The sequence below is a fragment of the Indicator indicator genome, chromosome 9 (assembly GCF_027791375.1).
Source record: "Indicator indicator isolate 239-I01 chromosome 9, UM_Iind_1.1, whole genome shotgun sequence".
NCBI lineage: Eukaryota > Metazoa > Chordata > Aves > Piciformes > Indicatoridae > Indicator > Indicator indicator.
Window position 1 is genome coordinate 27,740,969 of NC_072018.1, and position 144,179 is coordinate 27,885,147.

General features: G+C 38.2%; 2 protein-coding genes across 3 annotated transcripts; one reads left to right on the plus strand and one right to left on the minus strand.

The window, feature by feature from the left end:
- Positions 1-5,266: 5,266 nt before the first annotated feature.
- On the minus strand, positions 5,267-54,471 carry GREB1 (growth regulating estrogen receptor binding 1). 2 transcript variants are annotated; one of them, XM_054383516.1, is made up of 33 exons: positions 54,315-54,471; positions 51,207-51,329; positions 50,319-50,495; positions 43,583-43,765; positions 43,123-43,266; positions 41,352-41,477; positions 39,156-39,278; positions 38,623-38,760; positions 38,264-38,449; positions 37,338-37,688; positions 36,503-36,631; positions 35,161-35,286; positions 34,518-34,715; positions 34,250-34,430; positions 33,794-33,796; positions 32,308-32,500; positions 31,626-31,762; positions 29,835-30,174; positions 28,299-28,414; positions 27,403-27,602; positions 25,585-25,674; positions 22,990-23,609; positions 19,977-20,079; positions 18,336-18,494; positions 17,942-18,084; positions 16,986-17,147; positions 15,208-15,412; positions 14,290-14,464; positions 13,141-13,359; positions 10,413-10,548; positions 9,682-9,882; positions 7,977-8,115; positions 5,267-5,430 (listed from the first exon to the last, which is right to left on the minus strand). In XM_054383516.1, exons 1-33 carry the CDS (start codon positions 54,469-54,471, stop codon positions 5,267-5,269), a joined length of 5,847 nt encoding a protein of 1,948 aa, XP_054239491.1. The 2 variants fall into 2 exon arrangements, with proteins under 2 accessions (XP_054239491.1, XP_054239492.1); XM_054383517.1 differs by lacking the exon at positions 33,794-33,796.
- Positions 54,472-90,991: 36,520 nt separating this feature from the next.
- E2F6 (E2F transcription factor 6) lies at positions 90,992-98,731 on the plus strand. The gene is made up of 7 exons (XM_054383580.1): positions 90,992-91,057; positions 93,780-93,828; positions 95,283-95,499; positions 95,805-95,963; positions 96,859-96,973; positions 97,586-97,733; positions 98,436-98,731. The coding sequence occupies exons 1-7, from the start codon at positions 90,992-90,994 to the stop codon at positions 98,471-98,473; spliced, it is 792 nt and encodes a 263-aa protein (XP_054239555.1). The 3' UTR covers positions 98,474-98,731.
- Positions 98,732-144,179: the final 45,448 nt, after the last annotated feature.

Genomic DNA, 144,179 nt, shown 5'->3' on the forward strand with positions numbered 1-144,179 from the left:
TAAACCGTATCCCCAAGCACCACATCCAAACAACCTTTAAACACATCCAGGGTTGGTGACTCAACCACCTCCCTGGACAGCCCATTCTAATGCCTGACCTTTCTTGCTGTGAAAAAATTTTTCCTAATGTCCAGTCTAAACCTACCCAGTTGTAGCTTGAGGCCATTCCCTTTTGTTCTATCACTAATTACCTGGGAGAAGAGATAATGTTGTCTTATTTATAATAGAATGATTATTCAACTGAAAGATTAAGGTATAGATATTTTTTAATACAATCACAACTCTGCTGTACTAGGATGATGTCACTCATCTAAAATAGTTTAACTTTCTCTGGTCTTTTCACATGCCTGCAGTTGCCACAGACAAAGTGTATGGAACTGCTCTTCTCTACGTACTTTCTGTAAAGGCTTTTGTCTTCTTAACACCCATGGCAATTTATAGAGGCACCTTGGTACCTGAAATAGGGCTATATGAAGAAAGCAAGAAGGAAAAAGCTGCCTTACATGGCTGCTAAGTTGTTAAGTCTCCTATTTTGCAACTCCTGCAGAGGTAAGACTTGAGATGCTGCATTATTGACCCTAACATGAGCCTAGTGGGGGATTTCAGACTGGTACATAGTGCTGCCAACCTGCCCCAGCACATGTACCATATCGTCTGGGACAGATCTATGAAATTTATGACTGATAAATCAGCAGTATTTACAAGAATAATTTAAGTTTAAATAGAAAAAATGACACCATCACCAAAAAAAAAAAAAAAAACCCAAACAAACAAACAGTTTTGTGCATTTGAAAAGCATGCTCTGCATCGGTATCTTATGATGCAGAATTAATCCAGTGTTTATCCTAATAACCTGTGAGCCAATAGCTGTTCTCCAAACTGCTACTGGTCCATATAGGTAGTTACAAACAAAAACTCACTTTTCTATCAATTTTACTGTCTCTAAGTATGAAGAAAATCGTTAAGCTGCTGTTAACCTTGCCACTCAACATTTTCTAGAGCACCTCAGCACACTGCCAGAATAGTATTCCTCAGTGTTAAGTACGTAATCAACACATCAGTCATGTAACAAGTATCAAGAAATTTCCTTCTAGTTATATTACTATGTAAATCTAAATCAAACATTTCCATTTTCTTGAGGAGTTTAATCAAAACCACATTTACATATGAAGCAGCTTTATGAAGCCCTTCTTAAAATCATGACAGTTGATTCCAAATGTCTTTTTCTCACCAAGCAGGAGTCTCATTGTTACATCCAACATGGCATCACTTCTTTACCAAATGATGTCAGCAATGGGCAACGCCAGCAACTGGACCTCAGATGGCCCTAAGTTGTGCTCCCTGCAATCATCTGGTTACTTGGGGGACTTCAAAACAGGACTAGAAAGGTTATGAAAGCATTTTCAAATTACCAGAACCACTAAGTATTTCTCTGAGTGAGAACTGGAGAATCAGAGGTAAAAGACAATCACAGGCAGAGAATGTACGAGACTAGTTGCACTAGAACTGCATCCTTAAGGAAGTAGGAAAAATGAAAGAATACAGATTTTATTATTTTTTTAATTCATTATTTTATTCATACCTGCACAGCCACTGTGTTTTAGTGATGGCTGATAAAATGTTAAGCCTGGCTGCTGAGGGGTGGGTGAGGATGTGTGAGCAGAGGGCTCCAGTGCGAGAATGGAAAGGCAGAGTGGCAGATTGTGTGTGATGTGGTGAAAGGCTGTGTAGTGGCTGGGGGGGTGCTTGGCAGTGTGCAGGACTGTGCCCACTGGATAAGTGGTACGTGGCAGTGGGATGCAAGCAGAAGTTGGTCTTTGAAATACTCATGCCGGAAAACAGCCCTGGCACAGTTATTTCTGCTACAGATGCCATGGCAGTCGCTGGGTACAGACCCCAGGAAGGTGTGGTATCTTGCAGTCCCCCACTAACCCAGCCCAGCAGCCCATGGCAGATGGCTGGGACCTGTTGAACTGGATGCTCATGGATGCTCTTTCACACTGCACACAGCCTTTGCCCAGGGTCCTCGTGCCTTGGCAAATGCTGCCTGCTACTGCCACGAGCCAAACTTTCCCACCAGGTTCTTCCATGTTGCTCTCTCTGTTCATAGTCTTCACTTACCTTGCTCTTCATTTTCCAACCTTTCCACCTCCCCCCTGACCCCTCCTTTGGGTTATTACTTGTACTGTCTTTTATGGGAGTGACACATTTCACCACAGAGTCTCTCAGATACAGCTTTTGAAAAGCAGCCCCCTCTCAAGCAATATTTAGCAGCTGCTTTTAGATGCAGAGTGGGAGCTGAGATCTGTACATGGCCTATCACTCCAATGGGAGGCACTTGCTAGGGAGGGATGAAATCCCTTACATCCTCTAAGTGTTCAAATACTCTGTAATGCACAGATGATTAGATACCAGACATTAGTGCTTATGTGCTTGTGAAGAGAGCTTTGATTGTGTAGAGAGGCTGGTAAGAATGAAAATGATGTCACCTTTCCAGTAACCTTCTCTATATTTGTACACTGTATTTTGCAGAAGATGAATCATAAAGTACTTCACTCTGACACACAATACAGAACATGCTAACAATACTGCCTGCAGGTGATAATAGTGGATGACTAAACCAGCAAGCATGAAAGGCACTAGAGAAGAAGGTGGAGGTTCTAAAATGTCTGTAAAAACATGCAGGCAGTGCCTTTTATTTTGCTTGCCACTACATTATCAAGCCAATGCTTTTATTTATCACTATTATTTATCTGTATAACTGTATCACCTCAGAGTCCCAGTTGTCATTCCCCCTGAAAGCTGATGCTCTGAGGGAGATTAGCTTGTAAACTGGCTCAGGAATGAAGAAACTTTTGGATGGGGCCACTCCCTGACTCATCCACCATTTTTTTTTTTTTTTTTGGCATCCTGTGAACAAAATGCCTTATTTTTCTACCATGCTGGGTTCTACCATGCATAGCTGGTTGTATGATGGGAAGCAACTGCATTTTATTCAAATTGCATAATGGGATGTGCTTCATTAGACAATGGGCTGTGCAAGCAAGTTTTACCATTTACAGTTGCTTATGTGTATACTCCACGATGGAGAATGATTTCACTTAGTCACATGATAGACATATGCCTGGCAAGGCCAGGTCCTGAGACTCCTGTCCTCTAGACAGCATGAAGTAGGCAGGTGACTCCTGGAGCAAAAGTTCAACAGTGAAACAATACTCAGGAGTATGATGTGAAATTTCAGCCCACTAGCACATGCATTATGTTCAAGTTTTGAACACATTGTGGCAAAGGAGAATGTTAAGAAAGGGTGTGATTTATTTTTATTTGTTCATCATTATATACTTCAAGACTTTTTTTTTTTTTTAGTTTCTTGGAGAATATGGTTGTCTAGAGACTTGCTAAGCAAACCTGAGACCCAAACCACAGGAAAAGTGAATGTAAATTGGTATTAATTGTTCACGTGTTTGGTTACAAGAAATGAGATTTCAATCCCCCATCTTTATTTCTGAGTTCTTGTAAAAAATCTTACACCTTTGAGGCTGTGTAATGCTTCAGGTTATTAAGCAATACTGGAGTTTCTCCCAATCTCTTCAGGGCATTCCTTAATTATAACTTCTTTCAGTCACCTCTTTTTATTTTCCCCATACTGGACAGGTATGTGCATCACCAAGACAGCCATTCATGCAGCATGAACTTTATTTATAAAGGATAGAACAGACATGAATGTCACACTTCTTTAAAAAAAAAAATGTTTAAATTAACTAATCAACTGGTGAAAACTGAACAGGTAATACTATTTACATAGCACAATGTTTGCCTTCCTTCCCAAAACTTAAAGTGACTTTTCACTCTGAAACAAGGACAATGGAAGAGAGAAACACGATTTCTAGCAGTTTCCTTGTAACTAGCAAACTAAGCCTCTCAAACTTACAGAACTTATTTTTGCCCTTTAAATGAAGATAAATTATCTCTTTGGCACCATTATACTGATGTTTGCATTTCAAGGCCAGTACTGTAATGGACTCGGCCACCTAATGGCATTTTAACATAATGAAATCACTGACACAATATCACATCATTGGTGTATCCAGCAAGAAAAGACTGACAAATGTTAGATGTTTTTTGACAATATCTGTACTCATTTTTTCTGCACCTTGAGTGAAGTTAACACTGATTCTATGAAGACAAAAAGGAAGTTTGCAGCTCATAGAGAATTTCCAAAAACCTAGACAAAGACTGAGATCACTGACTTCACATTTAGAGTGTACAAAATACAGTCATGCCTGGTGCTATTCCAAAACATGGTTTTAGATTTCTACCTGAATTCCTCAGAGATGTATCCCCAGTTTCTCGGTTTTTAGAAGCACCTTGGCAAGAAAATATCCCCATAAAGTGTATTGAGAGTGTTTCAGAACCATCTCATCTGCTGTTTTGAGTGCCCTGGGCACAGCTTGAAGTCTGCAGGCAGTGCAACAGTTTAATCAAAGGCCAGAAAACATCACTGAGCTAGACGAAATAAGTCATTTGCATGTCAGTTTCACCATTTCATCTATTCAATTACCCAAGGTAATTTCAATTTCAGGTTTAAATGTCCAGATCTCATTTTAAAAGCTAGTTCATTCAGTCTCTTCCTTGCACGAATAAAATCAGACAATAATTCTGCTTTTCTCCAAAGAGTTCTGTATGATAAAACTATGCAGTGTGGCACCTCTTCCAAAAATAAAAGGCTTCAATCTAGTTCCCATTATTAAAGAATACACTTTACAAATCCTCATATAAAAGGCCTACCCAGATCAATCAGTAGCAGTATACCACAAGACTATAACAATTCCTGTTGCCTTGTGCCATCTGTTAGACAAATAAGACTGGTAAAACAAAATCTGCTCCTAAATTCACATTTCCTATTTCTGGAATGTACATGAAACTTTCTAAAGCTCTTGCTTATGAACTTGCATGTGGACTTTTTTGGCGAGGAAGAAATGCACTCACTGCCCTCCCTTCTGATCCAAAATTATTTCCACCATGCAGAACAGAAAGTTTCTGCACCTTTCCCAGGAATTAGGAATGACTTCCATCAGACAATTTCATTAGAAAAGTCACTTCAATCTTTAGCAATATGAGCATAAATTGTCTGATTAGGAATTACTCCGATAACCAATGGAAATCATTCCTGTTTCTGTCCAGAAAGCAGAGCTTCTCAAAAGTCATTTTACGAGATGGTGGCAGTTAGTCTCTTGTACCACTTAGGAAATGTGTCTCTTGTTAATTAAATGTGTCTCCCAGTCAGGAAGAAGAGTGGTCTGTCCTCTTTTGCGTTGGCAGTCTGGAACTCATCCCGCAGTCGAAACTGCCATTCATCTTCCAGCTCTAGCCGGACAACGGTCTGGCGAAGAGAATTGCGATCTTGACAGATCACACACAGGGTGGCACCTAAGCAAACAGTTCAGAAGAAACCTGTGTCAGCATCCCCTTTGTTCTCAGGTCACCCAGCTCCCACCATCACCCCTGAGCATGTGGGACTCCAGCACTTTCATAACAGGACTTCAAAATGGGCTTGGGAGGAAACGAAGACACCCACGTAGGACTTGACAGCTATGTTCAGCTCCCTGTTTATCAGGATTTTATTGTGTAGCTTGAGGTATCAAGTAAACAGGACTAACAAGACATTCTCTGCTCTTTAGGGTAAGGAAAGGTAAAGCTATCAGGTCTAAGGAAGTGATGGGTCCTGGCAGAAAACCTCAAAGCCTGCATCCAGTACTGTTCTAGCCCTAATGATCACAGGATCGCAGCATCACAGAATGTTAAGGGTTGGAAGGGACCTCTGAAGAGCATCAAGTCCAACACCCCTGCCAGAGCAGGACCATAGAATCTAGCACAAGTCACACAGGAATGCATCCAGACGGGTCTTGAAAGTCTCCAGAGAAGGAGACTTCACAACATCTCTGGGGAGCCTGTTCCAGTGCTCTGTGACCCTCACAATGAGGAAGTTCCTCCTCGTGTTGAGGTAGAACCTCCTGTGTTGTACTTTATATCCTTTACCCCTTGTCCTATCACAGGGTACAACTGAGCAGAGCCTGTCCCCTCCCTCTTGACACGCAGCCCTCAGATATTTATAAACATTCATTAAAACCCCTTTTAGTCTTCTCTTCTCCAGACTAAGAAGTCCCAGGGCTCTCAGCTTCTCCTCAGAAGGCAGTGCTCCAGTCCCTCAATCATCCTAGTAGCTCTCCATTGGACTTTCTCCAGCAGATCCCTTTCCCTGTTGCACTGGACACAATATTCCAGATATTGTCTCACCAGGGCAGAGTAGAAGCGGATGAGAATCCAAATGAAACCCCCACTAAGCAAACCCTTACACTACAAGTCAGTTGCCATGATGACTGACTAACTTCATTGTGCTTTGCTGACCAGAAACAGTCTAATCATGTCCTTTAAACTTTCGTGAGTTGGTAAGCTAATGTGCTAGAAAAGAATAATATGGTCTGTATGGCTGTGGACACAGGCAAATCCAGAATGCCAAAGTTAGAGATATCATATTTTAGTAAACAATATAAGCTGTCCTGACTGGCATGCTGATACCATTTGAACTTGCATGCATCGTTTCCTTGCTTCTGAGAAAAGTGTTCGGTTGAGAGGAAGTAATTAGCTCAACAGCATTCAACAACCTGAATGAGAGATGGTGAAGTAAGTGGAAATGCCCAAGACAAAGGAAAAAAAAAAAAAAAAAGAGAGAGAGAATATAATGAGACGAAACAAGACAGACAGTCATGTGGTGTATAATGCTTATGTGGCAGACCGGAAAATGAAGCAGACTGCCAAGGGAGATGGAGAAATCCCAAATCAAATACACTTTGAGCTACACACTGTAAAAATTGCCTGCTTTATGCAAAATGAAACTGGTTGATTGATAGCCTTTAGTCACTGAAAAAAAAAAAATGCAGTACAAAAGCACTGCTTTCTGTGGCAGTTACTCTGATAGCCTTACTGGGGAAACTACAGGCTGGCTAAAATGCTCCACAATGAGCATTGACACCAGCACTCATGTGGCATCTGCAGTACTGTGTACCCAAATTTGCACTTTGCTACAGATACCTACATGCAACTCTATTAACTGCAACAAACACAGCAGTTCACTACTCTGTTTCAGGAAGGCATTTGCCAGAGTGTTCTTCCTTCAGTGACAGTTAGAGCTGTGAGTGAAACAGTCCCAGCAGCACTAAATACCTAAGATAGCTGCAGAACAATCCAAAAGTAGTTTGCAATGTGACTGCCTGCAATACAAATGGAAGTTATTTGTGTCCACTGCTATCCACCACTATAAGGATTACATGGAGAAACTAGTTATTAGGATTACATTTTAGAAGAGCCAGCTTTTATTTCCAAGGATGGTAAACAGATTTTGGTGGCAGTTTGTCCATCATCCATTTTCTACTGAAAATTAGAAAACTTGCAAGCCACAGTTAGAATGCTTCATACATAAACCTTAAACACCCAATTTTCAGGTATAAATTAAGGAGCTGATGAAATATACACTTGGCATAATGCTATGGGGTAATTGGGGCCCCATCCCTGGAGGTGTTTAAGGCCAGGCTGGATGAGGCTCTGGCCAGCCTGATGTAGTGTGAGGTGTCCCTGCCCATGGCAGGGGGGTTGGAACTAGATGATCCTTGTGGTCCCTTCCAACCCTGACTGATTCTATGATTCTATGATTCTATGATTCTATATAGATCCAATATCCCTCCCCACTTAGAAATCTGCAGAACTTAGAGAGCTGTTCTGTAGCAGTTTACTACAATACAGACTCATTGCATCCAAGCATCAAAGATGGGTGGAATGTATAAGGACAAACATGAATACATGGATATTAGTATGTGTATATATATATATACACATATATATATTTTAATACAAGATGCAATTTTTCCTCACATTCCCAGGTGATATAAATTCACAGTAAGAAAATTATTGCAGCTCACCTTTAAGAAAATGAAATTTCTTCAAGAAGCTAGCTACAACAAAGGAGTCACAGAGGTAGAGCAAGAGACCACTGAATGTCAAACCAGAGGAACTGATATTCAGAGAGTGAGGCCGAGAACTCACATAGCAAACTGCAATCTGATTGGGAAAGGGAGAAAAAAAATAGCATTTTTCAAGCTTCTATATAAAGCTGAGGCTTGATACAAGATTTCAGTATTTGCACCTGATTAAAATCAATACTTTCTTTCCAGCTCCAAATGCTGTGATCTACTTGACAAAAATCTACATAAAAGCACTATTTGTAACTATGTTTTAGTCATTACTATTAATTGCTATTATGAGATTTAGAGATTGCAGAGTTTGAAAGTTGCAGTAACAACAGCTCCCAACAACCATGTTGCTGTGATTTGCCCAGCACAGTTTATCCATACAGAAGTAAATATAGTAACTGTGCAGCCAAACATGAAAAGAACCCTTTGGAAATGCCTAATTTAATTTACATTAGAATAAGATTACTCAGGTCACAAGTAGGGTTGTGCAAATACATAAACACATAAGGTTTCCTCTCGTCTAGATTGTTTTTATGGCTACTCTCCAAATCCACTAGGAACTGGGAATATTTATAACATTCTTTCAGGATTTATATATTTAAATCAAGGAATCTTCCACACAAGGCTTTGTTTCCAAAGTGCCATTATGCTACTTCATTTGGGCATACTCCTCTGGCATAATCAGCATGATTCAGGGGAGGAAGGTTGGCCCACAGCAACTGAGATTGTGGCCCAGGATGCCTATATTTATCCATGTTCCTTTAATTCTCTTGCATCATATTCCAGATCAGGTAACAATTTCAGAAACAAATTGAACTAATTACATGTGCTGAAAGGGTTAGAGCTGAAACGGAGATAGTAATAGCACAATGCCCTTCCAAAGAGTTTGTTTTTTCAAATATGGTGGGAACATAGACCTGCAAGAGAAAGGATATTAAAAGACATAGTTTGAAATGGTCTGGGAGTAGCATATTTGGGGAGGTCATTACACAGTTGTTTTGGTAAGGAAGTTTAGTAAACCTAGCAGGACTGAATTTCATTTTGTATTTAAGTCAGATGAAAAGGTAAAACAGTTTCTCTCTCCTAAACACCACCACCTTAGTATCGTATTTCCATCCAACCTAGATTTGAGTTTGATTCAAATGACCTCGGCTTCAGATCCAAACTCATCAGAGAGTGCCAGCAACTCCTGAGATCTAATGTCAGCTTCTCCCATTCTGTTTTTAATTTGTGCCTCTCTTCCTCAGTTTATCAGTCAAAAGTGAAGTAAACCACTTCTATTTTGAAGCACTTTCTGAAGGGCAGCTAATGTTTGTGAAATACTTATGGAAGAAATTTGCTGTAGGAAGGGGCAAATCATAGCAGACTAAGAAAACACTTAAAGACAAATGTGTGCTGTGTTAATTTAGAATCTAATATAATTCACAGACTATATTACTATTTAGGACAACTCGGATGTTGTTCTCCATGTGCTTTATTTGAAGCCTTTAATAATATCTCTATAGGACTAAGAATTTGATTGTTTAATTATATGGATCAAATACCTAATTCTACAAAGGCTGTGTAACTATTATTAAGGAAATGCTTTGACAAACTCATCCAAAACATAGCCTATGCATTTCTAGAGCTGCTTGAAGATTATTTTGTTCAGTACCTGTGGTCCTAAGTTAAGGTAACAGTCCACAGATAGCACTGGATGGCTATAATTCTTCAGTGAGAGAGGAAAGAAGCGATGGCTGTGATACTGGAGGTATTTTTCAAGAAGCAACTGAGCAGGTGCTGCCAAGAAGGTATGCTTGCTGTCAGGAGCACAAATGTACTGAGCAGGAGAGATTGAAACTGGAGTGTCAGACACCTATAAAGAAAAAATAGTTCTGGTACAGATCAATTTTGATCAATTAAGTTGCACTTATCTGATTTTTGATTTGTGTAAAACATATCTCTACCCTACAAATCTAAGGTTTATTTAAGAAGCAAAGTCATTCCACCAAAAAAATATCTGCTACCAACAGTTTCAGAGTTTCACTGAATTATATTTGTATTTAGAGAGTGAGGTTTCTTCTTTGAACCTAAAATACTCCTACGTAGGAAGACATAAAGATGAGCAATTCGATAGCTATAGATAAAATATTCATAGTGGACTATTACTTGGATCGTAAAGAGACATGTGAGGTGATTTTAAGTTTTAAAGGATTAAAGAAAGGTGCATTTATGCCATGAATATTGTGGATTTTGGTTAATTTTTTTAAAAAAATCCTCACACAGCAGACATACCTCATTACTGGAAGCTAGCGAGATACCAAAGCACCTCATCTCTCCTGGTTACAGAGTACAAAACCAGGAAAACAATTTTAACAAGAGTGAAACAGAGGTCTCAGGTCCCACCTTAGATTTAATGTGGAATGATCGCTGTCCTCCTACTGCAATTTGCTTTTTCATGACACTGAAGTGGTTGAACCGACAGACAAGAAGGCCAGCACTGTGGACACGCAGGTTGAAGTCAACATCATCGCATGTGAACCTGGAAATAAAATCACAGTACTTCGGAGGAATGTTTCTCATCACACACTAATAAACACAAGCGTTCTGGGCCTTTGATCAGCACTGTAGAAAGGGCAGATGTTAAACATACTGACCCTCAACCAATATTTATCGATCAGGGAAAGAAGCTTCATCTTTGTAACAATAAACTAGGCTAGAATGCATTCATGAAGACTGCTTAGGGAGGTAAAGGACCACAGTGGAAAGTGGAAGGAGAAAGGTAGTGAATTGCCAGGGAAAAGATTGAGGAGTTAAAATATTTTCTTTGACTTTTATTATAATAATACACTCATAGAAAATAGCTACATATGTTACTACTCCAAATAAGGTTAAGGAAAGTATTTCCTTTGGCTTTCAAGGAAATTAATGAGGCCCTACACTTGATCTGCCAAATGCACAGAGGTCCCTATCTACTAATTTTTCTCTTAGAGTACCAGTACTGAGTAAATTTTTTTGAAGTTCCTCTACAGAATGCCATTTTTACATTAGAGATAAGAATTATTTCAAGATAAGGAGTATTCTATTAATACAACAAAACTGCTGAGACAGGAATAAATTAAGCAGAGTGAAGTCAAGCATCCCTGAGCTAAAGCTGACCATTTAAAAAACATGATGGAACAGAATAAAAGGTTAATTTATGAAGCTGATGACATTCAAATTCTCTGGCCTTTGGAAAAGTCAGACTCAGTTCTCTATTTTGAATGTATAAGTCACACAGCAAAGATGATTTCCAGATTGGATTTAAGAGAGTTGAGTAATTATGGTCATGGTCGACACCACTGGGAAACATGACATACAATTATAGGGTTTTTTTAATCTTGTCTTTGATCTTTGAAATATTTACATGGATATTTGGGATCCCTGACTGTCAATGTCTCTGTGTTTTAAATGTGCCTTTTTTCCTTGCCAGCCTAGGCTTGGAGTGTCATACAATACTTCAGGCTTAATGGCACCCACACAGAGGATTAAGGCAAAACATGCATACTTTGAGGACACAGGGAGGAAATGTCTGCTGTGAGCTGGCATTCTTGACCTTCTAATATTGTTGCCTGTACTCCTTCAGTTTCTTCATTAGCCCTTCATTATCAGTTTCTTCATTAGCCCTTCATAATGCTTCATAAAGTAATACAGTTAGGCAGTCTGGCAGCACAATTCTGTAGTAGGAGATTCCCAGGAGCAAGTTTAAAATGCACTTTTAAAGTTTAAGGCTGGTGGCAATAGAAATTTAGAGTCATCTGTTTATCCACAAGCTAATGAAAGGAGAAGTGTTTCCCTGCAGGTATAAGTAAACTTGGACTTCAAAATACATCTTCCTGAGATTGGAGAGTTTTGAGTACAACTCAGTTCTCTCTACATCTACCTGAAAGGAGGTTGTAGACAGGTGGAGGTTGGCCCCCTCTCCCAGGCAACCAGTGGCAGAACAAGAGGACACAGTCTCAAGCTGCGCCAGGGGAAGTTTAGGCTCGAGGTGAGGAGGAAGTTCTTCACAGGAAGAGTGATTTGCCATTGGAATGTGCTGCCCAGGGAGGTGATGGAGTCACCATCTCTGGAGGTGTTAAAAAAAAGATTGGATGTGGCACTTGGAGCCATGGTTTAGTTGTCACGAGTAGTTAGGTAATTAGGTAATAGGTTGGACTTGATGACCTCTGAGGTCTTTTCCAACCTGGCTGATTCTGTGATACAATGACTGATATTCCATTATTTAAGTCAAGGTGTGCAGAGCTGTTTTAAATTACCTGGGTATACACCTGGCTTACTGAAAAACACCTGCAGGTTTCATGTTATATCTGTCAGCTTCATAGGGACACCTTGCATCTCCTGAGGTGACTAAAGACTGGCGTCAGACAGGTGAATCCCACTTCTAGTGAGATCTACTTCATCCTATTGTAATAAATGCTTGTCCCTAAGAAATGGAGCAGATCCAGTATTTGCTTCACACAGATCAGTGAAATTCTGTGAGATGATGTACCTAGTGAATACAGTTCTAGTGTCTGTAGTGATAGTCTGTATGGCAATATTATAATCAGATAGAACAAAAAGTGGGATTTTAGAGACAGCTGAAAGCGAGAAACAGCCACCATCATGGTTTATTTATTCCTCTCTTCTGATTGTCGTGATGAGCACACATACAGCATGTTCCAGTGTTGTGCTTCTCGGAGTAAAAAGCACAGATGTATCTCAGTTCCATGCCAGAACAAGACTTGGTTAATCACCATCCACCCATACACTCTTGTTACCTTTGGAAGGGAACGCAGATAAGCTGGCAGGAGAGGAAGTTTGATGTTTACCAAGAGGAAGTTTGATGCTTACCAAGAGGCCACTTTGAGTAGACAACTGAGGGATCAATACTGCATGGTCCACCCTGTAATTCATATATGACTGATTTGGAACTAAGGAAATTAATATCTTTTTCTAGCTGCTGGTAATTTGGGAAGGCTTTGAACCATCAGTAAGAAAACAAAATCTGTATGCATCCCATTAACAAACTCCTCAATAAAACAATAAGAGCTTTTATAAAACTTCTTTTATTTGGTTTATTATCTCATTTGAAAGATGCTACTGACTCACTTACCTGTTCTGATTGTACTGAACATTCTGTGTTAGATCAACATTCAGCATGATAAAATCATGCACATGGCAGCAGGAGAATGGTTCCTTGATCTCAGCACTGTTTGTTTTACTGGACCACTTTCTCATCCCAATTAAGGCATAGTGAGTGACATTGGGAGTTGATTCAATATGCTGCAGTATTTGCTTCAAAGAAACATTCCTTTCAGTCCATGTATAGTCACTAGAATAATTAGGAAAATGTGTAAATTTTAAAGTACGTAGACAATATTCAGAATATTATTCAGCTGAAGAGCAATTCACAACAGTCAAAAGTAGTTATGAGTACCAGGTAAGTAACTTCAGTGTTGTCTCACTTTACTGCTTCTTTTTATCCTCTCACTCCAATCCAAATTTAAAATTAACTGGAGCTTATGTGGTGGGGACTGGTATGACAGATCTGAAACTTATTCTGTACCTTTCAAAATATTCACTCAGGTATGTAAACTTTTAAAGTTACCTGGATACAGTTCAAAATTACTCTAGGAGGGTTGCTGAGTTTATGTCATAACTTAAGTGCAAAGTGTAAGATCATTCTAGCCCACCCCTAGAGTCTATAAATCTCAGTTTTTACTGAGGTTAGTCCTCTTTGAAGGTTTGCTGTAAATCCTGCGTAGCACTCTTCTGGAAATAGATACAAATATCTAGTACAAAAAATGTTCTAAAGTAATAAAACAAAGACACTTCTTTGGGGATTGGGGGAGCTAATAAATGAGCCATACAGACTGGGGCTGAAAAAAGAGCCAGAGGAAATCAGTTGCATAATTTGCACAGAAATGTCCTTTTGCCTCCTTAGAAAGATCCTTTTTAAAATGTACATGTGAATGCCTGTGCTTGCCCAGTGCATCAAGGATCATTTACAGAGTTTGAAATCTGCAGTCAAGATATACAGCAAAGGCTGCAGGGCACTTATATCCAGGGGGGACAGGAATGAAAAACAGGCACTAAGCTATGTGCTATCCAAAGTCAGATATCTAGGGAAAATACCTCATTAGGCAAATATTCTCCCCTTGTACAGGGTAAAATTGTAGTATAGAAAGCATCATTTCAAAACAGGTACTCAATGAAAGGTTAAAACAGACCAGCTGCAAAAAGCATATACTACTGTATTCACCTTTTCCTGTCTCCTGAACAATCAACTTCTACTGCATTCCACATAACACAGGAGTCATCTGAAATGACAATGAAAGGCCAAATATCCTGAGGTTTTATCCCCAGCTCCTCCTGCCGATTTCGTTCAAGCTCCAAGTTATGGTAAGACAACTCTTTTATCAGGAAGTGTGCAGCACCTGAAAACAAAGGTATAACCCATTAAAGTAGATGCAGAGATCCTTTGCTTTTAACTTGGAAGCCTTTTGAAGTGAATATTTCTACAGACCAGGGTATGAATCACTGAAGATTTTAACACCCCCAAGCCAGGCAAGTTCCTTGCAGAACCACACTGGGACATGCACAAAATGGGGCCTGACTTCTGTGATAAAGATTTGCAAGTGCCTTAAGGGTTTAGCAACTAATTCTTTTATCCTGATAGATATTTGGCTCCACTAGTATCTCTTAGTGCAAACATCTAGAGATATTGATTGACCAGCTAAATAACAGGAGAACGGTTTCCCCTGATGATCTACTTTGAATGCTTGTCACTACTGCTGCCTTTAAAAGCAAGGTGCTGACTATTTCACAGATGTTATATTAGAAGAACCTGCCTCTAGAGATGTACCTAGGCAGTGTATCACTGCCTATGCAAATAAAAATTATTTCCACAAGGGAACAGAGTAGGTAACTCCATCTGAGTTGACACCCTTGGCTCCCTTTAAAATCAATAGTAGTTCTGGGGTGCAATTTAGGTGACCTGGATTAAGTGATTAAGTGAATTGCATCTGTGACTGTGACACACTGTCTTCAAAGAGACTCCAGATCACCAGATCAGATAGGCTAGCTACAAGGTGTGTGTCTACACTTCACTGTTGGGTAACAACACCTCAAGGGCCCAAGTCATACGTCTCCCTTTGTTAGAACTTTTTGTTGTTCTTACCTACTCCTGCACTGTTGAAAATGCTTGGAAGAACAAGCATGATATGGTTGGGCCAATACTTCTTATATATGGCCATTTCATATTCCTTGACAACTAAAACATGCAAATGACTGGCCCCATCCATTGCATGATATAAATTGAAAAGTCCATGTTCGTGACGACCGGTGGTGGGAGTAAAAGTGGGGCTCTTTATGTAATCCTCATTCTGCAAATAAAAAGAAGTGAGAGTTCCTGTATTAAACTGGATGATGTTTCAACAGGGAGAAACAGATCCTTCAGGAGAGTAAACCAGGTTCACTGACACTGGACAAACTGCTACAATTTAAATCAGCTTATTAGGAAAATAAGCAATTTTTTTAGAGCTGGGTAAAAAACCAACTCTACCATTTAGCTTATTTGCCTAATGAGAGTGTGGTGGGACTGCTAACCTCGACCTGCCAAGTGCACAGGGACCTTGAGAGTAGATCTGGAAAAGGGTTTATGTCCACATGAGATAAGATGGTAAGAAATACCTTTCTCCACCTAGCTTCTGACTAGCTATCACCTGATCCTGAATGTACTGAAACTCATCAGGTGCTTCCAAGTTTGATAGTACACCTTCTGAAAGCCCTCTACAGATGTCCAGGATGGTTCCAGTCTGGGCAGTTGATTTTAGCTTGGTTCCTACTAAGGCCATTAATGTCTCAAAATGAAAATATGTTTTTTCACAAAGATTCTCCAAAACCCTCCAGATTTAAAAAAGATGGGTTTGATGCCAGTGGAGTTCATAAAAGGGAATTTAAAGTGGACAAAGAAAAATATTTTATAACGGTTTAATAATCAAAATTTATATTCCGTGGTACTTTCCAAGCTTGCAGCAAGATTAGATTTTGGAGCAAGTGAACAGAAAAAGACGCAAAGGAAAAAAAAATGGTTTTGGCAAAGCCTCAAAGCATGTCAATGGCAGAAGCAGGAGAAGAATCTACAGTTCTGACTGCACAGCCAAGCACAAGTTTACTATTTGAGGAAGAGCAGGAGGTTTCATCCTCATACTGCACAGTTGCTTCTGTGTTTCTGCCTGGGTTCTCCCATTTCAAAGTTGAACTAGACATAAAAGCCCAAACTGGAAGCATTGGAAGCAGTTTATTTTTTCCAAAACTGAGTGCTACTGCTTACTACCATTGCACAAATTTCTTCAGTATTCCAAGCATGATCAAGGCACAACTTCATCTTAGACATGGATATTAGGAGTCACTGCCAAGACCAACATTAGAGTTTGCATAGCCTGTCAGATTGATAACCTTACAAAGTGTTTTCTACAAGCATGAAATGTGATTCTTTGCACACTCTTGATGCCATGACAAAGATTCTTTGAAGGCCTTATCTTCACATGAAAGTACTTGAGCATTTATGCAGAATAAGACAGGATAATCCACTGCCTTCCTCTACCATAAAAAATTGCTTCCTCTTAATAACCATAAACAAAACCATGTCTCTGAGGCACATTGCTGAAATCATTCTTAACATCTTAAAACCATAACCAAAAACCTTTTGCCCCAGATAAGAGTATTTATAATAAAAGATCAAACTTGATAATGAGCAAAGGAAACAGTTTATTGATGGGCTGACAGTTCTGTTTCAAGTCTCCCTTTCTGGAATAAAGTACAAACTTAGTATCAGGACATCTTCACTATCTCTTGACAGCAAGACCAGAAATGTAAAGAATCCTAACTAAATACATTTTCGAATTGGTGAAATCTGCTGTCCATAAACGGTCACTAATAGAATCATCCATTTACCTTATCTGTGACTAGTGGTAGCCTCATGCTTTCCAATTGTCTTCCTGGTTGGCTAAAGACAAAATGATGCTCCTTTGACTTTGGGATGATAAAATGCAGCTGAATCTCTTCTCCCAGCATAGAATAGGAAAAGGCAAACGCATGCAGAGTGGACTCATAAAGCTGAGGATGAGAAAAAAAAAGAGGATTGTTTCAGTGATTACAGTGAAACTACAAGGTCTCAGGGTAGTTAATATACATTTATAATATTACCAAGCAGACTAGGATCACTTACTTTGTTGCATTAGATTTTACCTCATGGTTCACTAAGTATTAAGCAATGCCCCCTTAAGCTAGAGCATATACTAAATATATATATATATATAAATTAAACTATTGCCTCTTTTGAAACCATTGTTTCAGCTTCCTCTTGCAAATGCTACCAATACTCACAGGCCACTCTTGGCTTTCAGAAATACTGACATATGTAAACCAGTATTTGCATTGCTGTTAGCTTCTTCCTCATAGGCTAATAGGCAGGAAACTGGAGGGTTATTCTGAGTGATAACAGTCTGTATGCCACATATAGACGAATCTGTGCTGGACTTTTCCTGTATCAGAAGTAACATCTTTCATGACTCAAGTGAAGTAACTCAAGTGAAAATATAAGCAAGGACCAACGGGAAAAGTTTATCAGGAAAGTAGTTTTAACAGGTAGCACACATGTAGAATACAGATTACAGCACTGAATAAACCAGTTTAAATGGAGCAAGGACCAGTCCTTGGACATCCCCAAACCTGCAGCCTGATCAAGGCAGCTAAATTCTCAAGAAATAACAAAAATCTGTCAATCAGATGTTTTTGACATGTACACACAACTTCTAGGGCAATTCATACACAATACATGAAAACAAACTGCATTTGAGTTGTGTCTGCTGCAGTTTCTGATCTGCAGAGTAGTATCTGGAAATATTTACCTGGTACCTGGGATTGAAACCCATGTATTGATGACACTGTTCACAGTGATGGTAGGTATTATATGCTGCATACTTGGACAGTCTCATCCTAGTTGTTTGACGGCGTGTATACATATCCTCCTGCCTCCTGCTTATTGATCTCTCTATTAAAACAATGGAACATATATTCAAGGCCAGCCTTGTAACAGTTTCTGTCACTTGAATTAGCTTCTAGGAACAATGGCAGGATTAAACACAGGCAAACTTCCAATCATTCTTCACTTCGCCAAATGCAATTCTGGTTAATTTCACTTTGATTAAAAGTTTAACAGGATTTTCACATTAAACACACACACATGCATATATATACATATATATATATAAAAAAAAAAATCTAGATTTTTCAAATTCTAACCTTCACTGTTCATAATCTGAAGCTTTGAACAAATTAGACTTGCATCTTCATATTTGGGGTCATGGATCGTGTAGTCAAAAGGCATCTTCTTAAATGTCTCCAAATTTGGCCACATGTCTCCAGGCTGATGGTAGCATTGATTGAATCCCTCTTTTATGTCTACAATGTTATTGAAATATAAGACTTCCTGTAATCACAATTTTTAAAATTCTTTGTATTGCTATGGATGGTTTTGCTATGCTTATTCCTGTATAATTTTTTTCTTTTGTCATTCTGAGGAAACAATCCTATTGTACATTAAGAGGTGCATCTTTGAACAAAGGTAACTCACACCTTTGTTCTGGGTTTTAGGCATTAATTATCAATTTAAGAGCTCTGTAATCTTATTGGTGCTGTTGGTGGGATGATGATAACAATGTCAAGGGTCTGGTGAGGGTGCTCTTCCTGCATGCAGGCATTTAGATTCTTTCCATCAACTGCCACATTTGTGATTTCGGTTTAGGAAAGATATGTCATTTTTAATTAGAAAAAAAAGCCCTTTTAAAGTTTCAAAAATGGCAGTATTAACTACAATCCAAAGTCAAATGCCCTTTCTGGTGATAAGACCAGTGTAATCAAAGATAATTCACCCTAGGATAGAAATAGTAAATGGTATCAGTACAATGTGGAGTGAAATTGTGGGGTTTTTTTCTGGATCAAGTTAACTGACATAAAAACCCAGAGGTACACAAGTTCTTAAAAAACACTTTTCTGCCTTGTCTGGAGGATGAAATATCTGGCAAGAATAAAATGGTCAGTTAGGGGTCAGCTGTAAGCTGCTGTCAAGAGCCATAACTCCATATGTATGAGTATAGACTAAAAAGTTATTTATAAGAGGTGTCTTTTGGCATCAAAAGTAAATATGAAACTCAGGTGGAATTAGTCAAATGGTGAAATCTTCTTCGTGCCTTGACTGTGAGTTACCTCCAAAATTCTGCCAAAAATACAAAGGAATGCTTACACAAACCTTTTCCCAAGCAGACTGGCCACCTTTTTCAGAGGTTTTGCCATAAACCTGGGGGTATTGCTGACTCTTTCTCAAGTACCACACAGTCTGGAGGAAGACTCCTGGGTAATGCCCCAAAAAAGCTCTCTGAGACAGGAGCTGAGACACAGTCCCACAGTGAAACTGAACAGCTACTAGCCAGGTCCGGCAGAGATAGCTAGCAGGCAGGTAGCATCCAGCTGGGACTCCTCACAGCTGACTAGGAGTGTCTTTGTTCCTCATGGTATAAACCTGCCCTCATTTCACTGATTCTTTTTATATCCCTTTTTTTTTACACTTCATAAAAGTTCATTCCAATTCTAAACTAAAATAATGGCTAAATATCATTTAATATACATCGATGCTGATGATTACTTCCCAAGAGAAACAGAGGTGCATGGTTTTCTTACTGACAGGAAGACTAAATGATGAGTAAAATCATAAAATATTCTTAAGTGCCAGCTGAAAATTGTGCAAAAAAAATTCTGAAAGTGTTTCAATAATATCGATTAATTACAAAGGTGAATGGCATAGAATATACAGATAATTGCTTTTCAGTTCAACATAGCAACTTTCTAGAGTCTCCAGAAGCAAATATTTTTATATCAAGAACTTACTAATATTGATCTCTTCCTCATCATAAACATCCACTTCTGTCAGTCTGATCAGCATTCGGGACAAAATACTGAGGAATTGTAGATAGGCACCTGTTTTCCCTATCTGTAAATACATAAATTAGGGGGGAAAGAAACAAACAAACAAACAGAAGTCAATTTTGATTTTTAAACATGTTGCTTTTCCACATATCTGGACATTACAGCTGCAGTGATACTCAGTATGAATACTCAGCACTCACCTATCCCTGTATTTGTATATTCCTTGGCATAAATGAAATTCTTAAATGCTCAACTGTTTTGTTCTCTTTATGGAGGAACCTAGTTTGGAAAATGCACTTTGTATCACAGGTCTAATTACAGGCTCAGTGATTAAAATTTTGTCTCCTAATGTTAGAGTTTCAACATAGGCAACAAACTTTTAAAGATCCATACAAGCTTATAAGAATGTTTTGATAAAACTCTTCAAACTGCAAGATGACTAAAGAATTACCTCAGCCCTTTCTTATTTGCATGATTTACCAACACACTGGTGACTCTCATGAACAAAGTGGGATGCATCTCATCTATAAGAGAACTTGTGCAGAGCACTGCCACTCCTGGAGGATACATGGAACTGTGTTATGCCACCCCTTGTGCCTTGGTCTCTTCTCCCAGGCAACCAGAGACAGAAGGAGAGGACACAATCTCAAGCTGTGCCAGGGGAGGTTTAGGCTGGATGTTAGGAAGAAATTCTTCACAGAAAGAGTGATTGCCCATTGGAATGGCCTGCCCAGGGAGGTGGTGGAGTCACTGTCCCTGGAAGTGTTTAAAATAAGACTGGCTGAAGAACTTAGTGCCATGGTTTAGTTGATTAGATGGTGTTAGGTGATAGGTTGGACTTGATAATCTCAAAGGTCTTTTCCAACCTGGTTCATCCTGTGTTTCTGTGAAAAGGGTTTCCCTTCCACTGTTTTAAAATTGCCTTTTAATAGTCCATTTAAAAATTTAAGATTTTAACTTTCTCCTTTCTTCTTTACCCCACCAAGACAATACATATATTTTCTCTTAATAGTGCCAGGTAGTATTGATGCCCTTCTCTAGTTCTTTCTGCTGGATGGTATAAGCCACAGGTATCTATTTACTCAGTGCTTTGTTCTGTGTCTTCCATGTAAAGCTTGCTGGTGATGACATCAAGTAAACAGTGCCTTACAAACCACTACACTTAAAAAACCACAAATCACTACCCACAGTTTCATATTTTTCATTTTAACCAACAAAATTATCCTGGTTTGTTGTACAGTAAAGAAATTTCTACCTGATAAAGAAAACAACTACTTCTTAATTTTTAAAAAGATAGCACTCTGACATTCCTGTACCTTGTCTGAAATATTATTAACACTCAGATAGGTGCTGGTCTTATTTCTGCCTGTCTTTACATGAATTAAGTGTTAGATCCATGTACAATGTAATACTATCAAACACATATGTAAGTAAAACTTATTTGAGAAAGCAAAATTATTTCTACCCCCAAAAAGAACTCTGATTCTACTTCTTTTTGTAATTTTTTTGGTAACTGTTCCCTAGAATAAATACTGCATTCTTATAACTGAAACCAATAAATAATAAACATAGTTTTATAGCTCTTTGTTTGGTTGACAAGAATTTTTAGAGCTTTGGGAGGTTAACATTATAAAGGAAGCACACTGGAATGACTATCCCTAAATTTTCATACATAGGAAGAAGGCACAATGCACCTAATGTGAATTTGTTCTGGGTGAAACAGGTATATTCCTCAGAAAGAGGAGTATCAGATGAATAAATACGTGAAGAGTGCCTGTTAGGAACTGATCCAACTGTATGACCCAATGCACTGATCCACTGTGGAGACAGCTGGAGAAGAGATGGAGTTTTGAGCAAAATAAGTGGTATCAAGGCTGAAATTCACTGCTGTACAGAAGGTCAGCAGGAGTCCTATTCAATATTTGCAAGGGGAAAAAAAATGTTTCATAGTGAACAGTAGTGAATATCATACCCTGGAATGGAGTCAATGAATTAATTATAATTAGTTAAATGGCAAATACCGAGCAGGTACTTGCATCAAAACCTTCTCACAGATGTGTAGCAAGCTCTCAGAAGTCTCTGAATGACTATTCTGAGAATCACAGATTTACATTTGTGACACATAACAGCAAAGAAATATTTGCTTAGGGGCTCATATGGGTATGTAAGGTGCCTTTGGGAATATTATATTTGTGAAGGTTGAAGTGTGTGAATATAAAATTCTAACAAAAATTGTCACCGCCTGTGTTTTCTTTAGAGATGGAAATTAACATCTGTCTTCTAAAATTTATTCATTTTTATGCTGCAGCTGGCTATAAAATTCACAAAGTACCTCAATCTTTGTCAAACAGGTACAACTTATATCAAAGGAGTGGAGAGGGGGAAACTGCTCATCAGAGTACTTTCTGGAATCCTTCATAGGTTACAGAGATATTTGCAGGAAATCCTAATATGAAAAGTCCATTTATGCTTTTTCTACTCTACTGCTCCATAGATTTGAATAAATTGAATAAATATCGAATAATTGTATTATTTACAATAGCTTCTATTTCTGTCTGCTGTGTGAATGAAACAGAGAAAATAACTTAATTACAGTCTCCCAGCTGTCTTCAGATTAGTCATAAGCAAGTGGTTGTGTGAAGATCTTTGATCTTTATTTAAAATGTAAATGCGTATTTACTCAACTTTAGCAAACTGAAATTACATATGAAATTTATCTCTTGACCAAACCACCTTTTAAAACATTTTAATGGAGAGAGACTTGACAAAAAAATGAACATTTCTGCATCTTCATTGTCTTCGAACTCAGGCTAAGAGTGCAGAAAGGAAGACTAGAAGGGATTAAGAAATAAAATATAAGCAATTTTCAACCCTTCAAGTATGAATAATAAAAAAGAAAAAATCTATCCTTTATGAGATTATTATAAAATTAAACAAAATAAATCAGTGATAATACCTTGCTCTTATTACACACCTGTGGTGGTCCACTCAGCAGTAGTCTCCTTGGATGAAAGGTATCCATTCTGCCCTCGTTTCTGTTGTTGTAGTCCATATGGATTGGTTTGGGAACTGTCCACTGGCGATAGTATAGAGACTGTTCTGTGCAAGTCATCATCTTACTCATAAGAGGACGAAAAGAGCTTGCCCACATAACAGAATGATAAGGCAAGAGGGACGATGATTTGGGAAGTCCACCGCTGTCCGTGGAAGTAATAATGTCATAAACCAGTTTGGGTAGGAAAACTATGGGAGGTTGTTTTGATGCTTTGGTCATGGAGCATTGAGAGGTCTGTAAGATGAAGGAGTTATGAGTAGGTGCAGAGGAGGAAGAAGAGGAAGAGAAAGGTGAGGAGGACGATGATGATGCGATGGAAATTTGGGTGGGTTTTGTGTTTTGTTTCATATCCAGCTGTTCTGTTACTGGTGGCAAGTGTTTGCTGATTGTTGTTTGTGCCCCCTTGTCTACTTTCTGCTTCTGCCTTTCATAGTTATTTGTAGTTTCTTCTGCACTGTTGCTTAGCATTTGGTGGGGGGATTTTGCTGCATCCCCTGCTGATGTTAAAGGAGGAGATGACTCACTGCAGAATGCTGTAACTAAAAGAAAATTTGTATTTCAACACAGTGCAACTATCTCTGCTAGTCAATGACATAGTTAAACAAAAGAAAATTGGAAAATCATTTAAATAGAATATCCATCAAATACTGCAATCCCACTCCTGTTCTTGAATTCACCTTTCTAGTACAGGAAGTTGTAATGGGACTATTTTGGAGTATTCATCTCAATGCAGAAAGCAGTTTTTAAAGTAGTGAAGTGCATAAGAAAGATGCCCATGTGGTCTGATGGAGTAATAGCCTGTGAATATCTATTTTCTTACACTCTTTTAAACAATGGCTTCAATAACTGTTGTTTAAAAGAGTGTAAGAAAATAGATATTCACAGGCTATCCATCAGACCACGTAATTGTCTACACAGACTGATATCTGGAAACAGTCCTCTTGACTCAGCTCTGATGTGCCACTCAAGTGTCTGCATCACTGCAGCACTTATACTGATCTAATAAAACCTGACTCTCAAGTCTCTGGTGGTACATAATGCATTAATGCACTCATACAGCTTTTGGTCAGCTCAGAGCACATGCTGAACCCATGAATATTGCACTTGATTATGTCATGTAGTTGTACCTCACAGCTAACTGGATTTTCTGGAAGTGGGATATTTTTACCATAGAAATTCTAACTACTAACACTTCTTGAAAGTTTAAGACCTCGTTTTAAATGGTTCTGAGCATCTTTAATGCTTAGTAAATTTCAAGGAGGAGCTACAAATACTTCACAGTCTTTAGACTGAGAACTGGGTGAGGAAATCAGTCTCCACATGATACTAGGAATATCTGCCTGAATAAAAGCATCTTTCCTCTCAGGATGGAAACAACAGTAATAATTCTCAAAAAAAAAACCTCCAACCTGAATTCATGAAAGTCCATAGTTTCTAAGTTTCAAGAAATAGCAAGATATGCTCTAGCTGCATATTAATCTAAAGTAGCCAGTAAGGGACATTAGTAATAAGGACAAAAAAATATTTCTGGCAGTATGAATCATTTCAAATAAAACCACTGTGACATTCCTCATGTACTCAGGAACACAGTGGGGGGAAAAAAGAACAATTATTACTTAACCTACAGATAAACTGAGGTCACAAAGCCACAGGCAGGTCACACAGACACTGTGGAAATGATGAGCAGCCCAATTTTAAGAAGAATAAGGGATTTTGAAAATTATAGTATTGTTGATGTTTATCCAAATATTGTCAAGCTTTTTTTCCTTTTGTAATGCCTTCTGTGCCCATAGAAAAGAAATCATGGGCCAAATGTATTGAAATCTTTAATTAAATCAAAAAGAATTTACTGTCCCTGAAAAAATCAAACATCTTTTTAAAGATGCATGAGACTGTGACTCTTAGGAAGTTATGGTAGATATATTCCTTACTTTTATTCAACTCTTAGTATTATCTGAATAAAAAAGAGGTGCAAAGAAATTCATCAAAAGAGCTGTAGTAGTTCTGAACACAGCTTCATGCTTTCTACATCAGTTTGTAGATTAAAAAAGAACTGAAGAAAAATCCACCTCCGAAAACAGTGCAAAATTCATGAGTAAACATTTGAGAGTGAAACCAAAAAGGTAAAAAATACCAACAAGACCAAACATCCTTTTTCCCCTACAGATATTCAGAAGTTATTTTTTTAAATGTGAAACATATTTTATTTTTTATAAATTGTCATAGCTTCAGTGAACACACTCAACCATCACAGCGCTAACTGAGGATTCATACCTCAGTGGAACATATTAAAGTAGTGCCTGGTTTAGACACCTCACCCTGTGATTATTCTTCAAGCAGAAAAATATTTTATATTCCAGAAGTCTGGTCCTTATCTTCTTTAAAGCTATCTTGAGTAATCCCATAAAAATAGGCCTTACCAAAACCTTAGCAATTTATAATTGTTCTTATAATTGAATAGAAGGTCTCTTTTATGTCCTAAAAATAACAATGTAGATGATCATAACATCTTACTGGAAGCTTTTGAAGAGAGAGATGAAGATGCAGAGTCGTGGGAATGAGATCTTTCTCTTTTCATAGGACTTCTTTTTTCTGAAGTAGAACCTGTTTCATGAAAACAAAACATCATTTAAGTAAGCCTGTAAGAAGGCACATCTACATTGTCAAAGTAGGAAAAAGCACCTGTGAGGTTGTGTCATTCTGACACTGGTTTCAATATGAAGAGTATCTGTTCCTACCACACAATGTTGGATCAGCCTGTGGTCTAATGAACTATGCTGAGCTGCCCTAGCTTCACAAAAACAGTGCTGCAGTCAGGAGCTCTCAAACATGCTTTCTCTTTCTACCCATCATGTCTTACTCTCCTCACTAACCCAGTGTCAGGGAAAACAACAGGCAAAAAGCTCTACTTTAAATACTGATGTTATGAAATTACCTTCTACCTCCTACATTACACCTCATGGCCAGGTTATATCTCACTTTTAGTGACAAATATCCATATTTGGATATCCACCAAGGATATTTGCTTGAGGTCCCTAGCTCAGGCTTATGTGTTAAAATGCTTGTTTCTGTACAGTTTTGTCATGATAAAAAGATACATAAGTACTCCTAGCAGAAAACTTAGACTGTGAGTCCATCTCAGGTGTTCTGAACTGGTCTCTGGAGGAGCATACCATACTTCATGGAATAGGAAAGCAGCCTAACTGCCAGGTGCCTTTTGACTCAGATCACATACAATCTTGGTGTACTTCAATTAAATGGACAGAAGTACTTATCTAGAGCAGGTCTCTGTTGTAGACAGTCTGAGTATGACCTCAGATATTTAATTTCTCTGTGAAATGTATATATTTGATTAAAGAAAACATTTTTATTCTTCATGTTCTGCTATCCTTATTATCAATGACTAAGAACTTAATGGACGAACAGTGAACAGCTCTCTTCTTCCGCATAGTACAGAAATGGAAATGGAGGTAAGCAGTTTGACTTGTAAAGATCCTACAGGGATAAAAGTCCCTTGCTTTCAACAGTAATAAGGCACCATAGACAGTGAAGAAAAATGTAAAGATGATAACTGACACCACCCAGCAGCTATCACTCAAAAAAAACCCCAACAAAGCAAAACGAAACAACCCTCAGCAGTTCCTGGGTAAATTATTGTTGTTTGCTCACACATTCATAAGTTATTAATTGCTCTCTTAAGAAATTATGAGCTCTCCAACTCCACACTGTCTATTTTGATTCATGGACATTTTCAAGGACTATGCAGAAGTTACAGTGTTCATGTATTTTTTCTAACCATGCTATTTAATACCTTTGAAACCAGAGACTACTCAGCTGTACTATATACAATTTCCTTGGGAGAAATCTTCATCATTGGCAGCATGCAAGCACAGGTTTGATAGCATCAGTCAGGGAGAGTTCAGGTGGAGTTGCCCCTGCCGTGAGGGAGGGGATCTGGTGCATGGAGGGCAACACAGCACAGCACCCAGCAGTGAGTGTCCCTGGATGGATCCACTCAAGGTCTGCTTTGTGGCTGCAAGAACATACAGGGCAAAGGACGTACAGAGGGAGAAGAGAGATGGGGGCCAGAAACCCAGAGAGGGTGAACAGGTGAAGCAGCAGGACTGCAAGGGATTAAAATGCTGCAGAAGTAGGAGTTCCCAGGGAGAAATGGTGAGAAAACACAGGTTCAATGAGGTGAAGCAAAACTAAAGAGCAGAGTTCACTCAGTAAGCTCCAGAAGTTCTCACCAAGTAGGTAATCATATCATCCTGTTTTTCTAGTACAACTCAATCACTTTACATCTTCTTTTATTATCACTATTAATAATACCTTCTGTCGCTATTTCTTCATCTTCATTATCAGTGCTGCTTAGTTTCTCAGGGTCACTTTCTAACACATCATTCACAACTGCTTTCTCTGTGTTAATTTCTGAGCCCACAAAGTATGCTGCCAAACCAAGCTCTTGCTCCAAGGTTGTCCTTACCAATGAAGATGAGTTTATTAAACGTAGGTCACAGTATCTCAGTGATCTGGAGAGGAAAAAAAGGGGGTTAGTGTGAAAACTTACTGTTATCTATGCCTTTATTTCTTTCACAAGCACAGCCAGAGGGGATTTTTGTCATGATTTGCAGATGAGATGGAACACAGTACATCTTTTGTTTACCACTGTGGTGCACACACTTCTCTTTTTCTTCATCCAGTGATGCATTTTAATCTAGTGCACTGAACACTAGTGTCACCAGAAGAAAAAGAATAATCATTTGGGTTCTAAGCCTGACACACAGAATGGATTTCAGTTGAACATACAAAAGCAGTTGGTGTCCCAGGGCATCCTGTCTTGCTTTCAGATGCCATCCCAGAAGGCACCAATCTCTCCACGCATCCTTGTGGTACATACAACAACCTCATGCAGGTATCTCAGCTACACTGACATATCTAAAATAGCTTTTTCTTCTTTTTTTTTTTAAACATACCTTTATCCTTTCCTTTAAAGTGGGACAACGCTTATAATAGTTTCTGAGCTAGTTTTATCTTGCTATAAACAGGAGGTTATTGTTAATAACATAGGGTTTGTATTTATGATATAAAAATGGGGGAAAATGGAAAAGAAATATCTTGATACTGAAATCTGCTTTCTTCTCCCACAAGTAATTACACAGTTGATCTTCAGCCATTTCGTAAGCAATTGAATAAAAAGCTGTCGCTGAGGAAACACTGGATCTTACCGTGGTAAAGACTCCCCTTGTGGATCCATACCACTAAATATCAATATACAAGGCAAACCTTCCAGTTCCAGATAGGTCTGTGGCCTCCAATCTACATCTTCAATCTTCTGCCAGACCTGCATAAGTTAAGAAACACTGTTAGGCATATCTACATGGCACAAATAAAAATCCAGAAATATATATTTCTATCATCCATTATGTGAATCAGTTTGTATGGTGGATGTATATTCCACCAAAAGAAGCCACAAAAGCAGACCCAGTTTTGACAAAGCTAGATTACATCATTCCTAGAGCATCACAGGTAGCAATCTGCCTGCCATAAAACTGAGATTAGGACAGTCAACTCTAGTCTGAAAAGCCTCCCATCTTCCCAGCTGCATACCAGTGAGGCCAGGGCATAGATGGGTAGCATGGACATAGTACATTGGACAGTAAAGCTGAGTAGGAGGTTTGGAGAAGAGTACTGTATCAATGCTACCCTCTGCTGTCTCTTGCTCTCCCCCAAAGATATGTTTCCTGATAATTTTGTGAGAAGTTTGATAACTAGATCTACTGTTTGACCATTTAGCATCAGGCTATAATGCTTTTCTCATAGCAGACAATTCTTTTAGCTGCAAGACTGTTCTGCAGATAGGGAGTACACAGTAGGACCAGCAGTACAACAGCTCAGCCTTTGACATGCATGCATGTACCATTATTATGCATATCAGAGAAGACAAACAGGATGTGATTCAGAACTAATACTGATTTTTCAGAATAAGTTATGCCTACTTTATGAAAGAATGAGATTGGCATTAGGCACTGGTTTTCAAATTACTTCATCTAGCACACTGAATCAGAGAAAGTACAGAGTGTACCTATATATATATATGTATATACACAGACACATATATAAACAATTACACCATCCTAGAATGTAAACACATTTTTGATTTTGTGATCAGATGATGGTAATTTTATGAAAAGCAAAGGAATATCAGAGGCTTTTGTTAAATAGATAGCCTACAAATCTGAACCTAAAGGCTATAAATTAATCCATAAACCAACACATGGTCCAGAAAGCATAAAGTCCTGAGCTGTGAATACTGGGGTGGGCTAGGACCCATCCCTGGTTTGGTACCTTCATGCCACCTGCTGGTGACAAGAATATTGTAACTCTTGATCATCGATTAAAATCTTACTGCATTGTAATGATTTTGTGAGAAAATTCTGCCAAAATTGTGACAACTTTATTTGTCTTTTTTCCTCTTTTTTAACAGTCCCTGTAGATAAAAGCAGCTCAACTCTATGGGAGGGCTGCTGCTGGAATTCGTTTTCTTCTAGCCAATGTTAGTTAATATTCCACTGAGTATTTATCAGAGGTAGGACAGTAGAGGTGTCACAGACAGTAAAAGATAAAAGTCATTTTCCTTATGGTAGTTTTTGATTTTACTAGTAAGACCCATACTTCAGCTCATGACCATAACTCTCACCAGTAAAGTTTTCCCACCTACCCATCTAATAAAGCTTTCCAGTATATATTATTCTGCAGGTTACCTTTAGTTGCTCCACAAAGTGCTTCCCTATTGTGATTCCAGAATTAGGATTTCCCAAGATTATTTCGAAGTTATCTTCAAGGGCTAGTCTTTCCCTCACATTATACAGACGCTCATATGCCACTGCAGCCAGGGGAGTACATGGAATCCTCAACACTACCATGAGGCCATGACCACTAGGACATTGTCTTGAAGAGTTTATAAGGTTTTGGGTGATTTCCAGAGTTTCAACTGAGGTGTAATTCTTCATCTGAGAAAGACCACACACTGCCATCATAGCTGCAGAGTAGTGTTGTATGAGGACAAATGTCCGTATCACCGCGCTGTGCAACCTGGGGAACCTGAAATAAACAGTGAATTAAAGAGCAAAATATTAAAGGCTCAAGTGAAAAAGCTAGTTTTCACAAAATATAGAAAACTCAGGATTTTCTCCTGAAAATGAATCCTTCATATCTACTAAACAACAGAATCTCACCAAATTTCACTTGGATAGCCTTTTGCAAGGCATCATTTCATGATCAGAACTGGTGGTGTCTGTCCATTTCTTAGTGAAGGTTTTCTAAGCAAGGCATTCAAATAAGGATACATCACTCCAAGTTGACAAGACTTTACTGCTCTTACAAAATTTTTGCACAGAATATTCACTAAGGCACTCAATAACATCATCAATCAAAACTATTCTCCTATCAATGGGAAGAGTATTCTTCATGGTATGTTACTCTTAAGGCATGGGAGGTGTGGGAGTTGTTCTCTTGTTTTCTTACTGAAGCCCTGAACTAACTTAGCCTTGTTTCCTGACTACATAGATAGCATCCAGTGAGATGTGGACATGCACTAACCTCCTGTGCTCTGGTTTTCACAGAAATGAATCTCAGGTGCACAGTAAAAAGGACTATGGATTGCTCAGAAAAGTGCCTGATATTTGTGATTAGAGCTCCAAAGCACCCTGGAGCAAGTCCCAGTGTGGATGTGTTCAGTCTCCTAGTTAGTGATACATATTCATTTCCTCAATACCCTTAGTTGCAGGAACTGAAAGGAATAGGAAGAAGTTCTTCACCATGACGATGGTGGAACATTGGAACAGGTTGCCCAAGGAGGTGATTGAGGCCCCTTCCCTGAAGATATTCAAGGTGAGGCTCAAGAGGCCCTGGGCAGCCTGATCTAGTTGGGGATGTCCCTGCTGACTGTGGGGAGGTCAGACTAGATGACCTTTGGAGGTCCCTTCCAGCCTGCACCGTTCTGTGATTCTATGAATCTAAAACTGTTGATGATTTTCAAGCTCTGTTGACATTCTGATTTTTCTGTTTCTGATTTAAGTGTCCAAACCACAGTGACATGTGACATGTGTGGTATTTTTTTTTTTTTTTTTTTTTTGTGGTCCAAGTGCAATATACACAAATTCTTTATATCAAAATCAGCCAGTGATAGCAGGGTCAGCAAGTGATGAAACTGGATAAAAAAGTAATAACACATTTGAAATTACATGATGATCAATGGTAGATTATTATAACATGGAAGTAGCTACTGATCACACTAAGAACAGACTCTTAATTGGGCTAAATAGTGTACATGTTCACAGTACATATTCACAGCCTAGACTGATTAGATCACAGGTCAAATATATTTTTTAAAATAGAAGGGGAAAATAAGAATGAATGAAATGCTCTTGTATACAACAGCTGGTTTGTGGGACACCAAAAAAAAAAAAAATAATCAGGCTTCTGGCTAGTAATACAAGTCACCAGAACCCCCCTCCTAAATTTCTTGCGTTAAAGAAAGGAGGGTACCATACCTCTTTCCCAAAGCCATGACCATTGCTTCAAAGGAGCTGTCATACCGAAGCAGTGGAATACTGTGTCCAGAGAGAGTGGACTCAATGAATTCTGACAGTCCAAAGTATTTCTTGTTTTCATGGTATAAATCTACACCCTAGAGCAAATGAAGCAATAAGAATATAGAGGTAAAATCTATCATTTATTAATTTACAATTGATTAACCATTGGAACCTGATATATTTGCAATCACATTCTCTAATAAGCATACGTCTACTCAGACATGCTAAAACAAGGAAAGAAATAGAACTCATTATTTTGAGAGAACAGAAGTTTGACCCAATTTTTGTCTTGTTTCTTTCTCCTCCCATATACAGAAATAAAACAGCTGTGTATGGAATAAATATGAAGAACATCCATGTATGTGCCTATATTTATGCAGTAATACACTAGACAGGTTTTCAGACAGTTTCTATTTATGTAGCTCAAAGATTTTTAGTAGAGATGCTACAGTTTATAGAAGATATAAAAGAAACAAAACTACAAGAAATGAGAGGATAAGCAAAAGTAAAAAGAACTTGCAACAGACTGAACAAGATATCATGCAAACATTGTTTACAAAAATCCACAGGTTCATCGAGCGTGTAAATGTAAAATAACTTATGAAAAGGTCACAAGAGCACCTCAAAGCATCCATCTTACATTGCTGTATGAAGAAGGCCAGTGGATCTCATTGTAAGGGCTGATGTGAGTATGCTGTGTCTGCAGCGCATAGGGGAAGGAAGTCACATGGAGGGTCACAATATTTGGTGCCTCTTTCACCTCCCTGCAGTTCAACAGTCTATCAACAAGTCCTGTAGACAGTTCTGTTTGAGGATAAAGGCTATGCATAGCACTGCAAAAAAGAAACCCAAAACTCTCCAATGTGATTAGCACAAGGGAACATTTGTGTCTGTGGAATAGCTTCCACCTGGATGGGAAACCAAAGTTAAGCACGTACGAGGAACTTAGGACTCTATTCTTCGCCCTGCTTTTATTGTATAGAAAGATGGGGAAAGAAATACAAATTACTACACTGCAGCTCAGAATTCCTGTAATTCTGATAAGTTCCCCTAACTAGCAAATTACCAGACCCCTATGACTTCCAGAATATGAGAGATAAAGTATGAAAGGAACCTGATGTTTTGGCAGTTAGCAATAGACTCATAATTCTGTAGCAACTTCGACCAGGTTGTTAGTGCTGCCTTAAAGTATAATTCCTACCTCCAACACTCAAGATAGAAAACAACAGACAGAAAGTCCGTATGACACAAAAATAGAGGGGAAACTACTTGTGATAGGACTGTTATGAAAGGAAAGAATAGTTACTGTTAGAGAAAATGCCAATGTCATGGAACACCTACAGTCAATTCCTTGCTCTGGTGTAAAACTTCAGTACAAATTCATGCTCTTTAATTTTTGGTATTTACCTGCAATGACTCAGTTATAAGCCCAGTCACTGCAAGCTCCTTTTGTTACCAGCAGAGAGAGATAAGCAACTCCAGAAACTGGCTATGCTCAGCCATGATCTAAGTCAGCCCTCAGAGATGCCTGTGTCCATGTTGTCACTGTGCAGGCAAACCCAGACAATTTCACTCCTGTTTTAGGCACCTCATTTAACTGACTTCAGTCAGGTGCTGTGAATCCTGCTGTGCACAGTTTGTCACATGCATATCTTTTTTAGATAGAGGGAAAAAATATCTGAGTTAAACAGAAATACAGGTTCTTCCCTGCCACTCATCTTATAAGTGTCTTAAAGACTGTGACAGCTATAATGGATCATGTAAGTTCCTAAGATCTAGAGGAGGTGAACAGGAAACCCTCATAAAAATAAAGTTTTTGTTAAAATTATCATTCTTAACCAGTGTGAAAGACAAGACTTTGGCATTTCATTGTCAAGGAAGAGTCCATATTTCCTGGTTTCAGAAACACTGCTCCCAATATTGGAATATGTTGACGTTTCTGGAACTCAGTATGTTCTGCAAGCTTCCCAGTGCCTCAGGAGCGAGAAAGCAAAAGCAATCCAACTTCTTAGCAGGCAGATTCTTGAGAAGCCAAGGACACAGGGCTCTGTGAGGGAACTCATGAGTTGTACAGGGAACCTGGTAAATATTGGACAGAAACCTTTCTGTTTCCCTGAGAAGTCTACCTGCTTATATATGAATAGCAGCTTTCAATTCTTATGAATCAGTGATGCTGGATAGTAAAAACATTATACTGGAAAATTTCCAATCGGTTAAAAAATAGGCTGCAGTATTGGCTCATAGCTGCCTACTCACTGTGGAGGGGTTCTGCATGTTTTACATCCCAGAGGACACTAACAGAGGATAATGAGCTCTATGTACTGTCACAAGAAGCTTTCCCTTGAACAAATGACAAGGATGGTGAGCAAGAAAATCTGAAATGTTCTCCTGAGGTACAATATAACAAACAGGATAAGAGCAAGTCAGGTAGAACCTTAAAAAGAAGCATATTTATTCAATGCATGGAAAGACAGAGTTAGCAGAAGGATGCAAAGATGAATGAAGAGATAAATCAGAAAACTGATCTTGAGAGCTAATAGGAACAACAATATTTTCTTTAAAACAAGAATCATTTTTCTTACCTCATTAGATCCCAGTGTGCATGATCATGGATTAGCACAAAGAGTGTATGTGGATTCTGCATAGAGTTTTGTAAAAAGACTTTGAATTTCATCTGGGCCTCTGCATCTAGTTTCATAACATACTGTTCCACCCTCTGCTTTGTAAGATGTTCCTTTTCTAATCCAAGTTCTAATAAGATACCTAAAGAAAGAGAACCAAAATTCAGTATTTCCAGACACAAATTTAACAATGTCCTGTAAATTTAAATTAAAGCTTACTAATGAGCACCTGAGTGCCAGAGGTGAAACAAAGTCTGCCGATAAGTCACTTCAGAGGGTGGAACACAAATCAAGAAATCAATTTTCTCGAAGGAACCCAAATCAAGATTTTGAGTGCTGGAGTCAGCAATTGAGCAAATATGAGACAGAAGCTTCTGGGCCACTGCTAGCTGGAATGGACGAATCTGATGTCTTTCAATCTCATAACCTGGAAAAAGACAAAATTCTGTTTAGATGTACGCCCACAGTCTAATCTAACACAAAATGTTAGAAGTCTAGACTGATCCGCTCTTTAAGGTACTTTGCTTATGAACAGGACCTCCAGTTTATGAAATTCCATATGGAATATGAGAAGCAATCTTTCTGCATTTGGGCATTTTCATCCTATATGCCTCTTAAGTGTCCAAGAGCCAAATATGAACTTGTGCAATAGTGTTCTGCTACCACTGGTGCAAGACTTAAAGCTTCAAAGAGTACAGTGCCCAGTGGAAGGAGCAGAGCATCTATCAATGTAAATCTGAACATTCCAAGACATGAGTTGCTGTTTGCCTCAAGACCTTTCGCTCCAATAGCCTAGGACTGGATCCAACTGCATGCCCAGAGACCTGCTCTCAGGTATGCTACTTTGTTACCTCTTTAGCAAATCCTCTTACTTGTGCACATGGCTGTTCCAGTTCCATTCAGCGCTGTTGGTTTGTTCACCGAAGCAGAAAGTGATGAAGAGATGTGCCCTTGGTTTTCCTGATAAAACTTCTCCAGCAAAAGGTCAATGTCACCCTCTATCAAATTGAAGGGGTAGTAGAAAAAATACTCATGTTAATAAGAGCTGCATTTGATACTGAATTTGTTTTGTAGATCTTAAAGAGCTTTATGTATACTAGCTGGATATCCTCCCCCTGACCTATTGGCTGTTTTATACAGCAGTTCCTCTCATTTTATCTAGCGTGTTTTTCCAGTGTATCACTAATATAATGCAAATCAGTCCAGGGAAGGACAAAACACTGACTAGAGCATTTGTGGAGGATGATATAGAACTAGCCTGAAGGCACAAATGAAAATCATCAACAATAAAGACTTGAAACTGGCTTAGTTTATGTTCAGACCATGGAGATATATTCTTCATTAATAAAGATTCCAAGAAGCTGTTGAAAATCTGATAACTATTATTAAATCCTTCCCATTTTTGAGAGACAGAAATAATTCCCTGTAAAGTTGAAAGATAAATCAGTTGTGTAGCTACACACAACAGTAAAGCAAGCGAGGTATGTTTTATTGAACTGTGCATATCTGCAGATTCATACTATTCTGTTCTGCAGAGGCCCTGCTTACAGATGAAAGCTGTACAAAGAACACAAAATGCCTGTCATCAAACTCTCAGCAGTTTGAAATATATTTGAATATGTCTGCACATTCCAAAAGGCAGGGTCTCTTCCATGAAGTGCAATCCAGTGCAACCTATTTCAGAGTCTCATCACCCTCATACTGAAGAACTTCTTCCTAAGATCTATTCTAAACCTACTCTCCCTCAGCTTAAAACCATTCCCCCTTGTCCTATTGCTAGACACCCTTATGGAAAGCCCCTCTCCAGCCTTCCTGTAGGCTCCTTTCTGGTAGGTATTGGAAGACAACTATTAGGTCACCCCAAAGAACTCTCCAGGCTGAACCTCAGCTTGCTTAGCCTACCTTCATAGCAGAGGTGCTTTGGGGAAAAATATTATACATTCATATGGAAATGGACTAGTAAATGGATGTATTTGCATAGCTCAGAAAAATTTGCTCAGTTATTTGCTATTATGATTTTATGAAACTGAGGGACTTTAGAAACTTACACTTTTAGAAGAGTTTTCAATTCTAAAGTACTTTCACAGCTTTGTCCTGCATTTTTTATATATTTTAATAATATCCTTTTCCTGGAAATGTAATGAGCATAGCTATTGTCTCTGACTTAAAAGTTTAAGGCCTTGGAAGCATGCCTCTTTATAACCTGTTAGGTACCTGGGCAGAGTGTGCTAAAGAAGGACCCCAGAGTTTCCACCTTCCCTGTGACCAGCTGATAGTTAACTTCTTTTTGGTAGTCTGAAGGAGTGAGCATGCTCTCAGAGAGAATTCTTGCTTGATACTTTCCTAAGAGAGAAAAAAGTGATTTTTGAAAGCATTTCAAACTAAAGTTAAAAATGCTCTAAGTCATAATAAAAATACTAGCCAGCTAAGTGAATACCATGAACAAAAATGTCAGAGATGAGTCGTTTCTATCCCCTATACAAGTATGCACCAGACACCTGTAAGATGGATCCAGGTTTTATAATTCTTTGTGTTTCTTTCCCAGTTTAAGAAATATTTGTTCCCACAGTATATAAAAAGATCATATAAATAGCCAAATGAATTGTCAATTATCCTACATTCATAATGAATCTTTCAATGGCTATTCAAATAATTTACTTAATTGTCAGCACAGCACTCAACAGATGTTGAAGAGAATGACATTGAAAGACCATTTTTTTAGGAGCTAGGAACATGTTAGGTCCTTTACTCGCAGTAATACCCCAGTCACACAGAGTAGGAGAGATTTAAGCAATGTGTTCTCTAACTTGCTGTTACTTGTTGGCAGTAGTTTTGGCTGGAATGCCTTGATGAAATAAAAATGGGTAAACAGGCAGAATGTGATTTGCTGGGGAGTGACCAATTGTACAGCATCAGCCTGGCTTCATCGAAACTCATTGCTTGTTTGTCACAGCTCTGCTTTTTGTGTCAGCTTATTGAAACTCCAGCCAAGCTCCCCATAGCGTTAAATGTCTCTGTTTTGCCTGGAGATACACCCCTGGGACCTTACCTGTTATCACAATGCAGGAGTCAATGGATCGATTTCTGCCAGCACATATGATCACCACATAGTTCGTCTTTATTAATTTCCCTTCAATGAGGAGCTTAAACATTTCTGAAAGCCCTTCAGCCAGAGAGTAGTTGCACTCAATGATATGCACACTGTCATTACAGGAGCTAGCTGCAAGGCCTGCCAGCCAGGGAAGCTGGGCTGAAGTCACTGGAGCAATCTGGCTGGGTACTTGAGGAAAGGTTTGTGGAACAGCCTGTTGGTACTGACGGATTTCAGACAGGTGAGATTCCCGCCACGAACGCATGAATATTTGTTCCAAATCCTCGATCAAAGGGACCTGGTCGGAGGCTAAAATAAATCCAGAGGACAGTATTAGAAACAATTAAACAAAACTGTGGAGATAAAAATAATTCCTTTTTTTTTTTTTTTTTCCAAAATCCCTACTGTTTGGAGGGACAATCATGTTTCAGATTTTTGCATGCACGGCTCATGTCTAGCAGATGCGAACCAATTTTTTTATTTGCAATTGACTTTGTGATACTCAAATAAAACTGCCCCAACTGGAATTGGAGTATCCATAATTGGCAATATTTTAGAGGCTGAGTGTTGCCTGGCTCACCACCATACCACTTCTAAACCACAGACTGTGTGGAAGAATAGTGAATTATAGCATTTTTTCGTTTTTTCTTGTTTTTAGTTGCTGAGGTCCCAGATTACAGGAGTAGATAAATTTGTGTGATCGTATTTCAATCTCTCTGGTCTTCTTGAACTAAATATTTAGTTTTGTTTTATTACCATAAATTAAATTGTTCAATATCATGTGTCCTAAGACTCATGTTTTATATTATCCTTCTTTAATATTCCCTTTCTAATTTGCTAGCATGTAATATCTGGATATCTGTCTGGATGTAAAATAATCTTACCTAGTTGAACAAGGTAGTAGACAGTCAGTAAGAGCTGCATTTCCTCTGAAATAGGCTGCATTGTGGAGGTGCCATATTGTTCATATGTTCTAGATAAAGACTGGGAATTTCTGTAACAGGTGTACAACAAAGGACTCACTATCACATCATTAATATTCCCACAAAGATATGGGAAGTTTCCATGACCTACAAAATAAACAATGGTTGTAAACATCACATATTTCCCACACATGCATTAAGCAGTTTTAACAGTAAAACTTTTAAAACTGACAGCTTTAGCAGCTTTTAGCAGTAGGATGTAGCTTTACATCTCTTACAAAAAAAGATTTAAGGCTTTTTTGGGAGGTTGAGGGGTTTACCTTTTAAAATAACTGGCTTTGCTTTACAGATTTTCAGCAAGTTGTCGGGAACTGAGACTGGTTCTCCTGAGCCCACCATTGGAGATGAGGCTGGCCCCACCAAAGCAGAGGGTGGTAAAGATGACAGGCTTCCTCCATCTAAGATTTTAGACATAATGTTACTGGAGTCAGATATAATACTGATTTCCTCAAAGAAAAGTTATTTGACATCATCTCATACCCACTTTTCCTATCGGTAATAAATGCTTTTATGGTTACATTGCACATTTTATGAGCTGTAATTACAACCCACACTGTTATGCTAAATTTCTTGGGGGACCAATTATATTGTTGCAATCTTGAATATCACACATGCATCTGAAGATTTATCATTGTTTCTAAACAAATAGCTCCAGGTGTGAATGCAAGATTTAGTGGTGGACTTGGCAGTGTCAGATTAAGCCCTTTAAGGTCTTCTCAACTTAAATAAGTATGTGATTCATTATGATATGATATATTGTGATTCATTATCATTACCTGAGGTATTAGCTTACCATTTTTATTTCTGTTTGGAGCCTGTGGGTTGAGCTGCAAGTTCCAAGTTTCAATAGATGATGGGGATTCTGGTGACCAACCTTTATGGCGCTTTTTTGGAGGCCCTGAATTCGTTAAAGTGCCTGAATAACAGCAATGTTGTTAGAATACAGCAGTATTAGAATACAATGTATTCCATTTTTGTGCACGACTATCCTGTATGTTTTGAAAGATTGAATGTGTGCTTTAGGTTCTGTAGCAGACAGTGTCAATTCCATAAATACAATACATTTTTATGGTTTTTATTTTACTTTGCTATGTCCTGCATAAATTTCTGGGAACTTCCTAGTGCAGAAGACTTCTCAAAATCTAGGTAGACTTCACTTACCATATACCAATGTTCACACCGTACTAACAACGGTGCAGTAGGAATGAGACATGTACTAAGAATGCTTATAGTTTGAAATCAACACCCTGGACATTTAGCTCCTTTTACTTCTGAACATATGACACTGTTTCATTGAACTTAGTGCAAAATAAAATTCTCAAGGCTTTCAGGGTGATATTAGAAAACATTTGTGTTCTTTTCGTAGTTTTCCCCTTTACAGGATTTTTTGCCGCTTCTTGCTGGTTTCCCACCTTTGGGTTTATGGCATTTCATATTAACAGCTAACAAATTACTTCTACACTTGCCTCTTATGCACATGTAGCTCCAACACCTTTTTTTTGGTAAAAACATAACTTTCTTACAGGTTTTTTAGTAGCTCCTGACGACTAATTTCTTGAATTTTCTCTCACTGATTTCTTGAATCTTCTTGTGCACTCCTGCTGACTCCTAGAATGATGACCTTCCACTAGCATCAAGTATTTCTAGTTGAGAATCGACAGCCTTCCAGGAATTGCTCAACAACTCGCAGGATTAAGCTATTTGTATTTCTAGGCCTAACTATGCAGAGGTCACCACACTACTTCACACTGTCAGGGCTGTATCTACTGGTAGAATGGCTAATCCAGCATAAAATTGAAGACAGAGCAAGAATATTTTTTAATATATTTTTATAAATTATATATCTATTAATTTTATGTATATTTAAAAGTATGTATATTAAAATATATATTTACATATTTCTTTAAATATATGTTTATTTATATATACATTCACTTTTATATATATATAAAAAAAGAGGGGACTCATTTTGCTAAATGTATTAAAATGAAATATAAGTCTGAAGTCTTTAGATCTGAAATAACTTCATTTGTACAACTGTATGTGCAGATTTTGCAAGATGCCTTTGTCCTTTAACCTTTCACCACGTGAGGGCAGTAGCTTGCCATTTGGGCTCCTCGTTCTTTCCCTTAGTTTCCTGGCGTAATGTTGTGACAAAAGTCACAAGACTGCTAGAGCAATACAAAGAACTTTTAATTTGAACAATGCTGTAATCTTTCGGTGCAGGTACGTTCATATGTGGAAGTAATCCATCTGAAATCAATTGACAAGAATATGTTGCTGCCTGGAAGAAAGAGATCAAGATCCTGAATGGGCAGTGAAAAAAGAATTTGACTGTGAAGCCAGCAGTGAAAAAGAATTTGGCTTTGAAGACAGCAGGGAAACTTTGGAAGATTTATTCCAAAATAGAGCTACAGCGTGTTTCTAGCCATAGTGAACACTAATTTTCTTGCTTAAAAAAGCCAGTGACACAGAATACACTCTGTAATGAAAAAACAGTTAATACACTTCACTATAATAATGGTGCACTGAAGACAGTCCATTTAATTTGGAGCCAGTTGTCAAAGTCTAGTGCTCCATCACAAGGTGAACTGCAACACAGGAATTATCCTATGACCAATTACATGTCAATCCTTCTTAATTCCCTCCACAAAATCTGTTGGTGAGATTGATGCAAACTAACTCCTTCTTTAAGAATTTGGATTCAGAATCTAGTCTGTGATTCTATTAAATGAACAAATTGTAACTATAATCAAAAGCTTGCAGTTACTAATCTGAATTGTAGAAAGGCTGTGGCTGAAAATTTATGATTCCTATTCTGAAAACTAACACAGGGAAAAAGATCATTACAGTCAGAAAGGAGTTGGAAGGGAATAATAGTTTCTATTCAAACAGGATATTACAGTCATTATATTGTTTGTTCATTCCTTCTGTTATATTCCTAGAATATAGAGTTCAGGGTTATTAAACAACAAATCCATACAAATACCTAACACTGAAGGTCTTGTCAGAGCAGACAGATTATTTTTCACCAACTGTTGTTTAGGTGATTCTGTGCCATCATAAGCTGCTGAGCTGAAAGCTGCTGTTGAAGGGATGTGATCTGCAGCTGCAACTGGCAAGAAATAGGCAAAATATATCAATTAAACATTTCTAGGTCAAGATCCCTAGCTGATATAATAGACTGATTATGTGATCATTTACTTTAAAAGGGCTATCAGGATCTGCTCTGAATGAATGCAGTTTTGAATAAAATAAGCCCACTTCTAATTTCCTGCCAGGTTACTGCTACATAACTGGCTAAGATCCAATTCTGCAATTAAATACATGTGTCAGATCCTTTAGCTTCTTTGCAGGTGGACCCTGCCTCTCACATGAATTTTATACAAGGACCAGCTATGAGAGTGATAGAAGTTGTTTAAAATTTACTTAGAATATTCTAAGTCTTCATTCCAATTTGAAATTATCTTTCCAAGCTTCTTTTTCACTGTGCTGCATTAAAAAGAGAGGTTTTCTCAGGCCTAATATGCTTCTAATTAATATAGCATTTTAATATATTCAAGTTCTGGCAAGAATAAATATATAAATAAATATGTGAGTCTGCTATTAGAGAGATTAATACCCTTAGAAGGGTACCAGTATTCCAGATCACAACTATTTAACAAGCTTCTATCTCACAAAAAGAATATCACCACCAAGTGATGTCCTGCAGTTCTCCTATGTGAATCTCTTCAAGAAGACATTAAAGAGATGTTTTCATTATGAAGCTCAAAAGATCATTCTACCCTCTATCACCTGTCACTTTTTGTTTGTGTCAATCTAATGGAAAAGAAAATGTTTCAGAAAGAATTTTTAATTTTAAGGGGGAAAAAAAAGTTACAGATATTTATCATTAGTTCACTTTCTAATACTAAAGTGACTTTTTTTTAAATCTCTGAAGCTTTCCTGCTGATGCCCGCATAATGCTTCACAGTATCACAGTATCACGGTGCCTTAGAGGTTGGAAGGGACCTCAAGAGATCATCAACTCTCCAAGCCCCCTGCCGATGGTAGTCCACCCAGGAATGCATCTAGTTGGGTTTTGAAAGTCCCCAGAGAAGGAGACTCCACAGCCTCTCTGGGCAGCCTGCTCCAGTGCTCCACCACCCTCACTGTAAAGAAGTTTCTTCTCATGTTGAGATGAAATCTATGTTCAAGCTTGAACCCATCGATTCTTGTCTTATTAGTGCACACCACTGAAAAGAGATTGTCCCCCTCCACTTGACACCCACCCCTCAGATGTCTATACACATTGATGAGATGCTTATAACATAAAATCATAACATAAAATGGACTAGATGAGAAGAAAACAGCTGAAATGCCACTTTGATGGCTGCAATATAAATGTCTGTAACATTTTTTGTGTGACCAGACAAGCAATAGCTCAAGGAATGTAATACCTGTTCTCAGCAAATTAAAAAAAAAAATGTTTTTAAAACTTTTTTGTTTGTTTTAGCCATGAGTAAGCTGCAGAACACCTATTTCATCATTTGCCAGCCTTTTATACATAAAACTGAGAGGGAAAAGTGGACAGTGAGAAGCCTTTGAAGTATGATTGCTTTATTCGTAATTTACCTCCAAATCTATTCATCTTGTTTTATTTTATTTTATGTTCTAGTGTGCCTTGTTTGTGTTTCCATTCCCACAAATACACACAAATACTCATGCACAAAAGAGTAAGAATAGGTGGAAACCCAGTGTGTTTCTCTTCAAAGTAGTACCTGTTGGCTGAGTCCCAGATGGAGCACTTGGGTTTGCTGCTGGGAGTAACTCGCTTGAGGTGCTTCCCGAGAGGCCTGAACTTTCTGGCAGCTGGAACAATGTGCTTGAGCAGGTGCTGGATGAAGACTGACGGCCTCTGAACTCTTAACAAAAAAGAAACTTCTTATCCCCTGACCACAGAGACATTTGTTTTTTCTTTGCATATTTAATACCATAATTTCACACATGAATTACTTAGAGGTTACAGTACTTGGAAGGGAGGAGCTAATGTCTTCAGACATGCCATCCTTGTATTAGGTCAGTCAATTACTTTTTACAGCTGCTCTAACAATCACCTAGCTGTAAAGAGTCTTTCTTTCGACTGATCTGTCTTAGGTTTTACACAGACGCCAGTCCCTGCGATAGCTGAGCTTGGATGATGAAAACCAGAGCTCGAGGAAGACAGCTTCATTATCTTACCTGTCCCTTTCCAGCAGATTACAGATCCTTTGGTCAGAGCTCCCTGTGCATTCCTGACCAGATAATACTTTAAGTGTTTCTGTTTCTTGGGCTGAGTGGTCAGTTTAAGATTAATGTGATTTGAGAATTCTGTAAAGTAGCAGAAACCCTTCTTGCCACAGCCAACACAATTGCCAGAGAAGCCTGATAAAATAAACAATACATATAAACCGATGAGATAGGTGGGTCACTATTAATAACATTCATATATGACTCTTTCCTGGAGAAAAGCTGTATTTGTGTTTTCTTTTTCACAGAGAGAACTTTTTATTAACAGGTCCCTCCTGAAAAATATCACATCAAGTCCATTGTATTACACTTTGGCCACCAGGTTGCAAACCCGGAGTCCCACATTTAAGAACAATTAAAACAGGCCGTAATTTTCATTTTCTTCCCACCAGGAAAAGTTCACAAATTCTACTTACTACCTAACTGTGAAGTATTAAACCAAGAATTTCTGACCAAGGAGTACTGAATCACATGTGCTTAACCTCAGCCCTACTCAACACCACAGAAATTACATTCTTCACTTCTCTTTCAGTTTTTATTAAAATTACACATGCAGTTAAGTCTCAAAAAAATGAAGTACATTAAACTGATTACATTTAATTAGATGTATGTATATTTAAGTACCAGGTTTCTACTACATGTGATTTTATACAGAAGGAAAAAGTACTAAAGCCTTCCTGGGCTATTAATTTAAAGTAGCTTCCTCAAATGATGGCTGGACTGTGTCAGCACTTCACAGCAGTTTAAACTACTTATGTTTACGGAAACAAAGTGTCTGCAACTTTATAGACATGACAGAGACATAGTCCTTGCACTATGTAAGTTGAGAAGGTTATTGTACTCTGCCTTGATGAGGTACTTTCAGGGATACTGCCACTTCCTCTCATTCTGAGGTACACGGTTTGAGCCTCAAAGAAAGGCTCATGATGGTGATGTTATTACCACTGTAAATAAAAGGCACTCTTTGCACAGCTGTCTGCCTTTTTATTCTCAAACAACAATTTTTGTCCATTTTCTGAAGTATTTTCTAAGACATTTTCATCTTACATTAGACCAATGGAACTACCTGAAAAATAATTATCTACTACACTCTGTAGTGTGCAATTAGAAGATAATCTTCCCTGGAAAAATTTTCTCTGTGTTCCCTACACATGAGCTGAAGCATGAAGTTTTCTTTTCTTTTAATCACATCTAATGAACATTTTTATGTGCTGTCAGAGGAATTGAAATGGAAAGGGTGTGTGGTCTGAGTTGGAAGATGGCAAAAACAATGGAAACATATTTCGCATAACATACAATTACACTGAAGATAAATAATCAGAGTAAAGGATCAATAATACAGTAGATAAAATTAAGAGGCATTTATGAAAATTATAATTTCAGTTCCATATTTCAAATTGCTTTTCCCAATTAATTATTAATATCTTTTTCCTCTTTAAAACAGAAGCACTGACATGTAATGCTTTGTGGACACCTGTTGCTTGGTTTACAACTCAAGCACTTTCATTAGTTTTCGTTTGGCTTGGGAGGATTTATTAAAAACCTAACTTCACGTGGAAATGGAACTAGTAGCCATGGGAACAAGTGGATAACAGCTATTGAAAGCTGCCTATTATCTCTCTGATCCTGTTCGGTAGGATGATAAAGGTCATTATGACTCATAAAATCAGGACAAGCCATGACTCTGCAGAATCCTCTGTGTTATATCAGTCAGCACAAAAGCATCTGTCTAACATCACAGAGCCTTCAGTAGCTGCAATAAAAGCAACAACAAAAGGAAACAAAATTAGAACGGATGTGGCAAAAGCTGTAGAATTTGCGTGCATTTTATGCAGGTTAAGAAATCATGAAAAATGCTTCTGCTAGTAAATGAAATCTTCCCATCCATTTGGCAGCACACCAAGCAAAACCAGCAGCATTGCACTTTTTGCCTCGCTGCCGCTTACAAGCTCTTCTGTGGTTTCCAGCTTACAAGCATGGAACAACCATTTCCAAAAGTAAAATAGAAGTGCCTGTATAATTTTTAGGTTTTATCATTCTTCTGGAAGCATCTAGCAACTTGCCAAAGCCACAGGTATAAATTTTGTTCAATACAATCATTTTTGGTAACTTTTGTAAACTGTCATCTGCCTAAACTGGACTTAGCAACAAGTTCTACCTGAAATAATCTTCTGCTCTAATCACCTATTTTTAACTCTGTGAGGTCAACTGGAAAATTAGTTTACACCACATGTAGCACATAACTGAGACCTTGTAGGGATTAAGCAGATCTAAATTGCCCATTTATTTTGAAAAGTCCTTGCAGAACATTTTAGAAGTGTTTTTTTTTTTAATTTTCCTTTAAAGTGAAAAACTATCATCTTTCACCTCAAGCTTCCCCAGATCCTCAGAGTCTAAGAGTCCTTTTTTGCAAGCTCCTGCCAACGTCATTTTTCATCCCATTCATTCTGACCACCACTTTATGTGATAGCAGCCATTGCTTCATTGATGCAGCTGACATCTGAGACAGAGCACTGCATGATTTTATAATTCCCATGCAACAAAATGCTCTGCAGCCATTACTCATTGCAGAGCTTTGCCAGCCTCGCTCATACCACTTTACGTAGCAGATTGAGTAACAGTGGAAAACCCAAACATTTCGTCATCCTTATTTCTCTGAATGCCCTGTTCATGTGCCACAGCAGCTAACAGAGGGGCCACCTTGTTTCATAAACAAGCGGCATTAAATATTCTTCCCTACGTTATAGAGAGGACAAAGGTCAGGGGAGTCGGGGCAGCCATAAGGTGACTCAATACATCTATGTCATGGGATTGATTTCACAAGAGAATTAGAAATCAATGCCTGGAGTTTAGGGGCTAAAAGCCTTTCACCTTTAGGTCACCAGTTCATATACAACTCAGTTCAGTAGTGACTTTAAGCTGTTGCCCTCTGAAGATTGTTTAATTAGAAGGTCTTTGATTGTATCTGGTATTTTATCATATACATTTGCTTGAATTTGCTCACATCACAATGATCAATTACCCATAATTTAAAAAGCTCTTCCACAGTAGGGACCTTGTGCTCAGAAGAAGAACCTTGGACTAAAAGGGTGTGAAACCTGACCTGTGTCCTCACTGGGGAGATGAAAATGTTCCTTTGGATCAACAGTGTGCTAGAGATAAAGAGAGGACTTAGGATGGAAGGATATCCATCTAATATTTCACAACCTAATATTTCACCATTTAATCTCTCATAAATCAGCAGACAAATTTCTTCCTGTTTCTTTTTAAAATTAATAGCAAGATTTTAATTAGTGTTAATAGTTTCATGGAAAATCTGCAGTTTGCTTAAACCAAGATTGATTATATTTTCAACTTTTCAGTGAAAATATTTCTTATTTTCAGTTCTGCTCAAATAAAAACCACATAAACACTTACAGTGTTCCACATTTTTCCCTCATACACAGTACCACTCCATTTGAAGACTGAAGTACTAAATGGAACTAAATGAAATCAATATGGTCAAGCTGGAGAGCTCCACTATACAGAAATCAGTACTGTTTAAAAAGCCCAATGGAACAATGCACATTTTAATAGAAGCAGCCACAGTATTTTATACTTCAGTATTTTCACCTTACACATAGCTTAGAATGCAAGCAAACTAATCTTTTCCTCTGTCATTCTGACCTCAGGGACCGACTGAAAAAAAAAAGGATTTCTTATTTCCTGCTAGGAAAGTGGGCAGCTGTTTGGTCTTCTGGGAAGGAAAATGATGGGTGAATAGCTGCTTTGTTTATCAAGAGAGGCTCTTCTTAAGAGTGAGAACTGGAGGGGGGGAAAAAACATAAATAAAGGAGGAAAAAACCTTTGGGAGTGGTACACGGTAGCTACTTTTATTAGGAAACAATAAATCTTACATTATCACAGAAGTGTTTCCTCCATCTAAGCATCCTTTAGGCTGCATAAAACCTAAGAAACATCTTCCTAAAGGCAAAAAATGCTGAATCTGTTTTGTGGGGCAGTTAAACCTGTGATCTGTCTTGATTAACAGAATCATACGTGGCACATGTTCAGACACAGAGAACTTTTTGCTTGCCAAAAATGTAGCCTTTTCTAGAAAATGGGATTTTTTTTGCCCTATGGAATAATGCATCAATTGTGAAAACAAAGAAACAAAACTACCTCCAATAGAAATTACTTTCAAATCACAATCACATATGCCTTGATGGTGAGACAACTTATTAGCATTATCAGTAAACTGGCATGTGCCCCAGAGGCATATCAACACCCTTAATGGCAACAAGACCATAAGTTAAAAGCTATCCTGGAAACCACCAAGACATTTGCTGTTTTCCTCAGGGATTTTTGTACCCTCCACAGGCATCTTCACAAACATAAGCAGGCAGACTATGAGAAAGCATGAAACTATTGGGTAATTCATTAGTATCCTTTCCCTCCAAATAAATTGTTCTAGGGGGAAAAATAATCTACAGTACTGGGTAAGAGCTGCCTTGCAAAAATGCAATATATTTAGAGAAAAAACATGAAATTAAACAAAAGCAGTGGGGCTGAAGGGTTACAAGTGGTATGCCTGTAGCAGCAATAAGCCTTACCAGAAGTGTGGGATATAGTTTGATTCATAATGGTAGCTCATTTTGAATCAAAATGAATCCAGTTTGGTTTCCCTCTAGACTTATAAACGCTTGAAAGGACCACTTTCCACACCACTGCAAAAGGCCAATCCGTCTGAAGGAGAACTGCCTAAACTTTGAATACCAAAAATAAGACTTTTATCCTGTTTTTAAATCAGGACAACTAAAAGAGCTTCACTTTTTCATGTGAAATCTTTTCAAATTAAATCTATTACAAGAAGAGGTCACTGTGTTATATTAATAGAGAATGTAAAGCAAGAATGGTTCTGTCTTTTATCTTCCTGTCTCTGAAACCATGAGACTCTTCATGTCTGCTTTCAATTTTACTTACCCTCATTTGACTTGCATCAGTGTAATAAAATCAGAATCAATCATTTCTATATACAGTCTGATCTATTGTATGAATAGTATGCTATCCTCACGTCAGTAAGATATCTCACAGTTTTTTGATAGGTTAGGGACCTGGAATATTATTTTATTCCCAGCTACCTGATGAAGGCTCTTTCATAGTTAAGTTTGTTATAGATTACATAGAAGTCATCCTATAGAATGACTAAAACATTTTTGCAAAAGAATGTGATTTGCTCTTTAAGTGTGTAACAGTCCAAAATAAGCATTTAAATGCTTTCAGGAAACCAAAATGTATTAAATAAGTAAGCTGAGGATGTGAGTAGCATAAAAACCTCACAGTTATGTTCCTGTTGCCTTTTTCTGTTCTTGTTTAACATGCAATTAACAAATATACTACTTCCTCTCTGCTAACAACAGCCTAAGGAGCTTAAGCTGTTAATAGCACTAGCACTGAATGACTTGAGTAGTACAAATTCCTGTCTTTATCTTTAAAATGACAACACATGGGTGATTTACAGCCCTCTTAATTCCTTTACAATCACTGGTCAAATACACTGTGACCAATCCAACTCTGCAAGATGACATGAGGAAAGAAATTACTGTACACAGAATTACATTATGCACCTTCACACTACTCTGTCATCCCAAATGCCTTGAAGAGTTGCTCAAGCTGAGGTAACAATTGATTTCAAATCATATCCCTCCATCTTTGTGAAAGAAAACTGTTAAAAGACATGACAAATCTTTCCCTTTTGCTATTTAAAGATCAAACTGGTACACACATAAATGAGGCAGAATTTTTTTGGTTAACTAAGAAAACAATATATATAATAGCTGGAGAGTGTCTGACTGAAAAGGGTTCTCCCTACAATTATGTACCACTTTTCCCAATATAAAACCTATTTCGTAATCTTCAGTTCGTTAATTCATATGGCTGCAGATTTTCCCTATTTATATTCATGTGGATGAGGCTAATGGCCATCAGAAAGACTATAATAAAAATAGAGAGAAGGACCTAGTTTTATGTCAGAACTCAGAATTTTAAATAGCTGAAAATCAAGATCTTGAAGTACCCTACAAACAGTATTATTCAAACACACAGATTTACGTGATTACATATGTAGGAAAAATTTCAACTTCTAATCATTCACATTTAATTCCATTGTCCTAATAGCAAAAAGTCTTAGTTTAGGATCCAGAGCACACACTATTGTTCAAACACAGTGAAGGCTATTATCCCTTTCTGAAAGAGACAAATCAAAGAGGTCATACATTTTTGTAGACCAAACAACCATCAAACTCTTCACATGTATATAGTAGCCTGAAAGTTTCACTTGACAGCCCTACAGTCTGTCCATGTCAGTATTTGGAAAGCTAAGACACAGACAGGCAGCAGTTCAACCAGCCCAGTTACCAGATGCATAGTTCCAGCAATTAGGACATAAACTGACTGGACAACAACATTAGCCTTGGACTAATGGATAGAAGGTGATGAAGCATTTCTAATTAACTGGCTCATTCTGTATCTTTCCAAAGCAAACATAGCCAGCTCCAAGTTGTTATCATGTGCATCACCAGCAAGCATTACTGTAGATGTGGAATGGAAATAATATCTGCTGAACTCATTCTGGAAAAAAAAAAAAAAAAGCATTAACTATTAACTTAGCCCACAGAAGAATCCACTTACTGCAATCACAGGCACTTACCCAACAGGGCATTGCGCCCATTGTCATCTGGCAGGAACCTTTTATCCACAGCACACACTAAAAGGTGATCAGGTAAACTTGGTGACTTTGCACCAACAAGTAAAAAACCTGATGGTATCTCGATATGTTCATTGGAAATTGAAATCAGTCTCAAATCTTTACCAGCCTGGCAAAAACCTAGGGGAAAAAAAAAATCAATTCAGAGTATTTTAGGTTGATGAGATTATTTTTAATATTCACAACTATCGTCATTAAAGGACTTCCTATACTTTTAGTGAAATGCAGAGTTGTATCTTCTGAGGTTGAGAGCAAAGCAAGAGATATTTTTCTTCCCTTCTTCTGAAAAAGTATAGTGAAGTTTCTTTTGATGATGTCTTGCAACCTACATATTTGTGGAATTATTTACTAATATCATCATGTCTTAGGTCAGACATTTGACGATGGAGAGATTACTTCTCAGTATCTGGTGAATTTCACCGGCTTTTCCTGGGTTTTCTAGTATTTTTTACAACAACAATGAATGAGGCATACTTTAAATAGAAAAGAGCAATGATAAAGCCATAAGAATTACCACATTCATCTTAGCAAATGCCATGCCTGCAAACTCAATCTTTTAAAGGTCATGTCATCTAAGAGAATAGAAGTGCTGCCCTCATGCCAGGCATTCCAACACAAATGCTTATCTAACACACTGAGAAAGACCCTGTCAAAAATAAGAGCAAACAAGAGCAATCCAGCTTTGTCTGTCAGGTAACAAACAGTGACATTTTTGGGATTTCTGTACCACATAGATTATCTCCTTCTGATGAATTGTAGGGGAAATGGCCCAATTCTATCCTTTCCAGTAGGGCAAATGTCTTCTGACATCTTGTTTAGTGTATTTCTTACCATCAGTAGTGCAACATCCTTCTGGGGGAGGCTTCATCTGGTAAGAAACAGGAGGACTACTTGATTCGGAGCCTTCTTCCTCCTCCTCTTCTTCTTCTTCTTCATTGTCTGCTCTGCTGCCTGCTGCAAATTTTCATAGCATAAATGACTTCGACAAAAGACAACGCTGGCAACAAACCAATGAATGAACAGGGTGACCCAGTTACAGAAAATATTACAGCAAACTGGATTCTCTCCTCTTGAAAATGATTTTACTGTTGCCAGCTCGAATGATATTTGTCATTCCCTTAAAGCTCCAAGTTCCAGAATGTCTTTCAGAAGAAAAAAAAAATATTTTAGCTCTTGTGCAAAACAAAGTTCAAAAGCTTGGCTCAACTGCACGTGAGAAAGTAAAAAGAACCTAAAGGACAAATAAAAAGAAACTTTTTTTTAAATTTGATTATTTTTAAACTGATCTCATTATTTTAAAGACCTAACTTCTGCTGACTGAACTCTTGCTGATAACAACTGTGTAACTACATCCTTTGCTTGTAGTATTACCAGCCAATACAAACCTGAAGTCATTACTTCTTGGCACTTTAGAATATCCTGGCTACCATCCAAGTACAGATTTTATTAATTAGACACTGACCATGTCCTTGATGTTGTACAGGAAACAGTTCCTGCTTGAAAAAAAGTCCATCACAGATGATACTACAATAAGAACATCTAATTCTCAGTCCATCTGTCTCCTACCAGAATCCAGAGTTCTGAGTCAAGCACTGCTGCTCCCTGCAACATGGCAAGGAAAGGCAGACATCTAGGACTTCAGGTGTTTCTTCAACAGTCCCAGCGGAACATACTGAGTAATGACTATTCCCTCTTATGTCTCAGGTGTTCTCATAGCAAATGAGCCAAAGCTAGCTCCCAGAGGAGTGCAGCTAAATGATAAATTGAGAGACCACTTTCAGGGACAGGACTAATGAAAATTTCAGACTAGATCCAACCTTACATACAACACACTTCAGGGACAAAAACTAAGTGAACTCAGTGGGGCTTATGCCTTAGGCTTCTGGTTTCTTGGCTTCTATAGGAATGTGCCTGCAGCAAACGCTGGCAAAATTCAATGGTGAAGGGCTGCAGGTACTTGAGGATCTGCAAGAAGCAAAATAGCTGTTTGGACTTGAGCAAGTAAAGTAGTTAGACTTCTACCTTATCCTGTTGATCCAGCTTTTAGTCTTGAAACAGAAAAACAATTAAGCCCACTGCAGTCATCCTCCAACTGACTTTGAGTCAGGAACATAGAATTCTTCATCAAGGATTGTTTTTTCTCCATGAATTTCCTCAGAATGCCTTTTTATTTTATTTACAAATGATTGTAGAATCAGCTAAACAACTGCTACACGGTAAATTAGTAAGAAAGCTGAAGAAAGTAAATCTGGTGTTTGAACATTTCTCTTTAAAGGTTATTAAGACTCACACCCCAATCTAGAAGAGGATTTGAAGGGTATGTTAGTATCTAAACATCAAGCTTCAGTCCTGGTGAACACAGATAAGGACAGAACATTAAACACAACTGTTTTAAGGATGTAGTCTATAGAAAAAATGCTGAAAGTGAACAAAGCAAAAAAGGTGTGTATCTTTGGTGTTTAAGTCAGGGGGAAGTTATATGTTATGACTAATGTCCCAGTGCAATGAAAAAGGACGGGCTCTAGCTCTCCTCTCTTTCTGCAGACTCCCAGACATGAAGTTCTTTCCTTCCTCTTTGTGTCTATTCTGACACTTAGAGGATTCTGTGCTGAGACATTTCAGCTTGCTACCCCTGCAGGAACCTAACTAGGCAGACAGAAGTGACCAGTTCTTTTTTTTTTTTTTCCACTGGACTTATTTATTAAATTGATGAAAAGGAAGAACATGGGAACATGTGGCTAGGAGGAGTTGGGGGGAGCAGGATGTAGGATTTTCAGATATATCAGTGGTATAGGACTTGTATGCTACTGGAAAAATAATGAACATGTTAAGGACTATCAGGCAGGTGTGATGAACAGTCCAAGTATATCACCATGGCAGATTGGCAGGGAAAACAAATGACAACAATGAGAGGGGAGGACAGAGTCCTATGCCAGATCCCAGGGATGGCTGCTTCGGATTCCTCTTGGCCCTCAGAATACAAACATTCATGTAAATAGAAGTGGAGATTTTTATGATGAGGCTGGAGTGCATGATGAAAAGGTGCAGATCTCTCCCATCTGAAGATCAACCTAGGAGAAGCTCTATTACATGTCCCTTCAAAGTTCCTCTTGTCTGAAACTTTCATAAAAGCAATGTTCTCTGCCTGGCTGTTGTGAGACTTTTAATTAACTATTCAGTTCTGCTAATTGTTCAGTTTTGTTAATTGTTCAATTCTGTTTCCATTAAACTGCAGAGAAAACAGAATCAGCCCCTCAAAGTTTGGAAAACCCTTTGAAAGCCTTGAAAGGAAGAAGTTACAGAAGTGTGAAATCTCACTTTTGTTCCCAAACAATGTATCTGCTCCTGTAAGACCTCTCCCAATTGATGTCATAATCAGTTTTGTGATATCACTCACAATAGGTCGTCACAGAAAATTTTATTAAATCCCTATTAAAGGGTTGGAAAGAAGGATCACGTTTTGTAAGGAACAAGTAGCAGAGATATTTAAACAACAAATATACATTCATTATTTATGTCTTATATTAAGAAAAAATCAAAAGAAGAAGAAATGACTAATGATATGTGAATTGCAAGCACATTTGCTTTTTCAAGAAGAAATATTTTCTCAGCTATTAATATGAGAAAATAGTAAAGAGTTTAATCTTTGCAAAATACTTTTACCTACTTTTTGGACTGGTTTGTTGGATTTTTGGTTTTCTGTTACTGTGGAAGGTTAACAATTATGCATTTTTCATTACGTATGTATCTAAGCCATCTTTAGCAAAGTATGCCAGAGGAAGCAGACTTGGTCAAAAGAAATGAAACACCAATTGTAGATCATAAAAAAATCGAAATACAGACTTCACATACTGTTGGTTTTCTTTATTCTGATGAGCCTTGGGAGAGCAAACAGCAGAATTGTCTTTGAGCAGAAATATGAATTCTACTAGTTCCTACCTTCCAATGATGACAGTTGCTGTTCAGCTTCCAAATACAACTGAGAAAAGATTGGTCTGGGCACTAAGTTGTTTGAGCGGAGAGAAGCCTCAATAGAATTATGCAACACTTCTTCAAATCGTGTTGTCTTGAGCTGACCAGCATAAGAATTTCCCATGTTCTAAAAAATAAAGGTCAAGAAAAGAAAAAAAAAAGATATTTCAATTTCAGCACTCAGAACTCAATCACCGCATGTTGATGTCAGACATTTCTCACAAAAGAGAGAAGTTTTATTGTCCACAAAGAAAGGCAAAGGAAAATAACATTGACTGCAGCAGTTGCTGAACGGATCCTGCTGGTAAATTACAGGAAGTTATCTAAAGTAACAGCTTTCTGTAATTCAGCAGAAAGGCAGCAAGCTTTGACACCTTGAAGATGTGGCTAGAAATCTGATTTGAGTAATTCCTTGGCTTATATAGCAAGTGGAGATATCCATTTTCAATAGTCAGCAATCAGTCTTTCTGTTTTATGTGATCCGAACAGAGTAAGCATGTATATTATAAGTATTAAGTTATAAGTGTTTATGGTTGCATGGCTCATCATGTCTGAAAACTCATAGCTAAAGCAGTTCAAGGTATCTTTCAGAGGTGCTGTCCAATAAATAATGACCTTTGGTGTAAATTAGATACTGTGAAATACAATGGCTTTTCCTTCTCACCTTAAGCAGTATTTTTCCCTGTAAATATGATTTTTTTTTTTTAGAAAAAGATTGTTTATTGATTATTTATTTGATTCTGCATTTAATTATTCAGACATTGTAGTTAATGAAACCATATAACTTACTCATTTTGTTATTGAGGAGTCAGTCTATTCCAGCTGAATATCCCACGTATTTAACTACTGCCTGCTTTCCACAGCAGATACAATGAACTGCTATAACCAAAAGCCATGTCAGCTTTCTTTTCCTATAACAAAGTAGCTCTTGCCCTGGGCCCCATGTCCTTTCCCTCCTCAAGTAATTGTGAATAGAAAGCATGAAACGCTTCCTGTTTGTGGCAGTAATTCCTAAACACTGAACAGCCCCTCCTCAGCACTGGGGACAGCTTGGGAAGTGAGGCTTTTGAGAAGCATCCTGTAGGAATCAGTCAAGCAAAAAAAAAAAAAAAAAAAAAAAAAACAAAAACAGCAAAAAAAAAAACCAGCAAAAAAAATAACAACAGCAAAAACTACCGTGAAAGCACATACTGCTCTTGAAGGAAAAAGAGGATTGAAAAGATCAGCATAGCAAAAAAAAAAAAAAATGACATTGACAATTTGAGTTTCACTTTATAAAGTACATTTTATGACTTTATAAAGCACATTTTATATATAGAATAGTACTTTTGTTTACTTGTTTGTATCATGCTAATATTATGTATAGCTAGTTAATGCTATATAACACAGCATATTGATATTATATGGTATTAATAGAAGCACAAGAAGTACAACACGATGCAGGCAGCATTTAAGAATATGATCTAGACTAAAAGCAGGCACTGCTGACAATATATTCATGTCTATACACTAAATCGAACAAAAACATTGCAGTGAGTAGTACTGATGTATCCATTTGGTGAAGGGTAAATAGGGAGCTGCAAAACCTGCTAGTGATGTTCAGTGCTAATTTAGAAGTGAGGATGCATCTTCTCTTCCAACACAAAAAGCAGATTACATTTCTCGTTCCACACCTCCTGTTTCAAGTGCTGCTTCACCTACACCACAGACAGCTGAGGACCATAGAGAAAGCCTGACATCACTATTGTCCTGTAAAAGCTTCATCAGAGGTAACTGCAGGAAATCCAAGGTCAAGCTCTGAAATGAATTACACTAAATGTTCTGTCTACACAGAAGCACTAGAGAATGTTTAGTTCTAACCTACCTTTTCATCATTATACAATGGTCAGGCATGTCGATAATTATTTGTCTTTGTTACATCGATTTTATGTGACATTTATAGTTAATGTAACAAGGACAAACAATTATCAAGATATCTGACAGGTATCAATTTAATTCTTTGTTTTTCTAAATTCCTTCCCATATTATGAACTCATAATTTCTCTCATTAAGTTGGAGGCATCTGTGTAATCAGGGACCCATCTCTACATTTTCTCTGGCAGGTACACTACAGTTCTACAGAACCGTTCATCACAAAGTTCAGACTACAGAGAAATGACAGATAAGAAATCAGTTAAGATTAAATTATTTGTGCAAGGGGCAGGTCCTGGAGTCTTTTACAACATAAGAGTGCTAAATGTATTGGGTTTTTAAAATGAACCCAAAAAAACTGCTTTCTGGATCTGTATGCCTGGTAAGCTATCATGTACCTGTGAGATCTTATCATCACAGTGCCAAACAATCATCAATGCAGGAACGTGCTTTGGAAGATGTGATAAGTATTTTATAGCCATTTGCCATCATCAAAGACACACCACTGGAAACAGAAGATTAAGCATTGCAGGAGGGTTTGGCTTTTTTTCCCCACATCAGCCTTTGGCATTCAGAGTCCCAGTGACTCTCTCAGTTGCAGAAGAAATTTCTTCTATGAAACAAGGAATGGAGAAGCTGTTTTCCATTAACTCTGTGATGGTTGTCTTTTGCTCTTCTCTTTAAAGCTGCTCAGACTGCAATACCTGAATTGGCAATTGCTGACTTCATGGTACCAGGAAGCAAAGGCTTTGAGTTCTATTTTCCTGCCTCAATGGACTCAGCATTCCCAGCCCAGGTTTATGTCTCTCTTGGATACAAGTGTTTGGCATGGGCTAAACTTTCAAATGCTTGTGAAATTCCAAGCCATGAACATAGATGGTGACCAGATCTGTTAAAAAAAAAAAAAATCCAACCCACACTGACAAAGAAGGATAGCCCTCAATCCCAACTACTGATAAATCAAAGGGCACCTCTCTATCACACTGTCAATTTCCATGGAGAGCATGCAGACAAAAATGCTTGCCAGCACAAAAGGAAGAAAAAAGGGAAAGACCTGAACCTGGTAGAGCTGCTTAAATCCATGATAAAAAGAAGAAAATATCTCCAAGGAACTTGGGAACCTAAGAGGCAATTGCAGATACAAATGAAGCAGGTCAGGCAAATGTCTTAGAAATCTGTGAATAACATTGCCAAAGAGAGATGCCAAGCCTAAGCATCTGAAAATGACAATGGAAGTGTGTTTGTCACTAAAGAGACCAGCCCTCAGATTCCAAACAAGGAACTTAACAGAGTTCCTGTGGTAAAAAGGGATTACATGACTTGGAAATCCAGGGATCTTCTTAAGGGTTAACGTCTGCTACATATAGAGTCAACTTCAAGTTCAACTGCTGTTGAGGAATTGAAGTGAGTGAGGAATTGAAGTGAGTGAGGAATTGAAGAAAACCAGCACTGTTCTGCTATGACCCTGCACTCCATCTTCTGTAATTTAGAAAAGGAGCTCCCTCTCTGCCATGAGGGTAGTACCTACCACGAGAGCCACAACAGTGACTGGTTGTAATAATACAGAGCCACTGGCAGCAGCTGGAGGACATGCAGTTCCCATTACCTAGAGCATAGAAGGAGATCTTTTGCACAGTGTAACAAAGATGGTAACGCAATAGCGACTTTTTAGTTGCAGTTGTCTGTGATAAGATCAGAAAAGAGTATTAAGGTTTTGTGAAGAATGAAGATCTAGCACAGCAATTCCAGACCAAATTTATCCTACACCTAAGGAACTTCATGGGCTGGAAATTAATTCAGGACTTTTGGTGTCTCCCATTGAAATAGACTAACAAAGAAAGTCTACCTTCAGCAGAAACTCTATAAAATAAAGAATGTATGTGGGCCGTGTTAAGAAGACTTGAAAAAATAATCAGGGGATCCAAGCGGGAAATTAGGAGGACACAATTAATTACTAATAAGTTCAGTCTTAGATACAACTTACAAATTATTACAGGAGGAAAAGTTTCTTAATGATTTGCAATGGTTTTGCACTATAAAATATAATTGACATATAATTACTACTTTAATATGTTTAATCCTCCAGCAAAACAGTATTGCAATGGATGTATTTTCCCAGTCTAAGAAGTCAGCTTTCATACTTCTGAAATGGTTACCAGAGTAAGATTTCTAAGAGCTGAATGGTAAGATATTTCCAAGCTCACTCTTATTCCAAAATAATTTGTTGGATATGGTAAGAGTCACTTCATTACTTGCATAAAATGAGGGGTTTTGTTTGGGTGAACTATGGATTCTGTATAGACCAAAAGTCTATCTCTGAAAATTTGTCTGGGAGAAGAAAGCATTCTTGGCTGCAGGTTAACATTTTGTTCACAGATCAGTACCCAAAAAGGTGTTAGTGTCATCCTTCTGCTCTTTGAACGTGAGCTAGGTCCACCCAGTAATACCCAAAATTCATCAATATTTCTAAAGTCCAGTAAAATCTCTATTAATTCTTGAAAACCTGGATTGAAAGCTACAGGGACTTGTGTGTCAATGTAACTATAACAAGAAAAGTAAATTTGGAGACAGTACAAAACTGATTCTTTTCAATGGTATTGACACATATTGTAAGATCGTCCTCACGGATTCTGTTGTCATGTTTTACTCTTTGATTTCCAAGAAGCTATTTGTAATTATAGACAGTATTTTCTAATTTTTAATATTCTATATTAAAAAAGGACACTCTTACTGATATTCACCCTCCATTAGAGTCAGTATAGTATTACAGTTTACTACTAGCCTCAAAACAAGTTGGTCCATTCAAAACACCTTTTTGGAATGGTCACTGGCCCATCATAACTTTGGAATTGTGCCTGGGAATTGCTTCAGAGGGCTGGGATCAGAGCCATGCCAAGACATTACAACAGAAAAAATTATTTCTGGCACAGAGGAATTCTTCCCGCAGCTGCTAATTTACTAATACAGCTGTAGCTCATATGGGTAAAGACAAAGAAAAACCTATTATTTCTGAAAGAGAGCTCATTGTCCTTATACCACAAAATTATCACTTGTTGAAGTAATTTACAATGTTTTTTATTTGTTGGTACAAAGCCACCTACAAGCATAGTAAATAGGTGGCCTATTGCCAATTTCTGCCAAAAAATGTTAGTTTCTGGAAGTCAGATCTGTTTCCTGACCATATTCTGCCAGAATGACTTGGCAGTGAGAGAGGCTCAGAAAACTGATGGTTGTGATATAATCCCGATTGTGGGAAACATTTAAATATATTTCTTCATTTGAGATCCCTTCTAGACCAATGTTTTACTATTCCAATGAGTTTCATCAACAACCTTTAAAAGGGTTCAATTTTCTGCCATTAGTCTTACCCTGGAATAGAAAATGTGAAGCTTCAAAAGTTACTGAGAAACAAAATTATCATCCACTGCTGAGCTCAATTCTATAGGTCTAATAAGATCAAAATCAGTGGTCACTTATGGATCTGCTGATTGAAATACACTTCTTCAGTAAGTAACTTACTCCACAGCAATAAAGCTGTCAGGCCATTAAGAAGACTCAAGTCATTCTGTGTTTCATACATGAATAAAGTTGTGGCAGTTCAGTAGACTACATTTGGCCATTACATTTAAAGGTAACATAAAACCTTTAACTTAAACCACATCTGCCTTTGCCAGAAATCCCAGCTCCTTTTCTGTTACCAGATCTTAGAACTTTAATATCTCCTGTGGAATTATATTAGACATGTTATCTACAGACCAGAAGAGATTCCTAATAATGTCACTTTGCAAAGTGACATGATGAAACAGGGAGACTCTTATTAAGGCTGATGACAGTCACAGCCAAGAAGAATTCTGCTACTGTTTCCACGGAGAGACTACACTGCAAGAAAACTACTCGGATCTCTCTGCCACTTCTTCTGTTGGCTTGTTTTTAATTTTCATCTGGTATCTACTTTTCATTTTGAAAATCAGGCTGTCTACAGACACAGGATTTCTCCTGCATTAACAGTGAGATGATTTCCTCCTTGAACTCATCCTTCCAAGCCAAACGATGTTGGAACAAGAGCACAGATTGAAAAGTGTCAAGTTTTTAGTTGCACTGGGAAGAGTGAGATGTGCGAAGACATCAGCAAGCTTTCGGGCAACTTCGTATTTCAAGCCAAATGGTGTCTATTAATTGCTGAAACCACTGAAGTAAAAAACAGAGATGTCTGTAATGCTAGGAAACTGCTGTAGAGATCAATAAGACACTTTTGCAATGAAATTAAATTTATGCAGTTTGTTTACTTACAAAAAAAAAAAAAAAACAAACCAAGTCCATTTGTTAACTGATCTCTGTGCCACTGAAAAAATCACACAGATCCATATCAAAAAGGATGAAAACAGAATTGGGCAAATCAATGTTAAACAACCTCAATAAAAACATTATTAAAAAGCTGTTGCATTCTTTTTTCTTCAGGCAGATAATAAAATAAACTATTTTAAGTGTCATTCTTAATATGAAACCAGTGGCAAGAGAACTTCAGCTAAAAACAAATATTGTCTTATTTTTGCTGAAATTTTTAAACTGCAAACCAGCAAGCATTTCTTCTGAGAACAGTGTTCATTTATCAAGGAAAATGCTACAATCCATGCAGAGAACAGTAGTAAAACCAGCAATTTATTTTTTACAGAAAAAGGAAAAAAGATTTTCCCAATATGTCTTTAAAACAAAAAAAAAATCATATTTTTAAACTTCTCATACAAATTCCTCTTTACTTTGAAGAAATAAAAATAAAGCTTGGCTAAATACAAAGCAACTTCACTTATTATAAATCCATTAAAATATACAGCTCTGCTTAGAGCTTTGGACTAAGGCATGCTGGTAATTTAGTGACAAGGAACCTAATCTGTGACAGCCTACTTTGTAGTTTTCTGAAACAGAAAACTCCAATTGCATACAGATTCCTTTAATTATTTAGAGATGAACAGTTATTTTGGTTTTAAGACACACCTTAGTCTTCCTTTATGACTACAGAAAACTTAAGCTTCCTTTACCCTACAAGCTTTTATGCCTACTCTCAAACCAGACTTGAACTTTGTTGAGACATTCAAAGCAATGGTTTGTTTCAAAATGACACACTATTTTTGCTTATCTTAATATAGAAGAAGAAATGCCAGATGAAGTTCAAATTGATCATAGTAGAAAGTCCTTCAAGAAAAGTCATTAGATTACTACTTAATTTAAAAAATCATAGTCACTACTGGAAGTGGTGTCTGATAAAAATCCATACCTGTACAAAGAATTAGAAAGAAATCTTCAATAGACTTTTTATAGACAACTAAGCATCTAACATTAACTTTCTTCTTAATTATAATTTTCACTGGAAATCTATTTTCAGACATAACACTGATTTTAATCTACTGGCTTTTTTTTTTAATTATTATTTTTTATTTAGCATGAACCTTCTCTACATAGACAATCATACATGTCATTCATTAATATCCTGACAACTGGGCTAAGGAACTACTCCATAAAAGCAAATGGAGAGCTGGGTGATAATCCAGTGTTGTAATTACAGTGCAGAATGAGCCTAATATACGATGTGGCAATAAATACATTTAGGCAATGGCACTTCATCCTGTAAATGCTTTCACATTCCTCTCTGCAGGAAACAATGTATTCTGATGCAGATTTCTTTGATTTTCCTGCAGTATCTCATAAACTTCGCAGGTGTTACTGGAGAGAAAATCCCTTATCAGCAGCTTCCAGCATAGTTCAGCTGATATGCTTTACTGTTTCTCCTGCACAGAACACTGACCCTAAGGCTGGCCAGGCAGCTCTGTCTTGGCTCCCATTCAGCTTTTGTGTGCTGCTTTGATCAGCTCCTGGCTTTGGATGAAAGCAATTCTTTTAGAGACCACCTTCAAACTCTCTTAAAAAAAAATTACATTCATAAAACCAATAGAGCTTGTTAAGCAGCAGGAAGAAGCCAAGTAGAGGGAGGAGAAAGGGAGAGAAGGAGGTGCCACAAATCAACTCCAGGAAGCAATGATCAAAGTGGAGACTGGAAAATTACTAAAAAATGATCCCTAAGCTGTACAGGTCTAGGTCACTCCCTTTGCCAGCTTTGTACATGCAAGAGCTTTCTCACTATTATCCAGGTAAGAGATTCAACTCTCTTTCCAAGAACTGTCTAACACATCTGCCCTATACCTTCAAGTACAGCAGCACTTGATACCTTAAAGTAGTAGGAAGCAAACTGGCAAGCCAGAAAGAGAGAGATTGTCTTAAAATTAACGTTATCCAAAGAAAATTCTAAGAAATCAGCACTTGAGGTATATTACTTCTAATTACTGGTGCTAGAGACTGTTTCAGAGATTCTTTTCAGAATCCAAAAAGAATATACAATGAGTAATCCTACACTGACTGTACAGGTTAGCTTTTAAGCCACCCTCAAAAACAGACCTTTCTTTTCACTTACCCCAAACCTACCCTTGTAGGCTCATTGCTAGAAGCAGTGAAGCAGCAGTCTATAGGACAGCCATAGGCACACGGCGAGACTGGGTTGTATAGATTAAAGATAGTTTGGAGCCATCTCTTACAGAGCAGAAGAGGCAGATCCATACAGTTGCTGTGGCAGTTCTCCAAGGATATACACAGAGTGCACAGGCTTAAAGGCTTTACCTAATTCACAGAGAATGGCCTCACAGCTTGAAAGAGATCTTCACTGACTTTTTTCTCACAGAGCACATTATGCTGTATCTGGATCATATTTTCCATCTAATGAACTATGCTTTACTATCTGTGGAGAGCAAATATATCTCCAAATAAATGTATTACACTGCAAAATAAAACTGAACAGCAAGGTATCCTCAGTCAGCAGATCAGCTGCATGTGTATTATATGATGAAAACATTAAATGAGAAACATTTTCAAACATTGCAATCCAAATGTATAAAATAAGCTTCTTTAGTCGAAGAGCCACAACAAAGGCCAAGTTTCATCAATATAAGCAATTGAACTTAGCAGTTTGAGATCTGAACTGTTTATTTAAAGGTTTAAAAATTCAATTGTCTGGTTTTTGGGATTGTTTTTAATGCTTCAAATTTTCTTGAGAGAAAATCATCCACCCCAAGGATAGCAAATGTCTGACAAGACAGGAGGTACACAAAATTCAGACAAATGCATATACAAAAAATATATTAGTTGTAAAATATCTCTCAACTACTATATTTCACAGAATCACAGAACAGTCTGGGTTGGAAGGAACCTCCAAAGGTCATCTAGTCCAACGCCCCCTGCAGTCAGCAGGGGCATCCTAAACTAGATCAGGTTGCCCAGAGCCCTGGCAAATCTCACTTTGAATATCTTCAGGGATGGGGCTTCAACCACCTCCCTGGGCAACCTGTTCCAGTGCTCCACTACCTTCATAGTAAAGAACTTATTCCTAACATCTGATCTAGACAGAATCACAGAATATGATATGTTAAAGTTTTCATTAAATAGTAGCAGTATTTTTCAGCATGGAAATACTAGTTATGTAATAAATACCATATTGTACCCTAATGAGAGCCCGTGCTCCTCAGTGACATTCAGTAAACTACTTCTAGAGTTTCATATTCTGCTTCCACTGCTGAGTATCTTACACCTGCGGTAATTGCCAGTGATTTTATCTTTATGGAGTTTTCCTTCTTTTGGTTTAGAAGAGTCTGCTGCTTGGCAAATTGGTTAGGACACTTAAGCCTCCTGAGTCAGCACTGTAAGCAACTGAACAACTCAGTCGGGTCGCCATGACATGAACACTCTACTGTCACAGTAGAGCACAGGAAGGTTTCAAAGCTATCTATTCTGCAGCTATGATGAAACAAAGTAATGAGACCACAATATACCCTGGAAAGATGGTCTCTAATTTGTGTGCTGGCTATACTAAATGATAAATGGTCTGACTTTATGTCTTATTAATACAGAAGTGCTGGGTCATGGTGCTCCTGGCCAGGCACATATCAATCTGTCATGTCTGAAGTATTATTAATGTCACCAATTTTGTTGCAGGTTTTGGAAGGACTGAAGGCGAGTTGTTTTAAAGAAACTGAGGTGCACTTTTGCACTATATAGATTTAAAAAAAAAAATCACTTAAGAAAGCATAAAGCATATGCCATGAGGACTTCATCTTGCTTATATAATCACAGAATGGTAGGGGTTGGAAAGAGAAGAAAATATTAACAGGAGAAGAGAAACTAGATATGTAGCAATATTATCTTCGTGTTGGTACTATGTCTGTATCTTCTGAATAAAAGGATACAAAATCCAAACAATATTGGAGAAAATACAATCAACAAAATGCTGGATGTGCAAAGAAACAGCTCTTCCATCATGTTCAAAGCAACACTGCATCCTTTGAAGATACATCTAGAGTAGACTTAGAGAGAACATTTATTTCTGGTAAAGGCATATTTATCAAACATCTTCTCAGGTCATAAGTTGCAGTACATCACTTCAGAAGATGAAAGCATTTATTCTGAAAATTGAACTTTCTTTTTCCTATGGCCCCAACATTCAGATATGTGCTTAATTTTAAACACAGTTAAGCATCATTGAAATTAGAAAAATCAAGCCCTTACACAGGCTTTCAGGTGAATTAAGAGTCTGTATAACCTTTGTACACAGGATGCATTGAATAATGAAAAGAGATTATTTTTCAGTGCAGCTTGCAAGACTGTTTTCAGTCTTCACTCTCAGTTTACAGGTTTCATGACGGGCTCAAGATGCTCTAAACTCAAGTTGCAGTTTAAAAGGAGTATCTCTCACTCTTGATCATATATTCCCTCTGTGTTGTTCCGTGGCAAGGATCTGAACCGATGTGGTTGAAAAGTAATTTTTCTCATGTTATGTTCATGATCAGATCCCTCAACTAACTATGCATAAAGTATACTGCCATTAACATGTTCAAAAGGAAAGGACTAGGAACATGTGGCTAGGTATGACAGTGAGAGCAGAATCTTTGTCTCTAGACTACAAAAGTGCTTTAAAGAACATTATCAAATCTTAATACTACACCTTTTGCTTTTTCTTCTATAACCCAAAAGGTTAAAAAGCCTGCTGAGGAATCCCTTGGACACTTAGGTTATTTAATGTTTTCACTCAAAACAATTTTCATATTAATGGAAAGATTTTATTGTTTATTTGGTATTTTTGAAAAATATATTCTCTACACATATACATTCTATATATACTCAGTGTTCAGAAGGCATTTGGACAATGCCCTTAACAACATGCTCTAAAGTGGTCAGGCAGTTGAATTAGATTATTGTTGTCCCTTTCAACTGGAAGACTATTCTGTTCTAGACTAAGTTTTAGATGCAAGCACTATATGAAAGAAGGTGAAAAAAGAAACTCTACAGAAAGTACCAGGTAATGCTCTAGGAAAATAACTGGTATGGTTTTTTTCTGTTACTATGAAGTGAGCTAGAAGTTTAATGAATGTTCTATACTTGACGTCAAATATGAGAGACCTCAGTCATGTCATCTTCAAGTACTATACAAAATCATTCAGCTAGGGAATGCAGAAATCACCGTCTGGTTTCCAATCAGTACTGTACAATTGCGTACCTTCAACATATTAACCTGACAAGATGACACTTCAAAGACTGTGTTGACAGTCAAAGTTTAGACAAATCCAAATGGAAAAGAAGCACTGCAAGAAATAGCTAGACATGTGAAAGCATATGATTTTTGGAAGAGCCACTTTTAATCATTTATCAGGTCAACAATAAGATAAGACAGGAAATTCACATTTTGAAGAGCTAAAAATTGATTGGCACCAACTAGACTGACACTAACTAAACACGGTTGCTCCACAACTGTAGTTCATGTGTGAACAAAATTTCTGTAGGTGCTGCCTAGAAAGAAGTCTAGGATGCTGCAGTGCCTATTCCAACTTTGCTTGGAAACACATCACCCTTAAATAATATTAGTACAGGGTAGGTGTTAAACATTACAATCACTTAAATTCAGTAATGGAATGCAGAAAGTAAAAGGAGCCTGCCTGCTTTGAATACAGGGCATGGAGCAGAAGTTCCAAAGAAGAAGGAGAAAGTGTAAGCAAGCTGAGAGGGGCCTATTGTGTTTGACCCAGTACCCAGAGTAGAAATGCCTGGAATGGGTGATGAGCATGGAGATTATATATAAGAAATCTTTACAGAACCAGTAGATCTAGTTGGCATGAAGCTGCTGATGCAAGAATCATCAGAAAAGAGTGGGTCTGCCTGCTGAAATGAGCTGCTGAATCTGTGTGAAATGAGTCAGTAATGTGATAATTGACAGAACAGCTGTTAGGGAAAACCTCACCACATAATTATTCCAACAAAATCTATGTAAAATATACACCTTGTATCCTAGGAACTTACAGAAAAGAATCTTTTTTACAGGCATCAACAAGGCATTTTTTCCAAAGTTTAAGGACACTGGAACAGAAATGAAACAAGGGACATAACCTGAGGCTATTACCTCAGGTTAACAAGATTTTCAGAAGTTCAAAGCACAGACTAAGATACAAGGACAAAAATCATAAGCAGCATCATGAAAAAAAAAAAAAAAAAAGCAGGACATTCATTTATAAGGAAGAACAAGGAAGGAGTTGTCCCACTGTGCGGCCAGAAGCAAAATTAATTGTTTGATTTTTTTTTTTTCCAAAGGCAAGCAGAAGCTATATGTGCTTAAATGACCACTTTATTCAGCAGCTGTATAGGGGAAAATGAAGACTGTCCCTCCAAAACACCCAGCAACTTAGTATCTGAACCATTTTGCATACAGTTTATGTATGAAAGTAAGACTGGGTCCTGCCCAGCAGAATGATTGCTTTAATTGACAGACAATTACTTTTCCTCTCAAAATGTTAGAAAAATTATTTTAGGCATACCAGCCTTTTGCATGTGTGCAGAAATATTGAAATATTTATAAAATCTTATACAAAATGTCATAGATATACAGGCTAAAAATACGTTTGTGGAGTCCTGACGGTCTCCACAAGAAATATGCTCAGTCTTGTACGTCAGACATGTACAAAAGGACCTTTAAGATTATCTAGAAATACAGTGTGATTCAGCTTCCTAACCACAGGTATCCTGTTTGGATCCTAGCTGCTGCTCCAATGAGGCCCTGGTCTGAGGCAATTCTTTTATCAACATTTCAGATAAACCAACAAAGTGCATGTGCAATGTGGGCATCTACATTTAGGCAACTGAATCAGACTGCATAACTGCAGCCAGGAGTTTCCATTATGATCAATAAAATCAATGGAGCTGAGAGAGTGATTAATCTGATCAGCCACTACTCTTTATTTTCTTCAACATGACCTGAATCTCTTACCTGACCACATTATCTGTATCTGTATTGACTACAAGGAGTTGAAGCTGTAGATGTCTACATGAAGATCTCTGTATTTAGGATTCTTGGAGCTCAATGCAGTTGCTTACACATAGACGTTCAGTGGTCTTTGATATGCTCCAGGGTATCTAAGATAGCTGCATAAATCCCACAAACACAGTGTGAAACCAAGCCAGGCAGAATACCCAAGGATATTTCAAATGTCAAAAGAAGCATGTTAAACAAGAAACAGAACCAAATCCTTAATCTCAAACTAAACCCCACTCCTCTTTTTCACAAAAAGTGAACAACTGGCAATTCTACAGGTATTGAAGAAGGAAGGAAGGAGGGAAGGAAGGAGGGAAAGGAAGGAAGGAACAAAGGGAGAAAGCAAGGGAAAAGATTAAAGGAAAAAAATGGAAGGAAAAAAAGAAAGAAAGCGGGAAAATGAAAGAAAAAAGTGAAAGAAAATAGTGGCCAAAAATTAAATAAAGCAATAATTTGCTACCTCTTGCTAATTCCTCTTTAAACATCAACTGTACAGACCCTCAAGGCTGAAAAATTAAAATAAAGAGGGTCATGTTGACCTTAAGACAAGTAACAGACTTGATTACTGCAACAGACAACGATGAATCATACCTAAGTAAATCTCCCATTCTTTTTCAACAGAATGCATTATTAACCACATTGTTTTACAACTGGTACAATGTATGCCAGAAAAAGCCTTTGTTTTCTAAGTTCACAACAGGAACGCTTTAGAGTGTCTCAATTGTTTCTTCATTGCTCTTAACAGCAACTGAAACTGTTGCTGCTTTCCTATCTCACCCACGTTACTTTTTTATTCACACACTGCACAAAAGCACCCACTACTTCTTCAGTCGTGCTGTACCTCTGTAAAAATCTTAAATGAATGTTCAAAGAACTATTTTTTTTAAAAAGTAAAAGCTACAGCCTGACTGATACTTCTGGAGCTATTAAGGCTCTGGCTGTCCAAAACACTTCCTTAAGTGTTCCTTCATTTCTAGTAATTGTACTGGCAAAAAACCTCTGAACCTCCAGACTGAGTAACATTCATTGGAGTGCTTAGAAAAACAGCTCTTAAGAACTCTCAACTTTCTTCACTTTCATTGTGAAAGACCTCATAAGCCAAGACGTGTGACACAGGACCTGCACAGTACATTGGGTCAGGAGACAAGATGTGGCACCGTCTTATACCTGGGGAGCAGACACACTACATTCTGCTGCGAACGTGAACTGAAGCTAATTGAACAAATCTTGTGCCCAGTGTACGTGACTCAGCATGCTTGCTCTAACCCACTACCTGTCTCCAAAGACACTGCAAAATCTTAAAGATACTTACACAATCTCCACTGTCGTTGTGCGGCAGTTTTAGGCTGTGCCTAGGAAAATTTTAAACAGATCGAGTAGAAAAGTAGTAAAATGCAAATAAATTACCGCTGGATGTAAAAGGGAAAATAACGACAAGGCCTAAATAATCCCATTCGCCTGGTAAATAACATAAAGTTGGTTGTGTAAACTAACTTTCTTTTCAGTTTCTTTGCTCTAGCAGATACTAGCTGGTGCTTTTGCATAGCTGTTGCTGACCCTGGCTGCGTTTCTTTGTTGTGGCTAAGTGCTAACAAGCGACTCTCTGCTTTTCTCCTTTTTCCTCTTGTACAGGGGGGAAGGGAGCAGGAAGGAGGAAGATGTTGGTAGCCCCCTGGTTTTGTCCAGGTGGGTTCTTGTGCTGTTTATAAATTGTAAATATTGTATATTTTGTACATACTTATTGCATTTCGTATTTCTGGATTGTAGTGTGCTTATAAATATGGCTTCATTTGCTTTCAAGTGAGCTGGTCTGGCAAATTTATTTTGGGGGGTAATTTCAACCCACCACACATTGCCATGCTTTCTACCTATTTCCCAATCTGCCAATGATCTGCATTCCCAACCTCTATATAGTCTTGGGAACAAGTCATGCCCATGTATACCAACTGATGGCTTTCTCTCGTGCTCATTGAGCACCATACAGATATGGCAAGAACAAATGACATGGATATGGTCAATTTTACATGTTTGCCAAAGATGGAAGGACTTGAAGGCAAGTAAAAGGATTCTATATTTATTGTACTTTTCACACAGCATGAACCAGTTCTACAGTACCTACCACATCACCTAGGAAAGCTCTATAGCTGACAGTAAAGTTGCTTGTACATAGTTTGCTAACATATTAAAAAAAAATCAAAATAGGTTTAATATTTGTAAATACCACAGAATAGTACTAGCAGACTGAGAATCCAGCTGCCTCTGTTTTTTTATTACATAAAAATGGAAACCAGGTATTTGGAAGAGCTATGCACACCTTTTTGCAAACTTTGAATCCTTGTCCTCACATTTTGTATATGAGAATCAGTTAATCATCACTGTAAATTTTATCATACCTAATTCAAAACAGTGCAGTCATTTAAACGGCTTTAGTCCAACAACTGACTCCAAGGAAAAAAACACAAAGGAATAATTTTTGCATCATCTTCTTATATATTAACATCATTGTGCTCTCCAGCTGAGTGCATAAAAGTTATCAGCTATAAATGTAGCAAGAACAATGTGAAAATACTTCCATTATGCTATCATCATATAAATGCTAGTGCAGTTTCCAAGGCCTCAAAACCTAGAAGCTATCAGAATACTGACTGCCAAATTGCAAAGGCAAAGGTCCTATAGAATCTATTTTAGGTTAGCGTTCTGCACATCTAAAATCTGGTGCTGAAATAGCGTAGCAACTAGAAATGATGCTGTTGAATTTTGGGAAAAGAGGTAAAAAAAAATTAAAAGCAAGGATTTATTCTAAAATAACATGATTAACCATAATATTTGCCCTTTCATCCTCAGAATTTATCAAAGAGTAATTCTGGGCTCAAATCTGCCACAATGATATTAAATTCTTCAACAAAATTAGAACTCATTTTGACAGATGCATGATTTATGAATTTATGTTGAAATCAGTGTTAAAATCTTTACCATTTACCAAAGAAGGTGGAGAGGAAGAACAATGTCGTGATGACTTTTTTTGCCCTGTGTCTTGCTCTGGTTTGAAATCATTACTGCATGTTATATGACATATATATCAAAAGTATTATTCGAAGAGGCAATCTAGAGCAATAGATCTATAAAAAAAATGAGTACAAATTACAGGTAATAACTTCTTTTACTATAAATATCTTCAGACAGCACAATGATGATTATATGCTATACAATGACAGTCACATTCCCTCTTTCTGTTGTACATGTGTTGTGCAATTCTAATGATTATAGTCTATAAATTTGTAATTGTAATGATCAAAGAGAATGGTTATTAAGAATGATTTCTTTACACCTGAAATCATTTTATGGTCCTATAGTAAAAAAAATGGCCTAGAACTTCAGTGTCTTTGTTGAGAAAAGCAACATCTGCAGTATTAAGTGAGTTTCTTAGCAGCTTCTACCACTTGAATTCTCTTGGTTTTAATCAGATTTTAAGAATTAAGGGCAAAGGAACCAAGAGCAAAACACTAAACGTGATTATGCCACTGGATGAATCCATTCAGTGAGACTTAGACCAGCTGGAGACTTGAGCAGGGAGAACTTTAATGAAATTCAACTAGGGCAAGTGTAGAGTTTTGCACAGGGAAACAACCCCTTGTATCAGTATAGGTTGGGGACTGACCTGTTGGAGAGCAGAGAAGAGGAAAAGGACCTGGGGGTCCTAGTGGATGGAAGGTTGACCATGAGCCAGCAATATGCTCTTGTGGCCAAGAAGGCCAATGCCATTCTGGGGTGGATTAGAGTGTGGTTAGTAGGTCGAGAGAGGTTCTCCTCCCTCTCTGCTCTGCCCTGGTGAGGTCTCATCTGGAATATTGTGTCCAGTTCTGGGCCCCTCAGTTCAAGAAGGACCTCAGGCAACTGCTTGAAAGAGTCCAGCACAGAGTCACAAAAATGATTAAGGGAGTGGAACATCTTTCCTATGAGGAGAGATAGAGGGAGCTGGGGCTCTTTAGCTTGGAGAAAAGGAGACTAAGGGTGACCTCATTCATGTTTATAAATATGTAAAGGGTGAGTGCCAAGAGGATGGAGTTAGGCTCTGCTTGGTCATGCCCCATGACAGGACAAGGGGCAATGGGTGGAAGCTGAGGCATAGGAAGTTCCATGGAAACATGAGGAAATTTTTTTTTTCCCTGTGAGGGTGACAGAACACTGGAACAGTCTGCCCAAGGTGTTTGTGGAGTCTCCCTCTCTGGAGATACTCAAAACCTGCCTGGATGCATTCCTGTGTGATCTGCTCTAGGTGATCCTGCTCTGGCAGCTGGGGGTGGACTAGATGATCTTTTGAGGTCCCTTCCAACCCCTAACATTCTGTGATTCTGTGATAATCTGCTTATACCAGAGGGCACTGTGTGCACTTTGGGTCCACTGTGTCAAAAAGGACGTAACAGAGCTCTAAAAAACCCAAAGACAGGAAAGAAGACCAAGAGGGTTAACATGCTTCAGGACTGTCCAGTTGGCTGGGATTCTTCAGAACAGAAATAAGGTGACTTAGAGGCTTATGCTAGAAGTCTACAAAATAATGACTGGCTTACCAAGGGTGCAGGAAGACACAGAGTTCACTGTATCTTTGAGTATAAAATTTAGGACACTCTCTCATTTATATTATTTTTAATGCTGTTATTTCAGTCAGTTGATAGTGCCTCATATTAAAAAAAAAATGGGCACTGCTCTCACATTTGAGAGTTATCAATTGTACACTGTCCCTGCAGCAGAGAACAGTTTCTCACAACCAAGAAATATTTAAATGAACAGAGTGCATGTGACTAGGTGGAATAGCACTCTAAACAGATAGCATGAACAAAATGGTATGTCTGAAATACCATAACTGGACATACTGTACGAACAGACATGTAAGGAACAAGTTTTTATGTAGCAGCAAAATTCTTGCCTTAAAAGGTTGACTCTTGACATCTCCCAGTATCCATTTAGCTGTAATTTCTATAAGTGCAAAACTTTCTTCTTAAAAGGATGGCTCTTTCACATCTGCCAGCATAAATTTTCCTGTAATTACGCATTTACTGTATTCTATACACACATGTAACTCATTCATTAGAAGAAAACATTCCTTATAATGGACAGGTTTTTTCCTAGAAAGGCTCTTTCAGAAAAATATATCTTGGCTTTGTGGTATAATTTGAAAGCATAATGAGAATGCATTCAAAAAAGCTAGCACAAGATCAGCAGGCAGAAAGTTTAAACTTCTAATTCAGACTCCAAGAATGACAGTTTTCTTTGATTCCAAGCAGGTCAGTCAACTTGCCCACCACAGGGCACCGTGGTCCCATACTTTGTTCTGTATCTCTTGGAAGACTTAAGATTAACCTAACTTATTATACCATGCTAAAACATTAATATTATGGTCTCTGCTTTTGTTTCTAAACCTGTATACAGCTTCTTGCTGAAAAATACTGGTCAAAAAGAAGTCAGACATTATTGTAGCTGTTTGTCCCCAATTCTAGAATAGAATTAATAACTCGGTAATTAAATGGTAGCTACTGTCTAGTGTTATTAAAAAAAAAGAAAAAAACAAACACTAATATATGTGGCAAGTAAATATCCATGCATAGTGATGTGATTGGAATTAACTCTTCTTCTTCAAGAGGTAGGCTCTGAAAGTTGTTAGGTCAAAGCTCAATGACAGTTAGGTAAGTAAGAAATGAATAACTATTGAAAGGAGGAAAAAAGAAAAAAAGGAAGAAGGTATTTTGCCACTGTATTAACCTGTTGCCTACCCATTGTCTTGATCAATGTGTACAGTTCTGGTCTTAGGGCAGAGTGGAGCTAGAGGATTCCTGGAATGCAGTCAAAGATGACTGGAGGAGTTTTCATAGGAAAGACTCAATGGGCAAGCACTCTTCAGCTTTGGAAAGCATGGGAAAAGGAACAGAGGTTTTAGGAGGTCTAGTAGGTGATGAAAAATAATTGTGCTGGAAAGACTTATTGAGGACTTTGACACAGCTGCCCACAACATCCTTCACTTTAAATTGGAGAGATACGGATTTGATGGATGAACTGTTCCGTGGACAAGGAACTGGTTGGATGGTTGCACCCAGAGGGTAGTGGTCAATGGTTCAATGTCCAAATGGAGATTGGTGACAAGACATGTCCCTCAGGGGTCCATATTGGACAAATGCTCTTTAATATCTTAATTCCACAGGTACTGAGATAGAGTGCAGGTTTGTAGATGACACCAGGCTGAGTGGTGCAGTTGGCATGCCTGAACAATGGGATGTCATCCAGAGGGACCTGGATGAGCTTGAGTAGTAAGCCCATGTGAACCTTATGAGATTCAACAAGGCGAAGTGCAAGGTCCTGCACCTGGATCAGAGCATCCCCCAGTGTTAGTACAGGCTGGGAGTGGTAGAGGTGCTTCCACCATAAGAAGGACATTGAGTTGCTGGAGCGGGTCCAGACGAGGGCCATGAATGTGATCAGAGGGCTGGAGCTCCTCCCCTATGGCTGCAAGATTTGGGGCTGTTCATCCTGGAAAAGAGAAATCTCTAGGAGACCTTACATTGGCCTTCCAGTACCTGAAAGGAGCCTAAAAGAAAGGCAGGAAGAGACTTTTTGCAAGGGCTTGTAGAGACAGTACCAGAGGGAATGGATTGAAGCTTGAGGAGGGCAGATTTAGACTGGATATGAGGAAGAAATTCTTTACAGAAAGGGTGGTCAGACACTAGAACAGATTGCCCAGAGAGGTTATGGGTACCCCCTCTCTAGAGGAGTTCAAAGACAATTTGGATGAGGCCTTGAGCAAGATGTCACTGCCCATGGCTGGGGGTTGGAACTAGATGATCCAATGACCGCCCAGATGATCTCCATCTGGAAATTTAAGGTCCCTTCCAACTCAGTCTGTTTTATGAATCTATGAGGTTGAATTTGCAATTGTGTGAAGCAGTTATTCCTTCCAGTGCTGTGCTTCACAGATTTTGGCACAGGAGACAGTGAAGAAAAGTAATATTTCTATCTGAAAGTGAACTGGGCCCCTTGTGGGCTTCACTCCTCCTTTTTTTTTTTTTTTTTTTTCCAGCCAGAGATCATGCTCTTGAGTCTTAGACAGCTTGTAGACAAGCAACAGTTATGAATATCCCTCAGTACTTATGGAGAAGTTTCTCTACAAAGGACAAGTTCCTTAAAATTGTTCATACATGGTTCACCCCATATTTTGTCATAGAGCTATTGGTTGGGTACCTTTAATATAACGTTCTTCTTCATTCTTCAAAAGTTCAGGCCTAATGCAGTATTGTTTCCTGAAAGTTGTGTAATAGTGTTTACAAAATAGGCAGTAGTTCAGGATACAAGGCACCTTAAAGAAACTACTCAATCAGTAAGTAGAATGACTTCTGCAGCAGTTTAAACTTTAGATCATTTCACCATATAGCCACACAAATATATATTATGTAGTTGTGCAGCTGTTGTGGGAATGAGTGGCCAGCAGCAGCAACTAAGTGACAACAGCCACTGTCACTGTGAGTATTATACAGCAAATTCGGGTTTTAAAGTACATCTTTAAATGGTGGTGGGGAAATACAGACTGTTCATAAAATCATATAGCAGGAAGTTCTGCAAAAGTGTTGAGTGGAGAGAAATAAAGAGGCAATTCTGCAAACCTCAGAGACGGTCTGGAAATCTTTAAGAAATTACATTTTTCTCTTGTTCCCCAGACTTCTGTCTTCTTATTCTTACCTATAAATTATGCATTCATGACACAACAGAATATGTTTTCAGTTGGCAAACAGCAGTGACCTATTCATTAGCTAAATCTAGTATCTAAGCCACTGATGAAATATGATACCTGTTTACACTTCGATTAAAATTTAGGTTCATCTATTTAGCCATAAGATCTCACTTCTGCAAACACTCCCCTTTTATGTGTTTTGTCCTTGTTCACTCATTGCAAATGTTCTTTTGTGTAAAGCTAGAGACAGAGATGTTTGTAAAATCAGGATGCAACTAGGACAGGGGAAATCGCAGGTATAGTAAGAAAAAGGAAAATACTATAGGAGGATGAGGAAAGCAATCCATCTTGAAAATGATGGCATAACTCTTCCAGACACTGAAGTGCCTATTTTCAGCATGAATTGTATCAAATGTCAGCTCTTTTTTTTTACTTTAAAAATACCTCAGTACATACAACCCATGAATAACACCACCACCACCCCCAAGTTTATCTGCAAGTGTTAAATAAAGGTGGGGGGGTTGTTTTGCTTCATTTTCTCAGAACAGTTGCTCATAATATGTCAAAGGAGGCAGAAAAGGAATTTGTTAAAGAGTAAGGTTTCATTACTTATACATTATGAAAAAGCATTGAAATTGATTCTTGGACATGCAATGTATAATTTGTAGGCTGAACTAACCTGCAATGTTAGAAACTTACAGCCTTTTTTACTGGTTACTGCAAATGTTATTGATCTGCTTTCTTGCTGAATTAATAGCACTGGCATAGGAGAACTCGCTTTCTCAGCTTTCCCAATGTTTTCCTGAAAAGAGGCCCATTACATGGCAGGGGGCAAAGGACAGGCCTAGATAACACTGTTTAGACATTTCTTTGATGTCCACAGGCATCATCCTCGACAACTGACCACTAGAGACAAAAGAACACTCTTAAGGCTGCTGGAAATCCCAGCCATTCTTCTCACCACCTTTTGATATCTGAAGGCTTCTATACCCTGACCTCTGCACTCTGACATCCTTATTTGAAGGATGGTTAGACATGTCAAAAATTCTTTCCAAATTTAGCCAATAAACTAAGGATTTAATTTGCTTTTCATAATTGTTTTGTGTCTTAAGGTACCAGTACGAATACTGAGAATACTTTACCAAAAAAGAGTGGAAGGAAAAGTGTCAAAAATTAAAACCTTCCAATTTTCTGGTCTTTAAACCACTCTTAAACTGCTCTCTCTAAAGCTTCTTGATGATGCTGCGTTGTGCACACACACTCAGAATACTCCTACCTAGCCAGTGCCATACAGAATTACACTTCTAAAATGCAGATGTTGGTTGCTAATGTGATTTCACTCTATAAATGTACACATTTTAAATAGTGTGTATGCTGTATTTTTAAGGAGCAATATCAATTTTTACACATTCATGTTTTTAAAAGAAATGTAATTTCAATTTTTTTCAAAAGGTTTTTCTTCCTACACAGTTGATAATTGGATCATTTCCCCATTGTCTGCCAGAATATTTAGAGAAACACAAAACTATTAGAGGTGATTATGGGTACAAGGTACTTTTAACCAAGTAGTTTTATTTTCCCTTTTCTGAACAAAATAGTCAAACAGAGATAATATGCATCTAGTGAAGTCACTGGGAGTCCCTTAACATCATTGACAGCACAAAACATTTTCTACAGGAGCTCAGCCAGGCAAACACCTAGAGAAACACCCTTCTCTCCTTAATTATTATGGGAAGTCCTGCTGAAAACCAATCTAGAAACATAAACAAAATTTGGAGTTCAGCCAAAGTACTGTCTATATTCCATCTCTTGTGCTTTGACAACCACTTTTGTAACACACCACTAAAACAGTTTCCTGCCATGAAGTACTGTTGCTGGGAGTGGATTTCACAACATGCACTCTCCTAAACTAACTTTAATTTTAAAACCTATGCATAGGTGGTAAAGTGTTTTGCATTGTTTATTTTTTTTAAACTGGCATTTATAGATTTTTTTTTCCACACTGACTATATTCCTCCTAATTTGTAAGTCAATGATGTGTCAGTGATAACAAAACAGATAAAGAAAGCATACATGCCAACATTTTCAAAACAAAACTATACATAATTTATCATAAAATGATGGCACTTATAATGTTTGTTTTAAAGCCAGTTCTAAATCACCTAATATTATCTACTCAGGTCAGCCAATGTTTATTTACTTTAACATAGATGTCTATCGGAAAAGAGTGAAAACAAACTGACAAAAAGAATGGCATGTGATGAGAATGACCGAGAATATTGCCATCTTTAGAAACTTTCTTCTCTACTAACATAAAAATTAAGGCATATATCAGCAAGAAATAGAAAAGAGGGAAAAGAAGAAGGTTTTTTTAGTCTTAAAATTCAAAAAATTCTGAGATGAAATGCTGATGATAGCCATACAAGGGCTGTTAGAATTGATCTTGTTGGTCTTGGTGGGTTTTGAGCTACACCAGACCCTGAGCATCTTTGCTCAGTGATTATTCTTCTTATTTTAAATATAAATTGCATGTCCTTAGGCAGAATTGGGAGCTTGACTCTGAATCAGTCAGAGTGCTCAGAGCAGCATGAATGTAAAACAGGTAAAATTAAACCAAGCTTAAAAAAGCTCTACTGAACTACAATGCTGTACATGTTTTCATTTGACTGAATCCTGACCATGGATAACATAAATTATACCCAAACAGGCAACATATATAAACCTAAGGTCATATCTATATAGCAACATCAAAAAGCTAATCAGTGGCATTAATTCAAGGCCATAGATAAATCTTCCAGTTCTGGCAGCATCCACTGAAAAGATTACCATCACTTTTATCGAGGCTCTTTATTGCTCTGATGCTGGAAATCATTGCCCTGCTATATTCACCCACAGGGTTGCTTCTGTGAGCTATCCCTGACCCTCTACAGGGGGGGAAGTGTTAATATATAATAGATCTTCAGCATCCCCATTCGTTTCAAGCAAAGCAGATTAAGAGCCACACACAGGAACTATTGAGTTGGCAAAGTTACCTGTGATAACCTTTGACAGCAGTGCAATAATGAGGCACTACAGGCAGCAACTTTCTTCACCAGCACAGCCACTGCTGGAAGTGGCTGTGTGAATAAGGTCTTAGTAAAACACATTAGGTTTTCATGTGCATGCTTTTATACATGGCCCTGAATCCAGGCAAATTCTATGGCGGCAGTTACGCTTAATTCTGATGAAAGCAGAAGATACAAGATTGAACAGATCATACCTTTGCAGTCCTGCAACTCATCCAACTATTCTTTCCTCATTCTCATTAGGAATTTCATCACCTATCTTGACAACTGTGTAAGTAATTTCTAATTGAATATATCAAAAGATGCACCTTAAAAAATATTTCATCCTGGATCCACAGAAAGACATGATGGAAAAAATGAACCTCAGGGAAGCTTTCCTTGTGGATTAAGACCACATCTGCAAAGTTTAAATACATCATTCTAACAGTTAATAAGATTTAGCTTGAATTCAAGACAACCCTCCTTCTTTAGAAAGTGAATACATTGCCAAAGAAACCAAATCACAGGCAAAAGCAATACCACCACGAAAATGCCATGGAACAATGCAGCTAATTTGAAATTAAGATAGTACCATCCATAAATTTTTGCTTTCTTGCTGCCATACTGCACACCATTACTTCACATTCAGACTGGCCTCCCAAAATGACCTTACATCTCTACTGCTAAAAGCATGTGGCCTAGAAAGAGAGACCTGTCCTGCCCTTTATGTTAAGGGATGGAGAATTCCTTGCAGGATCATATTCACATCTTTTGATGTTTGGCAAAGTGTCTTTGGTCCTCTGTTGGGCCTGCATAGCCCTGACGTAAATATTTGTGTGTGGTCTTTGCCCCAGTCAATTTAACTCCATTATTATGCAGGCAATGTTGCAGATTTTATCAGAGCAACATTTTTTGGCAAGTAACTAAAAGCATGTGATACAGGAACCAGGATGTTGCATCACATTACACACAGTGCAAGAGATTTAGTTAAACAGCATTGGAAAATTGTGTGGGATTAAGAAAGTCACAAGTAATCACGTCACTATTTTACCTAGTGGGAGCAGTCTTTGAAATAAATTAGCTCCAGAACAATGCTTAAGTTTTGCTTCAGAGAGAAATCATTGAATTACTGTAAAAGAGAGAACACCATTCACACAGTGAATGTTATCAGTGGGCTGAAACCTGGGAATAAACTAAGAAACCACCCTGCCCTTCTTGCTCCATTCTTTTTCATACCCACTGATACTCTCACTTGTATCCCTCAGCTGCTTTTGGCTTCCCCTTGTGCATTTCAAATGCTGGCTGCAAAAAAGAACTAAAATAAGCACCAGAATGGCTCAGGAAACTTCGCTGCATAAAAGAAAGCAAGGTAGACACAAGGAAAGATGTATACTAAGATCTATAAAAGAATACACACAGTCACTGCCTGTGATTTTACAGATGTCAATATTTTAATTCCTATGAAATTGAAAAAAGGTAAACTGGCCTTTTGAGACTGTAGGGATCCTTTAAGGCACAGTAATAATGGAATACTAAAAATGCATAGAGGTAAACAAAGCATTTTAATTTTCAGGGATTATAACATCATTCTCTAGCTTTTTGATAAGTACATTTTTTTACAAAAACATTTCAGTGTTACATTCAGTAGAAAGCTTGCATTATAAATGAAGAATACCATCATTTTCCATGGACTTTAACTAATCAGCCACACTGTAGATAAAAACATGTATCTGACATACACAGGACATGGAATCATTGCCTCCTCAACATGGGAAGGCAGACCCCTAGACAGATATTTCATCCATAAAAAAGGCATCCATATGAACAGTAATCTTATGGCTTGATTATTCAGATGGGAGCATAAAATTAATCCCATGAAGCAATATTCTAGACCATACATAACATACATGAATTAAGCTACAGAAATACCAGACAGGAACATCACAGAAAGCAAGAATGATCAGTGGTGGAGCCAAAGACAGGTGCATTAAAGACTAGCAAGTCCATTCATCAAAGAGCCTCATTAGCACATCTATCTCAACTGGTACAAATAAAACCAGGTTTTGCGTTAGCAAACTCTCTGCCTGTTCAATAATTCTAGGGAAAAAAGCTGACTGTACTTTCCTTCTATTCTGTCACCTGTGTCAAGTACATCTTCCCAGAAAACTGCAACTGCCCATTTTCCTAGTTGTTCCTTCGAGTGTTTCTCTGAGCAGGAGCCCTTTTGCTTTTTGTACAAAACCTCCATATATATGATTGTCAAATTGGAAGATGTAAGATTGTCAGTGTAAAGATTGCTTGTAGATGAGTACATGAAATTAATAGCTTGCCTTTCAGAAATCCCCACTTAACTCTTCCAATCCTACTACAAACTCTACTAAGAATCATATCAAGGTGTACTTAAATATTACAGTACATAGAACATTTTTTAAAAAGGAAGAAAAGGAGGAAAAGAGGGAGGCAGGTAGGCAGGCAGGCAGGCAGGCAGGCAGGCAGGCAGGCAGGAAGGAAGGAAGGAAGGAAGGAAGGAAGGAAGGAAGGAAGGAAGGAAGGAAGGAAGGAAGGAAGGAAGGAAGGAAGGAAGGAAGGAAGGAAGGAAGGAAGGAAGGAAGGAGCACATCTATTCATTTTTAAAATGCCTCCAGGGATGGTGTGTTTTCTCTCTCAAAAACAGATGACCTAGCTCCACACTTTCCTACTAAGGAACTCTAAAAGCTAATACATCTAGGTTTAAAATAAAGATAGGTTGTACAGGCAACCATTTAAAACAACACAAAAAGTGTTAAAAGAGTCAATAAGCTAAGTATCAATATGAGTTATACCTATAAATACATCTTTGATGGCAAGTCCTTATCAGTACTGCCTATTTTTTCCCTCTGATGTTAATACACTTTCTATGAAAATCTTTTCATTTCTTTATACTCCATAATTAGATAAATTATGCTTCTAATATGGTTACAGATTTCTTTTTGCAATTAAGTACTGCTGTGCTGTTTAGCTAGAAGAATATTTTCTTGATATAACACTCAATGGGTATTTCTATTTAACAGCATTTTTTTTCTAAGATATAAAATGTCTAAATGGAAAAATTCTTTACTGTTTATTCCGACATACACCACTGGCTATGTGACTTGTTAGCCTTCATTTAATCCTCACATAAACATTAAAGCATGAAAGGCAACACATGAATAATAGCAAATGAAGACAAACTGAAAATCAAACCAATATTCTTTGTAATCCTTAGATGTAATTATAAAGGAACAACTATAAATGTCTACAAAACAAGCATAACATTTACATTTCCTTAGTAAATTACAGCTTCTTCTCCTATCACAGTCTGTGTAAAAGAAGTTTTGAAGTCAGATTTGCAGACTGAATGAATTATTACCCATAAAGTGGAAAAAGAAGCAAAGACTTTTCATCTCTAAAGATGCAATGTTTTCCCTGTGCATGTGTGTCATACATGAATGCAGTCATGGGTTTGTCTAAGTAGGGATGTTTGTATGCAGATTTTGGTTGTTTCCCGTTACACTAGCCTTTTAAGCATCTTCATGTAGCTTTTTTCACATAAAATAACCCCCTGTCTGTGCCTGATCTCAGCTTAGAGTACATGCTTTTAGCTCTATGAAGCTGAAAAAAAATGAGTGACAAATCACTTATTTGCTGTGCACACTCTGTATTCATTACAAGAGCCACAATCAATAAGAACCAAAGGCAATTTTTCCTTAGAGATAATTATGCTCAGCATCACTAGAGGGTTTAGGAGTCTGATAGGCTTGCTTTTGTTAACAGGAATCACCTTTGAAGGTTTACAACTTCCTAATCCAAATTTGGCCTTACAATATGTATGCTGTAAAATGTTTCTGGTTTATTTTGTTATGCAAAACATTTTTTTCTCACGATTACTTTTACATTGTGTAAGTTGCATATTTTTCAAATGCAGAAAAACTGCAATGTCAGACTGCCACTTTCACATTTCATAGAGCATTCTCTTTTTGTAAAGAGAAACTATAGAATCCATTAGATTCTTATACAGAATGTTCTCTGAGTTTAACAAGAAAAACAATTCAAATCATTGTTTTTAACTTGCTATTTCACATTAGAAAGCTCTTCCCTTAAATTTGTGCATGGTGTGCATAGTATTATTGAAGTTACAATATCTCATCCAAGAGATTCTGAACTATCATATTGAAAGACAGACTCCCTTAACAAAGCCTTCAAATAGACACAAATAGACAATAGATGTGAGACCTAAGAAGAAAATTTCTGCAAAGCTACATATTCACAATACCAAAGAATGCAGACATTTTAAACAATAAATAAATGAAGCATTACTTCAAAAACATTGTGCCTAACAAATATTCACAAAGCAAAGATGATCACAGCATAAGTGAAATTCCATCCTTAAATCATTCTCTTCTGTGCTTTTGCTTATAAGATCTTCTGTCAGGAGCTAATCTCACATGACAAGCTTGATCCAAAGCCATTTGAAGTCAAAGGAATGCCTCTTCCTGATTTCAGGGAGCTTTGCATCCAGCCTTATAAACTTCAAGAACAATGCAGTTCATAGAAGGTTGTTTTAAAAGAACAATAGCTAACTATTGTTTAAGTAGAAAAAAAAAGTTAGCTTCAAATAAAATTTACCTGCAGTAGCAGAACTGTGTTAGGTTTGGTTTGCAATTGTTTTTTATGCACATAACACAGTTAAACTTTACCAGAGTTAGAACATTCCATTTCTTTAGCAGAAGCCACAGAAAATCCAGACTTTAGTCAAATACATAAATAAATAGGCAAATTTTTTATGTAGCAAGTTTAGTTTTTCTAAAAAAAAAAAAAAAAAACAAAAACAAAAACCAAAAACACCAAAATATGTCTTTTAAGACCTCGATTAATTTGAGGTTTTCTTAAACAGTTGGATATTAAGGACAAGACAGAACAAGAGGTTTCACAAATATATATTAGGCATCCCTGTAGTCAGCAAACCAAAGCTAGATTGAGAAAAATAAAACTAGTTGCATAACCAAGGGTTTAGGCTAATAGGAAAAGAAGTTATTTCATTTTTTCTTTTTAATAAAACCCCTGATGGACTGAAGTCCATCTCAGAGCTACAGCTGCCAACTACCACACCAGATAAAGTGACCAAATCCAAACTGGTATTTATGGTTTGAAAATCATAACAGAACTGTAACATCTGAAATTAACATTACTAGAAAAACTGGTGAAAAAAGGTCCCATTGCTGTGATGTGGTGGTTCTCTCCTTTGTAAGAAAAATGGGGCAACACTGAAGTATACCAGTACAGAACCTGTTGCTGATCCCATGCACACTAGTACTAGCAATTAAGAAGCTAATAAAAATCAGGTCCACCATCTCTAAGTTCCCCAAGGCAGCAGAGAATAGTGGTTCTCACTTTCCCACTCATACACCAAATGAATTCACTACAGATATTTTAGTTATTTATTGTGGAGAGGAAAACACAGAAACTTCCATTTAAACACAAATACTCCAGAATGCCCACCTTTGCAGTCAAATTCTGTGTTTCATAGTGGGAAAAAAAAACCACCAAAAAACAGACATTAAATCATAAAGACTCATAAGACATACAAGCCACTGTTAATTTTCTTTATAGCTGGGTCACCATGTTTAACAGCAAATATTACCATTACTGCCATCAAGAGCTCATAATTTTCAGAAGGGTCTATAAGGTGTTAGATCAAAACCAAGGTAGCTCATACTTCAAAAAACTAATTGAGACAAAGCACAATGGAAAAGTCTCCATTTCTCCAGCATATAGATGCTATACTTTCTGCCTCCTTTTTAGCTTCCACTATCCACAACTAGAAATAAAAAAATCACTTTATAACAACACCTAAGCAAATTGCTGATCTTCTAGGTTGGGTGGATGAATCAAACATATTTATAAATTTCATTTCAGGTCAGTACAAAATTAAGTTGTTTTTTCCTAAACGAAATGAAACAGTATTTCTCAGGTCAGACAGCATACCTTGGTTTGGTATCACAAATATCTTCTTACAACAATTTTCAAACAGCCCATTTTGTTTGACTCAAAAAAACCCAAAACATTTAATTTGTGTGGTTTGCTTTTTTTTCTCCTTGTAGCTACTAAATACATTTCTTAACTGAAACATTGTCCTAAGATGAAAAAATCAAACTTTCATATAAAAACCCCCACAAAAGTGAAAACAGTTATGCAGGCTTTAGTTTTGCTTTTCAGGGTTTGTTGTTGTTTTGTTTTGGTGGGGTGTTTTTGTTTTTGTTTTCTTCTAACATGCACAAATTAATGAATTGTCTTGTTCACTCCAGAAAAACATTTTGGATAAGTAAACTATTCATATATTTTCTTAAGCCTTATTTAACCATGTATTTCAGGTATCATTCATAGCTCTAACTTATCATCTCCTCTTCCTACACAGGCAGTTAGGACACAAACTGCTCACTGATGAATATTGCTGGCTGATATCCTGATCCCTTCAAACCTGATCTGCTCCCCTCTTACTCCGTTCTCGTTGCTTGCTGCTATTAGCACTCTCTTAGCCTTTGGGGGATCTGGGCTTCCAGTTACCCCCCTTTCGTCTCTGAGCATTCCCAGGTACTGATAATCTTTTCTCTGTATCGTTGCTGCTGCTTCTCCTTATTTTTGCAGATGCTACAGCTTTGCAAGTTGCAAGGATCTTACCTCGGAGACCCTCTTTGTTGCTGTGTCTTTGACCACGCTGGAAGCAGGGAGTGATGGATATTAGGGAAGCATGAGCCTCCCGTCGCTGTTTAGCAGCGTGGTGTGCAAAGAAAGATAGAGATGTTGCTCTCTCCTCCTCCCCTTTCGCTGTCCCAGCTTCCTCCTCCCTCCTCCTCGCTCCCTCTTTCCCATATATAAACTCTAGTTCTGCCTGTACTTCGACACAATACGCTACCTCTCAGCACCAGCTACCTAAGGTCAAGAATACAACCCCCTCACCCTTCCCCCCTGCCTTTTCTTCTCTAGTCTCATTCATCCTCACCCCTGCTTCCCACTGAATGTGGTATCTTCCCAAGTAGACATGCCTCATTCGGCTCTAGGGTCTAAAGCACAGGCAATTTCAACAGCCCTCGCAGAAAAGGAGTTTATAAAACAGAAGATACACAAGGAAGAACAGGGATATAAAGGGAAAGTGGAAGCATTCTGGAGAAACTGGAAAGTTCGATCGTTTATCTGTGTGTGAAAGAAATCTAGGCACAGTAGCCAGCGCCTGCCACTTGGAGATTAGTTTAAAAGATCCATACAGATTAATGAAAAGTGCTCTGGATAACGAGTTATCTCCCAAATCCAGTTTGCCTATTGTTTATGCTCTTTGTTTCTCAATCCTTATTTTGAACAGGTTTTTTCAAAGGAGCTTCCAAACATTTCACAGAAATGCCAGACTTAAATACCAGTGTAATCTAATGATGCAATAGTGAATGAAAGTGAGAAAGTAACCACTCATATTTTTTAAGGTAAAATAATCACCTTTAAGATCATGGAAAACACAGGCACAAGTCCTCTGACTTTTCAGCTTGAATGACAAACGTGCTCCAGTAGTCCTTTTTTCACTTTCAGTAGTTACGACAACAAGAGACCCCTTTAGGTAGTCAGTACCTGTCTTCCAAAAATCACATACAACTACAGCTAACCAGCACGTTCTTCTTAAGGGCCTAATTTTAAATAAGCAATAAACTATTCCTTCTAAAGTGTTTATGCATGTTACAGAGATTGTGGAGAGAGGTAGGTGATGATGAAGAATTCTAAAAGCTCTTGTCTGCTTAAACACTTCAGTTAGGTGGACAAGATCTCCCTCTGGAGGCCTTGAGAGGCACCTGACTCCCTCTGGTGATGTATGAAGATGTATTAGGCACTTAATTCATGAGGTCTGTTTTACTTACTGTATAAAATTAAGCAGTGAGTTAGCTACCGCAAGGCCAAGGTCAGACACAAGGAAGATGTAGTAACTACAAGTTACTTTAAAACTCTAGCCCGTGCTTCTTTGTTCTTGGTGGCTTCATCGGGCAACTAGGAGGCATGACACACCTAAGGTCAGCAGAAGATGGTCCATGAAACCCATCCAGAAGACAGGTTATGCAAATAACATCCTCCTGTGGTAGCTGTGATGTTGCACACCCTTATGCCTAATCGTTATGCAGCATTCAGGACTTGGTAAGGCTCGGAATTTTATACAGCCAGACCTAATTGCATACAAAAATATGGATGATTCTGTTGTTCTATGTAGTTTAAACAGATTCTTACAGCTATATTTTTTTCTTTCATGATTTTGTATTTTTTTTCACCTTTGCAGGAAGATGTTTCCTCTGGCTCATCTTTTCAACAATAAATATGCACCTAGTGCAAAATCCACTTACAAGAGTATCACTATGAAAGGGAAGGTTGCATTTGATAAGGAATTGTACTGTTTTTTACAGAAGTTGGCCTTATCTTTAACTGCAGTATGTTGGAACTACCACATACACAAATAAAATAAATGCATATCATATAGAGATATAGAGGTACCTGTCAAGTGGTATAATTCCCAAATTCAGGATTACATATATAGGCTAATAAATAGTATAACAATTCAAGACAAATTTTAAAATATTACAATGACAATCTACAAAAAGCCACAAAACATCCTATCTTGCAAGAAAACCAAACCTTGCACCATTACAGTGCTGTGTGAGATTCACCAGTAAAAACTTTTGTAAAACACTCTAATTTCAGCTGCTTAAAATTGAAGTAAAACCTGCATGCCTAAGTAGTGCAGTGTGAAATATTCAATTACGCAAGTTTTCTTGTTTTGGTTTGGTTTTGGTTGTTTGGTTGTTTGGGGGATTTTGTTTTGGTTTGGTTTTTTATTGTGTTTTGCTTTCATATGTTGGGACTCAGTGATGCTGAAGGTCTTTTCCAACCTTAATGATTCCGTGTAGTCCCACAAAAATTTTAATGAAACCACTGTTCCAGTATGCATTGATGGTTAAAGATCAGATTTAGGAAATAGAATTATTGCCCTCTGGTGGCAGATTAAGAATCAAGTCATTTGAAGAAAACTTTCAGATAAAGAAACAAAACTTCCATTTGAAGAATCATGTTTTGTATGAACACCTGAAGAACGCGTGGTCTTTCTCATATGCAGTAAAATAACAGTAAATGGAGTACAATTTACATTTTCATCTACAAGAGTAATAAAGAATGTGGGATACATTTCATCATCAGCTTTATAAAATGAAAATAATAGCACACTAGAATCAAACTCTTCAATCAACAGAATGTCACAGCCAAAACTCTGGATAGTCCAGTCAGTTACTCCAAAATCTAATTTTCATTTAAAAGAAAAATTAGGTTTTGTAATTTTCATGTAAATACAGAAAAGTCTTTCTGAATCTGAACCCACATGAGGCTTTTATTTGCTTGGTTACATTTTTCAGCAGCCAAGGACAGAGAAGCACAGGAACAATAGAATTTGATCTTATGACTGGCTAGAACAACAGCATAGTTAAATATTGATGCAATGTTTTCCACATGGGTTAATACAGAAATTCATGTATCCTAATTCTCAAACTATGACTTGTTAGCCTCCCTCAATAGCTGACTACCCAACAATCATAAAAATCCTATTTCATGATTTTTATGCTCTATGGCACATTCCTTATATCATCCCACATGAAAGCAGCCCAAGATACCTATTTCATACCAGTTTGTTCTTCCAGCTGGAAAACAAACAAACAAAAAACAAACAAACAAAAAAAAAACAAACAAACAAACAAACAAAAAAAACCCCTGCTTTATCACAGTGGGCTTATAGAATCTGTGATTACAATGGCGAGGGTGTCTTACAATTAAGAATAGGACACAGGGGAATAAATACTCATTCCTTATGGAACTACATTTATGACCACAGGATAGCTAGGAAGGTTCATGCTGCTCATAGAAAAGTCAGCATTTTTACATTTCAGGTTCCATGACAGAATGTTAGAGATTGGAAGAGACCTCCAGAGATCATTGAGTTCAACCCCGCTGCCAAAAGCAGCATTGCCTAGGGTAGTCCACACAGGAATGCATCCAGGTGGGGTTTGAAAGTCTCCAGAGAAGGAAAACCTTTTGTATCTGCAAGAGTCTAAGTTCTCCTTAGAATACTGACAACAACAATTGCATGTTGTGCTTAATTGCAAAACACCAAGCTTCATGTCTCCTGAAACACAAGCATCATATCTTTGAGGAGCTGTAACGTATTCCACCGCCTTTTTTTTCTTGTAAATTGACTAGAGCATGAAGAAATCTCCATCGTCTACGAAGGCATCTGATGTATCAGTGGTGACATAAGCTACTCCAAAGGAATGTCTAACCTGAAGTAATGTGAAACAACTAGTAAATTAAAAGTAATTCAGTACTTTTTCAAGATAATAGAGTGTTATTGAGCTGTCCAGACTGGCATGAATGAATTCTTCACGGCTTTGAGTGTCTCACAGCAGATAGGTCATTTTCCACAATATCTGATGAAATTCATATTTCTGCAGAGCATCTGCCCTAAGGATGGGGAATGGAAGTAACTGGACATTTCAGTGAGGGTGTAAGTGGGGAAAGCAGAATATTTGACAATTTTTTGAAGGAAGATAACTCCATGACAGACTAACCTGTTGTAATATATGGCAGAACACAATAAATTGACATAAAGAGCAATCAGTCAACAGATTCGATAAGAGGATAAAAGGGAATTGTATTTTAAATAAATGGTTTTTTTCTAACAAACAGAAGTTACCTACTAAACTGGAAAATTTGAGATGAGTGCTGATACTGACAAATGAGCAAGGCAACAGTCAGTGCTTGTAAAAGGTTGTCAAAAGTGTGGAAGACAGGGCAGAAGCAATGGAATTGAAATTTGGGAAAGGATCTAGGGCCTCCTGCTGGGAGGTAAATTGACAGGCTTAGACAAGCCACATGTATTGGATCTTCTCTGGTGCTAGAAGATACGTAGCTCTTCAGTTGCAAATCTCATAATTAATTTATTCTTCACATGGGTATGTAATCCTTCTGTCTCCAGCAAGTGACATGCAAAGCTTTGGCTTTATGCTAGCAGGTTGTGACAGAATCAGATGATTTGGCAAGAATGTAATACTAATTATTCTAACACAACAGGATTGTACTCGTGATGGGTGCTCTCTCAATGCTCATGATGCACAGGGAGGGAAGAAAAAAAACCTCCCTCCTTGCAGTAACTGAAATGGTGAGAACGTCCTCATTTTAATCCCCTTTGGCCCACTGCAGCACTTAACAGAGATCCCCTTGCCAGCTGCACCTCACTGGCAAGACCAGCAAAGCAGGACAGGAGCCAGCAATGTGCACTCATAGCACAGAAGCCAACTGTCTCCTGAGCTGCATCCCCAGCAGCATGGGCAGCAGGTCAAGGGAGGGGATTCTGCCCCTCTCCTTTGGTGAGACCCTCACCTGCAGTGCTATGTCCAGTTCTGGGGCCCTCAGCACAAAAAAGACATGGACCCCTTGCAACAGATCCAGAGGAGGACCTGAGCATAAATGCTTAGAGGGATGGCACACCTCTCCTGTGAAGAAAGGCTGAGAGAGTTGGGGGTGTTTAGTCTGGAGAAAAGGCTCCAGGGAGACCTTCTTGCTGCCTTTCAGTACTTAGAGAGCCCTGTAAGATGGGGTCAGACTTTAGGAGAGCCTGTTTCAACAGACAAGGGGTGATGGTTTTAAACTAAAAGAGGGAAGATTTAGACTAGATGGAAGACAACATTTTATAGAATGAGGGTGGTGAAGCCCTGGGAACAGGCTGCCCAGAAAGGCAATAGAAGCCCCATCCATAGAAACATTCGAGGTCAGGTTGGACAACCGGATCTTGTTTAAAGATGTCCCTGCTCACTGCAGGAGGGGTCGACTAGGTGATCTTTAGAGGTCCTTTCCAACCCAAGGCATTCTATGATTCCAAGACAAGGGGAAAGGCGTGAACAAATTTTCGCCGCCACTCAGCAGGTTGAGGAGAGTGGAGAAAACACCACTCCGAGCGAAACCCGAAGTCTCCTTCCTCCCAGCATTCAAAGGAGAGGATTCCGCTCAACAGCCACGGAACCATGGCGCCAAAGTTACACACTCTACTTCCCCACCGGCAGCAGACGGGTGGGACGGAAAGTCGGAGTGGGCGGGGCGGCGGTGCGAGCGCAGCGCAGGGGCCGCTGGGTGAGAGCAGCGGGGTCTTCGCCGCTCTGAGAGGGAAGGTTCGGTTGTCGCTACTTTCGCTAGCGCCGCGGCTGTGGCGGGAGAGCGCGTGCGCGCCTTCCGCTCTCCCGCCCAACCGTCCGCTCGCGGAGTGCTGCAGGGGAGAGACGGCCATAACGGACTGCGGTGGCGGGAGGGCCCCTGCCGCCCCCTCCTCCTGGAGGTGGGGTGAGGATGGCGGCGCCTTCTTCGGACATGGAGTCGCAGGTTCGTCGTGAAAGCGTCTGAGACGCCTGCCCTCCGCCGTCTTGTCCCAGGGCAGGGGAGGCCTCCTGCCGCGCTAGGCCGCGGCCAGCTGGCCAGGGGAAGGAGGAGGGGCCAGGCCAATATGGCCAGCCCTTGTAAGTGGGAGCGTCTGAGGCCGCTGCGGCCGGACACGCTGCGTGCGAGTGAGGTACACGGCAGGCGGGGAAGGGAGGTGCTGCCTGTGGATGGCGAAAAGGCGCTACGGCGCTGCAACGCTTTGCTTCCGCCGCGGGGGGGTTTTTAAGGAGATTCCCCAAAGTCCTTCCTCTCGGCTGTTGGGCAGGAGGTGGATCCCTGAGCTGGAAAGATGTAGCAGGCCTAGCCAGAGTGGTGCACGACAGGGCGTTGTGATACATTCCTCCTACACTGCATTTTAGGAGCCTGCCCGGGAAAGGAAAATGCAGTAATGATAGTACAAAGGGATACCTTTTTAAAATTTATGTGACCTCTAGCCTCTTAATCGAGTTAAATACATTGTAGCTATGTTTTAGAAACACAGACTACAACTGTGTATTTTGTACTTTTTGGAATATCTGTGCTGTTCAGATAGTCTATGCACCTTCCATCACTGCTTTTAGTAATGTTATGAGATAGCTAACAAAAAAAACCAAACAACTCAGGCCTACTTTCAATTCTATGAAACTTCTTTAAAATGCTTATTTTTATCAACCTTGACAGTGGGCTAAACGTTACTGGTTAGTATTGTCTTAAAGCCCTGAACATTTTACATGAGGTTTTATGCTGGTAATTAGAAATGTCTTATTATTGGAGATGATTGTCAGAAACAAAGGGAGTTAGGTACAGCTTCTTTATGTAGGTGTTTAGATGAGGCAGCCAGAGATGATGCTCTATTGAATCTGCTTCTCATAAACAGGCAAGTCAAGGATGTGGAATAATGGAGTTTAAGAGTGTACTGAGGAAGGCTAGTAACCACTATTCTCACTTATTCAGGCAACAGGTAGTTGAGATTTTAGGGGAAGCAGTTTGAAAAGCTGGAAGAGCCAAAAAGGTGGAAGTTTCTAAGGACAGGGACATTTTATCCTGATACTCATGACAAGAATTAGATGCATTGAGGGATAGGCACAGCTATATCTGCACTCTGGGTAGGGCAAAAAGAACATATGTAGGAGGCGAAAGGAAGAACAGGCCATAAAGGAGGTTAAAAAATATTGGATGTATATATATGATGCTAGAAGGTACAAAGTTCTAGTGTTGAAGCTAGCAAGGAATGTCAAAGGTGACAACTACATAGTAGGAAAGGAGGTAGAGGGGTATGTGAACCTGCTGTTGAATGGGACAGGTGCTTTAGGAAGAAATGACACAGATAAGGCTGAAGTACTCAGCCTTCTTGCATGGGTCTTTAGAACTGATGTCTTGTAGGCTTTGTGTTAGGGAAAGTATTCAAGGAGAGAACAACCAGCAGTGGAAAGGTGTTGAGGTAGGGCTCTTGTGAGAACTCTCAACCCAAACAAACCCATAGGACCTGCCTGGACTACATCCTGAGAGAGCTGGCTGATGTCATTGTGAGGTTGCTGTCAGGATCTTTGAGAGGTCAGCCTCACTTCAGTCCCTTCAAAAATCATGAAGCAAGTTCTCTTGGAAGTTATTTCTAGGCTCACAAAAGAAGGCAATTGAGAATAGCCAACATGACTATACTTGCAATTTGGTTACCTTTGGTGATGAAATGATTAGATGTCATCTCAGTTAGCTTTAGCAGGACTTTTGAAACAGTCTTCTGTAGTATTCTCCTCTTTGAGTTGGGGTGTAACAGATTTTAAGCTACTAGATGAGTTTTTTTCACTTGTCTGGATTGTTAGGCTTAAAGAGGTTCATACTTTACCCAGAAGTGGATTGTTAAATGGAGTGCCTCAGGGGTCTGTCCAGGCATCTATCCTGTCAGTAGGAGGACATAAGGTGCACATTTGTTTACAAGTGAGGAAGATGCTGTAGACAGCTAGGTATGGCTGGAGAATGGGTCATCAGACACCGTATAAACATCAACCAAGGAAGATGAGAATTCAATTGCGAAGTCCTGCATCTCAGCCTAAACCCTGCAATGGTACAGGGGTGTCACCCTGGGTTAGAGGACCATCTTGCTGCAAGGACCTGTGTGGACATAAACAAGAAGCTGTCACCTTGCAACTGTGTATGAGGGAAAGCTGAAAACAAGTAGCCATGAGCTTGCAACTTGATGTAAAGTGAAACTTTTTCCCTGCAAGTACAGACAAGCAGAGGTGTAGCCTTCATTCCCTGAAATTTTCAAGACCCAGCTGGATAAAGCTTTGAGTGAGCTGCTCTCATCTAATGGCTTTTCCTGTATGGAGTTGGAGGTTGGACCCAAGACCTTCCTCAGTTCTCTTCCAGCTGGAACGAATGAATTTGAATATACGCTTTTTGTTAAATTAGGATGAGGGGTGGAATGAAGTACCTGCTTAGGCTCATCATGTCAGTTTCTTGACCAGAGCAGACTCTGCTTCAGTCTTTTATTGTGCTGTATAATTGCAATGCCATATAATAGCAGTGTATTTTCTGTATGTAAGCTGTTACATGGAGTAGGTGAAGCTTGCATTCGTAGAGTTTATGCAGGTATCTGTGTTATGATCATTGCCTGAGCATTAGGGACTTCACTGGTATTTCCTGCTTTCCAAGAAAAGGAGATGTGCTGAGGTGCAGGGCTAAAAATCCTGGCAAGAGTTAATGAACATGTATCCCTTCTATCCAGTGACACGGCTTCACAGTAATATCTTGAAATGTCAGCAGTCAGATGGCTGTAGTATCTAGAGTTGATTTGAGGGTTTCTTCTGGAGAAGTTTCCTGTGTTGGTGGCATTTTATGTCTGTTGTTTTTTGTTGTTGTTTTTTTTTATCCAGCCACCAATGATCAAGCTGAGTGTGGATGATGACGTACGGTTTGTGAGAAGTAAGTTGCTGTATTCCACATGTGAAAATTATTCCTGGATTATTTCATGGTTTTTTACAATGCAGAGTACATGCTGTAACAAATGAGAACAGAACAGGAGGATTGCTGTAGACTAAATGAAATAAGAGATACGAAGCAACACAGTCTTCATAGTTTTTCCTCTTAAATTTGCTGCAAGCGTACCTTCCCACTGCTATAAAGAAAATAATCCACTGGAAATGTGAGTTAGGGAAAAGTGGAACGTTGTACTGGCAAATGTTGGTTTTCAGCTGGTACTTAACAAATGTAAATACAAGCTTGTGTGAATTTGTGTTGGTTTTCATTTTTTTCTCGCCAAATGAATAGTACTACTCATCTCTCAGTAACACAGTCCAAAACTGAGTTATTGAACCTGTCACTTCATGTTCAAGAGAGCACAATGTTGTAGCCACGGAATAGGTGTAATACACCAAGTAAAAGTAATTTCTCATTCCTCCTGGGAAAAATACTGAAGTTTGAAGTATAACGCTTCCTAGGGAAGCTTCCTGACACATGCATACACATTCTCTTGAAGTTTTAGACTGGAATATTCAGTGACACAGTTTGATCAGATATAAAATACCTGATTTGTTTTGCAGGACAAAGGACAAGTAACAGCAGGATTTTCCAATCATTCATTGACTCGATCACCAGATGAGTCCATATGTACCACATCTCTTTTGTGCCTCAAATACATTGTTTACACATACATAAATAACAATATAGTTAAACAAGCTGTTCACCAGTTACTTCTCTGCTCTTTCTGCAAGTATGCTGGTAATAGATACACATAGCACAGAGATCTCTCTTAAACCAATGGTGTCCTGGTATCTAGATCATTGTTGAATTACTAAATTGAACAATGGCATGAGCAGTTTTTTGCCCTGAGGTCAAATCGTACAACCAGAGTTTATCCATGTATTTAAGTTCTTCTACTCTAGAAGAAATTGGTCATGTCCAGGCTGGAACATTTCCTGAAACCAAGCTAAATCCTGAACCATACTTGTGAATGTTATTTTTAAGATCTGGTTAATCTGGACCGAAAGGTGTGAAAAAGATGTTTTTACAGTGTCATGGAGTAGATGATAGTGCTGCAGTTCTTTGGCAATGCCAGTGCTATCTATAGTTAACTGAAGGTTTCACTGGTTTTCATTCAGTAGTATGAGTTCATGTCCTACAGAACATACAGTTCCACAACTATTAATATCCACACTACCAGTACAGTCATTGCAAACAAATGAAGGTATATGTAGTTAATAGACTTGGTATGTCATTGCCATGTCAGTGTTAATAATCACAGTGCTTTCAGACTTTTATCTTCATTGCTACTTCATCACTATTGTATGTGGTTTGTTTTTTGTTTTTTTTTTTTTTTTTTAGGAATGCTTCATACTTGTGTAGTAGTTTACCCTAGATATTGTATCAAAACTTTACAGGAACTCTGAAAGCCAGAAAGCCTCGATTTGATGCATCTTTGGTTTATTTGACCCAAAAATTCATGGATCTTATCAGAACAGCTCCAGATGGTGTTCTTGATTTAAATGAAGTAGCAACAACACTTGGAGTACGAAAACGAAGAGTGTATGACATCACCAATGTATTGGATGGAATCCACTTAATTCAGAAAAGATCTAAGAATCTTATCCAGTGGATGTGAGTTGGCATTGAAGCTTCTAACTTCTGAAACAATAAAATGCAACAATGTTTAGTAATATAACTTTGAAATTAATTTTAAACATACTGAATTACTTTTAATAAAATTATTTTACTTCTGTGTCTTTAGGCTCTCTGAATTATTTTCCCTATTAACAATTATCGAGTGTAAATGCACAATGAACGGTATTTTGGAAGAGTAAAGAATGCCAGAGTTCCCAGTTGTTTTCTGTTTGTATACTTTGTGCTCAATAAACAGGCTCTTATATAAATAAACATACTAGACAACTTTCATGTCCTTCTAGAGGTTCTAATCTTGACCACATTGTTGGAAGAACACCAGAAAAGCAAAGTCTTAAAGATGAACTTTCTGACTTAGCAAGCATGGAAGAAGCTCTGGATGAATTAATCCATGATTGTGCTCATCAGTTATTTGAGCTAACAGATGACAAAGAAAATGCAAAATATCCTTTTAACTCTTACTTTAACATGTGGTTTTGGTTGTAAGTACTTGCGTATCTAGTAATAAGCATAGGCTGATACCACAGGTATGCAGTAGTAGTTGATAATAAGTTTTATAATAGGCAACTTTTTGGTTATTTTAGTCTATACAAGTCATGTGCCCTAGTTTTCAGTATCATGTGCAATCTGGCCTGTTCTCTGGGGAATGCTACTTGGTGTGATCTTTGCACAGCAGAAGAACGAAAATGAGAAAGAGGATCCAAGCAGCGTTCCTGGTGGCCTGTTGATAAAATCTTGTGTCCTAGTGATGATTTTCCTCTTGAGAGAAATTCCAGTATGGTCTTGTCTTTCAGATAGCTTTTGATAATAAAGGGATTTGTTTTACTACGACAAACATTGCATTTTGGCTTTGGGTTACAATAAGATGCAACTTAGCTTCCTTGTTTGAGCAGAGGCAACATTCTGCCAAACAAAATGTGCCATTTTCTGTATAATGTCAGGAAAATTTTTCATTGCACCTTATGTATTTTCCATTGCACCTATAGTTTTTTTAGAAAATTCCTTGCTTATATAGTTGCTACAAACCAAAGAGGTAGTTTCTCAAGGGCAGTATTACCTCCACTTTGTGGACTTATGACTGTGAAAATGGTTTGCCAAATGTGTTTGGGTGTTTATTATTGAATATCTATACTTTTTAAAAAAGCTTTTCTATGTATAAATAAAAAAGGTTTTCAGGTTGTTAGCTAATGCTTAATTTTACTAAGTATTAAAGTTACTTCAGCTAAACTATTTACCACTTTTCTTAAGCTGATATTCTGTTTCTATATAACTTAACATCATACTCTTTGATTCTGCCTATTAGCAAATGATTTTATAGAGTCCTTGACCAATGTATACACTAGCTTATGTGACCTGTCAGGATATCCGTAGCATTCAGGCATTTCAAGGACAGATTGTGATTGCAATCAAAGCTCCAGAGGAAACCAAATTGGAAATACCAATTCCTAAAGAAGTAAGTTCTATACATTTCTCTTATGGGAATAAAAGTTGTCAAATTTGATGTTGCAAGAGCAATGTAATTGCTTCCAGTTTCTTTGTCATGTTCAGCAAATACTAGTATTTTACAGTTCTTGTAGGCCACTAAAGAATGTTGTAGAGTTAATAGTATAAGAAACTTATTTTCAGTATTTTTCTGTTTGCCTAAATCATTAAAACAATAAACATGTCTGAGCTTTAGTTAATTGGTTTTGCCAGAATGGAGAATGGAACAGCTGTAATGAATGTTACTTATGTCCACTATCAGTTTGATTATTTACTAGGATGAAGGAACTTCTGAAGAGTTGTTAATGTTTCTATATCAAAATCTATAAAAATTGTATATCTAACCAAACAAGGTATGAGCATGATTTGATAATGATCTTATTAACATGTAAATGCTGTTTTACCGCTCAATGGCCTACAATTCTATGCCATAGTCATAAATTATCTAGAACTAGTAACACAATTTTGAACATTATTCCAGTATTTTTGTTCTTAAATCTGTTGGCTTGAAAATATGTGCAAAAGTAGCTAATTGATGTGTAAGATTTGTTCTTTGGTTTATATGCAAGTGGTTGTTTTATAGGATTGCATAGAAGTACATGTGAAGAGCACAAAAGGACCCATTGATGTGTACCTATGTGAGGGGGAACAAGAGAAGCCAGGTGCCAAAACTTTTGAAGACATGGATACTGTCACTTCTGAAACTGAGTTATCAGTTTCTCCTGATGAAGGTAGTGTCTTCCATTTACACTTTTATCCCATGTAACCTTGTTTTGTTGGGTGGGTTTTTTTTTCCTTAAGGACAGTCGTACCATTCTGATACAGTTGAAAACCAACGTAATTTTCTGGGCATAGTTTGTGGGCCAAGATCTGTGGGAGTATAGGAAATGCCTGAAGAGAAGTCTCTGCTGTTCTGTTACCTCACAGCAGCAGGAGGTCAGAGTCAAAGCACGTGCACACATAGGGAAGCACTCTTGTTCCCTGACCCTCTCCTTCCTTTGCTCCTTACTGGTTTCTTGTTGAAGCTGCACTGTGCAGATGGAGCTGTGTGTCAGTTCTCCGCTGCCTCACTGCAGGCTCCAGCAGCTCAGTGGAAATGGTTGTCATGAGAGTTAAGATGCTGTTTAAAACAAAAGAGTGTGCTGCTCTTGCTCATGACTGCTATCTATAGGAGGGCACAGAAGAAGGGATATATTTCAGTCTCCTAAAACAAGATTGGCTGAATATACTCTTCCAAGAGCCCCAGTGCTGCAGGATGTTGTGGCTTGAAAATAAACGTGTCAGGAATTGCAGTAGCTTGGAACACAAAAGATAAATTATTTTTGTCAGTGCGGCTTTATAGGTGAAGGGAAGAGTTGACTTTCCATTTTTGACTGTGAGTCTTTCCTAAAATGACAGTAATTGTATTCCTTTTTTTTACTTTTCTTTTAAAGTGGGCTCTCCAGTGGAAGAAAATCATCACACCATCTGAGATGACAAATTAATTACAACTCGAAAGTCTAATACAGAATGTAAATATCTGTTTTATAGAAATTTTCCAAAGCCACTCAGATCTGCAAACTTAGTAACTGAAATGTTCCAAAGTGTTTTAAATTTAAAATAGCGATGAGTTGGTGGAGTGCTTTCAGAGGATTGCTTATCTTCTCAAGTCAAAAGACAAAGAGTTCCTAGAGTTGCTTTTAGGAGCTTTGTTTTAGTAATTGGATGTGATCCGCAGAGCTTTGGGTCAATGGTATTTTTAGTTTACGAAATAATTTTAATTGACAGAAGACAGAGGCAGGTAATTCTAAAAATGAAGATTTAAAAACTATTTCTGGAACATTCCACAATTCTTATGATAATGTATATAATAAAGAAATGCACTTTTCTGTTCTGAGGCTGCACTACTAAGCACAGTTGTCAGATATGAGTGTAACGAAGCAGTGTGTCAGAAACCTTTATAAGGAACAAGATGTAAATATAATGAATTATGCCTTACATTGTATAGATGCTGTTTGCATTGTTTGCATCCAGCTCTACATGAACTATGGTATCAACAGTGAAGTTAAATAATTGGGCTTTTTGTATATATCTGTATGATGTCTAGGTAGTTACTGATACAGATTTATTGAGATGGTCTGCATTTCTGCCTTTGTACAGCAAAGAAATAAAATGAGCTTATAAAAATAATAGTCTAATTGGTCAGTGTAATGAAACATCTTGGGTTGTGTTTGTCGGAATTCACTGGAAAACATGACAAACATGAAAACTGATGTGAAAATTTTAAAACTGTTACACATGGTGATGGCAACTAGCAGGCAGATCTGACTTGTGATGCCACGATACCGTAACATTTTCCAAAGAAGCATTATGATCGAGAACTACTTGAATTGGTCCCTTCCAGTTTCTAGAATTTACATACAGCATAGCTTTAACCCAGTACGATGATCTCTTTGTGGCTTTGGCATGCAAAAATACATAAAGTATTTTAGAACTACATCAGTAGTTGTCAGTCTTTAGCATCTGTAAAATGAAGCCTCAGAATTTTGATACAGAGTTTTCTAAGTGTATTAACCATCACTGCGCAAACACCATACTTAGACTTATCTCACTCCAGTACTGAAAAGTGTACCTCATAGTTTTCTGTGTTAGCAGGGAAGAGTTTCTTTTTAGATCCAAACTCCTAGTCCTTGTTTTCCCGATCACATAGTACCAACAAGTATCCCTCTACACACAAGCATGAGCAGCAAACCTAACAAACCCCTGAAAGTTTTAACCAGCAACTCTACAGCTATTTTAGACAGATGCTGTGAAATTAAATGCCCTGTATTCCACTGATAAATACAATTAAGGTAGGGCAGTTGACAAGATCTTAAATATACCTGAATACAGACTGAGAGTTAGTCCAGGTTTCTGCAAGGTTCACTATTTCTGAAAGTGTGTAGTATTATACTATGCAAATTGGGAAGTGTGATACAAAGTTTGTGTCAAAAATTTGTGTGCTACCAAATTCCAGCTCCAGGAATTAACAGGACTTAAGTGTTAGATACCATTTTGTTGCATCTCTATAAAATGTAGACTGCAGGCTGAGCTGTCAGAATAACAACAACAAAGTGTAGATAATACTAAAAATGGTGATGGCACTCATCCAATGAAGCTGGGTGTGGGGGTTAAAATTAAGAAGTCATCTCTTCACACAGAAAGGCTGTTTTCATTCAGTGGCTGCCTTTTCTTCCCCCATGGCAAACTTGCTATTTGATTTTTTTACAAACCTGTATGCTTTTTGGTGGGACAGGAGGTCTATGCCTAAGCCATATTGATCCCTTAAACTGGTTCAACAATTTGAATTAACGTTTGTTGTGAAATGCGTACAAGTTTCCAGCAGTAACAATTAATCCTGAATGCTGTGCTTTAGAGTGAAAATTCATTTTTATTAACTGTGGAGTATGGAAGTACGCTTTTACAAAATAGTAATTTATATTCAGGAAGTCTGTCTTCAAAAGCAGCACATTATTTAACTGAAACATTAGGATTTTTCATTTTGAACGAATCTCCAGTGTTTCTGGATTTTAACTTCAAGCTATACAATTATTACAGTGAAGTGGACAAAGCTGTGATATGATAATTACAATTTTCTTAAATACATTTATTGTTTTAATAGTACACCTTCAGTGGAACAAATGGACTTTTGAAGATTAAACCACTTTATTGTTACTACTTATTATTACTTGGATACTTAACAGTATTACCCACTTGCAATACTGGAAAACAATGCACTGTATAAACTCAGTACACTGAAAAGATTAAACACTTAGACTTGAGGAAAAGTTCCTGCTGAACTTAAATACAAGTTCACTTAAAAAGTAAATGTGACAGGACCTTACTCTCAATTTGTATAAAAATGCTTGATGTTTTTCTGAGAGGTTATTAAGATAAAAGTATTTTTGTTGAGTTCATATCTGTCCATTTTCAGCATATTTATATGCACTGCCCTCAGCTATTTGAGGATTGTTTGTAATAAATAGAAAAAGCTATAATAATGTTCCTGTCTTTCCTTCAACAAGAATGGTTGAGCATCTAAATGTATTAATTAGCAAGAGCAGCAGCCAGGATCTGCAGTTACAAAATTGCCTTGTTTTTGCTGACTTTCTAACTTGAACAAACACCACATGTTGGCAGTTCAGCCCTTACTGAGCATGGGAAATTACTCATCAGAGTTTTCAGATGTGAATTGCAGTTTTTAAATAATGTGATTTGTGACGGAGAGAGAAGACTGCCTTATTTCATTATCTTTTGGCAGGCACTTAAAAAGGAGCAAATTCCTTCATTTTGAATAAACTTTTTGTTGTGTGTGAAGAGCCTCATTTATAAGCATAATTAAATTACACTGATTTCAAAAGCTTCTTTAGTGCTTATAATACTCAGTGGTGAAGTTAGCCTGCTTGCTAGGCAATCTGCTGGTCCCAAGCTGACTGCAAGCTCTAAACCCATGTGCAGTCTACCTTCTTCGTGTATAGGCTGGCTCTGGCACTGTGCTGGGTCTTAAGTAACTGCTGAAGTGTTTATCCAGAGTAGGAATCTGCTATTTTTGGTTCCACTTTTGATCTGCCAGTAGTAAGCTGTGAGAAGTGTTTTGAGGTTAAAATCACATAAATTATATTTGGTATGTACGGTTTATATAAACCTTAAGGAGGCTTCTCACATAGGTTTGCTGAAGCACTGTGACAATAATTTGCAAAAAACCATGCTATACAGAAGAAAATTATATTTGAAGAGAAAGAGAAGCCTGGTACTCTCCATACATTATATGTGGTTCCTTCCCTTCCTTTCATCCCACTGCAGTCTTATGGCAAGCAGTCCAAGTGCCTGTAGCTGTGCTGCCCGGACACTTGATGTGTATACACAGGTTTAAGGTATGAGGTAATGTTTGTAATGATTCCTGGATTAAGTGATGGGGCTACAGGAGATGATCCTAGAAGTTGTAACAGCAGATTCAAAAGATACAAACTCAGAACATAGTTAGTCTTTTCCTGACTTTCATTAGGCCTCTAACATTTCAGAGCATCTTTCTTCAACAAGCAAATTTGGCATTGGCACTTCAAATGGAAACATGAGGAATCCAAAAATCTGCAAGAAGCTATTCATGCTCCTGGAAGAGTTTTGCCTTCATCTTCTGTACATTATAATGCAAATCCTGCACAAATCTGCTTTTAGATAATACAATATTATTTTCCAGACAATTTTGGTAGTATGGCTGTAATTTTCTAAGGAACCCCTTGGATTTTTTTCCATCTATAACCATAACAATGTCACCAGCAGGTTATGGCAGTAGTTACTTCTCTAATACACAGCCAAAGCTAATGTCATGAACAATTAAACAAAAATTTATTAAGTTTTCCTTGCAAATTAGGCAAGTGTCAAATATGATATAAAGTTTCAACAAGCTCAGAAAAGGGAAACCAGTTTTTATATTTTAATTACAAAGGCACATAAATTCTTAGGAGCTTCCTCCCTAAAACCTAGGATAACATATATGTGCACAAACTGTGACCTCAATGTTAAAAGTTCATTTCCAAATGTGAAAATAAAAGTTAAGTCATTTAAAGTTCAGTAAAAATATTTCAGAATTTATTTGGGTAATAAAGTTTTAAATAGGATTGTAACTTAGAGATGGGCCCAGACCTTTAAGCAGAACTTAAATACCTGCAAACTTGAGAAGTACAGCATGGTCAATAACTCCCATGTTTATTATATCAGTCATTAATGATAAAGGCTGAAACTAGATAATAGTAAAGGCTGAAACTAGATACAGACTTCTCTGAATACTGAGATTTTTGGATGAGATTTAGCATGAAATAGTAGTTGAGACAACTGTGATTCCAACAGGATAATTCTGGATCTAGAAACATCAGCAAAGAGAGAATTTCCTTTATTATTTGAAGTGGTAGCTGTTTGTAGGCAGTTACCTATGTCTTTATTTTCTTCACAAGTGCACAAAAAGAAATTCCTGAAGACAACTACCTGTAGGAAACATATCCTACTAAATATTGCAAGAGATAAAATTTTGGCATGGTGTCTGGAACAAGGGAAGGCATCAATGTGATTTTGGTGAGGACAACACACAGTATCTTCATGTTATTGGCAAGATCCAACTTTCTGCAAACTCATGAGACTGTCTTCTGACATTCTCACAGAATCAGAGAATTGTTTCTAAGATCATCTGTCTAACTGTTGACCTAACACCACCATGCCATTAAACCATGTCCTCAAGTGCCATGCCTACAGTTTTTGAACATCTCTAGGGATGTCAACTTTATTCTGGCCATGTAGATGTGGTGCTTAGGAACACGGTTTATCAGCAGACTTGGTACTGTTAGGTTAATCACAGAATCAAATCATAGTTGGACTCAATGACTGTAAAGCTCTTTTCCAGCCTAAGAGATTCTATGATTTTCCCCTGGTGAGACTCATAAACATTCTGGCCATTTCTTCCTGATTATACAGCAACCGTGAAAGTACTCTTGTGTAACACGAGACACTCTGCTGTTAGCTAGACACAAAAGGATCAAACCAGACCTCCCAGAAGTTAGTTGTCATCGCTTCATGATCTCCAGAACACCTATGAAAACAGGACAATATCCAAGAAACAATATCCATCTATGAAAACAGTACAGAATTTGTAATCAGGAGCAGAGAACTGTGATTTACTTGATAATACTACTCCTCACAAATCATCAAAGAATCTTTTAACCACCATGCAATGTTCCTGTCATCAGTACCAGTATGTTGTGGTCTGAACCCAGACAGCTCTATCTCTACTGAAACCAGAACACTGTAATACTTGAGTTTTGTGTAAAAACAAAACAATTTCATACAGCAAAAATCTCCCTCATGTTAGAGACGGATTCAACCTTAACTGGCCAGCAGTATGTGCCAGGCCTTCAAACTGGTGAGAAGCTATTGGAGATTATTATTTCTGCCCTTATTCAGCTGAAGAGAAAACAAACACCTTAGAAATTATGCAAAATGATTGCATCCTGGGAGAATATTCATGAGGGAAATAGAGGTTTGCATTAAGAATGGCAGGATTAATTATTTGTGTGATTTGAGATTTGAAAATAAAAGCAAAATACTGTGAAAACGTTAGTGGTGCCTTTCTTTAGAGATTGAATGAGTCTTAATTGCAGATTTTTCTTGGAGAAACTAAATAGAGGGATAAATACCAGTGTCACTCTTCCAGTTGTGAAAACTGATACATAGGTTGGCAGTCTCAGGGCACAGATGAGTGGCTTTGATTTGTTTGGAAAGTATTGAAAACACTGACAGCCCTGGGCCACTGAATAGCACAAAAGGAAAATATGGATCACTGTGTATTTATTGATTAATTACATGTTTCTCCCAGGCTGACAGAGTCTAGACTGTATTAAAAATTTACTACAGACTGAAGCCCAGAAATCTTTTCAAAAAGAAACTAAATTTGTGACATTAGATGATCACTCCAGGGAGTTTTAAAACCATGTATCTTCCAAATGAAAATATTTTTATTCCAATTCTGTAAAATACTGTTCCTTTATGCATGGAGCAAATACAGACTAGTATGGAGAGAAGGATTTGGAAGGCTGTCCAGATACTGTCTGTATGCTCTGTATGTGTCTCTGAGGATCTGTTGCCTAGAAATGAAAATAAGACAACAATAATTGTTTACATAGATGTTGCCTGAAAACTTCTCAGGCATTTATGCTCCCTCTGCTGGCTCTATGCCAATGGATCATTCCCTGAATTAACAAGTTGGAGCTATTTTTGGGGAGTAAGGAGGGAAGTCTGAAAAAAGGCATTTATAATTTGAAAAGTATATATGTAAAGGGGAAAAAAAATCCCCCCCCCAATGACACTTAAAAGTTTTTTACCACCTTTGAAATCAAAACCTGATCAGGGTGTTGTCTGTTCATCAATTAATCACTTCTGATCAGTTAAACAAAATTGCTGTTCAACTGGAAATGGCTATGAAATGGGCACAACTACAATGAATAATTTATACCTGGAGCTGAATTCTTACCCTTCCATATTTCATGTAGGTAATTTTGTTTAAAAGTAATAATGGGTTCACAATGGTGAATGCAATACTGGTAATACAGATGAATTACTGAGATACAGAACTATGATTATCAGAAAGATGACATTTGGGGTTCTGTTTTCATAGAGAGAATCAGTGTAGGCTATCTAAGGACATAGCAGTGTCACATCATACTGCTATCAGGCACTTGCTGCCTCTGGACAAATCATTCCTCTATCTTGTGTTCCTTTGCAAAAAGGCAGTGACGGCCTTGAACTCCTCTGCACACTCCTACCCATTCTGCTCTGCAGTGACTCCTAGCAAACCAGCTTCCCCAGGATCCTCCATAGCATGCTTCCCCAGCACCAGTATAGGCAGTCTCTTCTTGCTGTACTTCATGAAAGAATCATGGTCAGTGCCAGGACCTCCCAGGTGCTCTAGAAGAGCATCTTTTCTGAAGACAGCACTGCTATCATGAAAGATGCTGCCCCAGGGTTTATTGATGCTCTCAGTCTTCACTGCATGCCCTTTAATAAATTAAAATGGCAAAGTATATTCAGTGTTCTAACCACATAATCAAAATTAGCATCTTGTAGACAATGTCCATTGAGAAGCCAAAATATATGAATGTTCCTTAAATATGAATGTTGCCCATGTTTATTTCACATACAGTGTTTTGGTTTTTTCCTTTGATATCCTATCAGCCCTGTATTGTGAGACAGGAAAATCTGAAACATCTGATTAATCTTCAGTATAACTGGTATTTTTTTCAACAGTGATAAAATTATTCCCTCTCTTGGTTAAATAATCTGACATTTTTGAAAGCTGAGATAGGACTAACCCTTTCCTTGCCCCTTTTCCATCTCCTGGAACATCTTTTTTACAGTGGCCATAAAGGAACTGATATGGGTATGTCCTTTCAGCATTGTGGCTTGTGTGCAGTAAACAGTCTAGCAGCATTTCAAGGGCAACAGGTCCAAGCCCCACACTGACTGAAGTGCACAGCCTGCAAAGACACAAACATATAGAAGCATCGTGCACCCACATCCATGCTGAGCTTGCAGACGGCCAGAGCTGTTCATTGGCCTCCCAGAAGCTGCAGGGCCACTAGAGGGATGTCTGCAACCATCCTTCCACCAGCTGCTGAATCCCTGAATCACCACTCCACATTTCTGACGGGCAACATTCAGTGATCATTACGCTCAGCATCAAACAGTAATCGAATACGTTGTAAATAATATATCAGAAGGTTGTGCACTATGGCTTAGGGAAAGTATTTGGAAACTACCAATCTGAAAAGATGCCACACCACAGTACCACAAGGTCCAAGTGAACTGATCAGAAATAAGCATTAGTTCTAAGTGCTCTAACAGGACTCATGCAGCCTAGAACAGCATAATTAATGAGTCCTTATTACTCTGGCTGCATAGATGGATTGAACTGTAATACTTTAAAAGAAATATAATATGTTTTAATTTAGATTGCAGCATAGATTAAAAAGTGGCAATACATAGTTAGAGTCTTTATTTATTTATTTTAATTCCCTGGAAAATATGGTTTCAGTCATGTATAAACTATTTGCTTCAAATTTGCTGAATAGTTCTGGCTGGGAAAAAAAAAAAAAAAACAACAACAACAAAACACAAACAAACAAACCACCACCCACAACAACAAAAATACACAAAGAGTGGTAAGCTGTTAGAAGAAAGTCCACAATTACCTGACAGCTCAATGATCAGAGCATTTACTTAGGTATCAGAGATCCCTTAGCAGAGGTTGTTTTGAGGCAGGCTGTATTCAGTCCTTCCTGTTACCACTTTGATTTTGTCCAGACAGAGAGGGTTGGGGACACATCTCCCAAGGGAGCAAGCACACTGGTTCCCAGAGTAGGAGCCCATCATTCTCATGCTCCTCCTCACTGACCCAGCAAACTTGGTGCCTTTGTGCAGGGCAACAGTTCTGACACAAGGAAGAATATTCTCTTTTCTCCCACTTCAGGAATCTTCTGTTCTTTGACAGTTTCCTAAGAAGTAGAATTCTCTTTCAATTTCCCTTGGACTAAAGCGAGATTTCTTTATCCTAAGTATCTCCACACTATGACATTAAAAAAAAAAAAAGAGAAGAGACTGTCTCTCTTCTTTCAAGCACTCTGCATTGGATTGAACAGAACATTTAATGGTTCATGCAAAGAAATACCTTCAGGTTACTTTCTTTCAGCAAGGAAATCCAGCCAGTTTGGTTACATCCAATTGTGCTGGCTTTTATTATATTCACTGCAGGGACTGAACAAAACTGCAACCTCCACAAAGTCTTTAACACGTCATGTAATAGTTTGGTTTCACTTTCATCCAAGCTGCACTATGCTTCTTGCAAACTATTATGTCTGCAGCCACACAAAGAAATGAAAAAACGATGCTGAAGGCTATCTGTTCCAGTCCCTGTGATGCCAGTCACCACATATCATACAGCCCTTTCAAAATGCACTGAACATGCTGCAGGTAGTTATCTGCTTGGTGCCTCTACCTGAGGAATTTGTACCAAACCCCCATCATCTATAGCTAGAAGTTCTCTTATGTCCCATCTGAGTCTATTCATGGTCAGTTTATATAGGTACCTTCTTCTGCCTGCTAGTTCTGTTCCCAAACACACACTCCTACAGATTGTACCATTTAGTTATATCCTACCACTTCTGTCACTGAGATGATCCAGATCTTCTGAGCAATATCTCAATCCGCTATTGATGTTGACTTCTGACTCTGTGTGAACAGCATGCATCAGCAGCACACTCCTTGATTTCATGCACTCAAACAAAAAGGTTCTAATTTCAAAATGTTAAGCAAGATGGAGGCCGGATCCTCTAACTCCTACCAATCCAAATCTTCAAAGATTCAATTAATACTCTTCTACTTCATCCCATAACGTATAGTCAGTTCTTTGTAATTTAGGAATAGTATATTATGCTCTGGGATGTTTTATAGATAGAACTCCTACAACGAATGTACATTAAAAGTTCCCTTAATAATTCCTATTAATTCCAGCCTTACCATATTGAATTATTTACTGAAGACAAGGTAAATGTCTTCAGTACTGCACTTATTTTTTGCCACTGCCTTATAACTGTGATCAGTCAGGCATGATGTACATTCAGACTGTTTCCTATTTTCTTCCATATCTTTGTTACTTGTTAGAAATGTGCTTTTAACCATTTTATGATATTGAGGTCACAGAAAGAGTTTCCTAATTATAATATTTGTCTCCTTTTAAGATACAGATCTATACTTACTATTTTAAATCATATGGCATCATCCTGGCAATAGTAATTCATTCAAAGATCACTTGTTATTGCAATTAAGTTGCAGTTTTATTAATTTCAGTATTCTGATGCTTATCTGATACCAAATTTATTAAAATATTTCAAGTTCTTCTTCTAATTTGGTTCTAGATGCCACTTCTATGGCAAATTTCATATCTTAATTCTGTTAACCATATAGTGTTTTAACATCATCTATCACCAAAGCTTAGATGAAGCAGTCATACAGTTGCCCCACTTACTATTTGAGTGAGTCTAGTATTAACTTGTTCTTTATTTCTCTCTCCTTTTTCTTTCCTTCTTTTTCTTTACTTCCTTTTTCTTTCTTTCTCTCTCTTTTTCTTTCCTTCTTTTTCTCTTTTTTCTTTCCTTCCTTTCTTTTTCTTTCTTTCCTTCTTTTTCTTTCTTTCCTTCCTTTCTTTTTCTTTCTGTCTTTCCCCTTCTCTGCTGTTTACTTTCCTGCTTGACTCTGATGTTTTTTAAATACCAAATTATGTAATTTTTCCAAGACTGATAAACCTTTCTCTGCAAAGTTTTATCCTCATTAGAGTATTCACCATTTTACAGCCCCTGCAAGTTTCCCAAGAATAAGCACAGCGACCATAGTTGTTTACACCCCACTATCAGCTAGACTGGCTTCTTTATCCAACAATTAACAGTAGCTAAGTCTTGATGAAAAGCAGATCATATGAATGACAGTCCTAGTACTGAGACACATAATGTGGGTATTCAGAGATGCACACAGAAATACAGCAATAATCATCTTTCTTTAGCCTATTCTACAGAAGCCATCTTCTACTGGCATTTTCCCCTAATTGCAGGGAACGTTCAGTGCCCAGGGTTTTGCTGTAACTCTCCAAGCCAGCTCCTGCATACTTAGAGCTAAAGGCCAGATCAACAGGATTTATTAGGTATCCACACCAAAATCCAAGATCACAATCCAAAAATACTCAATAGCCATGTAACTGTGAAGGTCACTAAGTTTGCTATCTACCTCTCTGCCTCCATTCTGCTAAGCGCTCTCACCAAAAGGTTAGATAGCCTCCCTAGGCAACCTGTTCCAATGGTCTACCACCCTCACTGTAAATAGAATCACAGAATGGTCTAGGTTGGAAGGGACCTCCAAAGGCCATCTAGTCCACGGCCCTCTGCAGTAAGCAGGGCATCCTCAACTAGATCAGGTTGCCCAGAGCCCTGTTGAGCCTCACTTTGAATATCTCCAAGGATAGAGCCCCAACCTGTTCTGGTGTTCCACTACCCTCATGGTAAAGAATTTGCTCCTAACATCCAGTCTAAATCTACTCTTCTGTAGTTTGAAGCTATTGCCCCTCATCCTATCACTACAGACCTTTGTAACAGTCTCTCTCCATCATTCTTGTAGGTCCCCTTCAGGTATTGGAAAGTCACAATATTAGGTCTCCCCAGAGCTTCCTCTTTTCCAGGCTGAACAATCCCAGCTCCCTCAGCCTGTCTTCGTAGCAGAGGTGATCCAACCCCCTGATCATTTTTGTGGCCCTTCTCTGGACTTGCTCCATCAGCTCCATGTCTTTGTGTTGAAGGTCCCAGAGCTGGACACAGTACTCCAAGTGAGGTCTCACCAGAGCAGAGTAGAGTAGCAGAATCACCTCTCTTGATCTGTTGGCCACACTTCTTTTGATGCAGCCCAGGATGCAATTTGCCTTCTGGACCAAGTACTGGAGAGAACGTTCACAGCAGGAATAAAAGTGGCAAAACCTCTTCTCTACTCCAAGGTACTGTGAGGTGTAAGCAGCCTACTGACAGCATGTTGGGGAGGATTTCATAAATCAGAGCAGTCCCTTGAATTGCTTTATGCCTATAGCCCACAAAGCCCTAAACTTTGCCTAAATGCAGAAAACTAAAAGAAAAGTTGAGGTCACTTTGTCCATACTCTCCAAGCTACGCTTACTGCAGGTTTCCTCCTGAGACTTACAACAGAGAATCTGGCACATCAACATCATGTTACATTTCAATTAACCTAGATTCACAGTTTCACTTCTGTCTTCCCAATCCATTCAAGAAACTACAAAATTACCTAATTAACAAAAGCAGTGTTAGTTAGCCACGATTATGTAACCAATTAAAAGACAGGCAGGGATCAAGTCAGTCCTCTGTTATCATGACACACCCAGGCATTATGCAGTCACTTTTGTTTCACATCTTCTTTTCTTGATCCTCTGGTATTTGTGTTTAAGATACTGAATTCAACATAGCACAGACAGAACCAACTAATACATCTGTATATACCAGCTGAAAATGCTGTTCCAAAGAGTGGGAAGCATACTCTTGAGAGATAAAGATATGTTCCTTCCCAAGCAGAAACAGTAGATATAGGCCTTTACATATAAAGTTTACCATATGAAGGTATTTAACATTTGCTTGATTACTTTGGTTTGCATTTAATTATACGGATGGCTGAGTGGTTTTGCAATTTTATAGGTGGCCTGTGCTAATGATTGATGTGGTAGTGTCATTCTTACTGAGGGCTGATTTGCAAATACATGGGGTTTGAAAAGTTGTTTGAATTTCACGTTGGTAGTTGCAATGCAACAGATGCTGTGCTATGAATGATATGAAAGAATGCTTTAAAAGGGGGGTTTGTGAGCTTTACAGAACTATAGTATTTGCACCAATACAACACTGGAATCAGAAAGTCAAGAATGATGATGACTGTGACTCCTTTAAAAACATACTTTTATATCTCCTAGACACAGAAGTGTTGTACCTTTCTCCTCATATGTTTTCATTAACCTATAATGAAAAGAGGTTTTGTTTTAATTAAAAAAAATTCTTAACCCTTGGACTGATTAAACACTAGCATGTGAGAAACCAAAAAACTCAAAAAAGCCCACAATAAACCTATTTCTTTCCATCCTTCTTTTGTATTTATAAATCTAAAAATAAAAAAAACCCCCACACTTATGATAGTGAAGTAAATGTAAATAACACAAAGTGTAAAAATATAAGTGACGTAGAATTACAATATTTAGCTATAACCTCCAAGGTCTTGAACTAAAAAAATCATCTCTTGTCCTATTTCCATCACAACACTGTTCCACTGTGATGCTCTATCACCATGGAGTCCTGGATTCCCCAGTGGGGAGGGATTATAGTTATGCACTTTTGTCATAGCAGTTTGACATGGCTTAATTTTGGAAGCTGTCACTGTGTATTTGCTTAGACTATTGTTTGGAGGTTTTTTGTCCCTCTTATTCTGTTGTCACATTTGTTTCTCATTCAGGATGAGAGTCAATTTATTCCTCTACACAGAGTCCATGAGATCATTGTCAACTCACTTAACTTTTCTATTCATCTGTTTTCCCATATGCAAAACACAGAAATGGACTAGAACCATGAGATGCTACACCTAAATTTTCGGGACCCTACCACTTAGTAGAATCAACCACTCTATCAGCAGTGCTCTTTTGCTTTCCATACAATACCTGCAGCGAGTGGGAATCTAAGCAGAATATTTGCAAAAGCCTTAACTATCCAGCAGCAAACATAAAATATAGCAGGCCTCTCTCCTAAAACAGCTGCACAGATGGGTAGCTTGTCTTCTTTTATTTCTTCTTCCAATAGCTATTAGTGAAAGAATGCCTGAGGCCTAGAGCCAAATCCTTCTTCCTGAGAGGGCCCGATCCCTGTGGCATACCCTAAAGGAACGACATGAAGGTCATGACTTTTAATCAATAACACCAGTTTACTAACTTCTTACAAATCTGCTCACAAAAATGCAACCTGTTCTGTCAACTGCAAATTCCCAGCTGCCTCAGAATACCTAAGACATAGCTGGACCATAGACACCTAAAGAGTTAAATGACATTTCAGGAACTAGATGAGTGGTGAAGGATCCAGCTGTGGACTCATAGGCTTAAAGGTGCACCGCGTTACAAAACATGGTAAATAACATTTGACAATTCACTGCATCGAGCTTCAAAACTACAGTATGCAGATCAAGTTAAAACAATTGTTCCTTAGATGGTCATTACCAGGGACAAGTGTTACCCTAAGAGATATATACCATGATAGGCAGAAAAGGTACAACTGTAAGAAGACTGCAGACAGTGGTGGTATTTTTTCTTTAGGACATGTTAAGACAGTGTTTTTCACAAATAGTGAGGGAAGAATCTGACTTTTTGGGTAGTCTTTTTGGCACTTAATCACTTTTAACCAGCCATAAAGCTTCTGCTGATTTTGTTGAAGATTTGTTTTGTGCAAAGGAATTCAGCTGACTGCTGCTATCAATCGTAGCAGAGTAAAACTTGTTTGTCAGTAAACAGATATATCCTGAAGGCTGGAGGAACAGATCTGTTGGGCAAGAGTTTCAGCAAGACTGTACACACTTGCTTTTGAAGTCACAATCACGCTTTTTTTTTGTATGAAAAAAAGGCTGTTATGCTTATTTAAGAATATCTTTGCTACTCTTGTTTAAATAGTGCCCTGAACAATGTCACTATATCATACAGGCTAGATAAAAATTAGTTTTTACAATGTTTGTTTTATAGATTAAAAAAATGAGGAAAAGAGAAGCAGCTTGCCTATAGCCAAGGGGAAATTGAGAAGAGAGCTTAAATATTATCACCTCGTGCTCCTTGAAATCAGCCCCAAAACTGCTGCTATTAGCAAAGCTCAGCACAGACTCTTTATTGATCACTGAAGCCACACCCCCCACATTTAGTCTCTTGTCCAAAACTATTTTAAATCCCTAAAAACACCAAAATGTTTCTACTGTCATTTACAAGAAATTAACCACTGAGTAGGCTTTACATGAAGAAATCATGGCAGTGTTTGGTAATTTAGAGCTATTAATGGTTGACACGTATGTAACTTCATGATCCTACCTGTGTCCTAATCTTAGCAGCAAACTTACTAGTTTTTTCACCTACTTCATCTCATTGCAAAGCAAACTGTTCAAGCAAATCATGAGCGTTTTTTTGGTGGTGTGACAGTGAAGTGGATCCTCATCTGTTTAAGGGTTTAATCAGTCCTATGATATAAATAAACAGTGCCTCTCCCAAACAGATTTCCACCAGTTCCTTCAGAAAACTCACAGACTCAACGTGATTCACTGAAATAAGCATGAGTCACAATGCCCAATCTGACTTAGCAATGTGTTCACGTGTGTGTGTTTAAGTGTTTCTGTCAGGCTCAAGGATTTTGATTCAGTGGACTGTAAAGCAGAATCCAGTTATGGGGCTTGGGTTGATATTCAAACCTGACCCTCCCTGAGTTGAGGGTTGTTCAGAGCCACGGCCCTGATTCAGAATATCGCTCAGTGATCTCACTCAAAACCATGCAAGTGACTCACATATTTATCCTCTTTGACTCCCTCTCTTCCTTTCAAGTTAAAATATTGGCCCATTTTTCTGACATCAGCTCACTGACATCCAGCTATCAGCTAAAGTCAATACAATAAAACTAAAACGTTAACCTTTCCTCCCCGAGTTGTCTCCACCTTTGTGGATGGCACTTCTACGATCGCTTTCATTCTGCCCAGTAACACTGGCCACATCTCCAGGTTGCTGGAACCGTAGTTTGGTCACAACCTCACCACATCATCCCATGGAGCATCCCTTCTGTCCAACTCACCTCCTCCGTGTCTGCATCTTCCACTCAGGCAGTCAGCTGCACTCTCCCCACTACAGACGGCTGTTGCCTGGGTCTGATAAACTGAATACAGTCCCCCTTGAAATGCCTGAGCGAGATAAGCTGGCCCTAACCACATCCATCACTGAGTGTGGAGATTCCTTTCCTCAAGGTGAATAAGCGAGGTCTACATCTTCCCTGACTCAGATCCTCACTTTCCAGCTCTCTATCCTTCCTCATGCATGTGCCTGAGCATTTCTGCTCTTACCAGAAACGCTGCTCGCCCACTTTTCCATATGTTACACTACGCAGGCAGGATGAGATCTCAGCCAAATTGACCCCATCACCCCACTGCCTTTTCTCCTTCCAACCGCTGTGCCCAGGCCCCGTATCTTTGCCGGGCCTTGCCCGTAGCGGTTGTTCGGGGGTCCGCAAAGCGAGAGGTAACCTTAGTGCTGCGGCCTGGCGACAGCTTAAGCACAGCAGGGCTGCGGCCGGGCGGCGACCCCAGCCACGGCCCCGGGCCTCGCCTGCCGGCCGCGGCGCGTTGAGCTCAGGGTTATAGTTAGGCGGTGAGTGAGCGCTGAGCTATGCGCCGCCGCTCGCACCGGGGCCTTGTGGGTAAAGGCGGCCGCCTCTGCGGCGCGAGGCCGGGGGGAAGAGGCTCGGGCCGGGCCGGGCGCCGTGGTAGCAGCGCGCCGGGGGCGGGAGGCGGCCGCAGCATGGAGTGAGGCAAGGCCGAAAGGGATCGCGGCTCCTGGCGGAGCAGAAGACCAGGTGGAGGAGAGGGAGCAAGAGTCCGACTCCGACGCCACGGCAGTCGCTTCCCCTTTCCCTCCCCGCCTCCTTCCGCCATCCGAGCGAGCGCTCGGCCGGTGCGATGATCCGGCCGCTGGCTGGAAGCGGGCAGTGAGCCGGCGACCGCTGAGGGACGCCTCGAGCAGGAGGAGAGGCGGGGGCACGGCGGGAAGCGCTCCTTCCCTCCTACATCTCTCCTCCCTCTCCCCGCACCCGGGCGGAGCAGCGGCCGCTTCCCCGCGCTCTTCATGTCCGGGCGGCCGCAAGGCGGCCAACGGCAGCGCGCTGCCCTCTGCTCCCGCCTTGCTGTCCAAGCCCGGCCCGCCACGGCCCCCGCCCTTCCCCCGGCCTCTGCGGCTCGCTAGGCCCCGAGCCGGCTCGCCAGGCGACCTCGCTCAGTCCCCTCCTCCTCGGCAGCGGGGGATGGTCTCCCGCCGCCGCTAGGCGGGCCGGAGGATGAGCCAGCAGCCGGCGGTGAAGATGTCGGCGGCTCCCGTCACGGCGGAGGCGCTGGACTCGGCGGCGGGGATGCTCGAGGGCCGCCAGAGGAAACTGGAGTCCATGATCCGCGACCCGCGCTCGCCGGTCAACGTGGAGAGCCTGCTGGTGAGGGGGGCGGCCGGGCCGCGCCGCTGGGGGAAGCGCCTTGCGGGGTAACAAAGGGAACACTGCCCTCGCTGCGGGCGGGCGGGAGGAGGAAGGAAGGAAGGAAAGGGCTCTCGCATCCTGGAGGAGCTTTCCTGGGGAAGAACGAAGGCTCCTTTCCCGGGCAGGGGTGGGGGGCGGCGCCTCTCCACGCCCCCGGCCGGGCTACCGGCGATGGGGGCCGAAGGGCTCCCGACCACCTAAGGGGAGGGCCCCGCCGGGCCGGGAGGTGGCAAGGAGAGGGCCCTTTCTCCCGGCGGCTGTTTTGGGGAGGAGGGGGTGTGGGTAGTGAAGGGAATGCACCGAGAGCGAGAGCTCTCCGTTTAGGTACAGTTTATTTTGGGGAAAGTGAGGTGTGTCTCTGGAAAGATCAGACCTGGGGAGGAACGCGTCGGTTGTTTTTTTTTTTTTTCTGTCCAGCATCTTTTACTTTCGCGCCTCCTAATCATAGCGTGTCCCTTCTAGAAGTGCCTGCCTTTGTGTGCTCTACTGGGCACCCAGTACCTATCTTTTCAACCCTCCTGTAAAAGCGTCCTCTAGTGAAGTTGAGATTTGCTGTGCGTTGTGGAAGTAATTCAGGAAAAGGACACGCCTAAGGGAGAAATGTAACTGGGGGGTCCTGTGGGGTCACGTTTATTTTCCATTGGGGCAAATCGATTCGTCTGTCTCCCATTTCACATAGCAGTTTTCTGTTTAAATGTTTGAAATATAATTTCCTTTAGTAAGAAATCCATGCCCCCAGGAAGGAGTGGAAGGGAGTTGTATTTTCCCATTTAGAACATCCAAACCCTGGAAAGGCAGAGAAACGGAATCTTTATTATTATTATCAATATTATGATTACAACAATGTATGAGTCTTCAAACTTTTTATTTCCAGTTTATCCCAAGATTTCCAATGTTTCCTCAGAACAGAAATGGGGGAAAAATCCCAGTCCTTCCAAGAGTTGCTCAAGGCACTGAGTTTTTGGCGGTGTTTTTTTTGTTTTTTTTTTCAAATGACTCAGTTCTGTTTAGCCAAAAATACAGGATCTGACTGAACAGTATATGTGTCTGTGCTGTGTTGAGAGTATAGGAATTTCCTATAACATCTGAAAAAATGTTCTTCTCGAGGCTTTGGTACTGTATTGCGCCTTTCATTAGATGTTCAGAGGCATAATGACAGCCACAGCAGTCAATGAAGGGGAGTGGGAAACAGTACTACATATCTAGCTGGATTCAGATAAGTTTTTGCCTAGGCCAAAGCAAGGAAAGCTGCCTCTGGGCTTCACTCCCAGCATTTTCACTTTGGTATTTTGCTAGGAAAACTTTGACCTGTGGCCAAAAAAGACCAGTTAAAAATAGTACAGTCATTCTGAAAAATGCATCAGGTTAATGCTTAACCCCAGTAGACTTCTTCACACTCTCTGCTTTTATGCTCACCAGTGTGCTTCTTTTATTCTCTTGTCTCCTTTGCCTTGGAGATAGATTAGATACACTAAAAGCTGTTTATGTTTCTGGAGAAAAATTCTAATTACAATATTAAGATTGGGATGCCTGGCATTTGATTTTGTTGTTGTTGTTTGTTTTAAATGTTTTGTATGCTTACGGTGTAGGTCACTTCATGTATTATGTTGGATAAGTTGCCAAACCACAGGAGAGTGTTATCTGGATTGTAAATGCATATTTTTTTTTTTATAGTAAAGGTTATCACTTTGTTTTTTTTCACTCTCTGCGAGTATTGTGTAAACAATTGACAGCAAGTAAAATATGATGCTAATCAATCCAATATCCTATCTTTCAGGATACACAGACGTGGATTCAGCGTGTCTGTGTATGAAATAAAGAACTATTTGAGGTTTATGTATTTATTATTCTTATTTAGGAAATTTGCAATAGATTTGCTCTAAAATCTTTTGCACTTCAGTATTTTTGCATTATGCTCTTTGCTATAATTTTGTATTGGCATTCTGCTAGACAGTCTGAGTATGAAAACTTCACATTCAAATTGCAAAATTTACTTGTTTACTGAACATCTCACTTTTAGTCTATATTATCATAAATTGAAATGTGTTTCAGTTAAAAGTAAAAATACAGTCGCAGAAACTAATAGTCAAGGAAAACATCTGAAAAAGACTGGCTGGAATGCCACTATTTCATCCTCCAAAAATAACATAACCAAAACTAAAAATGTGGAATGGAATTCAAAATGGAATTCATTTCCTTACACTGTAAAGTCATAAACAGCTGCTATTCTGCATTTTGTGTTCATGCTTTATTTTTGGGAAGCCATAAAAAGTGAAAAAACTAACTGTTAATCTGCAACACATGGTGCAAATTTGAAAGACATGAAGAGCTGAGGTAATAAGCTGTCTTTCTCTAGATACCAAGTTCCACTGCCTATCAAGACAATTCAATGGCTTTGAGTGAAGATGCTATTTTTTGTGTACCTACCTGACCACAGGATGGCTGACCACATCCATCTGTTTCTTCAGCATGAAGCCAAATACACTGATATATTCCTCCCATCCCCCCATTGGGGCTCAAGAGAGATTGTTATAATATTCTGGTGTGATTTTTGCTGTATTGTGTGCTTTAACACTTGTCTGTTTATGCCTGTGTTGAGCATTTGTTTGATTAAAATATATCTTTGAAAAAAACGTGCAGTCTCAATTAAGAGGCATTAAGAGATGGAGAACATGCCACTTAATTTGTCCTGGTAGTTAGCTATTAAGGGAAAATGGTGTAAAAATGCAAATTGAAATGTGTGACATGATTGTCACTATCCTTTTCTGCTGAATTTAACAACAACATCAGAGGGCTTCTATTCATTAGCAAATGCATAGCCTGTACTTAGTGGGTTTCTTCTGGTTTTGGTTGGACAAAGATTAAATGGGAATGCTAGAACTGTGTACAGTGTTCCATGGTAGGTTTCAGAAAAGACCTCTACAAAGGGAAGTGGTTTTTGCAACCTCCTTTAGACATCCACTAAGTGTTTTTTTTTTTTCTCATTGTATCATGTTGAAAGCCTGTGTTACGTTGCCTATGCCAAGATAAATAACTTTTTTATTTGTCACAGCTTTCTGTGATACGATCTCTTGCTCCTTTTGGTCACGTAACATTGCATTAGTGGTTATGAAAACCTGTTTTGTATATTACATTTAGATTGTACAGATCACTTTGCAAACCCACTTTATTATTATTATTTGCCAGTTTGTATCATTCACTAATTTAATGAAGTGACATTTTTAAGTGTATTGCATGTACACAGTGATGGTAGTGCTTTAATGGTATTTGACCTTCAGTGATCTATAAGAAACCCTTCTATAAATACATTCCTACCAAATAGTTCCTAGTTGACAGCTACATATAAGAAGAGCTTAAGGGTTCTCAAATGCATTTGTGTATTTATGCATTTGCATATATCCTCTATAGACAGTATTAACTGAGTTATTTTATGTATTATTAAATACACATTATTTAAGGGTGCTTTGCTAGGTATTATCTGAACGCTTCATGTGTTTGAAAACTAGTGCAGATAGATCAGTTTAGGCTGTGTAAAACTAATCCAGGTCTACAGTTCTTTGCCATGAGTAATTGTATCACTTCAGCACATGCTGAAACCAACTTTAGAGTTTTATGGTGGTGACAAACAGCTCTGATAAATCTTGTCATTCTCTCTGCACTTGTCTGCCTGGTTCTTCTGCTGGAGCTGCAGTTGAGGGGAGTTGCATAGAGAAAGTAATTCGTGCTCTGTCCTTTGTTTTGTTCAGTGCAAGCTTAGGATTTTAGTGTTAAGTTTAAACCTTGACATTACACTAGAGATGCAAACTGTTAAGTATCTGCTGCCTGCTCAGCTATGGTTGTGTCAGCCTTTGAAAGGAGTTCTTAAAACTGCTAATTAGGTAGTGCAGCAGTGAAATCCTGAGCTCAGTGCTGGGCTACACTGGGAACACATTCATGGCAGACTAAGAATGAAGGGGTGATTATCAGGAGAGTTCTTAAGTGTCTTGGAATATATGTGCTTTAAACACACAAGCAAAAAACCCCAAAACCCACCAAAAAACAACACACCAAAACTGATTTACTATTTATTTGTTAGAATAAAGTTGACAGGCAAACTGTATTTATACTGGTTTGAACATACATAGATGTTTATCTGAGCTGATCATTGCAATTGAGACCTTAGAATTTTACTCCTAATGAAAAGTGGGTTGCAGATACAGCTGTGACTCTGATCCTTTCAGTAGGTGCGTCTGTCCATAGCAATCTCATCAACTGGTTGATGGCAACTTTATACCAAGAGTGTTAATTTAGCAGATCACTAGGCTGAGCTCTGTTAATACAGGGTCTCCAGGTCATCGTGGCTGTCACACATATATCCCCTTGCAGGACTTTCGCCTTTTGAGCTTTCAAACTGTGGAATATTTCATATGAAAGCTGTCTTATTTTCTTAAATTTATTGCCACATAATTTGAACCGCTAAGAACAATCTGCTGTGTTAATGTGAGCCAGTAAGCACAGAGAACTGAAAACATAGCAGTTAGGAGGATCTATACTGATATTGTTGCCCAGGGAGCAGTCCATTCCCTATTCTTGCAGAAATATTTTTTTCTTCTTTTTATGGTTCTTTTGCTGTTATTTCTCTTAGATTCTGATTCCTTCTGTAAATTTTCTGGTTTTGTCTGTAATTTCAGAACTACTGCAGAGCTGAAAAAGATTATTTTTAAAGAAACAGAATTGTCTTTCATTCATTGTTCTCATGTGATGGATTTATATATAGCAATATAGTTAACTGGAAAAGGACAGTTCATTTTCTGAGAGGTTTAGGTGTTCTTGTATTCTAGTTCCTTCCATGCTAGGATTAAAGCATTTTACACTTATTTAAGAGAGAAAAAAAGACGGTTTGCTCAGCTTCAGTGCTTTTACTGACACACGTGAGATGTGTTTGGATTTTGCATGTACATTCACAAGAAGAATGTTCACTCCCAATATTTCACCTGTATGGATCATATGTCTGAGTGGGTCATTAGTGTCCTTCAGTTGTTCAGTTTCTGTAACAACTCAAGGGGAAAAAAAAACCTCAGACAGCTATGGTATCAAATTAACACAGTTCTCTTCTGCTCTATACGTGGTGAAATAAAAAATTGGGAACTCTTCACTTTTCCAAATATTAGTAGCCTCAGTGTCAGTTGGAGAATGTGTGCCAGTGCTGATTAAAACCTGAGTTTTTAAGTACGTTTCAGTTTTTAACTAATGGAAGAGCCATGCCAAGTATTGGCTATTTGCCTAGTAATGCAATCCATAACACAAGCTGCCTAATTTAAAAATGCTAGCACAGTAACCAATCTGTGCAGCTATCAGTTGATGATTTCTTGCCAGTGTTTGATCTACAAAATATGACTGGAATTAATATCACTGCCCCCAAGGAGCTGACCTTTGCTTTTAAGGATGAAAGTTGCTGAAACTTGGTAGTAGAGCTTTACATAAAGAAAGAATACAAATGTAAAAGAAAAATAAAATATTTTTCAATAACTCAAAAAGAAGGGTGTTCGGTTTTCTGGTGGGAGAATGCTATGTTTTGTTCCAAGGTTGTTCTAAACAGTTATAATGAAAAGCAACAAATGTTGATGTTACCAAATTTATTTTAAATACTTTTTTTCTTGGTGTATCCAATTGGTTAAGAACAAGAATACTATGTTTATATTGGCAGTCTTTGCTAGTAATAAACTTATTTTAATGAGTCTTTCGCTATGTAAACAGAGCATTGAATGTAGTGTTCAGTTCTGAAGCCATATTTACTGTGTGAGAAGCTTTTGCTGCTACAATAGTGAAATGTCAAAACACTCCCTGCATTGCCAGAAGCAGTGTCTTCACAGCCAGTGACAGTTCAGCTTCTTTAGAGCAGGTGAAGCATCACTTGTAACCTTATAATAATTACCTGCTAACAGTGTTTTAAGACCGTATGCTTTAAACAGTGACTTGGCCACTCCCTAATGTACTTCCCTAATATTTGGAAGCTTGTGATTCTGATAATTTTGTCCAAATTTCAGTGGGTTGGATCATCTCAAACAGTAAGAGATGCTTATGTGGTGTGGACTTAGCTTTTGTTTTTTTTTGTTTTGTTGATTTTTTTTTTCTGTGTTCATTTGCTATTGATACTGCTATTGAAAGGGTCTTTTTTTTTTTGTTGTAGGAGTTTTTGTTGTTTCATTTCACGTGAAAGGATGGATGCAAATATCTTCACTGGCTTGTGAAACGACCTTCCTGTTCAGTCTTTGCTTCAGTTGCTGTAGGGTCTGGAAGGTGATAGACATGAGAAGAGAAAGTGTGCCTATCACACATGGGTGTTTTTCATTATTCTTGTCTTTCATTAATTTTATTTTACATAGAATGATTTATCTATACCAAATCTTTTGCAAATGGTCACAAATCACATAGTTTGTGTTTTCCCTATGGGTTTTGATGTTAGTGTGTGGCATTTCTACGCTTAATTATTTTTTTAGTAGGATGGTGTTCAAGTGGTACAGACACAGAGATAAATGACAAGGATAGTGTTCAGGAGGGTCTGAACTCTAGTGTATTTCATCAGACAGTTTTTTCTTTGTTCCCAGCTATGGGAAATTGAGATGATAGTGCTTTTTTTTTTTCTTTAAAACCTGTATTGGAGAAAAATTTAATATTTAGAATGAACTTTGGTGATATAAACAGAAGGTGATCGTACAGAATCATGTCAAAGTATATTATTGTGAATCTTAAGGATTTAGATAACTAGTTGATTTATTGCTTCTTGGCTGTTCTGAATCATAGGTACCGATATTCTGTGTTAAAGTAAAGAATAACACGATTCAGTATAAGGAAGGATAAAGTTTGGGCAACTCATGCTTTTCTTCAGAAATAAATTAAGAAGAGTTCCCATACAGACATGAAAGAAGGTTTGAGCCACAATGAAAAAAGAAAAGATAATATTTACTAACTATTCTTTCTATTGTTTTTAATCTCAAAACAAATAGTGTTGACTCTTATTATTACCAAATAAATAACTAGAAGGAAAAAATGCTGAAGTTCCATTTGTTCCTCCAAATGATATTTAAAGTTTAACTAAAACCTTGATTACTCTTCAAAGGCTCTGATGCATCACTGTTCTTTGTCCATGTTTTTCACTTGTGTTATAGGGAGTTGTCCAAAGTCTTTCATGTTAGTTGTTGATTAAACATCATGAAACATTGCTATCTCAACAGTGTAGATTTACCCTAGGATGATACAGAGAAATAGCTTTGAGTGTTCCTTGGAAATTGAATGAGCTGTGAACTTGCAAAACTTAATGTATTTGTGTTTATTGCTACTATGCAGCTTGATTGGCCATCTGTATTTTCCCTCTGTTCAAAATGAAAAGTAAAGTATCAGTACATTCAGTGCTCTGTATGTATATATCTTCAAAGAAAGATTATGCTCAAAAAACTGTGATACAACAGGCTTTGGTCAAGGGGTATACAATCATTTGGCTTGCCTATACTATGAAAATGTTCTATTTCATATGGAAACTAGTTTTAAACTGGTTTTCCCTGTGGTTTCTGAAACTGGTTTGTTCTGATCTCCATTTTCAGTTTAGCTCTGATGACGTTGAGTACAAGATCACGGAGACGAACCTTCTGTTTGTTGCATGTACAGGACACATTTTTCTTAGTAAATTACTTCTAGCATCATCTGGTACACAAGGAAGTGAATGTTGTGGTAGACTTCTAATATGAGCAGCTAAAGTCTGTCGGAACAAGATTTAGTAAGTAGATACCAGATTTTATTGCATTACTTAATATTGTTTCCACCCCTTACACAATTTTATAACAATGCTTAACCTGAGTGCAATATATAACAATGCTTAACAATGCTGAGTGCACCCTCAGCAAGTTTGCTGATGACACCAAGCTGTGTGATGCAGCAGACACGCTGGAGGGAAGGGATCCATCCAGAGGGACCTGGACAGGCTGGAGAGGTGGGCACAAGCCAACCTCATGAGGTTCAACAAGACAAAGTGCAAGGTCCTGCATCTGGGTGGAGGCAATCCCAAGCACAAATCCAGGCTGGGCAGTGACTGGCTGGAAAGCAGCCCTGAGGAGAGGGACATGGGGGTGCTGGTGGATGAGAAGCTCAACATGAGCTGTCAGTGTGCACTTGCAGCCCAGAAAGCCAACCAGATCCTGGGCTGCATCAAGAGAAGTGTGGCCAGCAGGTCAAGGGAGGTGATGCTCCCCCTCTACTCAGCTTTGGTGAGACCCCACCTGGAGTACTGCATCCAGTTCTGGAGCCCCTATTACAAGAGGGATATGGACATGCTGGAACATGTCCAGAGAAGGGCCACCTGGATGATCAGAGGGCTGGAGCTCCTCTCCTATGAGGACAGACTGAAAGAGTTGGGGCTGTTCAGTCTGGAGAAGAGAAGGCACCGAGGTGACCTTATTGTGGCCTTCCAGTATCTGAAGGGGGCCTACAGGAAAGCTGGGGAGGGACTTTTTAGGCTATCAGGGAGTGATAGGACTAGGGGGAATGGAATAAAGCTGGAAGTGGGGAGATTCAGGCTGGACGTGAGGAAGAAGTTCTTCACCGTGAGAGTGCTGAGAGCCTGGAATGGGTTGTCCAGGGAGGTGGTTGGGGCCCCATCCCTGGAGGTGTTTAAGGCCAGGCTGGATGTGGCTCTGGGCAGTCTGATGTAGTGTGAGGTGTCCCTGCCCATGGCAGGGGGGGTTGGAACTAGATGATCCTTGTGGTCCCTTCCAACCCTGACTGATTCTATGATTCTAACCTGTGAATGCTTTTTTGTGTGTGTGGAATATTTAAACTTTTGTGATCCTACAACCATGAAGTCTCTTTCTTTAGGAGTAGAACTATTCCCTCTAATAGTGCAAGAAAATAGAAAAGAGCATGAAATAATACCGTGTTGGAAGCTGTTGGTTTAGTGGATAATGAAAACCTTTCTAATGCCAGCTGCAAGCGCGCATGGTCTGTGTCTGTTACTGAACATTTCAGGACCTCTACCTCCAACAGTAAAAGTCAGCCCACATATGCATTAAGCCATAGTTTTTATTTCTTGGTCAATTCAATGTAATGACCTCTTTAGGGTGTATAAGCCTAAAGTACTGCGAAGTATTCCCCAATTCTTTTTATATTTTCACTTGGAATTCAAACACTTGAATTACTCATGTGGCAAGGAGATAATGACAGTTCATTATTGTATTCCAGCTACTGCTATTAATTTGTTATTCTATGTTTATTTTTTCCTCTGTGAGTACAAAGTAGTCAATAATTTTGTTGAACTTAAGTGCTGCATCCATGCTGGCATTATAAGCACCTGCACTAAGATCTGATAGGAAAAGCTAAAAATAACTGTGCTTCCAAGAGAAAAAAAAGTATTCCTATTACTAAATCCTAACATTTTGTACAGCCCTTGTTTTGTTTAATTGCTGTCAGGTTCACTGTTTGGTATTGCTATGAGTAAATTACTTGAGTTCTATGAAATGTGCTTCTTTTTAGTTTTATTCACTTTCCTTAATGCCCATCCCTATGGGTTTCCCCACTGTTCATCTCCCCAGAATGGAAGTGCTTGTCTGGACTCCGAAAGTGCTTACGAAAGTGAGGGTGGGGAGCAGCAGAACTCCAGATGTCAAAATTCTGGTGGCAAAACATGAATGTAGCAACAAATAAGTAGCAGAAACAGAGTTTTGTGTGTGCACATTTGTTCTGTTTTGGAAATACTTTAAACTTGATTTGGAAGATAAATATATAATAAATAATAGATATACTGGTAGAAGCTGCATCTCTTGAAAAACAACCTGCTAGTTCTCAGTTTTGAAAATTTCAGTTGGGATTGCAATAAAAACCTCCTAATTTGGACAGCATAATGAAGAATGTTTCATACATGTAGAAGAAGCCTGAAACAGTAGCACTGTGAGATGTGAATCACTTTACGTATTTTAATGGTTGACTGCTTCTGAAGAACATCAGTTTAAGTGTCAAAATAAACCATTTCAGTGCCCTTATTTTTTTTTAGAAGAAATGCCAGTATTTTTTCCCATGTGTGCCCTGCAGTGTTTCTCAAATGCCCAAAGTCCCAAGTGTCCCCTCTCTATGTGTGAAAACATCTTTGCTGAAATTTGGCATATTAAAAATGGAATATTTAATTTTAAAATAAATTCTGTAATGTATAACATTATTTATTATTAAAAACCCCTGTTTTATATGACTGTACTGCAGGATATCACTGAATCAGAAAACCAGAGACAATGCTGAGCCTAAGCACATAATTTAAGTTTTCTATACATTGTGGTGTGTTTTAGTTCAATTCTGTTGCTGAATGTATGTTTGGTAATAGGTTATACATATTTTGAAACCATACTGTGTAAACTTATGAGGAAAGATGTACAGTGTGTCTTTCAGACTTAGATGTACATTAGTGAAGTTTCTATATACTCGCCATCCAAGTACGTTTTTATTAATTCCAAACCAAGCAACGTACAGTGAAGTTGTTTCTGTTTATCAAAATGTTACACCAAAAGGACGCTCAGTGTGAGGGGAGAAAGGTATGTCATTATATGTAAGATGTTTTGACTTTCCATAGTGTGTAGAAAGCAGGATAGAAGAGAAGTCTTAAACAGGTTTTAATCCTACACACTTGTAGTTACATTTTGATTGGAAACTGAATTTCTGTAACGTAAGTATCAGAAGAGGCTACAATGTGTGATTGGATTCCTTTCTTAGCACATGAGAATTGCTCTTGGTTTTACACAAGGTAGTTTTCGGAATTGTGGAATTGATGTTGTATTACTACTGCCATGTCTTAATTTATTCTCTAATGTATGAAATTCTACGCTTACTTGTTTAGTTGTCTTCTAAAATGGAAGGGGGTGGGAGCGAAAGAAACAAAGGTATTTGCTGTAGTATCATGTGGTCAATGATGGTGAAAGTACACACAGATCATTAGAGGATAGTTAGTTTATTTTTTCTTTGTGTTTGCATTAAAAAAAAGTAATGAAAGTAAAATAGTGCTGTAGTCTGTAAGTCTGTATCTACAACAGTGTCAGGGTCCTGCTGTGCTTTAGCTGGCATGGTATTGCTCTGTACCTAGTTTTAAGTTTTTAGACTGTGGCTGTCCAAATGCATGCCTTGGTTACAGCATGGCAAATAGAGGTCTCTCACAGAGGCTCAGGTGCAGCTGTTTCACTTGCTGCTACATATTTGGTTTTGGAAATCATCATTCACTTTGAGCACTGTCAAGGTTAATTTTAAGCATAGGTTGCTGGTTATTCTGCTGGTTTTGATGTAATTGCTAGATTAGATACAGTCTGACAGAACAGGCTAAGAAAAACTGTGGTGAAATTTGCTATTACCGTTTTTGCAACACAGTGAGAGGTTGTAGCAGGAGATCCTAATCTCATCTCTAATTATTTGATCTTATTCCTGTATTCACTTTCTGAAAATGCAGGTTTATAAGTCAATGCATGTAGCCCCATTTAATTTTTTTTTTTTTTTTTGTATATTTGGACTCCCTTGCACAGTGAGGTTCTTGTAGCTAATTGTAGGGTAGTAAGGAATGACAAGAAACCCAAGTCAGTTAGGGACACAACTTTGTCTGGAATAGCCTAAAACATCACCTAAATGATGTGCAGTAGAGCTGACAGACTTTTTTTTGTTGATGTAAAGATTTTGTTTCCCTGGATTTAAATGCTGCTTTAGTAACTACTAATAGTCTCTGCTTGCTGTAGGGCAGTGCAGCACTAGAGCATCTGTCCTGTTTCAGGAAGTTTTTTGGGTCTGTCCTCTGTACTTGGTGTATATGCATACAGGATGCATGCTGCAATACTAATAAAAGGGAAAGATGAGACAGTATTTGCCCATCAGAATCACTTGTTGACAAAGTTTAAGGAGATTTTAAGAAATGTCAAGTTATTTTCTGTGTGAAAACTATTTTCCTTGTTGAACTTGAAATCTGCTATTTTGCTTTGATTTACTGAAATAACTTAGAATATTCATTTAGTCCTTAATTTCTTGCAATGTTTTTTTTGTTTTGTATTCCAAAGACAAATTTGCGCAGAAAGGGGAATTGAATTGGAATGAATGGAAGCTAAATAATATTCTAAAGAATATTCTTCCATTATAAAATTTCTTCAAGAAACTGTAATCTCATATTTTGAATATCAGTATTTTTAAAAATTCTGACGTAATTTAACTGTTTCATAAAGGCAGACACGCATTTCTTCTGTTAAATGACATGGTGATTAAGGTAACATTTCATTGCCCAAATTAGTGAGGATAATACCACTGCTTTGCAAAACTATTATCTATTGAAAGAAAAATTGTATGCCTGGTTTAAGTTTTATAGCGCCTAAGAGTCTTTTTTTTTTAATGGCTGTGAAATAGTCCTACAATTCTGAAGGTACAGGGTACTTAACTGTCAAATTGAGACAGATGTGGGTTGAGGATGTGGGTTTCTTCGTGAAGATCTCTTATCAGCCATAGACAAAGACTTTTAGAATGTCTTTCTGTTTTTTCCAGATAAGCTCTGTCGTCATCTATTTAAGAGCCATGAATACTCAGCGGGTTAGGGAAACATTAAAATGCTGTAGGATGCAGTATCTGTTTGTGCATGACTTCTAGAAGCAGAAGGAGGTGAGAGTTTGCAGACAAGCGTTTACTAAATAGGCATGTATAGTCCTTGGGTCAGACAACCGTGGTGTGGGGGGTAAATAGAGCAGTAATTAAGACTTGCCTAGCTGTTCTGAGGTAGTCTATAATGCTCTGAAGGAAGGAAGATGTAACAAAGAAGTTGACCCTATTATCTTTGAAAAGGTGGGCACAGCTGAGGACAGACATGCATCCTCAGTGGTATGTATGTGCACAAATCAATATTAATGGAGCCACCTTGGTTTTTCTGCCTTAGGAGTAGCCTGTTGAGAAGTGGACTAGACATGTTGGTCTTCATAATTGAAATAAGGTTTTGTGGATTATTCTTTAGTAGTGTGTGTGTATATATATGTATATTTATTTGTTTTTGCAGTTTGTGTATTTTTTTAAGGGCTTTGGTTGTGAAGGATAATCATAATCAAGTTTTTTGTGTATTTAACAAAAATTTATTTATTTTCCAAGAGTTTGTAAAGGAACCGATAGAATTGTACACTGTTGGAGGGAGATACCAAGCAGCTTTTAAATTTAGAACAATAAATGTTCAGAAATCTGAGGAAGACAGAAGTTTTTCAGTATGGGAAACAATCTGAGCAATTCCAGAAACTTTTTAACCTGTGTCTTTCTCCCTTAGTTGTATAGATCCAGTTAAAAACAAATGGCTAACAGAGTTCCACAGACAGTTTCACTATCAGTTAAAGGAGTAGCTCCATCTGCTTCCATGGGGCACCACCTTGACAGTGACACAAATGTTTGTGCGGGTGTGTTGTGAATGGACTTGAGTAACTAATCTGGTTTTAAACTAATCTGAAACATTTTCCCCGTTAATCCTGGCAGATTCACAGAATACAATGGTAACTACAATTATGATATTAAAAAAACCCAAACAACTCACAGTCCTAAGCCTGTCCAAAACAACCCAGTGTATCTCCTTTCCTCAAAGAACTAAGTTTGAAGTGAATGGTGTGGTTATTAATTAAAATATGCAGCCTACTTTCTTTGAATGCATGCCATCATCTCTGTGATCTTCCACAATGTCAGTAATGAAACTTTGAGGGGAGCATGGGGACAGGAGTAAAGCTCTGTGTACTGCTGTGCAGATACTGTAGTTGCTTTCAAAATTGCAGAGGCCTTCAATTTAGATAGAATCTGCTAATATAAACTTAGAAGAAAAGCAAATTAGAGAAAGAGTGAAATAAATTCTACTGTCATATTCAGACCTGTGTAAGAAGGTAATGGAGTAATAGCACACCGTCTTACGAGCTGACGTACAGAGAAAATTGTAGAAACTAGAAAGGTCTATTTCTAAAAAGAAACGTTTGAAAGGCCAATTCGTATTAGTACTTGTTTATGTCTAGATTCAAGTAACTTAAACCTATTTTTTGTATTGTAGTCTGTTGCTTTAATCTGTTATTTCTTCCCCTCTGTTTTAGGAAAAAAACAGGATTGTGTGTGTAAATGAACTTGTCATAAAGATGAATACTGGCTCATGTTTTCTTCAGAGACATAGCTGAAAATAGTGGAATCCGTCAACATACAAAATGCCAAAATAACTAATTTGAGGTCTTAGCTGCCAGTGCTTATTTGGAAGTTGCTCTTAGTGCTGTGTTAATATTGCTTCATTTCCAGTATGTACTTCATGTTACACTAGCATAAAGCAAACTGGTATCAGTGCAGTGTGCTTTCATACCTGACTGTATCATGGGCAACAAGATCAGCTACATCAGTACTGTTATGTTAAGTCAATTGTTTAAGTTCAAAGAAAAAAGGGTTACTTCTAAGTTGTTAATGAAGTGATTTTGTTTATTGAAGATAAAACTATTTTGAAGGTCCCACAGAAAATAAATGTTTAATTTCACGGTTGGTAAAAGAAAAATATTTTTAATTATGGATGCCTTTTACAGATTAGTAAGAAAATAGATGATTACTGATGTGGAATTCTGTGCTGATAACAGAATTCTTTCAGCATCACAGAAGTGTTTGATGGAAGGGAACTGTAAGATCATGTATTCCAACCTCCCCTGCCATGTACAGGGATGTTGTCCACTTGATCAGGGTGCTCAAACCTGACCTTGGACTTTTCTGAGGAAGGGCCATCTGTAGCCTCCCTGAGCACCCTGTTCCTATCTCTCCCCTCTCTGACAGTAAAGAATTTCTTCCGATGTTCCAACCTAAATATATTCTCTTTCAGTTAAAAAAATGTCCCTACAGGCACTGATAAAAAGTGTCTCTCAGCTTTCATATAGACCCTTTTAAAGTATTTAACAGCTGCTATAAGGCCTCCCTGGAGACTTCTCCAGTCTGAACAACCCCAACTCTTTCAGCCTTTCCTCATAGAAGAGGTGTTCCATCTCCATGATCGTTCCATGGCCCTCCTCTGGACACGGAGGGTCACGTCTTTCTTGTGCTGAGGATTCCAGAGCTGATCACAGTACTCCAGGTGAAGTCTCACCAGAGTAGGGAGGCAGAATCTCCTCCCCTGACCAGGTGGCCATGCTTGATGCAGCCCAGGATATGGTTGGCTATTTTGGGCTGTGATCTTACATTGCTGGCTCATATTCAGCTTTTCACCCAACAAGTACCCCAATGTCCTTGGTAGGGCAGCTCTCCATCTTTCTATCGCCCAGTCTGTGTTGATACTGGGGATTTCCCTGACCCAGGTGCAGAACTTGGCACTTGGCCTTATTGAACCCCATGAGGTTCATGTAAAGGAATAGTCCGACAGGTTTCTGGAGTTACAACTGGAATTGGTATTCTTGATCTTTTGTCTGAAAATCTTGTAAAACTATGTCAAATATGATTTATAGAGAGAACAGAAAGAGTGTCACCACAGTCAGTTTTATGTTCAATTTGTTTCCTATTTGTAGCCTGATATTAAGCAATTCAGGGCCTGTTTTGGTGAGAAACCAGACTGAGGGTAATACAAAAACAGTTTTTCACCATTAGAGTGCAGAAACTGTGACAGCTTTACTTCCAGTAGATAATCTTAGATCTCCAGGTCAGAAATCCTAAAGAAAATTATATTTCAGAGAAGTCTAGCCCAGGGGATGGTATTAGTCAGTTACTTTCATAAAAGTTCTTTCTGTGACAATAGTAAGGTGAAAAAAGCAAAAACAGCAAATCCAAAATCTGTATTACTGTACTGTTCAGATGTTCCCAAAATGTGAAGTTACCATCTTTTCACCAAAAAAAAAAAAAAAAAAGATGAAATTCACAGTTTGTGAATTTCTTTGGTTGTTTGTACATTCTCTCATATCTCTTTTATTATAAATTCCTTTCTTCAAGATAAACAGATTAGATACCTAGATTAGGATTTTTTTTTAATAAAATAAATCATGAAAGTTAAATGGATCCTAGAAGGATTCCTTAAAGTCTTTTGAAAGGCATTTTGGGACAAGGGCAATGCTTCTTAGAAATGTTATTAGGGTGCACTTTTACAAGCACTTAACATGTATGTTTGTCTTAAAACCTTCTAGTAAATACAATTACAGGCCCAGAATTAGACATGAGGTTGATTTAGTCCTGAGGGTCATGGATTTGGTGATTGTTGCTAATGACTGTGTAAATTCTATTTTTTTTTTTTGTCATCTTGATATGCAAGTTACTTGTACTCTCTTCATGTTAATCTTTATTCTCAACAGACATTTTCCATGGTACTGTCAGCTTTTCTTTGAGATCATTGGTAGGAGCTGCAATGTGTCCTCTTATGCATATAGATAGGTGTAACCTGATCTAGTTGGGGTTGTCTCTGCTTACTGCAGGGGGTTTGGATTAGATGACCCTTAAAGGTTCATTCCAACTCAGTGCATTCTATGAGTCTGTGATTTGCTTCTATTACTGAAAGTGAATTTTGGCCAGAGATGTGTTTCATGTGCATAACTAGGGTAGCTACAAGTATCTGTTACTCTTCATATCCCTACAATTAGTTAAGTAACTGTTTATTTTCTGTGTTATTAATCCACTTTGACAAACATGAATATTTAACACTAGAAATAATAATTAAAAGTATTTTCCAGTATTTTTAATGAGGAAATACATACCATATTTTTGTCTTTTCTTTCCTCTGAACTTTCCAATAAATTTAATCAGGTGACACTCAATGACAGCTGTTCTGTCCTCTTCATCTTATTTTGTCAAGCATTTGGTGATAATTATTTCAATTTTGTCTATAGTTTGCTCATCTTAGTGCAAGCTGCACTACTAGTCTTTTACAAGCAATTTCAACCCAAACTGTCAAATATTAACCAAATATCTCTTCTTCTGTCATTTGTCTGCATATGCACACAGGCCATCTTTAAAGAATAAATATATTTTGAAATTTTGCATTAAATGAGTATTTCTTTACTGGTCGTTTTGCAAGTAACTAGTAACTACTAACCTCTGTATTGTATGTAGGAGAAAGTTTCTGCAACAAACTTAAAATGTTGAAAGAACTTAAGTGTTACAAAACACATTTTGAAAATGAGCTTGACAAGTAAAGATGACTACAGTCTTTCTCAGACTTGTGAAGCTGGCTGCCCTCACAGCTCCTACAAGCTCTCTTTGTCTTTAGAGTTTGGGCAATTATATTTGCTTTTCCGTAAGCTGTTCTGCTGGCTTCCTCAGATATGATATGTAGAGACAGATCATGCATCAGCATTTGACTAGGAAATGTAATTTGCCCAGGAGAAGTTGCTGAGCTTTTCTGTGATCCATAATTTGCGTGGTATTTCATTCCGTAGTTTTGGGCCATTTCTCTAAAGCTTAGTCTTCTAAACAGAGATGATCAAACTCATCGCTTTTCTCAAGAAAAAGAATGTAATTATATACAGAGCATGTCCTTGCCCATGGCAAGGGGGATGGAACTAGATGATCTGTAGGGTCCTGTCCAACCCAAGCCAGTCGATAAATCTATAAATCTTTATGTGGGAAATTTCACCAATGTCTTGATACTGTAAGGTGCAGTTCATGAACACAGTGTTTCTCAAGGAGTACTAAGATCAGTCTTCAAAGTCTAAATCAACCACAGGAACCAAAGGCTAAATGTCTTGAGACCACTAATCTGGTGGTGGAAGACACTGCAATGTTCTGTACAGGACTAGGCTCCAGAAATTTTCATGCCTATGAAATTGTGGGGCAGTACTCCAGCCAAGATTTAAGACAGGTGAATAACTAAGGCTTATCTGCAGAACGGGATAGTAAGTTGAGGAGGAAAACGGTCATTCATATTTTTTCAGGTTTTTTTTTACAGAAGGGTAAGGAGGGAAGAGATTTTCAAGGTGACCGCACAGATACACAAAACTCAGGATAATTCTTTCGAACTACTTCACATAAATCCAAACAACACTTTTGTGACAGGGGTCATGCTCACTGTCCTAAATAAAACAAGAAAGAAAAACTGTTTGATGAAGTGATGTTACTGTTTCACTATAGAGGATAGACCAGTTTAAAATAGAATCATTTAGAAGATAATAGTTTGTGATTAATCTTGTCCCAAATGATATACTTATGGGTATAGCTCTGTGTGTTTATTTACATCTGAATGTGAGCTTTGTGCAGTATGTAAACATGACTTTCTTACACATTACCTTTCTCTTTTTTGCTGTAAATTTCCTGTTCTGTTTTCTAAGCAAAAGAAGATACTATATTCACGTTTTAACACCTTTTAGTTTAATTATATAAATATTCATTATTTAAACATTTTGCCATTTTTAAGTTTTGGGTTGGGTTTTTTCTGTGTGTCAGGAAATAAAGGATGAACTTACTGGATGACTCTTTAAAATATATAGGTGTGTTTTGTTCTTGAGACCTCTGTCTGCTCGGATATGATCCATAACTCAGCAAAATGCAAAACATTTTCTATGGATAAACTAACAGCTATTGCTAGTATGCTTAGCATAATTTTCTTACAGGGCTATGAAGATATTTTCTGCTCTTAAGGTAGATTGATTAGTATGACCAGAAGCAATCAGTTCTAAAGACTTGATTGATCTTCTTTTCAGTTGTATTGCTAGAATAAAATTAAAAAAAAAAAAACACAAAAAACCAAACAACAACAAACAACTGTTTACAGTTTTGTTGTGGTTTTTTGTCTTTTATTTTTTCTTTCTTGTCCTCTCAATTTTTCAAGTCTGAATGAAATGACATTTTGTCAGGAGTAATTTCCTCTGTGTCTAACTGATCTGTCTTGGTGCTGTGTTCTTTCTGCTGACTTTCCACTTACCTGACCCTGAAATGAGTAGGTTTAAGGAGCTAAATGACCAAAAATGAAACCCACAAAAGACCTGTCCAGTTTAACTACTTAAACGGGCTTGCTAAGGATGAGAAAGGCATCATTGCTGAGTCAAAGAACGGGTGGGGATTTTTGTTTAGGGGACAGGGAGACTGGTTTAGACTGTCCTGGAACTTCATCCTCAGACCATGAACAGATCATTGCTGTATGCAAACAGAGGCTGCCTAACTGGTTAATCTTCAGCCCTGAAAATTACAATGGGTTGCTGTAACTGATTTAGTTGTTGTTAGGTGCCTACAACATACACAGCTTTGGAAGCAAATGATAATATTAACCTGCTTTTAAAGTTTGTTTTGGGAAGACTCAGGTGGGTAAGTGCTTGAGACATCTATCTTCTGTGGATATCACATTTCAATTAATGATAGCAGAGGCTTCAGCTTCTGATTTCTCTGCAGTTTTTATTCAAATGCTTTTTGATAGCATCAGCAGTGTAATGACTGTTATCTACAGTTTGCAAATGGAAAAAAAAAAGCTTCAAAAAATTCCTTTGCACTAGTCCTTGATACAACATGCATATTAGCATGGCATATAATGATAATTATTTTATATGAAAATTACCAGAATCAGTCAGTCTTAAGAAAAGTACAAGCTGTTCGCTAAATTGCATAGCAGAACCCTAAACTGCATAGAGAACTATTTATGATAACTTTTTTTCAGTGAATTAAAGCAAAACTATTACCAACATATTTTACAATTTCAACATTTTCACACTTGGTACTTGTGGAAATCCTTCAGGCGTTATTGAAAGATGTAACAACTACTTCATCATGCATTTTGAGAGTCACTTAGTACAGCTTCTAGGCTTTGTTCTCATTTTACCTTTAACACAGTCCTATTTAAATTATTTTAAATGACTATAATATATTTAGACCTCAGTTTCAAATTTCTTAACTTTATTTTTTAAAACTTGCATTTTAAAATAGGCTTTATACTTTCTATATAGTAATGTACACAATATCTGTTATGATTTGTTTTGTATAGGCCAGATAATTTGAAATGTTGAGGCAATGCAGGAGTGACAGAGTGAATAGATATTATTTATCAGTTTCTTAGATATGTTATTGTTAATGTCATGTTAGGCAAGGATTGTATAAGGGGGAGAGTTTGTATTAATGTTCTTATTTACATAATGTTTATAACGAAAGGCTTAATTGACTGAAAGCCAGGTCTTTAGTTAGAGATGAAATGACATCACACAGCTAAAACTTTAAGATTGGAAAGACTTCTGTTAAATTACGAACTGCATTCGAAGAAGCTATGGAAAAAAATACTACAAATGTGTATCTGCAACTTTATATGGCCACCCAGGCTCTCTGGCAGTGTCAGTGTTCTAAAACCCCAGTGCTTTATGCAGTGACATGTGTCTCCTTAGGAGATGGTGCCAGGCTAGACATTCTAGCTCCTCAGTCAAGTTTTTAAAGTGATCTTAAATAACATTTGTATAAAACATTTGGTAATTTACTGATGGCATTTTTCAGTTACCTTGGGTGACTTGGATTGCGTTTTATTGTGTAGTCTAGTTAACTCAAAAATCTCTTTGAAGCATATGGAAGTTAAATGCATATAGTAAAGCTACAACTTAATTAAAATTGTATGGTAAATATAATACTTTCACAGAAATTGCAACTCTGAGGAAGATACTTGACCACAATCAAACATTTCATGTTAAGATAGTTAATGATGAATTATGGAAATAATGCAAGGTCAGTTTTGAGAGAATGAAATTTTGTCTTGGAACCAAGCTAAGATGGAGCTATAGTAAGGAAAGAAACCCCATGAAGAAAAAAGCAGGAGACAAGAGGAACATAGGAACATGGCTTTGTTAAATAACTACTGACATTGCATTACTGACACAATTACAGCACTACTTTTTAAATAACCTTAAATATTACAGACAGTTCTGCTGGCTTTAGTAGAAGTAAAGTGAATCTTGACTGAAGTGCCTTATTGTAGCATGAAGTAATAAGAAATTTTTAGCTTTTCCTCTTTTCTGTAGCATAAAGAGCTGCTGGAACTTGGTTTGTAAGTGGAAGTTGTGAAAACACTCTTTTTCATGCCTGTTGCATAGAATAGCTTACCTCTGCATTTATGGGGGCAGTACTTCATGTTCCCCTGAGTTACCAAAAGAAAATATCCCAGCATAAATTTCCATTGTTCTTCATGCTTCTATCTGAGTTTAAAATGTGCATTCCTTCCATTTCTGTCCAGGGAAGGCCCTAGATCTTTCAATATGATATGAGGTACCAGGAGGAAGGTTGTGCATCTGGGAGGTGGCTATGCCAAAGGACTTTTGGAGAGGTTGTTGAAGGTCTCTGAATGCTTCCTCATTTTTGACTTGGTTAGAAAATTTAAAAGGAGGGAGTTGTTTTACAAACTTCATGGCTACTTGGAAGACTACACTTAATTACAGTGTTCTGTAATTACGTAGTCAGTCAGAAAGTGTGTTTGCATAGAGCATTGTGATTTATATTCACACAGTTTCATTGAGCATATCTTCACTTTTTATTGTGAATGTCAGAGTTTAACAAATTTCTGGTATCACAGTTTGAATCTCAAGTTTGAGAGATACATCATCACATTGTTGAAAATTCCTGCTTTTCACCCTATCACTCCCACAGTAGCTCATGCAGGTGACTGTGTGCTATTCAGAACCTTAAAGTTAAAGCATGTCAGGAAATTAAATAATTTTTCCATCTAATCATGTATTTACTAGAGGATAGTATTTGAGCAGCTGTTCATAGGAGTGGGCAGGTGCCCTGTTCTGCCTTTGTTCAACTACTTCCTGTAGGGAGTGGAAGATATTTTTAAAATGAAGAAAAGTATGATTGCAGTTACCTAAGCTTTTTGAAAGATGTAAAGTCATATTTTAAACTTTGCACATATAATCTTAATTGCAGCAATTGAGGGGATAGAAATTAATATATATAGCAAAGCATTGTTGAAGGTTTCCCTGTATGTTGTAAAGTAAGATTGGATTGCAGATTTCTATGTAGCTGGGGCAAATGTCATATTTTTGCTAATTTTCTCATAGAGTAGATCTTTATCTAGCCCTTTCCTATTTGAAATATTTCTTCATAACAAAGTGAGTGGGTTAATATCTTCATTAGCATTCTTATTAATTGAATAGCACAACTATAAATGCAAAACATCCTAGCAAACAACCCTGATTTCTGGTAATTACCTAAACTTTGGTAAAGAACGCTTAATTAGAGAAAACTCCATGTCAGGAATAAGGACAAAGCTTCTGCTCTTAAGGGCAATACTGGCTGTCATGTGTAACTGAAGGATAGTCTCCTAGTTTTGAAAATGATTGTCTGTGGGTTTCTTCGTTTTTGCAGTTTGCAGGCAGACAGATATTGCTATGAGGAGGAGAGGAAGAGTCTGCAAATTCTGGCAGGGGAGCAAGTCTGAAGGCTTCTTGTCACAGCAGAGGAATTCTGGTTCTTCTGAATGCATAACGGGACATAAAGCCCATGTAACTGGCCACACCTGTAGGTGTGGGAGAACAGGACCAGAGCAGCTGTCCCCTGTCGTGGCTACCATTCCTGCTCTGCTTTCAGCACTGCTCTGTGTGTCAGACAGCCTCAGCTGGACGTGAGGAACAGGGTGCTGCTGCGAGATAATGCTTCTGTTACAGAATGGCTGTTGCTTTAAAGTGTCTGAGTAGGGTAAAAGCAATAGATCTCTTTTAAATATGTATTTGGACATAGTATATTTTGTGTATTTGGTCCAAGTGGTTTGTGTTTTTAAAGGCAAATAGCAATCTTTAGAATTTTGATCAGCTGACCCTCACTAATAGTGTCACCTTGTGCAGTTATGAATAATGGTAGACCACAAAGCTTTTTCCCAGGTTTAAAATAAGTTACATGTTTTAATACTTTGAAAGATACCTGATAAAGAGATACTATGCTTTCTTGGTTTATTTAAAGTACTCTTACTGTATACATCACTTACCACTTTTAACAAATGCTTTTATACAACTATAGACAAGCAACACTTCAAGTACAAGGTTTCTAAGTGTTGAGTAACTCTTGAACTCTAGAAACTTGTGCCAAGGTGGAAAGAAGCAGGAGATAGAACAAAAAATTATTGTATTAAGCTGCTCTAGTTGTTTCATTGCATATGTAAATTATTTTTACACTAATGGATGATTCTGGTAAAAATTTTCTTGTTTTAATTTATGACACTTCACCTTTGATCTTGAGGTCATTTGTTTGTCATTCACAGCGTACAAGCTACTGGTTTTGGTTAATAAAGGAGTGGAAATGCAGCATTTTTGTTAAACTAATCTGATTTTCCAACAAAGGGAGTTGCTTACCTGAGTGTGGAGTTTGCAGCTTGGGTGAGGTATGAACTATGACACTGTTAGGGTGAAAATTAGTAAGAGGGAGGAGAAAGGAAGTGCACCAGTAATCTTGTGGTGTTGTGTACCTACACCAGACAGAAGTCTCGAAATCTGCTGTGTTTCAGTTTACAATGGAAAGTGCTAGTAACAGCTGTTGAGATCACCCACTTTTTCAATTGCAGTGCAGCAATAAGGCTATGAGTGTAATCTTTGCTTCTGATACAGCTCAGAAATAGTCATTGGCATAAAATACACCTGTACAATCACTGTCTTGGGTATTTTCACTGGGGAAGATTTCACTGTTACAAAGTACCTTTCTCTGTGAACTTGGAGCTCTTGATTCTGAAATCAGGACTGATTTTTCCTATCATCTTGATAGAAGGTTGAACTTAAAAAGTTGCAGGTTTTTTTTGTTGTTGGGGTTTTTTGTTTGTTTGTTTGTTTGACCTGGTACCTTGTGCATCCTGCATTGTCTACCTGAAGGGCATCCCATTTGTCTGTGCCATTGTGTCTGAGCTGCTACCATCCTCACTCCTGCTTTGTAAGTGTACTGGATTGCTAATCATAGAATCATTTAGGTTGGAGAAGATTGTTCAATCCAGCCATTAATCTAATATTACTAAACAAGAAACTTCAATTTCCAGATTATTTATCCCCATATTATTCCCATCCATGCAATGTGGGGGATCCTGGAAACTGTTTACAGATAATGAATCATGTGCTGTGTGATGTACATGTGTTGGTGAATGACCTCAGAGGAATCTGTCTTACTGCAACTTTAAAGCACTTGTATTTTTCCCTTGTTGAAATGGGAAGGACTGTGATAACAGGTTGTAAAATCTGATGATGAATTTATGGTGATTTATTGATGTGCCTTTTTTTTTTTTTTCTAATGTCAGAGTACTTGCAAAAAAATTACACAGTCCGTTTACTAAAGAAATTTATGAAAAAATTATAAATAGTTCTAGAACTGGTTCTAGAATTCTAACACTAGTTTGTGTTAATAGTATTATAAAATTCTACAAGAAAACTCAGTTTTGAATAATCAGCATCAGTTTCTCCCACATTGTGGTTCAATGGTAGTAGTTAGTTAAATTTCAGTTCATTTGCTGACATTTTTTATAATTTTAATATCTAATTACAATTTGTCATATAGTTTAGTAGCTGATGGGATTTGAAGTCAGGGTAGAAACATTCATTTATAATTTGAATGAAACAATTCTGATTGAAAAGACTGTAACAATTTTATCTTTTCCTCTCTTCCTTTTGTTCAAGTCTCTGTGATAACAATATTTTGAGTTCCTTTCAAAATGTCTTTCGAGTGATCTTTGGCATTTGCCTGTGTAATCCTTTTCTATCATTTTCATCTTTTTAACTGTTGACCCCCTTTTTTATCTGAGTTGTCTGCTAGAACTCTGGCCTATTTTTTTTTTTCTGGTCATTTTACTATAAACCTGGATTTTCATTACCATGATTTACTGTAGAAACCTGTCTGTTGATTTTCATTCTTCCTTTGTATGAACAAAAGAGATCTAGTTTTCAAGCCAAGCTTTAATTGATATTCGTGATGATTAATGTTTCAGGACTTAAATATCTTTTAATTTGCAGACTGCAGTATTTCTTAGCCTCTTTAACACTTTGGCTGTCCTTTGTAGAAGAGGTTTTATGTTATCACTGTTAGGCTAATACTGTTATACCTACTTGTCAAACAGGCACTCTATTGTCAGTTTATTACTCAGATGTGCTTAAATTGCTGTAGGATCAGACAAAAAGGCAGGGATTTGTTGCACATTAGTGAAGTCTCATAAGTAGTTGTTATTGTGCAATCAATAATTAATGCAGTGTTTCTTAAAAGTACACTCAAACATGGGTGATTTGATCACTTACTGAGGTTAGGTATCTGCTTTCGAAGAAATGAAGTTATATTTTCAGATAAATGAGTCAGCATAAAGGATTAGTGCTTCTAGGATTTCTATTTTGGTATCTAACTGAAGTATTTCCACTGAGAGTGATGGTATTCTGAGTGAAGAGATGACTTAAGTATAGAGTTGCATAGTGTGTAGTTCAGGGTGATATCAAAATTTAGAAATCAGTATTGGAAAGTAAGCTGCAGTGTGGGTTATTGCACATTTGCTTTAAGTGATGAATATCCGCACACTAACTTTTTATAATGCTGTGTTTGTTCATTAGTATTGAAATGTTTTCTTCTGAGTCAAAAGTAAAAATGGGATCCTTTTTACCTCTCACCTGCTTGTCTTCATCTTCCTGGTCTGTGTACAGGATGTTAGGGACCAGGAACTCTCCTAAAGAGTAAAAGAAGGTAAATCTGCATGTCAACTTCAAAATGCAGTGGTTTTGGACTTTTAATTTTCCTTGAGAGCTTGAAGAATTGTATATCCATCTGAAAACCACATGACAGGTCTCCTAGCTAAAAGGATGCATCTGCATGTAGAGAAAAATCTTTAGTTTTACTTCATCCATAATGAGCAGAAGAGTGAGTGTGCAATAGCTCAGGAACCTCTTTACTGTGAAGAAAATATATTTGCCCTAGTATTTCTAATTTCAGAACAGTTTCATAATACTGCTTGTATTAGTAATTTTCTTTTGATTTTGATTTGAAAGTAATAATTTCCTAGGCTGAAGAAATTGAACAGTTAATGTTATATTGAAAATGGATCTCAGTCTTCATTCTATCTTAAAAAATTAAGGCACTGAAGTTCTTTTAAAGATAGATCTTATATTTAGAATAGTGCTATAACTTGAAAATATTTTCACTTTTAGCAGTAAAAAACTAAGGTACTGCATTATGATTTTGAGTTTCTTTTAAGAAGACTACAGTTTCCTTTGCTAATTTGATGCGATTCCAGTTCAGAAATGCAAACAAAAATCTTATATACATAAGCACACCCAACTGTTTGATTTGCACCTACAGCTGGAACACTGGGGAGAAGAATGTTCTGGCAACTTGTTATGCAAATGCCAGACCAAGTGTCCCACTTTATTTCTGAGTTACCATCTAGAGTATTACCACAACAAATAGCCTTTTTAAACTGGAGTGAAGTTTAACCAACTGTAAAATTGATAATCAGTCATGGTATTTCAGAAACTGCAGTGTGAGTAGTTTTTACATTGTCAGTGCAGTATTGTCAGTGCAGTAATGAAAATCAAGTTCCTAGAACACTGAGAGTACCTGAAATGTTGTTTTTAAACTGCCAGAGAGAAATTTTATACACTTAGTTCTCTTGGTTTTGTTTTCACTGAGAGATGAAGTTGCATCTGGGAAAGAGGACACAAAGCAACATTGCACAGCCACCCATTTCATGCTGGGAGGATTTTCATGTTGTAAAAGGGAAAATGAAGATTGGGCACTCAACTTTTATTCTATTATAAGTTTTGAATATTTTTCCTCTTAATATAGCTGTATGTGTATGTAGTTGTAATGCCACTCCAAAGATTTACAAGTTAGCTTACAATAGATGCAATATTACTTCAAAACATTACTAAGTGGTAAGTAGTTTTCTTATTTTATGTCTTGCCAGCATTAGAAAAATTGTTTTATTCCACACAGGGCTGATAGAAAGGCCTTTTAAATGTTTTCTTCAAGCACGTAGCCTGCTTTATAGCAGTGGCACCTGGTTTGGCTGTTGCCAGAGCTGGCATTTGAACCTAAGCAAGATGCAATAGTGCTCGTTTCAGAATGGTGTTTTTTAGTCTCTAGTTGAAACTCCTCTCTTCTTCCTGGTGTAATTTTGAGTTTGACACTTAATGTTCATTTTTTGCAGAGCACGTAATACCGTGGCTGAAACAAAGCCTTTACCTTATCTTCTTGTAATAACTTGTAAGAATTGAAGCAGCCTGTGTAGGAATAAAAAAAAACAGTTGCCAAGGTAGTAACATGAAGGTGGATCACTAGAATCAGGAGTTTGTCTGCCAAACTATCCTGTTCCAGTAATAGCCAATAGCTCAGGAGTGCCAGGGAGAGAGTACAGAAGGACTCTTCCTATTCTATTACATACTCTGGGCTGTGGAGATGAGACAGTTTGAGGACTCTCCAAGATAAATAAGGGGTTTTTTTCTGTCTTGTAGCTCTTGATGGCTTCAGCTGCTTGAATCAAATAGCCTTTAGCCCAATGTAAACTTCCTGGCAGCAGAAACAGTCTGTGCACTAAGTTATAGCTTATCTCTATGACAAGAAAAAACTCTTCCTGGTCTTTTGAATCTCTTGTGTGCTATCTTAATTTGCCTTCCATCTTCCTATTAATGGGGATCCAGCTAGCCAGTGAGTGAGTCACCACACACACAGCAGACCAGATCTCAGTTGATTGCCTGTAATACTGTCTGATGTCTCTGCTTATTTCAATTCATGCTCATCTATCAGGCATCTCTTATCTTAGATTTGACTGCAGTACAAAACAAAATGATCTTCCGCAGAGAGGTCCTGGTACGTAATCGATGACACTGATAATACAATTCATGGTGAAATACTGTTTCACAAATACCCTGTCAGCTCTTCTAACAGCAGTGTCTAGCCCAATAATTTGTGGTATTTCTGGAGATATACATGGCATGCTATCAGTAATGGAGCTCTGGTTGAAGCTATTTTCAGCATAGAACACAATTATCCATTATAGGCTAATTTAGGGTACAAGGAACCTGTGGAGGTCTTCTGGTCCAAGCTGCTGGCATGCTCTTAAGCAGGTTCAATTAGATGACATTGAAGAATTAAGTTTTGAAAATCCCCAATTACAAAGATGCCACATTCTCACCTGGAAACCTGTTCCAGTGTTTAATCATGGTGGAATAAAAAAGTTACTGTATAGCTAATTGCAATGTCACAAGTGACAACTTTGTGTCTATTGCCTCTTGTCATACCCCTTTGCCACAGGACCTACTTCTGATTCATGGCCAGCTTCTTCTCCATTAGGACTCTCAGATCCTTTTCTTCAAAGCCACTGTTTAGCCAGTAAGTGTTCTGTCCCTAGGCCTCCTACTTCACTGAGAAAGTGCACCCCCATTTGTTTTCTTTTGCCACCGATTTATTCATAGAAGCCTTTTTCATGTGCTTCATACCCCTTCATTGGCAGGATCTGAACCTGTCCTTGTGTGTGAGTATGTAAGTGTGTGTATTCTGGTTTTCTAGGCCCAGTGTAATTTTAAATGCTTCTCAGTTTAAGAGAAACAGCTGCTTTTCTATGCGTGGTATAGGATGTTGTACCATAATCTAAGGGACATCATACACTCATTTTATTATGGGCTTGCATGACATTTGAATATCTCAGAAACACTGATAAAGTGATGTTTTTCCTCTGTTGCTGTGTATTAAAACAAAAAGTATTTATTCATTGTTTATTCATTTGTCTGTTCAAGCTACAATAGTTCGGAGTTTTTTCTTGGGTGTCTAGTATTATGTAACAGCTTATTTTTAAATACATTTCCCTCTGATATGTTTTGCAATTAGTATTAAAAGCTTTTGCAAACTGATTCATAATGCAGAAGGTGGAACAGTGTGTCACAATGTGCT

Bases quoted from the DNA above. Each gene is read 5' to 3' on its own strand.
- GREB1 (XM_054383516.1), bottom strand. From the start codon at position 54,471: ATGGGAAATTCTTATGCTGGTCAGCTCAAGACAACACGATTTGAAGAA. The intron at 34,431-34,517 runs GTGCTCATTAGT...CTCTTTCTTTAG, and splicing joins GTTTCACCTCTGGCACTCAG to GTATCTTATTAGAACTTGGA. The intron at 15,413-16,985 runs GTAAATGGATGA...TTTTATTTGCAG, and splicing joins TACCACTAGTCACAGATAAG to AATGAGGATTACATAAAGAG.
- E2F6 (XM_054383580.1), top strand. From the start codon at position 90,992: ATGGCCAGCCCTTGTAAGTGGGAGCGTCTGAGGCCGCTGCGGCCGGAC. The intron at 93,829-95,282 runs GTAAGTTGCTGT...AAAACTTTACAG, and splicing joins TGACGTACGGTTTGTGAGAA to GAACTCTGAAAGCCAGAAAG. The intron at 97,734-98,435 runs GTAGTGTCTTCC...TTTCTTTTAAAG, and splicing joins ATCAGTTTCTCCTGATGAAG to TGGGCTCTCCAGTGGAAGAA.